Source organism: Akanthomyces muscarius, chromosome 2, assembly GCF_028009165.1.
Source record: "Akanthomyces muscarius strain Ve6 chromosome 2, whole genome shotgun sequence".
NCBI classification, from domain to species: domain Eukaryota; kingdom Fungi; phylum Ascomycota; class Sordariomycetes; order Hypocreales; family Cordycipitaceae; genus Akanthomyces; species Akanthomyces muscarius.
The window spans coordinates 3729867-3846043 of NC_079242.1; the positions used below are offsets into that span (position 1 = coordinate 3729867).

Sequence of the window (116177 nt, forward strand, 5' to 3'; positions counted from 1 at the left end):
AAGTGCATTACTCGAAAATGACTTCTTACAACTTGTCTTGAGTAGTGGGGCTGAAACTGCCACGGTATCGTTAGTGCTGCGATTGTAGATACAGCAGGGATTATTAGACATATCTTGAAGACTATGGGGATATCGCGGCGCGATCGAAATGCGGAGCGCAGTATGGAGTTTAGTGGCTCCGGCAATGGAGGCCGACATGCGAGTGGTATCATGGACGCCCGCTCAGCACTTTACAGCTTAACGCAAGTAGATGTAATCAATGTGGCTGCCGCTGCCAGGCTGCTTTTTAGGCAGCGGTAGAGAAGAATATGTGCCGCGCTGTCGGGCAGGCTGAGAAGAGAAAGGTCTTGGGAACCAGGAGCTGAGGGAGGCCAGGGTATTTCGAAGAAAGGGCACCACCCAAATCTGTGGTGGTGTCCCGAAATAGCCTCAGCCGTGTTCCTGCCGGTCCAGTTCAAGTCGGAGTTGTCAGTCTATTTGAAATACCAACCCAATGCTGCGTAACCAGTCAGATTACCACCAAGGCCAACCAAGGTCGTGATTTCTGCCAAGCCTGAGGAGACAAGTGCGTTTTGTATGCAGCCAAGCAGCCAGCTCAGCAACCTTGAAGGGGAGGCCTGATTTACTCCCACACGAAAATGGGCAGAAAGAGATTCCCTATATAACAAACGGGGGATGGCTGAGAATGTGCTCTTCTCATCACCAATCATCGATTTCGTGTATGTGCTAGTTTACACCCTTGATTCCCTCACTAGCCAATGGATTCCATCAACGCAATGAATTGGGTCAAAGCAATGAGCCATGGGCCTCCCCCATGTGCCTCTAAGATTTATTCTGGGTTCCTTGAACCAGTCTCCGGCAGTACAGTGGACGTCGGGAAGCCGCTGGATATTACGTGGTACGGGGACAACGTTCCCAGAGGGGCCAGCACCAGTCCAACCACGACCTGGGCCCTTGTGCTGGTTCATAGCAACAACACTGGCTGGAGCGGCACAATGATGTTTAGTAGCGGCATTGCGAGCGCAAATATTTGAGATCCTACTCTGACAAGTCGCTTAGTTGCCAGGAAGTTCTATTTTGATTCTGGTCGACGCGGCCGCGACCATGTTTGGTCCCATGTTGATGAGAGATGCGGGATTACTGCGATTTACGAGCAATGGACGATTCCAGACGACCTGGACTTTTCGAGGACCGAATTTGTACTGATTGTCAGAAATATCACGACGCCCACTGAGAATCGGAACTATACTAGCGATCCTTTCATCATTCGGGAGTCGCAGGCGTCGTCGACCTTCACAAACTCCTCTAGCACCACCGCCGGAGCCAGCGCAAGCGAAACCACCGTCTCATCCACATCAGAGTCAACAAATACAAGGTTTCCAAGCCAACCTCTAGAATCTCCCTCTACAGCCTCTGTTGGCACCACCGCCACAACCAGCGCAAGCGGAACCAGCACGGATAAGACTACTGTTCCTCCCACACCAGAGCCAGCGCCAAGCCAGTCTCCTCCAGCGCTATCGAGCGGTGCCAAGATAGGCATCGGCGCAGGTGCTGGCGTGTTTGCCATTGCCCTCCTTCTACTGGGACTCTGGGCCTATCGTCGGAGAAGGAACTCCAAAAAGCTAGATGGGAAGGCTTGGGGACGCCGAGGTGAAGGACCAGGTGGGCTGGCAATTTATGAAGCGGATGGTGTTGATGCTGCTAAACAGAGCACGCCGCGGAAGAATATTTTTGAGTTGCCCACAGAGAGGTACCGTGGATCTTAAGTCATGTTAGATTCTCTCGCATTCATGTTCCGGTAAAACGAGCGTGACTACTGCACCTGGTACTGTCAGCAATCTCGGACACTTTTATTTCTTTGAATGGACGCGGGCAGAGGGTCAAGCTAGCCAGCCCAGACTCAAGAAGCAGACGTCGGAAGGAAGAGAGAGATTGCGACTTGGATCGGAACGGATCAAATTTGGATTGGTATTTGCTTATCAGAGCAAGTCTGGAGTCATCTTTACTCACTAAGCATATTTAATGTATTTTATCAGATGTATCAAACGCCCGAGAGACAGGTCGATAGGCGACACAGCTTTGCGCATTTTCTTTGCCCACTCACCGCCATCAAATTCGGGATAGAAAATGGGATTTCGAAGGTGCACACGCGCGCCGCCGTTCAAGTCATCGAGTATGATGTTCCATGCCTCTTTGAATCATTCTCGATTCAATTTATCAACGGGGGCTTATTGCCGGGGAATCTCTATTAATAGAACCCCCCCATTATCGTCTGTTGGATGGGTTCTTGACTGGTGTCACGACAATCTCTTCACAAGCCCGCTCCACCCACCGAAATTAGAAAAGCTCACAGCTCCTAAAGAAAAAATACTCGTCAGGCGTATTTACTGGCGTCTGCTCATTTCGCACTGCAGGCCTTTGCTTCGACCGGGTGCTGACACTGGGGTAGAGCTGAAAAGCCTCCCGTGCCCTGATTGGCCACACGTAAATTTAGGCTTGTAAATGTGCTTCAGCGCAACCCGCTGGCTTGGCCTAAACGGGGAAAGCTGCCGCCTGTCGGGGCTCTGTCGACGAGACAAAGAGGACCTCGAGGTCATTTCGCGCACCATCAGCCTCACCCGCGTTTCTTCTTCTCCCTCTTCGAAAACGTTGTTTTGCTTGTGAGTTCCAAAGCAGAAGGGAGAGAAGCGCGATCGTTGCCAGGCGTCCAGAGTGGGCAGTTACTTCGAGCTTCACTGGCGGCTGCCGATTTGGCCACTTACACAATCGACAAAGATTTACACCACCAAGTCTCACCCAGCACGAGCACTCAGGATGCCGTCGTGCTGGGCTGTGTTGGGCTCAGTGCTCGTCGCAATCCAGCCCATCGCCGCATCGCACGTTCCCGAATCGCCAAATAACGTCGAGCAAACGAATGCTGCCGTTGCCTCGAATTATCTTCTCGGCGTTTCCCCGAGAATTACAGACGCGCCCTTCCCAGACCCGCGTAGTCTGGCTGGCCGCGCCGATGCCTTTGACAGGAACACAGACACTTGTGGATTTTACTCGGATGGTGCGTGAAGAATATGCTTTTGGTTCCTGCCTTTTCTCTTTTGCTTTCGCTGGTCACTTTATCTTTCTTGGTGACTTCGTTTTTTTTTTCTAAAAAAGAAAAGAAAAAAAAAAGAGAGAGAAGCAAACCGCCGCACACTGCCCCGATTCCGTACCCCAGAGATCATCTAACATGGATAGGCTTCCCTCTACGGTGCTTTGCAACGACGGCGACGTGCGGCTACGGGTCCAAGTTTGCAGCCTGCTGCGCGCAAGGCACCACCTGCAGCACCTTTTTCACAGGCTGCTACGGATTCACCGATGCCTTGAACGGAAGCTGCTCCTCGGCAAAGCTCAAGACGGAGCCTCAGATGGCCTGCTGGTAAGTTTTGCGCAACCCAGAATTGCCACGCCCAGACGACGGGGAATCCTCAGCACTGGCTAACATGCGCATTCAGCTATGATCGCTCTACGCCCAACTGTGTGCTCCATACTCTTGTAGTATCTTCAACCTCGCTTGGAGTCTGGGGTTGTGCGACGACGTTGACGGGTGAGACCATCTACACGACGAACCCCTTTCTCAAAACAACTTCCGACAGCACCTCGTCGTCTAGAACGAGGAGCTCTTCGACCCCCCAGTCCACGAGCACATCTACAACGACGACGACATCTGCATCGGGAAGCAGCACTAGCAGCAGCGCTGCAGACAAGAACAGCGGCATCGGCGGTGAGAAGAAGAGCAACACGGGCGCCATTGTCGGTGGTGTTGTCGGTGGCGTCGGCGCCCTTGCCATCATCGGAGCTGCCATCTTCTTCTTCATGCGCAGCCGCAAGAAGAAGTCTGTCGACAACAGCCCGAATGCAGCCGCCGCTGCCCAGCCCATGCTTCACCATCCTCAGCAGAGCCCGCCTCCGCCGGGCCAGGGCTCGCCGTTTGGCTACCACCATCCCCAGGGAGGATCCCCCGCGTACGACCCAAACATGGCCTATCAGCACTACCAGGGCGGCGGCTCTCCGCAACCCTACCCGCCGCCCTCGCAAAGTCCATATGACCCGCGCCAATCGGGCTATGCGGGCTGGGGACAGCAGCCTTCGCCCGGCGCCATGGGTTCTACCAGCCCAAGCCACACAGCCTCGGGGCCGCACCATGGTCCGGCAGTTGAGCTCTCGGATTCAAGAGCCACTGGTACAGGCGGGAACCGAGCAGAGTTGGGTTAATGGGAGGGGCCGGCTTTTTTGGCGTGAAGAAGGAACACCCGGGAGGCACGCTTGTATTTACATGAAACATTATTTGTTCGAATGACATATTCCCCATGTGTAGTTGCACGGTTCTGATGATATTACTACAAAGAGCAAACACACCTCCGCGCTGAAATTATCAGATGTCGTGCTCTGTCAATCTGTGTACTGGAGGTTGGAGCCTGGCATTTGACATTGATTCGAAGAGCTGGAGGAAAGTGTCTTGCGGGCGCCATCAAGCCCGCCAAAGAAAGCTGTCTTTTGTTCAAAAATTAGACAAGAGCCATGTGCGTCACCGTTGCTACCAAGCCGTCCACAAAAAAACACAGTCAAAACTTTGGCACATTCAAAGCGGTGTCATTTCGTCTCGGCAAACTCCGCCCTTCATGTCGGCTATATGCCCACGGAGCTATATTCTTACTCATGCGATGACCTGTTCAGCGCCGCCCGCCCACGCCGCCAGCTTGCAGGGGGAAAATTGGCATGTAAACCTGACACAATATCGACCCGGACCACATGCCATGCGCCACCGGGGTCAATTATGCCACCCCGGCGCCGTGAAAGGCGGGTCCGCGCATTACCCCGGAAAGCCGTTGGCGATGCACTCTTCGGCAAAACCCCTCTGCTATAACCGAACGAATCACGCGCCCCGCGAACAATGAAAAGCACAGCGTCTGCAGTTTATACCCGTCAGGTGGCTGCGGATCAAAACTAGTAAAAAACTATATGAGAATTTGGTTTCCACTTCCCCAGACTTTTATTTCCAGGCTCCTTTCCCCCACATTCTGAGCGTTGGGCTTTACACGACATACCTACGCTTGCCACGCACTAGTTGCTAGAGTCTTGGTGGCTGCACTTTTTTTTCCCTTTCAACCATGGCCATCAACAGCACTGTGCGAGCCCGCGCCGCCCCGACTGCGGCGGAAACAACAAAGTACAAGAGACCGCACATTTACGACACCATCGAGGAGCCGACGCTGCTGCGGGAGCTGCTCGTCGACGACATCTTTGTCCTCGGCGGGCAGTTTGCCATTCTCTGCCAGTGGGCGCACCCCGGTCTCGCCATCGGCAGCCACAAGCGCTCCAACTTTAAAACCCGCGTGGCCAACCGCCTGCAGACGACGCTGCGCTTCATCAACGCGGCCGTCTACGGCACGCCCGAGGACAAGGAGGCCATCTTCTCCGTCATCCACAGGTACCACGCCCCGGTGCACGGCCCCGGCTACGATGCCAACGACCCGGAGCTGCACAAGTGGACGGCCGCCACGCTCTTTGTCTCGCTGGTGGTGGTCCACGAGCTCATCCTCGGGAAGCTGTCGCTGGAGAAGCAAGAGGCGCTGTTTCGCCAGGCGGCGGTCTACGGCACGAGCCTGCGCATGCCGCCCGAGATGTGGCCCGAGAGCCTCGACGCATTCTGGGCGTACTGGGACCACAACGTGGCGACGCTGGAGATTACGGACGAGGCGCGCAGTCTCTGCCAGGACCTGCTCTACGCCGAGAACCTGCCCTTTGAGCTCGCGGCCATGATGCCCCTCGCGCGGCTCGTGACGGCCAACGTGCTGCCCCCGCGGCTGGCGAAAGAGTACAACCTGGAGCCGACGGCGGCGAACAGGGCCCTCTTTCATACGGTCATGTACGGAATGGCGACGGTGTATCCGCTGCTGCCGCAGAGTATACGCCAGAGCCACTATAAGAGGAACATGGCGGACCTGGAGCGCGCGGTCAAGCGGATCAAGGAAACGGGACACTGGGCCGGGACGCCGGCTGCATGATCCAACACGACTCACAATGTACAGAACAACATAGCAGACCATATGATTTCTATTTTAATGACTGTAAATGCGCGATTGAAAGTATTTTTATCCAAGTTCTATGCATCTATTTCTTTCTGTCATGTACTGGTGCCCTGCTTCTTGGCATCCCACGTCACAGCAACTTGCAGCGCCGCTTCGACGGCCTTGGATCCGTCCTTTTCAATGGCGGCTCGGTAGTATGAAGACCCGTCGGGGCCGGCGAGCAGATCGCGGGGCTTCCCGTCCTCGACGAGCTTCCCGCCGTCCATGACCAGCACGCGGTCCATCCATGCCAGGGAGCTGGCGCGGTGCGCAATCGTGATCATGGTGGTAGAGGCAGGCAGCGCCTGCCAGGCGCGCTGCAGGGCATCGTCGGATGTAAAGTCGACATTGGCGGAAGCTGGAAAATTCTGGTTAGCTTTGGAAAACAAAAAAGGTAAAGGAATGGGATCGGCGGACCTTCATCGACCAGGAGAACAGAGGGACGCTCGAGAAGGACTCGCGCAGCGCAGATAAGCTGCCGCTGACCGGCAGACAAGTCGGCACCGTCGGACGATATGTTCTGGGCAAGGGCCTCGGTGCCGTACTTGGCGCGCAATACGCTGCTCATTCGGGTCGCTTCGAGCGCATCCCATATCTCGCCGTCTGTGCGGCAACTGTACGGGTCCAGGTTCTCCCGCAGCGTACCCTTGAAGATGAGACTCTCCTGCGGGAGCGTGATGACATCCCTGCGGAGGCGGCGAGGCGGGATCTTGGCCGTGTTGATGTTGCCTATTGTTATACTGCCGTCGTTGATGTCGACGAGGCGAGCGATGGCTGAGAGCAAGGAAGACTTTCCGGAGCCTGAAAGAAAGTCAGAAAATGTGAAAAAAAGGAGAATACACTTCGTACCAGTTCGACCGACAAGGCCAACCTTTTGCCCTTGACCAACGTCGAGGGTGACGTTGTCAAGGGCCGGCGTCTTGCGCGTCTTGTACTTGAGATATGCATTTTTAATGTCAATGGTGTTATTCTCCGGCCAGTTCTCCAACTCATTTTCGCGCTCTTGCTCGTCCACCCAAGGGCCCTTTTGGTCTTCCCGCGGGATACCTTCGTGGTAAATCTGCAGGCGCTCCACCGAGTTCAGCTGGATCTCTAGATCCGTAGCCGCCCACGCGAGTAGGTAGACGTTGCGCGCAAGCGTCGTCGCGGTGCCGAGGGCTAGACTGGCGCTGACGTGGGGGATAACGCCGTGCACGGTGAGCTGCGCGAGGACGAGCAGAACCGTCGCGGCGGCTATTTCGGCGCGAAACGTCACCCAGGTATCAAGCGAGGAGCGGCAGATCTTGGACGAGGCGAGAAGGTCGAGAGCGTGACCGTGGCGGCGGACGAGGAAGGGGATGGCATCGTAGGCGCGGATAGATGAGGGCGCGCGGAGAGACTCGCTGACAATGGAGAGAGCGGGGGACTGGAGGACGGAGTCAAGTCTTTGCACCTCCCGGGCGGTGCTACAGAAACGTCAGTGGTCTGAGTTGATATGGTGGAAGGGCATTGAGACCTACACTCGGAAACGCTGGAGGCACCAGCCAACTATGAGCAAAAAAGGCACCACAGCGCCAAAGAGATAGACACCAGAGGAGGCAACGATGGCGACCGAAGCCAGCATCGTGGTACCCGCAGCCAGGAGTCCATCAATGGCATTCATCAGCCTGCTGTCCATCGAGTCCAAGTCTCTCGACATGCGGTTCAGAATTCGTCCCGTCGGGTTCTGCTGAAAGAACCACAGCGGCGCACCCACCAAGTTGCCCAAGATCCGTTCGTGCACGCGTCTAGCGGCTCTTAAACTGCTACCAACGAGCGTGATGCCCACCGCCGCCGTGACAACGCCCTGAAACAGCGTGAGCCCCAGAAAGATACCCATGTACTGGCTCTGCGCGAGGCTAAACCAGTCGGCGATCCACCAAACGAACCAGTATTGCGAAATGACTTTGGCAGTGGTAAGAAGGCAGGTCATGAGCGCGATGGCGACGGCGTGCGCGGTGCCGCCGGATTCACGAATGTAGAAGCTCAAGACGGAAAAGTGGACGGCGCCGCGGGCGCGTTCCTCTTCTTGCCAGAAGCAGTCGAGGGGGCTGTCGGTGTTGGCAGTAGATTCTTCATTGGTGCTGGGCTGGGAGGTAACTAATTTCCCGGCAGAAGCGCTGTCAGATTGTTCTTTGTCATTTTCGTGGCGAACATAGTCAGAAACCCAGTCCTGCAGAAGAAATTCGGATTTGAGGCCGGACCAGCGTGTCTTGTTGTTGTCGACGACGACGACATTGTCGACCTGAGAAACGAAGGATGTGTGAAGAGTGACTGCGATTGTCAGTGGGTTGAATTCACTTTGCAGCAGAGGGCCATTTCTTACCTAACACAACAGTCTTGCCAGATGTGTGAATAGCTCCAAAAAGATCACTGCGCACGTGCGCATCCAGAGCCGACAGAGGATCGTCGAGAAGCAAAATTCCAGCGTCAGAGTACAGAGCACGCGCGACAGAGACACGAGCGCGCTGTCCACCGCTGAGGTTTGTGCCCGCCTCGCCAACGGCGGCGTGCTCGATACCGCCAGGCAGCTTGGCAAAGTCTTTGTCCAGTCCACAGGCCCGAACTACACTCTGGTAACGCTGGCGGTCAAATCCTCTAGTGCTGTTAAAAACAATATTATCGCTGAGATCTCCGGAAACGATCCACGGATCCTGCGAGCAGTATGCCACAGAGCCGTTGACGATACATGAGCCTTTGCTCAAAATCATCTCGCCTAGTATCGATTGGAGCAAAGACGTCTTTCCAGACCCATTGGAGCCAATAACAGCAGTTATTTTACCACGGGGAATATTGAGGCTCCCGACAACAAGAGATGTCGGGGTGCTGTCTCCCTCACAGGGCCATTCAAAGATGGCCGAGTCGAAAGCGATGGCGGCGGATGAGCCGTCACGGATGTCACCAGTGTTGATGCGAGACTCGGAAGCTGTGAGCAAATCTCGCACACGACCGAGCGATGGCTTGACGGAAAATTGGCGCGACAGAGCAAGTGACGCGAGAGTGACGGGTTGGTACAGAAGCTGAAAGTATGCCAGACAGGGAAAGACGACATCGGCTGTCAGCGTCTCACCGGCCATCGCAAAGGTCAAGAACGCGGCGCACGCTGCGAGGTATGGAGTCGTCTGGTTAATGGCAGTGAACATGGCAAACGAGGTTGTCAGGTAGTAGCGCAGCACGCCCAGCTCATCATTACGCGCGGATGTGATTTTGTCCTGAAAGACGCCCTCCATGGCACTTGCCTTGACGCTTTTAATATTGTTAAGCATATCTCTCAAAAAGCCAATGCGTCTGTCATTATGCGCAATGTATGCGCCAATTGACTTGCCGAGGCGTTTGCCCAAGCTCGTCTGCGAAACAAAAATGGCAAACACGAGCGCAAAGCCGGCGCAGCTCGTCCAGCCCATGACCGACACTGTCAAAACGCCAATCCCGACAATCTGCAACGGCGCGCTCCAGACGTCGTGGATTTTTAAAACATAGTTGGTCAGGAAGCCAACGTCTACAGCGTTGACGTTGATAATCTTGGCGGACGGGTGGGCGACGCGCGCCGCGGGCGAGAGCTTCAGGCTCTTGGTAAAGATGACGCTGCGCAGCATGCACTCGATCCACGCGGCGTGCACGCGGCACACCTGGTCCTTGGCGCGGCCGCAGACGGTGGCGAGGAAAGTGGCCGCGACGAGCGCCCATGCGAGGGGGATGCTGTTTGGGGTCTGCAGGAAGCGGTGCAGGATCAGAGGCGCGCCGAGCGACGCCGTGAAGCTGGCAATCTGTGGGCGAGATCAGCATACGCAGATTCGGCGAAGAGGGAGGGATGGGTACGGACCTCGAGAAGGGCGCCGAGGAGGAGCATGCCGCCAATTTCGAATTGCAGTAGAAACGGCCATACGCCGTCTTGGAGCGGCTCGTACAGCGCGCGGAGTGTCGTGGTATTGCGCTTGAATTGCGGGAGCCAGGACTGCTCAATCTCGCCCGCCTTGTTGACGCGCGCGATGAGCGAGTCGACCCAGAGCTGTGCCGGTGACAGGAAAAAGAACGCGGAGACCTTGGTCGCTTCCTTGGAGTATGTACCGGCATCGTCGTTGTCAATTGGCGCGTAGGCTGACGTAGACGGCGACTTGCCAAAAAGACGTTTGAGTAGAGCGACCATGGTGGTGCTAGTGGATCAATTGGCGTCGCTCTTTGCTTGGGAGTGCTCAGACGGAGCAGGGTCCTATTTGCTGAGCCGCACCATTAACTCGGTGTGTAATCAGTGTCAGTCTAGCAAAAGATGATGTTTTATTGTAAGAAGAGGAATGATTCCGTTGAGGCGCTTTTATGGCGTCGCCGGATACTTTTAGCGGGAGCCTGATTGTGATGCCAGAGTGGAGAGTTGAGTCAACTCTACAATGATTCATCTTTCCTAGCACCAAAGAGGAAGTACGAAAGAAGTGCGATTAAAATTGGCGTTTAATGTAGAATTGAGTCAGTTTTTTCATCTGCAGCCTACGTGATGCAGAAACTCTGTCTACGATTTCAGAATTGTGATAGAAGGAGCACTGTCATAAAGCCACTTTGGTGTCGTCGACCTGAGTAAGATGGTACCAATTTTTCAATGAAAGAACGAGAACGGCGATTTCTTCAGCAAATATCTAGTTTTTCATCTTCGTGGACCAGAATCAAAAGCAAATAATACTATCCTCCGAGTCGTATCGGCACGACAGACTTCTCCGGGGCCCGTTTAATCTAATGCCGTTTCTTTGCCCTGGACCGCAATGCAGACCGCGCCGTACAGGCATGAGTAATTATGAGGCCTCTGCGCGACGTCAAGATACCAGTCTAGTTCTCCATATTAGAAGGAGCCTTTTCCCTAGACACCCAAACCAGGGCTTTCGACCAAATCACGGGAGGAAGTTCCTTCCCGGGCTGCGGAATGGCGCAAGACATGATGCACGGTCGCATCAGCACGCCAACAGGACGGCCCTCGAGTTGCGCACCCGAGTGCGGATGCCACCACGGCCTCGCATTCGACGTAAGGGCAGCTCGTTGAAAACCCCCAGTCATAGATATCCCTCATGCCCACAATGTTGATTTGTGTGGGTGTTTGCCATAATTTCAAAGCAATCTCTGAAAAGCTTGTGAACAGCGCCAGTAGGTCAGCAAGCGCCGAGCGATCCAGCTCTTGCAGCAGGAAACCGAACGTCTTAACAAATTGCTCAGCGCGCGCTTCAATGAACTTGGGCTCCAGCGAAAAAGATTTCTCCAAGCTTCGAACAGTACTGGCTCTCCAGTTTGTTGCGGTTTCGATGGAAGATTCTATAAAAGAAAGTGGTTAGAGAACTCGTCAGACTTCAAGCAAGGTGCGGAAATAGGACTGACCTTCGACGAGCTGGCTCTCAATCTTTTGCAAAGCAACACCATCTTCAACAAGAAAATATGGATTGGACAAGAACGCGTTGACAAGCGCATTGGCCAAAGCAGCCTGGAGAAGAACCAGCGTACTGGTACCATCTGTGGCAGAACAATCAAACTGCATATATCTGGGAGATGAGAGGTAGCGACTGCCTTGATTGAATAGATTGAAGCGGCATAGTACGTCTTTGTAACCTTTCTACCAATCAACCTCCGAGGTGCACATGTCGGCGCACCAAGCAAAGAAATCGCCCTCAAAAAAGAGGCAACATTGTTCCTGATGACATCGTCCGGCACATCGCGCGACACGTCCTGAGCCCAGGTAGACATGGCCCGAGAGTATGCCCTGCTCAGCTGCACTTCAAGCTCTGACACCTTCTTCTCGAGACTTTCATTACGCTTTGTGAACGTTTGCAAGTTGGTTTTATACTTTTTTTTACTAGTTAAAGACATACTAAACCTATTTTTTAAATATCTACTTATATATAATATATATAAACTAATATTAATTATAAATAAATCTCTATAAAAAAGAACTATTTTAAGGTAGTATTTTTTCTTTATTATTAAAACTAGAATATTAGTTTTAACTAAAAGAAAGGATTTACCTTCTTTTTTTACTCTCTCTTTTCCTTTTTTTTTTTTTTTTAAATAACTTAAATATTATAAGTTTAAATTTACTAAAAATAGAAATATAGGTAGATTATGTTATATTTATAATAATATATATTATTTTCTACTTTTAATAAAATCTACTAAAGTATAAAAATTAAGGAGAAAATATTCAGGATTACTTATAATTTCTTAGTAAGTCTTAACACTTTCTTTATCTATTTATACCTATTTACAGAAATTAAGTTATTAGGAAATAAGTATTATTATAGTCAAATAAGCTACTTTAGCATACACTTTATATTTTTATATATTATTCGCCCTTATAGTAGATTTAGTATCTAGTTTTAAAAATGGTGTGTTTTGGTGGTTTCTGGTGGTGTTGTGTGGCCCGAATGGGGGAATGGCCCGGATGTGGGTCGCCGACGTTAGTGCTTACAAGTTGCGGCTGGTGCGGGCTGGCTGTCATCAACTGGCTGCGCCCCGAATAGAATAAGCTCCCCAATAAGCTCGATTTGAAATCAAAGCTAACGTTATTGTAGCCGTCTTCTTCTGCATATAGACTGGATGATCATGTCGACTGCTGATCGGTTTTTTCTTCCAACGCCGTCCACCTTGACACTTGTGCATGAATCATGGCCAACGCAGCGCCGTGGCGGGACGAGCCTCTGAAGCTGCTGCCGACGCCAGCATATCAAACAAAAAAAGTACGCTCTGAAAGAAAAAAAAATCGACCAGAAAATGGCCCGTTAACCCGGCGGTAGACGGACATGTGGACGGAGGGGGCGAGCCACATGTGCAATGTTCACAATGCTTTGTTCCGGGGCTTCAACTCCATTTACCAGCAGGCGCCGAATGTCGTTGACCAAGACAAGGCCGCCTTTATCGGCTACTGCCAGACATGGGTAAAATTCCTACACTCACACACAGAGCACGAAGAGACGGGCATGTTTGTCATGGCAGAAGAGCTCCTCCAGGAAAAGGTGTTTGCCGATATGCACGAGGGACACGGTAAGCAGGCACCACTCCAGGCCATCATTCTCCAGCATGAAATTCTCATAAATTTGCTTTACAGAAGCCATCTTGGGTCCTCTGCGGGACATGGAAACGTACCTCACGAGCGTCACCGCGACGCCTCTTGCCCTTTCCGCGCAACGACTCCTCGCCATCCTCGACGCCTTGCACGGGCCGCTGGAGAGCCACTTCAACGATGAGGTCGCGCGCATCGCCAGCCTTGCAGCGCACCCGGGGAGTCCGGCGGCCGGCTCGGCCGAGGAGCGCGCTGCCGTGGCCTGGTTCGAGAAATGGGGCCAAAAGTCGCTCATGGAGCCTGGCGTGGCCGACGTGCTCGTCTTCTTCCTGCTCAACATGGACCGGGCGCACGAAGACGGGCGGTGGCGCGACTGGCCGCCGATGCCCGCGCCGGTGCGGTGGGCCATGGTCAACATCGCGGGCCAGTGGCACCGAAGCTGGTGGAAGTTTGCGAGCTGCGATGCCACCGGACAGAGGAGGGAGCTGTATGCGCAGGCGTAGGTGTGAGCTAAGGCGTCAATCCTTCCCATGCTTACGCATTTGGAATATCAGTACGCTGTCAGGGAAGGCGAAGAGCATTTAACAACACATCCACAACCACGTGCAATTGCAGGACCCAGGCGAGACGAGATCCCGTCAGAAGTTGGAGGAGCAGCCAAGAATAATATAACTAGTTTGCTGGTAAAAGGCTCACGACTTGGCTCTCCAGCAGCAGTCAAACAATGTTGTGGAAAGCAAAGAGCGCAGCCGGGCAGTGCGCACCGTAACGGAGCATAAGGTGTAGGGTGTCTTCGGGTCGTGACGATCCATTTCCCAATTGAAGAATAGAGAAGTGCGACGCGAAAAGTTCACACCCATAGTAGGGAATCCTTTTGCGCTAAGAAATTAAATCTTTGCCGAGCGCCGGAAAAGCTCTGGTGCTTTATGTCTCGATTTTGGTGGTATAGACAGCTGGTGGTGGCTGCTTCTTCCTGGTAGGTACATTCCTAGGTCTAAAACCTAACTTTTTTCTCCATATTACCTGGTAAACACTTTTCTTGGAGTCATGGAGTGGCTTGGGTACCCTACGCCCCTTGAGCACGATCCGAACTAAGGGCTTGTATACGCCCCCATCTGGTGCAATCAGGCCCGCTAGATCATAGCCTCACAGTTAGGACCGGTGCTAATATACTTTCTGTAAACTCCTACAAACTTCTCGATATACTCTAAGTAATTACGAGCTTTCTTAGGCAGATTATTGTAGGTTTTTATGTTAGTAGTCGGCGATTATTATCTTAGTATCTTATAGTACACTACCTCAGCCCGTTTTGAGATTCTAAGATCCGCAGGTAAGAGTCCACTTCCTATCTATCAACCTTATAAATAGCGATTATCTTAGTTATTTTAAAAGTGTCTAAAACATTAAGACTTATTAGGTTAAGGCTAGTATAATAGTTAATAGAGTTACTATACTTAATAACAATAAGGTCAACCTATCCATATTAGTGTTTATAGCTGGTCGACGTGCCCTATTCACGTCTAATTTCCTAAAGTGTGGTACTAATCTCTTATGTGTCTCCGGTCTTCAAGGCACTCCAACCAACACGGGTGGTGTGAGCTTTATAGTGAAGGGCGTTATTAGTGCCGCCCCCTAGGTGTCACAGCTGGACCAAGTCGAGCGTCTTACCCTGTACCAGTCATCACGTGCGCACGCGCGGACGCACGCGTTCCTTTATTTAGCCAGAACCCTGTGGGATTCTGTTTGTAGCTCTTCGAGCTACGTCTTGTACATAGAGCCTGCCCTACCTGAGGAGTGCCTATCCGTAGCAATAGATCTAATTCAACGCGCCTGTGTGCTTCCCGTCCTACCCGCTGCCCGCCGACCCTGACACTAGGTAAGCTAACTAATTAATTAGCGAGTATTAGGGGGGTTAGTCGCCTATAAGTTACTACACCTAAATTAGATCTTTTCCCTTTACTTTTATTATATCTAAAATAGTATTTTCTATTTTAGATTAGTTATAGTGTGATGCCGGATACCGCGCTCGATGCGTGCGCGCCACAGCACCCTTGTATTATAACTATAAAAGCCTGATACCCTGTACCAGGCAGTGAGAATTCAACCTTTTTCCCCCCGACATAATACATTTTTGAAATACTGCAATTAACTGATTGTAAAGCCCTGCTTCTACGGGCAGGAATTGCCCTCTCGGGCATTCTCCTTCGACCTATAATAACGACTCACTGTTAAGGCCCCCGCCACAACCTACGAGACCCGAAATCGACCTACGCAAAGCAACTCAACCTAAATCGACTTAATTCTTAAAGATCGCGATTAATCACTTAAAGGCGCACTCTCTTATACCAATACTCAACACACCACCCTCACGGGAGTAATACCTTAATATTGGAGCATGCGGAGTGTTCTACGAGCAGGCGCACGGCATTTCTTTAGTGTGTGTGTTCCCAGAATCACATTAGTTAGGGGTATATTTAAATAGTACTTACTATTATTATACTATATATAATAAGGGGTTTATTATAATATATTTAATTATAATTAAAGATAAATTATTATATTATACTTTATATATTAATATAGTTAATAACTAAGTCGCCTAGATAAGCGAGTCGCCTACTCTATCTAGTTTTTAGTACCCTTTATCTTAGCACTTCTATTACTTAATAATAATTTATAGAAATCCCTTTAAAAAAGGTAGGTATTATTCTTACCCTTTAAGCTCTTAAAAAAGACCTAAAACTAAGTTATAAAGAAGCTATATTAATCTATAATATACTTTAAATAACTATCTATAACTAAAATAATAGCTAAGTTATATAATATAACTCTACGCCTAATTTAAAGAAACTTACTAATTTAAAAGAGAGAGTTATAATAAAATATATTTTTTAGCTAGATTTATAAGGACTTCCCTTTTAGTATATAAATATAGAAGATATAGTAAATTAACTACTTATTAAGTATAGTAGTAGATATATTAGAGTATATTAAGTAAAAAACCTTATATAATAATAATTAAAACTTATTATATATTTTTAATAGAGATATAATTATTAGAGGGCTAAATATAAAGATCTAATTATTATTTATAGTTAGTTTATACTTTTAGAGAATATAATTATAAAATATAGTATTATAAAGTCTAATATTTATAACTTTAATAAGACTAGGTTTCTAATAGGCTTTATTATAATAGGAATAGTTATTATAAGCTTTAATTAGGTTAAAAAAGTAAAAATAGTATAACTTAATAATAAGAAATAAGTTATTATAATTTAAGTAGTAAATTTTTAGGGCTTAATAATACTATTATATATAGTAATAAAGTACTAAAAATACTTTATATCTTAGTATAAAGATAAATACTTACTTTTAGATTAGTATATTAATATAAGTTTAAATAATTAAATAATAAATAAAATTAGTATAAATTAGATTAAGTATTTTAATAAATATATAAAAGATTAAAAAGAGAGTAGTTATTACTTTTTAATTCTAAATAGTTATAAAAGTTATTACTTAACTACTTTTAAGCTTTTCTATTAAGAGAAGAATATTATTACCCTCTATATACCTATATATTCTTTTTATATACTCTAACTTTTAGATATTAGTTATTTTAGTTTACTAAAAAAGGCTTATAGGTAATAAATTAAGGATCTTATAAAGGCTAGTATTATATATATTACTAAAAAAGACTTCTTTTTTATATTTTTTAATACTTTTAATAAGTCTATTATAAAAGAAAATATTTAAAGTAGTTTTTAAAGTATTAAAATTACCCTTTTTAATCCTAAAAGGTTATTTTTATATTAGAACTTAAGTTTATAATACTAAGTCCTTTAAACTTATATTTAAAATTAGCTAGATTTTAGGTCTTTTAGATACTAAGTATAGTAAATAAAGTAATTTTATAGTCTTTAATTTTTAAAAAATAAATTACTAATTACCTAAATAGCTCTCTAACTAAAAGTCTTAATATACTTAATAGTTTTAAAAAAGGTATAATAGCTATTACATATAAGGTTATATTTTTATATATTTAAGTATAAAGCCTTAAAGCTATAAATAAGCTAATTAGTAAGTACTAATAGGCTAAAAAATAAGGCTATAAACTAAAAGATCTCTTTTTATATAAGATATAAGAGATTTAAAAAAGTAAATAGATATAAATAGTTAAGTAAAGAATAAAATATAGGCTTATAGTTATTATAAAGTAAGGGTTAAAATATATAGTTAGTAATATAGTGTGTATAGTTAGACTAGCTATAGTATATACACTTATATTATAAATATAGATATTAGTAAGGAAGAGGATTTTAATTAATTTTAGATATTCTTTTATATTATAGTTAAGTTATTAATAGTTAAAAGGTAAAGGGTTAGGGAATATAGGCGACTTACTTATCTAGGCGACTTACTTATTAACTATATTATTAATAGTTACTATATTATACTTTATATACTATTAATAGTAGAGTAGTAAAGTAAATTATTCTCTTTTTAAATATTATATATTATTAAGGCTGTAAACCTAGTAAAGTACTTTAAAGTTATTATATTATATAGATTTAGATTTTTATTTAAGTTATTTTAAATATATCTATAAGTATAGTAGTTAGAGATATTTTTCAATATAAGTGGAGAATTTATACCCTCTAAAATAAGAGTATATCTTTATATAGTCTAATACTTCTTTTAGAGGGAGGGTAATAATTAAAAAGTAAATTAATATCTATCTTATTAAGATAAAGACCTCTACTTTAGATAGCTTTTTAATAAAGACTATTATAGTCTTTATAGTAACCTATATAGTATATATTAAAAAGCTAAAAAGGGTAATAAGATTAGGAGAATTTAGGAAATAAGAGCTTAAAGAATAAGAGCTTAATAAGGAAAAGAAATATAATAAGGATATCTAATAAATATACACTTATAGTAAGTTATCTTATTAGCTTAATAGCCTTTATTTTAAGGTACTACTATAAATATACTATATATAGTTTAATTCTTCCTTATAATCTTAGTAAGTCTAAAGGCTACTTATAATATACTTAGGAACTACTTAGGAGCTACTTAGGAGCTACTTAGGGGCTACTTAGGAGCTGCTTAGGAGCTACGCGGGGGCTACTTAGGCGAAGGGGTAAGGCAGCTTAGTTGAGGCTTGGAGAACTTTAGCATCCCTAGTGAGCGCAGACTATTAGCGCCCAAGCAAGTATGATAAAAGCGCTAACTGAGAATTGGCAGTTTTGATGTGGTATAACAGCTGGAAAGTGCGGCGCGATATACGTCGACAGAAATTTCTTCAAGCTCATGGCTGAACGATTTGGCGACGCCTTTACAGACCTCGATCCTGAGCAAATTGGTCCAGGAAGCGCTTTCATGGATCGTTTTGAGCAGCGGAAGAAAGATTTCAGCTTCAGCAATGTCATACGAAGAGTTTACCGAATCCCCCTTTTTATGCCAGACCTGAAGCACTCTGCGAAGACTGAGAGTTATTACGAGAAGCGCTCCTCATCTGTTTTGCTCACCTTTGCCGACTTCAAGGAACTGTTTAACCCTGTTGTAAAAAAGATTATTGGCTTGATCAATGATCAAGTGTCTCCAGCTACGGACCAGAAAGAAACACCTATTTCCACTATCGTGCTCGTCGGTGGCTTTGCATCCTCGCCGTACCTAAGAGAGTCGATTCAAGAGTGGTGTGAAGGCAATGAGATCCGTCTCACTACGCCAATGTCCGGAGCGTAAGTAGAGGCGGTTTATCTGGCAGCGAGATCTTGCGAGCTAACATGATCTAGGTGGTCTGCTGTTGTTTGTGGAGCTGTCCTCAGAGGTTTGGAGGGCTCGGCCGTTCGCGAGAAAAAGTGCCGTAGACACTACGGCTACAGTCTCGGATATTTATATGATGCTGGGAAGCATAGCGGGTATGATTGCAGCAAGCGACACGTATGGACCTCTCCTTTTGACGGCAAGAGTTATCTTTCTGGATTTATCGAGTGGCAGATCGGCAAGGTAAGAGCCAATGCAAATCACAAAAAAAAAGAACAGACCTTCAACAGCTTCGATCTCAGTTTTCACGTCGAAAAGTTTCAATCAAATTGGTTTTCCTGCTAACAAGTTTCATTCTAGGGAGCGAAACTGGGCAAAGACACGGAAATCTACAGCGACTTTAGTCAGGCCCTGTCTGGCTCTATGCCATGGACTATATCTTCAACGATATTTTCATGCAATTTAGATATTGCCCCAGGCACGGTTGAAAACCCAAGTAAGTAAGTGATATCCATTGACATATTGCACACATATTAAACATGACAGGACTCGAAACTGTCGGCCACGTGCTTTACGAACTCCGTGAAGAACACCTCGCCAGTGCTAAGAAGCTAGTCCGGGACGGCAAGACCTATTACAGGGTTGCTCTCACCTTCAATGTCCGTCTTAACGACGATGCAGGACATTTGGTCTATTGGGTCATGCAAAACGGTGTTGAGATTGGAAGAGCTGATATTCAGATGGACGAATAGACCATACGAGTAGGTGCACGAGTGCCGCAGGCATTGCACCTGGGGTCATGAGTAGATCACAGTGGCGTTGATATTTTGCTTCCAGATTTGGAGTGTTGGAGGAATTCAGAGATTCAGAGACAGACTAGCCCTGCGCATCTGACAAGCTATCCTTTACATCAAGAAAATACCAAGTAAACTTATGTAGGTAAAGCAGCAGCATTTGATGCTATCGTATTGAAGGCGCTATTTGTGAAAAATAGCCCTCCGACGTCAGCGCAAGATCCGCCATTGAGCTGGCCAAAATCTGCTCATTGAGCAGCAGCGCGCCAGCCTGGGAGCGTACCTCTGACAAGGGGCTCCAAAGACTGGCGATCTTGAGACTCGGGAGCATCAAAAACGGTCGGAGTTTGGTGCTTGGCAAAGAGGTGCTCCGCACGCTAAAAGCATTTGCTTGCAAAATGATTTGGGAGTCCTCTTCTGCCGTGCTGCGTAAGCTACCATCTGTTGCGGACGCCAACTGAGTGACAATGAGCCGCGCTGCGTGGAAGAGAGACACGAGCGCTGCCTCGGGGAGACCAGGTATTGGTGTTGCAGTAATTATCGAGTCGGCGTCACCAGTCTTTTCTGACGATGTAAGTTCTCCTCCACAAGCTTGTTGAGCCCACGAAGCCGGCCTCAAGAACACCATGTGCTTCTTGTTCCACGTGGAAAGTTGATTTGCCGCAGCATCAGTCAAGGATCTGATCGCCGAGCACGCCTCTTCACCCTTGACTGCGCCCATATCTACGTTTTGCTGCACGAACAAGAGACATCGCTGCACCGAGAAAAGAGCGTCGACAAGCTCGTCAAACAGCGTCTTGCCCTGCTCTCGAAATGGAACCTCCAGCCACTGGGGTTCCGCAAACGCATGGAGTGTATCTTCCTGCATCGACACAATAAAGACCTGGAAACGGAGATGGCTAAACACCGACTGCAGAAACCCCCAGCGGCACGCCTCGGGACCCGCCGCTTGGAGCAGCGACGCCGCGCCCTTGACGTGATACACCCATGCGTTGCGCGACGTGCCCGCCCACGTTTCGAAATGGATGAGCATCACTGCCGCGCAGACCGCCATTTCCAGCGCCGGCGCCGGCTGCTGCCTGCCCTGCGCCGTGGCGCGGCGCAGCTGTGCGAGGGCGCTTGCATACCAGCGATACGAGTCGGCCTGGATGGCCTCGTCACGCGCCCATGTGCCGTAGCTCAGCATGGACGCGGAGCGGATGGAGACCATGGCCAAGGCATTGCTGCGGGCGCCGAGAAAGGACGGCAAGCTCTCAAGCCACGTCGGGCCGGTGCTGACAGTCTTGGGCAGGCCGAAAGAATCGATGAAATGCGACACAAAGAGCTGGTCAAAGGCATCGGCGCGACAGGCCTTGAGGGCAGAGGTCGGCGGTATGCGTGTGAGCGCCTGGGCGACCGCCGGCTGTGACGCATTTGCCTGAGCGTGCACGAAAAAAGCTCCAACGCGCGGTCCGGGACACGCAAGTCGCAAATCAATGCAGCGCTGGCATTGCGGGAAGCCCAAATCGCACTGTCCGGAGTGCTGCTTGGTTAGCCTGGCAGTCAATGCACGGTGCGGCGGACAGAGCGCTTTGTCTGACCTTTACTTTGCGTCGCCTACAGGCGGCACATCCTTTGCTCCTACCAGCGACATTGACCATGGCGGCACACGAGGGGTTTCATATGTTTGCGCAGTGATGGGTGAGATAAGGTGTCCATGGTGATGCGGCGTACTGATGCAGGACGCAGTTTGTCGCGATGGCATCGAGCTTACTTTCGGGCGTCTTCGCTCATCTCCACTATAACGACCAGCTGTCAAGTAGAAGGTGACAGTGCTGGATTTGTATAAGGTATTGTCCATAAGAAAATTTAATGAGTATTTCTATGAGATCTTTACAAGCGGTAGTTTTCGAGAGCATCTAACTATCACAAAGCTTAGTGCCAGGCTTTTCTCCAAGGTCGCTGGTGCGTACAATCTTCAGTACTTCATGACGGAGACTGGTGAAGTCTTGTCAGCAGGTCGGCCAACGATTGAATTAGTGATGGGCTAAAAATTTCCGTGATGATATTAGCAGTGTTCTGCTAAAAATAGATAAAATGGCTCCTGTATACAGCATACGATCAAGTTGGCGGGTGAACTTTACGCAGTGCGACGCGACGGGAACCATCTGCGGTAAAACGGCGCCTTCGAGCCATCAGCATTCCTACCCCTGGTCTCACTCTCAGGAACCTCGACGCGCTCGCCATCGAGACCGGTATTCGTAACAGCATTTTGCTGCTTGCCCAAATAAAAGTCTGGCATGAAGAATGTCGCAAATAAGGGAGGAGCCGAAAGGATGAGGGCCGTGATGGCAATGTGGCCGTTAACATGGGAATATGCGCGAATGGCGCCCTGGCGGATAGGGTCGTCATACGCGTAATCGGTGCGCAGCTTTTTGATACTGCCAAAGATTTTTTTCAGTGTCTTGTCATTTACATTAGGGAGCTCGACATGCATGCGGTCCAGCATCTCGTTGGTCCAAATGGCTGATGCGACAGCGCTTCCAATTGATGACCCCAGCGTAGACCACAGAGTGAGGAGAGAAATCATTGAAGCCATATCTTCATGCGGTACAGACGCCTGGCTGCCTACACGTGCGCCAACAACGTTGAAGGCGCTGAGGCAGTAGATGAGCTGGGCGGCAACGAGGCGGCCGGTTCCCTGTGTCATTGTCCCATTGGTTTCGAGCAGAAGGCTGTAGCCCAAAATCTTGGCAACGGCGCCAAATATCATGAGACTCTTGTAGCGGTGCGTATGGCGCTGGACAAGACCGACAATAGGGCCAAGCAGACTGAGGCCCATGGTGGTGATGCCGAGGAAGATGATCCACTCGTATTCTGTCCACTGCTTGATGATGTAGACGTATGACGACAAGTACGTGTTGCGCACAGATGAAGCCATCTGGTTAAAGGTAAAAATGGTGACGGCGGCGAGAAAGGCGCGGTTCTTGATGATGCGTTGGCTCATGATGGGCTTGGGCGACAGGTAATGCTCGTATAGGACAAACGCAACCAATAGTATGAAACCAACGACGAGCATAGCAATTATACGCGGGCTGTGCCAGCCACCTGCAGTATCCTTGGCGACGGAAAATGGCAAGAGGATGAGCGAAAAGGATACACCAAGAATAACAAGACCGATGATGTCAATATCAATGAGTCCACCGCCCAAGAGCTGAATCCAGCGTGAGAAACGGGTGGTTTGGGTGTACATTTCTTCCTCGGTGGCCGTACCATGACGCAGACGCCTGGAGGCAGCCATGGTGACCATACCGACTTTCTCGCCCCGGCGCTGCATCACATATAGTGTAGCAATAGCAGGGAGAAGCAGCACGGGCATAATGATGGCAAACATGCCCAATCCCCATCGCCAGCGGTCGACGAATGCAGCGCCCAGGAAGCCATTGATAGGGACTGTCACCACAAACGGGAGCGACAAGACAGCGCCAAAGAAGCCTCGCCACTGCAGCGGCGTCAAGTCACCGACGATAATGTCGCTGAGCAAGTCAAGTCCCGACTTTCCAATGGCGGTAAAGCAGACGCCAACAGTGTACGCCGCAAAAGTGCTCGACGTGGCGGCGACAATAAAACCCAGGACGTAAAAGCAGAGAATGACAACGTAGGTGGTCGGGCGGGACGTGATGTCGGAGAGCTTTCCGATGAACGGCTTGCTGATGGCGCGGATGATTTGGCTTGCCGTGGCGACGGCGCCGAGCTGCGAGTGCTTTCCGAATGTCGAGCTCGCCATGGTGTTGAAGACGGTGGTGGTGATGCCCAGGTCCAGCGCGTAGGCAAACATGGTGAGGGAGATGGAGATGGCGAGCAGCCAGAGGAGAATCTGTCCTGCGCGGCCAGACTGGTAGAGCACCTTGTTGAAGGCCTCTACTCGGCTGACGCCAATCTCTGCGTGAGCATTGTCCTTGGGTTCAGGCTTCTGGTCCTCGTCTGCTTCCGCGTCCGCGACGGCGATGGCTTTCTTGGGTGCGGAACTGGACGACAAATCCGGGACAGAGTTGTTTTCGTCGTTGGAGCGTCGGGGCCGCTCCGAGGCGGCGGACGGAGTTGGCATTGTCTGCGATGTTATACTGAGCAGCGTCGATGAAGAGCGGTCGAAGGCGAAAAATGTTTGTATTTTCCTTTTTTTTTTGGCAATTGTAGCGAGGATATTGCCAAGTACGCGACCTCAGGATAGGACAAAAGCTCTACCGAAGAAGAGGTAGTAAGAGTACTTGTATAGCTGATCGGAGCCCCGAAACCCTCTTGCGGGTTCCAGAAACTGACGCTGCAGATGAGAGCTTTTTTGCCAATTTAGAGAACAGAAGGGAACTATAAATTTTCAACAAGGAACAGGAATCAAAAACTGTTATAGAATCCGGCGCCCTGAGGAGCCCCCCACTAAAGATCCCCGTCTTGTGTGGGAGCTTCCCCTCCTTCAAGTAGTCTCCGAAGCTCTGCAATATCAGGGAAATGTAGAAGCGGAAATAAACGATTTATCCCTCGGAGTCCGGAGGGGCTTCGGTATGAATGTACTGTGTTTCTCGGCCAAGGCCGCCGGTAATGGCCACAAGGGTCAACAAGCTCAACGAAAGAGACGAACCAAGTTGGTTGAAGGCAGCGGATGCTGGGACCTTATAATCAGCACATGCTATAACCGAGAGACAAGGCTATGTGGAGGCTGTAGAATTTGTGACTGATCAACTGATTGATAAAACCCTAGTTGCCTAGCTGTGCGCTAGTCTGCCCATCTGATAAGTTTAAAGACTAGTTAGTGGATCAACTAAAGGTGTTTCTAAAATACTGGTATAGGCAGATGGCAGTGCTCCATTTGCCAATGGTGTCCAATAGGTCGGTGGAAAAGCCTCGACTGGGGCTTTTATTTACGTAAGCGACTAGCTATTTTGATAGTATTCCTATCACTATGGCTACTGCTATTTCCAATGGCTGGACGCCGCTTAGGTCGCCCTATCGAACGGCCAGCATACGAGTTGAGCTACCTCTCCCTCAAAAGTATGGATGGTCGGTCGATGTAGGGTGTCGTCGGCCAACATTAGATGCCCCTGCCACCGGCGCTCCTCATACAACTTCAGATAAACTGCCATCAAGCAGATTACTAGCTCCAAGGCACCCGCGCACATTTAAGTTCCTTCGCCGTCCGTCGTTATTAGCGGGCCATAGGACTGCAAAAATAGCCATTTTTGTAGTGATAAGTAGGAGAAACAGTCATCTGCGCTGCACATGCCTGAGGACAGTGGTTCGGTGGCTAATCATTTGCCATTCACAGCAAACTGACAAAAAAGGAAGAAGAAGAAAAAGAAAGAAAACAAGAGAAGAAGAAAGAAAGTGTTACGCTTGGGTACTTGTTTGCTTCGTGGAGCGGCACTGCTATGCAGCTACCACCGAGCACTAGCCAACTGGCCATGATGCTTAAAAGACGGCTATTTTTGTACTTGAAACTGGTTGCAGGGTGAGCCGGTGACCGGTCAGTCCTATATTAAAGTCAAAAATGGTTTTCCATTGCCACGACTAACTCCCGTTTCCTCGGAACCAACGACTGGCTGCCCTGCGCGGCACGGGCCACATGGCTCTTGGAAGCTTTCTAGGAACAATGCTCTTTGCTCCATCACTGTTTGAGCTGAATAGTCTCAGCGTAATACTTCAAGTCGTGCACTGGCTTGTACTGGCTTCGGCATGTTTGCACAGAGCGTGAACGAGTCCCCGCTGGTCCACTGAGTCGAGCGAGCACAGAGCTGCTGGGCTATGGTCGTAGGCTGCTCACCAAAGCCAATATTATGTCGTGAATCGATGTTTACACAAGTTTTCTCGTATTTTGAATCCAGTACTGGAGCACACTGTCGTCCAAAGATGGGATTTCGGAACACATGTGTCCCTTCCGGGCCGCTTTGTGCCACGTTCGTGGTGCGGCTTGTCACGGCAACTGCAGTGACGAGGACCAAAGCGCTTCTTTGACAAATCTGCAGACTTCTTTCCAGAGTACTTAAAGAGGGCTTTTCTCGCTCTTTTGAAACATCGAGAGAGGAAAAGTATCAAACAAGCAACATCATTCCAAGCAACATCATCCTCAGCATCTTTCATCATGTCCGTTCCACCGTCACCAGGCCATCCCCATGATGACAACCGCGTGGAGCAACGCAACGAAGACTTCTGTAGTAGTGTTGATGTCGACCTGGTGAAAAAACTGGCCGCTCGTCACAATGGTGACAAGCTCTGCCGCATATCGGCTGCCGCAGAAAGTGGCTATACATTCACCTGCTACAAGGTCACATTTCCCGATGATGGCAAGGAGTGGGTGGTTCGTATCGCCATTCCGTCACCGCTCGAAGACGAGTGGGATATGGTCCGGACTGAGGTTGCGACTACGAGGTATGTGGATCTCCTAGACTGTGTTGCGATTCTTCCCCTTTGGCTGACACAGTTGAACTAGACATCTTCAGCGCCTGACCAAGATCCCCGTTCCCGCGGTCCACGCTTACGGAACTAACGAGCGCCTGACCACGGATCAGTTGAAAACGCAGTCGTGGATCATCTCTGACAGGCTCCCTGGCAAGCCTATCAAGGGTGATCATTTAAAACTCATGACTCGAGAGAAGCGCTTGCGACTATTCTCGCAGCTCGGGGACGTGCTTGCGCAGCTGCAGGAGCTAACGTTTCCCAACACGGGCTCTCTGTATCCAGATGATTCGGACGATATGAAGGCCAAGATTGGCCCTTCCCTCTGCCGCCAGGATCGGGTCCTTGGAGGACTAGATGGGGTTGCTCGGACTCGCCCAACCTTCATCACCGCCTGGGACTCGATCGAGCATCATCTCAGGATGACGAGGGGCATGCCTGACATGAGACTTATCAGACGCGTTAACGATATCAAAGATGTGATTTCTCGTCAGGTTGTGGCATTGGACGCTGTGAACCGCCACGTACGAGACGAGAACCACTCCTTCTGGAGGGAGGACGCCGGCTTCACGCTGAGTCACCCCTGCATGATTGGCGAACGCATCTTTGTCGATGACGATGGCAATATACAAGGCATCGTTCAATGGGCCTGTTCGGAGATTTTGCCTCGCCAACTCTGCCACCCGCCGGATTTGGTCATGGGCACTTACTCCACTGCAAGCGATCGCAAGCACAACCCCGTCTGGGCAGAGTTCCTCGAGGCCATTACCCCGGACCACTCGTACCACAAGCACCTACGATACTACTTGGACAATAAGAAGCACATGGGCTTTGCTTCCATGCTGCGCTCCCCTAGCTATGTGGACTTTTTGTATTTCTGGGACAAGCTGTACTACACGCAGCACAAGCAGCCCCCGCCCGAGATGCTCGCCGAGTTCTTCAGCAAGCCGGAGAACCAAGCCGAGCTGGACAGGCGGCTGGCGGACCAAAAGCAGCATTCGGACGACGTTATTGTCAGACAGGGCGCCGCGATGGAGCCGAAGCTGGTGGAGATCCGAGACTGGTTCATAAAGGTCCATGAATTGGTCATCCTTGCTTCGAAATCGGGGAATTACATCTCTGAGCCCTTTTCGTCCACGCCTGTCTTGTATGCCAACTCTGGCAGCTCCCCCGCGCCGTCTCGACTCTCTGGTAAGTCTGGCGACTAACCATGCCCGACATTTAGTTACGCATGGTCCGAATGAAGACGAAAATTGTCTCTTCAGAAGTTTTCTCAAACAGCAAACTACTTTTACAAACGGTTCCTTATCTCCGCTAAAACTCTTGTGGTTTCTACCATGTGCGACTCTCCTTTGCCTGAACGACTCTGCCATGTCTGACGGCTCCTCTGTAGTTGAACTGTGTATAGTCATGCCAACTTTGTCCTCTTTTTTCCTCTCTGGTCCAGAGGCAAAACGACATGGTTATACACAATTAGAGCTAACGGGAGGTGTCAGGCACGACAGCGTCTATCATTTTTTTCTGCCTCTCCCTTTTCACTGGACTGACTCCTGCTAGTCACGCCTGATTTCTTGACCCGAGGGACAGGTTCATATGCTCCCGCTCCGCCGCCGTCTTTCTGCTCTGCAGGCCCGCGATTCTGCTCCGCATGTGATTGAGCGCGACCGAGTGGTTGTTGACCGCCGCCGACACGATAGGGTCTGGAAACTGGCCGCGCCTGGTGTACTGTTGCAGCCTGGTCAGAGCCCTGTCGAGCTGCGCGGCCGTGTCTCGCTCGTGGCGTCGCCATTGCTCCAGGTCTTGCTGTATCTTCGCGATCTCGGCGCTGAGCGCCGCCATACGAGTGTGCTCTGACATGATGTTGTCGCTTTGGGAGATGCTAACACAGGTTTTAGCAGGGGTGGTTTGCAGGTTATATGTTAGGCTGCATGAGAATAGAGACTTGGTTCTACTTTTGTGTCTTTGCTTCGTGAAGAGGTAGATTTGTACAAGTGATATCAGGTGCGATGGTACTTCTTTTCGTCAGCTTGCTCCGAGTTCTTCCATCGTCTCAAGATAGTCCATCCGTCGTGTACTTATACTCTGCCTTGGAACTAGGGCCTGATGCTGTGCAACTCGACCATGAAAATTCTTCGTGGTGGTATTCCTGTGAGTTGAGCCAACAGCACCAGAATTCTCTCCAATTAGGCGACTTCTTTGCTGTCGAAGTGTCTCCCTGCCACGCAAAAGAAAGAAAGGCGGCCACAAACTACAGCGCGTTGTCGGGCTGAGTGGCCGGGGCCGCAATCGCCTTACCGTGTACTGGCTAGCGACAGTTGGCGAAATTTTCAAGTTTCAATAAACAGGCATGAGGCTGAAACGCATCACATGTCGTGACACATTTCTCGCCTTTGTCAAGGTCGTTGGGCAGGCCTGCAGCCGTTTTTTAATGCATGCATCAAGGATACACGAAATCGGTCGGGTGCATAGGCCGAGCAATGACTCGACGGTATTGGGCAGTTAGGGTTTTTGACGAGTGCGTATAGTTGTCGTCAGACAACTTCAACACAAATGGGGCAAAGTGAGTCAGACAAGAAAAAGAAGATTTGGAAATGTAGAAGGTGATGAGAGTTGGAGAGTTGGTGGTTCGCGGTCAACTCACTGTTATATACCGACATTATGGCAGTGCCGTCTTGTCAGGATACTATGCTACTATTAAACTTTAACTTGATTTATGCTTTGGTGGCTTAGTTTCTTCCAACTCATTATCGTAATATTTAGAATTTTTATATAATTGTATTCACTTCATCTAGTTTCCTTGGGACAGCGCACAAAGGCGGCGCCCCACCCACTGTTAGGCGGCGCCCCTAAAGGTTGTCTCTGCACAGAGAAAATTCAAGGTGAAATCCCTTCTCCCGTCACCCATTTCAGTCCAAGCACCACCAACAATGACCTCTGCAGATGGCAGCCGAATGGAGGGCGTAGAAATGGCTGCCGCACGCACACTGTTCACCTCGGCCGCCGTCGAGGGCACCGCCGCCCGCCTTGGCCGTCTCGCCCTGCCTGGGCGCGCCGCCTTTGACACGCCCAACTACACGTCCGTCGCCAGCCGCGGCGCCGTGCCGCATCTGACCCCGGACAATATGACGAAATATGTCTCGCCGGGACCTGTATACATGGCTCTGGAAGACTGCAAGTTCCATCCGCTCTGCCCATCAGTCGGCCAAGCCCATAGCTAACGCGGCGCAACGCAGTCATTGAAAAGAAGCAGCCTCCGCTGTACAAGACACCCGTGACGCGGGAAAACAGGCTGCACAGCTTCACGGGTCTGCCCCTAGATAGCACCACCATTCTCGCCGCCCGGCGCAGCCAGACCGTCACCACGCCCACGGGCAACACGGCCAAGTCGGTCACGCTCTTCACCTCGACCGGCTTCCGCAGCCTCAGCATCCCAGAGTACGTCGAGGCCGCCGCGCTGCTCCGGCCGGACATTGTCGTGCCCCTCGCCGACCTCCTGCACATCAGCGCCACGCCGCCGTCCAAGAAGCTGGTCCGCATGGTCGACAGGACGGAGGAGTGGGTGGGCCAGTTCCTGACGGCCACGGAGCCGACGGACGGCGGCGCGAGGCCGAGCGCAGTGTTTGCGCCGGTCCTGGCCGTGGAATACCCGCTGCAGTGGGCGTACCTCCAGCACCTCGCGGAGGATGTGCGCGGGTCGCTCTCTGGTCTGGCCATATACGACACACAGCTCCTGGCAGACATTATACCAAACTACGAGCCGCTTCGCGAACTGCCGCGTTTGTCCCTGGATCCCCCGAAGACGCCGCAGCAAGTGCTGAAGCAAATCGCGCTCGGTATAGACGTCTGCGTCTTGCCATTCATCAACGCCGTCTCCGACTCTGGCGTCGCCTTTACCTTTACCTTTCCTCCTCCGTCCTCCGCCGACACCCCGCAGCCCCTGGGCGTCGACATGTGGTCCGAGGAGCACGCGGCCGCTCTGCAGCCGCTCAGCGCGGGCTGCCAGTGCTACACCTGCACGACGCACCACCGCGCCTACCTGCGGCATCTGCTCAACGCAAAGGAGATGCTGGGCTGGAGCCTTCTGCAGGTCCACAACCACCACGCGATGGACGCCTTCTTCGAGGGCGTCCGCGCGGCGCTGCGGGACGGCACGTTTGCCGCGGCGGCGGAGCGGTTCGTGGCGCTGTACGCGGTGGAGTTTCCGGAGGGGACGGGCGAGAGGCCAAGGGCGAGGGGGTATCACTTCAAGAGCGAGCACGGCCAGGAAAAGATTAACAAGACGACATGGGTCGATGTCGAGGCTACGCTGGCCAAAACGGAAGCATAAATGCAGCATGGATGGTGGAGTTTTGGTGAAAATTTGGTATTGCTAATTTTGTACATTATTCAATAAATTTGAGGATCAACTCTATCGGAAAGCCCTCTTAGTCACCAGTAATTACCAGTGGCTCATGATCTAAATTATAGTGTTCCAAATGTATATGAATTGGTCAGTAAATCATGCATGTATTTATCTTCTACAATGTGCTTTGTCTTATCTACAAGGCAGGCTCCAATAAAGTTCTGTTCATATAATCATAAATAGGCCGTCTTTCGTTTCCTCACAAGCAAGCTTGTCAAACTCGTTGATCCAGCACTCTCCCAGTAAATGGCCCCAAATAAAGCGCTCCGACCCATTCAAATGCGGCAATTTCCCTGCAGCGAGTTCTTTCCAGTAGTCTTTTGATTCGTAGAGCTGTTTTGCCTTTCCGTCGTCCACACACGAGCGAAGGAGGAAGGGAACCTTGGCACCGGGAAAGTACACCACAACGTCGCCGGGCTCCGCCGTCTCGGGGAGGAGAACACATCGCGCCTTGGTGTCCGCGGCATCTTCTTTCGCAAAAAGACCAATCAGCCGCGCGTCGATGATGGAGCTCCGGTCGCGGACAATGGACTCGACGGGCCACGACGTGTCCGACCACTCGACCGTCTTGCGCCCGCGCGCGACGAGGTGCTCCTCGATCGACCCTGGTTTCGGCGGGCATGTCTGCAGATCCACAAACGCCTTGAGCTTCCTTGATCTTCGGAGGCGCCTGCCGCGTCGATGAGCGCCGGGGGGGCGGTCTAGCAGCCCGCTCACGGACATGTCCAGGTGGCGGGCGCGCCGGCGCGAAGGAGAACCAGGGTCAACCTGAGAGGCGCTGGGAGGATGGCTGAAGTATCCTACGCGAGCATTGAGAAGTATCTCCCATCTTGCCAGGATGTACGCCTCTAAGGGATACTGACGGCTGTATTTGGACTTGAGCCACCGCTTCCGCAGCTCGTCGAAATGCATCTCGTCTTTGCCCTGCAGGTAGGCCGGCTTCACGGTGCGGCCCACCACCCCGAGCACCCGGCCGTGCACGGCGAGCACATCAGCCGGCAGCCAACTCCGGAAAGCTGTTATCCTCTCACCACGTAGATCTGCACTGCGCTGCACCCCTGTTAGCTCTAGGCTCTGCGTCGCCATCGTTGTCGCCGCCGCCACAACTTCAATGATGGCCCGAGGCTCATGGTCCCTCAAGTGCGTCTGCGTCCAGTTGGCGACCCACGACGGTACACTGTGCGGCCCGCTCGTCCTCTTGATGGATTCTCCGGAGTCGGGATGTTGGTGCGACCAGATGTTGGCTACTCGTGATGCTATCCACGGCTTTTCCCCACGTGATGGTTTGTGACCGAGGTAGCTGAGGGCCGTGTAATCGTTCCTCGTCATCATGATATCCCGCGCAAAGGCCGTGTAGACTACCGCCACGCTTTTGCCGTAGTCGATGGTGCCGAGGCCCACCCAATCGAAGCCGCTGCTGAGGCCTAGCAGGGCAAAGATTTTGTCGCGAGGATCTGTAGCCTCGAGTCCTCGCGCGCGCACCATCATGTCGAGAATATCCGTGCTTGTGCTCTTCTTCTCGCCCAGGGTAAGCTGCCCGTACCAATTTGGAAGGTTGTGCTCCTGGTGGTGCAACACCTGGAAGGCCACGCGGGCCTCCCATATCCGGCTCACCGACTCAAACAGGTACTGCTGTCGAAGGCTCTCGCCGTAGAGGTCGTGCTTGCGGGCCTGCAGCACCGTTGCCTTGACAAAGTCGTCCCATGGGATGCGGCGGTGACCACACTGGATCGAGACGGTCTTGGAGACGACGGCTTCCTGGAAGACCCAAACACGCGTGAACCAGTCCCGGCACAGCACATCGTGGCAGACGTCGTGAAGATCCCCGCGGAACTCGGTCGACCTCTCGAGCATCGCGGGGCGTGAACTGTCCCTCTCCCCGTCGTCGTTAAGCGCCCACGAGCTATGGCGCTCCAGAAAGTTCCAGGCTGAAAGCGAAACGTTGCCGCCCAAGTCGCCCAGGTGCACGATAGTCTCCTCGGCGGAGCGGAAAATGCTGCGCATGAGACTGACCTGGTGATTTCTCTCCGCGACATTGCTCTGATCGATGCACAGCGCGTCTACCCACAGAATGACGGATCGGTCGCGGCGCCGCAGGTGGCGGAGAGCTGAATCGAGGTTGAGCCCAATCACAACAAGCTTACCGTCGCAGTAGACTTCGTGACTGCTGATTTGGGCACCCCAGACATAGGAGACCGCCGTGTATGCTGGGCGGTCCGGCCCGGAGATGGGGTAGCACGTAATCTCGCATATTAATTGCTCGTTGAAGGAATCGGCTGCAAGGAGGGAAAGCAACCTAATCTGGCCGGCTTCGATGGGCTCATACTCATATGAGTCGGGTCCACTAGTGTATGACGAGTATGGTGGTGGCTGCTCTGGTATGGGCTGGGACTCCTGCATCGTGATTGCGGGAAGCTGCACGAGCGACGGAGATGGAAAAGGCTAAGATGGGCTGCGGATCATGAGGATGACTCTTTCTGCTTCCGAAATGTTGCTGGTGTGCCCTGCTGACGGTAGATGATCGTGGCAGGGTTTTGGGTGACCTGGCTTATAACAGTTAGCGCACACTTGCAAGGCAGACTTGCCAGCATCCGCTTTTTACATATCAACATGATATTATTCATTGCTCAAGAAAGCTAGATCTGTTTGCACACGATCGTTCATTTTTGCCAATGTTTCCTGGCAAAATTTGGCTCGCGGCTGAGCAGTGGCCGCCATTCGCAACAGAGGCATTTTGCAGCGTCTCGATGGATGTTCCGCTAGGCCCACGACACAGTCTCGGCTTGCCGATATAAAGATTGGCGATATTTTGCGGCCGCGGAGCGCACATGGGACGAAGATTGACATGTTTGACGGGGTCGTGGTTACGGGTCAGGTCATGATTGAGTTGTGGCGCAGAGCTAATTACCGGCGCAGAGCCTCCGCGCTCAACGCCGTCACTGTGAGCGGCCAAGTAGGAGACGCGAGGTTCAGGTTTCTGAGAACAGAGTATTGACAGGCAGTACAGATTAGTAGAAAGACAAATGCATATACCGAGACATGTTGCAGAGACAGCAGGAGCTCTTTTGTTTTATGCCGTCTGGTTGCTTGCACTGATCCACTCAATGAAAAGAGATTACGGCCAGAGACACGATGTACCGGAATCAGCAGAGAAAAGCAAAGATCGTGTATTGGGTGTGTCCGCGCGCTGCTGCCCTGGTCTAGGCCGCAAGCGGTGTCTCAGGGAGACGCCATAATTAGAAACGTGAATGGCGCCATGTCTAAGGATCCTAACAACTGTAAGACCTCGGGGTGGTGAAGATGAGTCAAGCGAACGGTTCGTGATGATGAAGAAAATATCGGGAGAGTCGGTCGAGCAGAGTATCTGAATCATCGGAGCAAGAGTTGTCGGAGATAATCATCAATACAGATTCCTGGTACGTGGTATCAAACGAGGCTGAGCTGACGCGGACGCCCAGGAGACGAGCCCCGCTGGCCGAGCCTACCAGTGTAGATGCAGCCAACCAGACGAAGCCCTCTCCCCACACGGCGCTCGGCCGAGCCCAAGCCAAGACGAGCTCGTTGCAGCCCTCGCCATCTGGGCCTGATTATTACGATGGACTGCTCGTATTTTCTTCTTTCCACCATTGTTGCATTCGACTCCCTTGCTATTCTCCCCCGTTATATCGTTGCTGACATCGCTTCGCTCACCACAACCGCCATGGCCGCATCATGAACGATGAGCAAGACGACGAAAACAGACCGCTAATGGCCACCCACGACCACGACCACGACGCCAGCGGGCGCGGGCGCCCCGACTACGACAACGACAACGACGACGCAACCAACAAGAACCTCGCGACATCCACCACCGCCACGCGCGAGGACGGCTCGTCCAGCGTCACATCCGCTCTCTACCACACCACCGACGACCCGGACACACCTCCCCCACGCTTCATCCAGGACCAGCAGCAGCAGAGCGGCAACGATGCCTCATCGCAGCGCAACCACGGCCGCAAGTGGCCGAAATGGGTGCCGTTTCCCATCGAGCGCACCGGCCGCGCCATTGCGCGCTGGACGCGCGGGCCGCCCAACGCCCAGCCGTACCGCATCCGTCCCCTCCTCCCCTCGGTGCAGGAATTCCCGCTGCGCCTCATGGACCGCCTGCTGCCCGGCCGCCGGCGCCGCGCCTGGCTGCTCTTCCTCTACCTGGCGATCTGGATCGTGGCCTTTGCGCTCATCAAGCGCCAGGAGACGCTGGCCGGCGAGATTGCGGGCTGGGGCCGCCCGAAGCCCATCGGCTGCGGCGCCGCCTACTTTTCCCGCAGCAACCTCTGCGGGCTCGACGGCAACGACTGCCGGCCCTTCAACGGCAGCGCGCTGCCCTTTCGCTGCCCGGGCAACTGCGCGAGCTACCGCGTGCTGAACCCGCGCGCCGTCGGCGACCAGGAGGTCATCTACCGCCCGCTGATTGTGGGCGGGCCGACGACGGATCTCGACCCGGAGTCGGCGACGTACCGCGGCGACTCGTACATATGCGGCGCGGCGGTGCACGCGGGCATCATCTCAAACACGGACGGCGGCTGCGGCGTCGTCAAGCTCGTGGGCCGGCAGCAGGACTTTGTGTCTACGGACCGCAACGGCATCACCAGCGTATCCTTTGACTCGTACTTTCCGCAGGCCTTTCAGTTCGTCAAGGTCGACTGTCACGCCACCGACGCGCGCTTCTCCATCCTCGCGCTGTCCGTCGTCTTCACGGCCGTGCTGGGCCTGTTTACCGCCTCGCCCGCCGCCTTCTTCTTCCCCACGTTTGTCGGCGCCTTTTGGACCGTGGGCATGGCCACCGACATGCCGTCCTACACGACCGTCGCCGCGCTCTTCTCCAACATTCTCGGCAAGTTTGTGCCCGCCATGTTCACCGGCTGGGTCATCTACGACAAGATGGGCGTGCGCCGCACCCTCAAGGGTCTCACCGCGCAGGTCGAAAAGATTGTGCTCTGGCTCGGCGCGTGCTGGGTCGGCGCCCTCGACAACTACACGCTCGACTTCATCCCCATCCAGCGCCTCAACGGGCACGACCTCGCGCAGCAGCCCGGCGCCCGCGCCGCCCTCGCCATCATCGTCATCGCCCTCTTCTTCATCATCGTCTTCCAGGCGTGGTGCTTCCGCCAAGAGGCGCGCTTCAACAAGTACATCAAGGTCTACGCCATCTTCGTCGCCGGCATCATCCTCTCCCTCATCCTGCCAGGCCTGAACCTGCGCATCCACCACTACGTGCTCGCGCTGCTGCTGCTGCCGGGCACGAGCATGCAGACGCGGCCCTCGCTGCTCTACCAGGGCCTGCTCGTCGGGCTCTTCATCAACGGCATCGCCCGCTGGGGCTTCGGGTCCTTCCTCGAGACCGACGGCGCGCTGCAGGGCGACGCCCAGCTCGGCACCGTGCTCCCCAGCATCCGCGCCCCGGCCATTGACTGGTCCAACGGCACGGCCGGCGCCCAGTCCACCATTACCTTCAAATGGGACCTCCCGCCCCTGGACGAGTACGACGGCATCAGCATCCTCGTGAATGACGTGGAGCGCTACCGCTCGTACTTTGACGACACGCACACGCCCGCGCAAGAGTACACCTGGACGCGCAACTCGAGTCTCGGCCTGCCAGAGTACTTTCGCTTCGGCTTCATGGTTGGGAGCAATGCGGGTGATTACACAAAGGCGGGCGTCTGGAGCAAGGACGGCGAGTGGAAGGACATGGCTGCCGGGCCATCTAAATAAAAGATCTATATATATATAAGAGCATTTGGGCGAATTAGAAACGCGTTCCTTTCACGCATTTAGAAGTATTTACAGCAATGAACGCATGATGAATTAGGACGATCAAGTATACGACACAGTCGCTGCCCACAATAGCAGCATCTGCTGAGACTGTGTAGTTTCGCCATTTTTTTCTTCATTTGGCTCTGTCTATGTTCGTAATCGTCAACTAGGTGAATGGCCTGTTGTTACATTTCCTCGCCATGACCCGGCTGCAACATGTCGGCGAGCACATCCCAGCGTGTCGCATCCTCGCCGCTGATGGCCCTTGCCACACTCCGCAGCGCACCACATATATATCGCAGCAACCGCGTGAATTCTGCCTTGATCTGCCGTAGCACAATAATGTACCCGACGCTGCCGCTGCCACTCATGCCCTCGTCACCATCGCGGTCCACTCCTGCTGCAGCGTTCTGTATCCGCGCATCCTCGAGCTGGATGCCCAGATCCAGCACCTCAAGAATCGCGTCATGCAAAGGCGCCAGCTTGACCCCTAGGCACATTTGGTCCGTCATGTGCTTGGCGCAGCGGGCGTGCGCGGCCATCATGCCGTCTACGTCCGGGGCCGCGCGGAGCTCACGCTGCATGCGCGCTGTCTGAGGGATCAGCACAACTGTCGAGAGGTAGGTCTGCAGCGTGTCGACAAACCACACGAGGCTGCTGCGCGCGGCGTAGAATAGCCCCCGCGCTTCCATCTCGGCGTCGTTGACCGCATCTTCGGAGCGCAGGTCGTCGCGGAGCTTCGCCGCGTGCAGGGCATGCGCGGCACGCTTCACCTGTAGAGAAAAGGTGAAGACGGTCTGGTAGCGTGCGGTGCTCTGTGTGTCGAGAATCATTTGAACGGGCCATGCCGGGCGGTACACGACCTGTATGAGCGGAAGTGAGGCCCTCACAGAGCTGCGCGCTTCCGTGGCCGACACGTGCCTGCCGTCGCCGGCGTCGACATGCATAGACAGCTGGCTGGCGTCGACGGCGCCTGCAAAGGCTTCCTGCGCGGATGTTGTGAGTGCGCGGCGGTTCTGCCAGGTGGCGTCTTTGGCGTCGAGCTTGGCAAAGAGACGCTCGCAAAACGACGATGCAGCCGCGCCGTCGGACATGAGGTAGACGCTGTGGAGCGCGCGCAGGGAGGCCTCGAAGCCGGCGTCGTCAAAGATGGTCGTCCGGAGGACCGCCGACACGGCCGTATACTTGCGGTCGATCCACTGCCCGAGGGCCATGTTGAAGAGGTCCGGAAACGGCGCCGACTCGAACCCAGGCGGGCATATGGACTCGTAGGTGAGAACCTGCGTCTGGTCGCCACCGCTGCGCAGGCTGTCTTCGACCTTGAGACTGCCGAGGCGGCGCAGGATGACGATGCTCTTGCCCGTGGTGTAGATCTTGTCAGCTGCAGGATGCACAAACCTAGGTGCGAGGAGCTGTCCATCTTCGGTCCGGCGTAGCTTGAACCGGTGCTGCCAGAGGCTGCCGAGCGGCACACCTCTGGCGCCGTGGTAGATGAAGAAGGCCTCGTCGCTAGGCAGCAGCCTGCCCTCCTCGACCCAGCTGCGTATCTCGCGCAGGTAGACGGTGAAGCACTCGAGAAAGATGCGCGCCAGAAACTCGTACAACTGCTGATTCCCCGTCAGCTGCGCCATGCTCGACTCGTCAAATAGCAGCTCCAGGTATCGAAAGTTGTCCGACGTCGGGTTCTGCTGCACCTTGAGAATAACGCCAGACAGCTTGAAGAGCGGTTCCAGCACGGGTGTGAGCTCCTCCCGGGCGGCTATCAGACTGACGACGACTTGGTCAGAAGGACTGGCAAGTCGCTCTTGGATATGCACGAGGTGCCTGTCCAGAACACGCACGCGCTCCGTCACGCAGTCTTGCAGAGCTTGTAGCTGCGGCTCTCTTTCGTGCTGAGCGGCAAAACCTCGTAGAATCTGTATATATCCGCCAGCTTCTGAAAATGTCGTGAGCAAAGATTTGTGTGTCTGCCATGCTATGTTGGATATCTGAAATGCAGGATCGGGCGCGCCATCGGCGTCGAACAATGTGGTCGATAGGCCTTGAAGCATGAACAGAACTTCACCGAGAGCCTGTGTTTCCGAAAGGCCAATCTTTCGAACTGTACCAGAAGGATCTCGTGTCGGTTCTTCCTGTTTCCATTGCTGCTGCTTCATTACCGCTTTTAGAGCATCGTTGTCTTGTGGGTTGATGATGAGATCTTGGGCTGTTCTGCCGGGAGGAGCATCGCCACCAAAGTGGGAGCTCTCATCGGACTCTTCCCCAGGGCCTCCTTCGAAGATCTCGTCTCCGGATCCGTCGCTGTAGTTGATCGAGTCCCAAATGTCCGAGTCTTGCGCCCAGCCGTCCTCACGGGCGATATCTTCCCATTGCAGTCTGGGTCCCTCATCGTCGTCTGCGCAAATGCGCGAAATATCTTGCAGCTTGGTGTTGTGTGTAGGCCGGTCTGACAGCTCTAGTAATAGCTGCAGAGTCTCCGGGTACCATTTGAAGGGAGCGTATGGCAGCTGGTCAAGGCGCGCCTTGAGTTCATCGGCGAGGGCATCCCTGTTGTTGACGCGGAACTTCTCTTGAAGCCCATTTAGAGAATTTTCTACCTCGAAACGATTAGTGCGGAGGAATTTGTTTCCCTTGAAGGCCCGAAGAGCAGCATCGCGAGTCCGAAGAAAGCTCTTGTCGGACTGGCAGCTGGTTAGTCAATCGTGTCTGGGAGGACGGCGCAAAGAATCGTACAGAGGCTTTCGTTTGGGTCAGTGCCTCGATGAGGTCGCCTGTGAGGCCCTCTATCTCTGCAGCGAACGCCATGACGCGACCAACCGCATTTTGGGCGTCGGTAGTTTACTGTTTGCAGAGCGTGGTGACGTTTGACGTGGAGGTAACGCGTAAAGCGGTTTGGCGGGGCGCGGTATTGCCTAACATTGCCTGGCACGCCGCGGATACAGCGTGTGTTTACTAGCCCGGTCCCCTAGAACCGTTGAGCTGATCTACGACTGTCTTCTAGCCCGCGCATATCATGCCAATATAGCGATTGATACAACATCTTAGGACTGTTCACTGCCCTGAGAGACTCCAAGTTTTGTGATACGACTTTTCTCGAATTTAGTTCACAATGTCGCGCAGACTGACCCCATCTCAGCATCGTCGACATTTACACGAGGTTCCGGCCAGATCGTGACGCGCCCCACCACGCTAACTGCTGCCCCTCCCCTCTCCTGTTACAGTGCATTTGACCACTGAATCGCCCCTATTATCTCTGTCCCTAGCCTCTGTCTCGCCCCCGTCTTTATTTTTGCTCGATGGACTTTCGAATTTCTGTCGGCGAATAGCCTCAACACTACCATCTACCCCCTGGCCGTCGCCGACGCATCTTGCCTGGCGCCTCTACCGTTACGCGACCCAATCCATGTCGAGCTGAAACGCCCTGCTTAACTGTCCGAGTCTTCGAACGCGCCATCCTGTAGCATCCGCCACCATGGCGATCGCGCGTCCCGTTAGGACGCTCGGCCTCCTGGCCGTTGTGCTCTGGTGTTTCTTCCTATACCAACTGTTCAAACCCACCGCATCGATTTTCGGGCCTGCCGGAAGATATGCCAACTTTGAGCGAGACCCCAACCTGGATCGTAAGGAGCCTCCATTTCCCGCGGCGCAAAAGGCATGGCCAGACAGCCTTGCTAACCCCTTATCAGCTACAGGCGAGCCAGAGGGCATCCTCGTGCGCGCTTCTTCCAAGTACGCACCCGATGCCAAAGATACCGACCGCATACCGGCGACCCTGCTAGCTCTTGTACGAAACTCGGAAGTGGACGACATGGTAGCTTCCATGAACGACCTCGAGCGAACGTGGAATCACAAGTTCAACTACCCTTGGACCTTTTTCAACGACGAGCCCTTTTCGGACGAATTTATCAAAAAGACAAGCGCAGCGACCAAAGCCAAGTGCAACTATGGTAGGCCAGAATAGGAGATTTCCACACCCAAGCAAGAGTGATGCTAACAGCTGGCGGTAGAGGTCATCCCCGACGAGCACTGGGCCGTCCCTTCATGGATCGACATGGACATGTTTGACGCCTCTGCTTCTGTCCTCGAGAAGAACGGCGTACAGTATGCTCGAATGATGTCGTACCACCAAATGTGTCGCTGGAACAGCGGCATGTTCTACAAGCATCCTGCTCTCAAGGATGTCCGCTACTACTGGCGCGTCGAGCCCAAAGTCCACTTCTTCTGCGATGTCGACTACGACGTTTTCCGCTACATGCACGACAACAACAAGACGTACGGCTTCACGATTACTCTCTACGACGACCCGAATACGCTCCCCACACTTTGGCCCGAAACCGCCAAGTTCCTCGCCGACCATCCCACATACCTCAAGGAAAACAATGCCGTCAAGTGGGTGACGGATAGCGAGCGCCGACCCGAGCACAATCTCAATGCCCAGGGCTTCTCGACTTGCCACTTCTGGACCAATTTCGAAGTGGCCGACATGGAGTTTTGGCGCAGCCAGGTGTACGACGACTACTTCAACCACCTAGACAAGGCTGGTGGCTTCTTCTACGAACGCTGGGGTGACGCTCCCGTTCACAGCATTGCGGTTGGCCTCTTTGAGGACAAGAGCAAGATTCACTGGTTCCGCGATATTGGATACCAGCATATTCCCTTTTTCAACTGCCCCAACTCACCCAAGTGCAAGGGATGCGTGACGGGTCGCTTGACGGACGGAGAGCCATTCCTTCACCGCGAAGATTGCCGACCAAACTGGTTCAAGTACGCCCACATGGACTAGATACCACACCAATGCCGTGGCAACGACGTCCTATGGGCCGCATCTCCCATGAAACAACGTTTATGTGAATGATGGATGGCTCATTTATTGGTAATTCCACTCGATTTAAGGCCAAGCACGTAAACTGCTGCGGGGCGCGCAGAGAAACTGGAGGACGGGGGAAACACAAACGCATATAATCTGGATCTTTGTTTTCGGCCGGTGTTGGAGGCGCATTGCTATTGGAGACTGGCGACTGTAACATATAGAAATGGCTTCGGAGAGCCACGGCCAGTGGGTGGCGTTTTGCAGCTAGAGCCTTGCCACTTTTATACACACACATTGTACATTTATTTTTCGACTCAGCATAGATTACGATCCAATTGTGATTGACAACAGATAAATACGGCTCTATAATTGCAAAGGGGATGTCATGATCATGCGGCAAACACAGTAACAATGCCTGAAGTGCCTCCCACGCAAAACTGGTCTCCCCAGCCGTCCTCCTTCCACGCCATGCAACTAATTACATTCTTCCTCGCCTTTTCCTTGCCGTCTCTGCCCACGACCCTTTTCCGCGCCTCGTAGCCCTCGGGGCCCCACGGCACCGCCACCTTGCCCGCGAGCCTGCCGCTCAGCAGGTCCCACGCCAAAACCCTGCCCTCGCCCGGCCGTGCCTCCTCTTCCACTGCTGTCATCTCGTCGCCGACGAGCACGTACTTTTCCCTCGCGCCCAGCATCGACTGCAGCCGCAGCTCTTCGTTGCGCCAGCCGCCGTCGGCGTACGCGCGGAGACAGGTCCCGTCGTCGCGGTCCATGAGCCGGAGCTTGCTGTCGAGACTGCCGACGAGCATGGCGCGGCCGTCACGCGTGAGGGTGACGCTCGTGACGCCGCTGCGGCCGCCGACCACGTCGGTCGTGCAGGTGCCCATGCGCACATCGTAGCTGCGCACGCGGCCGTCGACGCTGCCCGCGACGACCTCCGGCCCGCGCACCGCCAGGCAGGTGATGCTATCGCGCGCCTCGTCGAGCACCTGGATGGGCTTGGCGCTGCCGCTGCGCGCGTCCCACAGGCGCACCGTCGTGTCGAAGCCGCCGCTGACGACGACGTTGTCGGTCTCGCCCGCGTAGGCCACACAGTTGACGCGCGACGTGTGCCCGTGGCTGCTGCTGCCGCCGAAGCGCCGCGTCGTCGTCGCCGTGGGCACGTCCCAGAGGAAGACGGCGCGGTCGCCGCCGCCCGAGACAAAGGCCTGGTTGCTCGCGGCTACGGCGAGGCTCAGCACTTCATAGCCGTGCGCCTCGTAGGACTGGATGAGACGGCCCTGTGGCAGGCTGGCCGATGAGGCGAGGGACGCCTCGGCGGCGGTCCTGGGCGCGGAGGAGCTGGGCTGCGGGTTGTACAGGCGAATAGTGCGGTCTGCGGAGCCGGTGAGGATGTAGGTGCCGGGAGATGCAGAGTACGTCACCGCATGAATAGGGCCTGTGAGGCTTTTGTTTAGTAATTTGATATTGAGTGAAAATCGGTAGAGACTTCGATCGTACCGTTTGAGCCCGTCAGGTGAGCCAAAGGCTGGCTAGGAAAGGCCATGTTTGGCGGAGAGATAACGGGCTGGGAATTAATGGGCGCGTTCAAGTCATCGTAGTATCGAACTTGATTTATGCCCTTGAGCTCGCCCAAGTTTAAAACGCAATAAAAATCCTCATGCGATCACGTTGATGTTGGGGTCAAGTTTCTTCACATCGTAGATTGTGAAGCCATCACGTGCTGGTGGGTACACAAAACACGGCGAGCTACGATATTCACCAGTGGTTACAACTTACACAAATCACTGAAGTTGAATACACAAGTCCTAATATGACTAGCGGAAAGCTCCAGGGCTGATTCATTGACAATATTTGTTTCCTCCTTGTATAAGCTGATGTGCTGCTCATTCAACCCGGAAGTTTTTCCTGGCCTCTCCAGGAAACATCGTAGGTCATCCTCAGCACAGTGCTAGTTGCGCTGGACTGTTTATCGATCGCTTACCCGGAGAAAAAAGCTGCTACACACGCCCGCCTTGGAGATTAAGGTCTTCGAACTGTAGTATGTGTGACCGGTGTTGGGTTGAGGAGCAGAGTGGAAGCTCGGTACTTTATACACGCAAGACCGTTTCTTTTTATAGTAAATTCTCAATCATCAGTGTGTATTTTAATTTCAGTACCGAAAGGCACGCCATGTCTCGTCTGGCAAAAGTAAGTGATTAACGAGGAAAGAAAACAAGCCCAACCTTTGCCGTGTGTCATGCCAAGGTATTGGTGCTGTATGCAGAGAGCCCAACATTTTACCTCGACCGTTCACTTGTACTAGCCGGCGCGGTTTTCATCATGAAAAGAAATCGGGAACCATATGAAGCACCGGAAGAAGGCGGGTATGTGGCTGCAACTGCTCCTCCGCCCTGGTCGGTCGGAGTTGAACCAGAACCCCTTCATCTTTTCAGTTGGCATTTATCAAGGTTCATATACTCATTTAGGGTATGACGATTCAGTCATTTCAGAATCTGTGCCAAGTTCCATTTGCATCATGCTGCAAATGCAACCCAGCGACACATGCACAGGCGAGTATGTGCTTCTTGAGGCGATCCGGATACACCGTCGAACGTCCTCACTGGACCAGTTTGGGCTGCTGCTACTGTGAGGTAAACTGCAGACTGAATTTCTAAGCAAGTTTTTTTCATCGAGAGTCATGTACATCAGCAGCTCAAGTAAGTTCAGAGCACGTGCCCGTCCATCCACTGCCTAAATACTTTCTTTTAAAGACAACTATCGAAAAAACAATGCCAAGGATTATTGCCAAGATATATGCCCAGCTGTGTCCGGCAGCCGAAATTCGCGCAATGCACGGGCTTGTGAGAAGTGACGTGTGGACTGTACAACAGGGTGCGAGCCGAAGCAGCGTCAGGGCAAAGGCTCAGACCGACCGCAGGCCTTTCATCGGCATCTCCGTACCACAGAGTCGGGGAATCTGTGCCAGCCACCAGGTCAAAAGATGGGCATCCGAGTGGGAGCCTCCTAGCTGGTGCAATTGCCCGCGACAGTCGGCGTCTGAGTGGTAACATTGAGCACGGCCACTGGACTGCTCGAAACGCCTCGCCATGTGCTTTCTCGCGTTTTGATCCTCCGTCATATATGACTGCTCCATCGCGTAATACGGCCATATGCTGCAACCTCCTCCTGTTTTGTCGTCCTCGGGTTACAGTCAGTAGACTGCTTCAAGAACTGCAACCGTTGTCTTGAAGGGTACAAGGCGCAGAGACCAATGATTCGATTTTCCCTCTCTGTAGCGGCTGCTTGGCCTGATGCCGGTATCAATCTTCTGTACATGGACTTGCGCACTCTCGGCGCGACCACACTAGCAGTCGGTCCGGTGCCTCAGACAGCGGCGCATGGCTGGGTCTCTCATTCAGTCTCCAAAAAAATTCTGCAGTCCGATCTCTTCTCATGTAATCGGCCAACTCATCAAGGCCGAAAATGTCTTGCAGTTCTTTCTTGGTTGGCCCCCTCGCGTTGCTGGAGCAGTCCTCAGATACAGGCCAGCAGGCGTGACAAGTCCGAATGAGTTGGAAGCGGAACCTCTTACCAAGGTTTCACGCGACACGTATAGAGAAGAGGCGTCTCACAAATTATCTGGTCTGACCTCAGGTCCTTGCTCTATTTTCATGCTTTGGTGACTTGTTGATTCGACTTTTGAGTGGGTACTAAATGGCAGGTGGCGCACATAGCCTAGTCTTCAAATTTGTACGCACAACGCAGGGTAGGAAAGCAGTGTAGAGCTATAGAGAGATGTTTTTTGTCATATGTCATAATAAAGGTCTTTAGTCCCTTTTCCCATTCTTGAAATGCTGCACCTTATCTATAGATGTTACTCGTATATACATCAAGACAAAGCTCAGGTCGCCAGTGACACAGGGCTGCTTCAGCTACATGCAATGTTCCTCCTCAGCCACATCCAAAATGCTTAGATCATCGAGGTTCCGTTAACCCAGTTTCCCAACTCGGGAGATATATAAAAAAAACAAAAGCGCCGACCGATGCTCAAGTCAAGTAAGTTTGACAAAAGTGAAATGCTTGCGAGCGAAATTCAAATAAGGAAAGGGCGCAGGCTGAAAAGAACCAACTCTATAGAGGAGTCGTGTATATAATATCCATTTCTTTTGGCAGAAGAGCATCTATTGGCTCACAGATTTGCCAGCGACTACCACTGCTCGTCTTCAGAACGCGGTAGCCGCGAATGGGGCTTGTAGGTCTGGGTCCTTGCTCGCGGATGTAGAGCAGCTCATCCAATCGCTTTTGGATAGCCAGCCTAGAGCCTATCGTGTCTTCCCATATATTGGAAAGACGTTCGGCAGTCGCGAGAGCGTCTTTGGTCCTGCTGATCTGATTTGAGAGGCTGGACATAGTGCCGTTAGCCGTCAGGGCATCGACAGCCTCAACAGCAGCCATAGCTGTGACGCGGGGTAGCATAGCCAGGGACGACTGTGTGTGGTGCATGCCCTCAAACATTTGCATTAGGTCCAGACTTCCAGTGGCATGGCCGACGCAGTTGTGTCCATAGCTGCCCTGCAGCTCCGGGCCAAGCTGGCTGGCTGCGGAATGGTGACGGTTGACTTTGATCATCGCGTGATGATACAAAAGGTGCAAAGAAAGGAACGAGCCACCAGTACCAGCGTAGAGGGAGTCTTTGAGGTTGTCCATAGAAAAAGAGAGGTGATTTGGAAGAGAGGAAAACCAAGTTCTGATCTTCTTTGCAAGAGTTTGTATTCTGGTCGACTCGGACGAGGCAGCCGCTGGGCGACAGGCAATGCGATAAAGTGCATTTTGGCAATCAGCCCAGAGGTGTGCCATCTCCACAAGATTGGCCAGGACATTGCGTGAACCACCTCTGACAGATGCCATGAGACTGTATGGGTCAAAGAATGGCTCGTCTCGCTCGATCTGCTTTTCAAAGCTCTCATTGTCGGTCGGGAGGCGGATGTAGAGGTCTTCCGGATTGATCACGGCAGATCTGTTAGGAAACATGCCGTTGAATCTCTCGAGCATGAAGAGCGACCATAGCGTACGGCGCCGACTTTCTTTATATCCGGCTCTGGTCATGCCAAGGGGATAAGTAGTCCTGTTCGCCTCAGTAGACTTTTCGAGTTCCACATTTAGCTGCAAACTGGCGGCAACCGCCAAGGCAGACGACAGCAGCTCACTGGCATCATGAATGCGGTCAACAGAGATATAATACGCAGCCACGAGGATGCGGCTCTGAACGAGCTGCAGACAGTCGAATCCGAGATTCTTCTGGGCATAATGCGCGACTTGGGCGTATTCAGAAGCAATATGCTTAGCTCCTCCGGAAAGCGCGACCCCAATAGTAAGAACACTGTAGAGGAGCATTAAGTCTTCTGGCAGCTTTCGATCGTCCGACTTTGAAAGGTGTGCTTTCCAGATGTTCTCGGGCAAGAACCTCAGGAGCATAGTAGAGTCGACGTGGACGAAGAACTGTGTCACAACATCAATGATACCCTGCGGCTTCTTTGTGTATACATCGGTGCGCCACGCACGGCACAAAGCCTCGTCCGGGATGCGAGAAATGTCTGATGGGCGTCGATATGATGGGCGAGGGGACTTTGAATGATCCAACGCGTCAGAGGCAGCAAGCGAGCTGGTTTTCGAATAAGAGTCTGTCCCAACCTTGAGACGCTTATGGTAACCGTCGTCAAAGCTCTGCTGCGGAGGAGGTTGGGCCACCGGGGACCTCGACTCTCGAGAGCCATGCGGAGAAGACATAGTCTTCCCGCTGTAAAGCTCCGCAGACTGTGCAGATGGCGAGGAAGGATGTCCACCTCTAGGTGCGTTTTTGAATTTGCAGACTCTACCAAACTTGTCGCATTGGACACATCGAGGGTAGTCGGGGTCGCATTTGATTTTCTTCTCTCGGCAGGTCACACAGGCAATGGCAAGCCTCTTTCTAGGCTTGCCCGCTTTCGTGACACCCCAATGTGCATTAACGTGCTCGCCGTCGATTATCGTCTTGCAATGGGTTCCATCGTCGTAGAAGTAACACATTCCCTCGCCGGGAACTTCAGCAGCTCGCACGAAGCGTGGCAGAAAATGTGTGCCCGTCCAAATCTTTGGTCCGAGGCTGTCCTTGGCAGCAGGGCTTTCCGAAGCAGTTGCTGTATGGGAATCTGAGCTCGTGGGCTCTTTTTTGTATTCCATCGTCACATCTCTCGAGTCCGGGAGGTGCCTGCGAGTCGTGCTTTGCGTGCCCAGCATGTACTCCTGTCGACCGGCATCCTGTTGGGACCATAGCGAATCTCCTTCGGTCTGGCTCTTCGACTCTCCGAAAGCCGGGGATCTCGAGCCAGAAAAGGATCTGCCAATGCCATGCGAAGAGGCGTCATAAGCGACTCTGGGTTGTGCTGCCAGCGAAGGGAAGTAGGTGGACGAGTTTTGACTTCCGGCAACTAACGTGTGAGGGCGATCAAGAGGTGAGTGCATTGGATAATGAGCAGGACGACTGGGAAGCGATGCCAGAGGCCGCATAGATGACGGCGGTCCGAAGAGACTGCTAAGAGAAGGTAGTTGCTGGCGCTGCGAGTTGTTGGACGTGTTTGGTGGTGTGCTTTCCCGGCTATCGTCGCCATCGTCGCGGCTAGTCGTCTTGTCATAGTTTGACATTGGCAAGGCCGCTAGTGTTTGGGCAGCCCAGCCGTGATCTGCTGAGGGGGACGATCTTGAAGAGAATGAAGTAGCTGTAGGGCTCGCAAGCTCTGGTGGGGTGTCCGGCAGCGCCATTCGTGGACGCGACTCCAATGTTGTAAGGGAGCCCATTGAGAGAGATCCTGGCGCAGGTGTAGAGAGCTACTATATCAGGAATGCTCTTTGTAGAATACACTACCTTGCCGGTGGCGCTTGGCGGTCGGCAAAGCTCTGTGCGTATAAAAAAGAGCTTGGTACCGATTTGCTGGGTCAGAGTCAGCCTGCAGTATACCTGCTATAGGCGAACGTCAAAGGCAAGATGTCCCAGGTCTTATCGAACTGGTTTGTAACGAGACACTGGCAAGGCCGACCAGGAAGTCTATGATTCGGTCGTTGTGTTGGGAGGGCACAAGTTGGACGAGAAGAAAGAGCAAGAGGACGGGAACAGGCTTTTTTAGGACAAAACGACTAACAAGAGATTAATGGGGCAGCTGAGCAAAAGGATGAGGAAATACGACCGAGCAATGCAAAACCAGCCAAGGAAAACCGTTACCAGATTGCCGGGACGAACGTGAAGCTTCTATTTGCTGGATGCAGAGCCATGTTGCACTCTGGTAGGAGCATTGGATGGGGCCGGACTAACACAGCTCCTACCATCTATACAGCGTTCAGAGCGGCCTGCCGACCTTTGGCACGCCCTCGCCCACCCCTCATCAATGAGGGGGGGTGGCCGGCGGCGGAACTGGGAGGGTGTGGACGGGCGCGCCAGGACCAGGGGGAGGGGTGGCGAGTGCGGCTGGCTCGAGTCAAAAGAACTGGCACCAAGCACTAATGCCACAGCCCATTGCCTCTTCGGTATGAAGCGATGGTCGGCAAGCCACGATGGCGGCAGGCAGGCGTAAGCACAGGCCGGCTTGTGGCACTGAAACTCAGAATAGTTGAAACGGCTTCCGAGCCACACTGTATTGTGTTCGGGAGGGACACTGAGATGATACTGGCCAAATCTCCTCCTACATCAAAGTTCGCGCCAACAGTAACGGCTCTGGAAGGCCCAGTCAACACAGGCCGTGACTATGTGGTGGAATGGAGGTGGCTATTATTTCTTGTGCAATAGACATGAGAGCTTTTGCAAACCCTAGCGCTTGTTAGCTAGCACTTCGTTCATGTTGCCCCATGGACCGTCGCGTTACCGTCTACTACGCGGTGGGCCGCTCGAATAAATAAGAGAGAAGTTATTGGCTGCTCACCCGAGGGTGGCTGGAAATAGGGTCATGATAAACGGTACCACATTGGAGTAGTGAGTTAGCCTTTAAGAGCACCAACGGACGATGGATGGTGACAGTCTCGATGTGGGCCGAAGACATACTGTGTGCTTATTCTTATTGTGGCTCCCAGGCCGAAGCCTTTTTTGTGCGACTGGAGTTGTTCTCCGCGTTTTGCCGCTCCAGGTCTGAGGCATCGGCAGTCGATCTGGGCATTCGGCAGAGCCACAGGCAGTGTCTGTGCCTCCAGCCTTCTTGTGCGATCCCTGCAGGTACGAAGATACAGCACCTTGGCTGGGGGCCGTGAGGGCTTGGGTTTGAGACAACACTGCTCTGTACGGAAAGTCACGATGTCAAGCCGACAATGTCAAAAAGGTTGGTTATGATGGTGTCTTCTTCACATGACATTTAGACACGTGAATCATCTTACACGGGGCTCCAAATTACCGCCCGAGAGCCAGGCTTGTAGTGCCCGCGATTCATACTGGTGCGAAGCTTAGGCGGAGAAATGGTCGCTTTTCCAGCACCGGCGTCAGTCCTAGTGCCAATGGTAGTTACATCGTTACGTACTTTGATACTGCAGGGACTTGAAACCCAGGCAATAAGGCTCGTTGCAAATTTAGCAGTGCTTAGCTTCTCCATCAAGCGTCTTTAGCTAGTTGTTAGTTAGATACCAGACGTCTGACACTGGCTTACTGATGTACCAGCTGCCGCCCACTGGGCAGAATGTCGATCGCGGCAAATTATGCAGCATGTCCACTTCGCTCTAAGCTGCCAACGAGGATAACGCTGTTCCTGCTGGATGTCAGGCGGGCAGCTTCTCGGTTCAGTACCTGGTAGCGAGCAGGTCGGCACGTTGCGGTTGGGCTTTGCAGAGGTGCTACTACGTGATTCGATAGGGCTTCTGGCGTTCTCTTGCAACTCTGGTCACTCGCCATAGGTGGCGGCGAGTGGCTCGGCGGCGCAGACAGCCTCGCCAACGACGTCCTAAAAGCTAGCGCCGATGGTCTGCTAATAAGTCTCGCCTTGAATCCACAGCAGTTCAGGGCATCGCCCCTAGCTGCTACTCAGAATTTGGCCTGAGCATTTTCGGCAAGAAATTCAACTACTGGTAACTTAGCAGCTGCGTCTCTGCCATCCGCCTCGACATTCCACTAGCGGGATACACCGACGCAGAATTACTGCCGCAATATCGCATCGTAGCAGGAGCTGGGTAGCCCTAGAGAAGCAAAGCTCGTAGACTTGTCATTACTGTGTCGGTGCCGAGGCCACGCAGCTCTGGATATGAGCGATGGCTTGCCGTGACGGTGAATGATGTTGAAGGTTATCACATGGATCGAACGAGGAGTAGCGTCGCACCATCGGTGCCTGTGAGCTCGGTGGCACCGCTGGGCGGATGGCTGACTGGCGATTTAACAAAGGCTTTTGAATGTCACTCAACGGTCACCATTTGCGGTGCCGAGTCTCACCAAGGATCAGCGGAAGGCAGGGAAGAAAGCTCGATAAGCGTTACGTATGAACAACAGGATTGTGCCTGGACCACCCCGGGCTCCTGTTGTCTCCTGCTGTTGAGGAGCAGCGCTTCGTGAGACTAGTTAGCGGACAGGCTCCCCTGCTACGGAAGAACTGGCCGCCTGGGTGACGTGCCGCCTGCTAATTTCGTTGTTAGCCGGTACAGGGTCCGTCGACGAGCCGGCACTGATGACAAGGGCCGAGTGGGGGTGGGCCAACGCTCTCTCTGTCTCTCTCCACCATCCGGTAATATTTTTTTTTTGGGTAAGTCGCTGGAAGGGTCAGCAATAATGAGCCTTTGCGTTGCTGAAGAATCCAGAAGGCCGCAGATGGATGGGTGTTGCAGTGGCAGTAAATGTGGTCGGGAAAGGCTGCGGGAAGCAAGTACAACGAAGGCAAGCTCTGATCTAACTATCTTGCCAACTGTTAGATATACCGATGCCACTGTGGCTGCCGTCCACTGTTGCTCGCAGCCACCACTCACAAACCCGTAATGCCTCCACTGTCACCTCGCCAAACACTTTGCCCAGTAATACATACCCATAAGCCATCAGTGGCTGGATGCTCTCAACTCTTCGCAATCAACGGAAGCCTGGCTAGCTTCCGAGCGGGCTGATGAGTTTAGTCCCTGGCAAGCAACCCAGCAACGGACCTTTGGAGGTGCCACCGGACCTCTAGCCTGAAATCACAAATTGCTTGTATGAACCCATCGTCGGTGCATGTGCAGGTCATTCATCAGAAGCTGAGCCTACATTCGTCTGCATAATCAAGTCTCAACTCACCAGTTAAACGTGTTATGGTACATACTTTGTTCCGCTGTTAGCTTCCTCTTCTGTTCTTCTGTGGATGGCGCGCCATCGGAGCCTTCGTTAGCCCCAGCCTAGAAAGCCCTGGAAAGTCCACTCGGCGGCAGACAGGGAGCATGGCAGCCCCGTCACGAAGATACAGTTTGTTCCAGTTTGGGCATCATCTCCGTCCCGTGTCCATACTCTGCCGAAAGAAGTCTGATGGCGCGCTCTGGCCAATAAGATACCTCGCCTCAGATGACACAAACTACGGAGTACCGTCGCCCCGATTCAAGTGCACTCATGCCACTCTATTATACACGCACGCCCGTGTCGTGTTGCCTGCCAAAGAAAAAAAACTGGCGAGGCCCGAACTGGATCAGGCTCGTTTACTGTCGTCCGTCGCGAGCAGTATCGGGCCTCGCTAGTGGAGAATTACTCTCGCCGCAATAATTATACAAGCCATGCACCCATGGAAACAGTTGTTCGGTGGCATAATGGCAGAAAGAAGGGAGCTCTGGGCAGAGCATATGCATTTCCGCACCAACCAAATGTCTCACGCAATCAGCCTGTTCGTCGCATCTAGCAAAGGAGAAAAGGAGGAATAGCGCCGGCACTTGGGCATCTCAATCATCGACGCATATGCCGGACGATAAAGGCATGCGCATGATAATTTTCCTTCCTCTTTCCCCCCCAGTACCCTGTCTCATGCGACACACTGATCTGGGCTGCCACGCTTTCCTTTTTTTACCAGGGCGCGCCCAGCTCCTCCAGCTCCGACCAGGGCCACCGCTTCGCATCACAGTCCTGTTTCTGCATTTGCCGAGCCCCGTCTAATAACCCGCCCTGGCGAGCTGGAGCTGAAGCAGGACTAGCACTCATCACACTTTGCTACTCCGTCGTGGTGTGTGGCCCGGCAGATGTAGGCCCTAGTTTCCGGGCGATGCAGCACGCACCTGGGTGCGGTAGTTGACACGCCCGGAACTGGCCAGGATTCATGTGTCCCATATAATAAAACAGTGAGGAAAGCCATCGGCAAGCACCGAGCAAACTGCACATCGCGGCTTGACACCTTTTCTCTGGAACCTCCCCTGCCTGGCGGTCAAGTGAGCGACTGTATACCCAATGCCGCAGCCATTCCTGCAATCTTTTTCTTGTCGCAGCGTGCTGGATCCGAGCTTCAAGACCCGAGAGTGCGAGCGGCCATGTCTGTTTGCGGCCATCACGGACTGGAGCTCGAGCTACCAGTTGCGAACGCCATAATGTAACCATTCATCGCCGAGGCGCTGAGCCGGCAATACGAATGGGGGAAGGGCGCAGAGCCCAGATCTTGAAGAGGGTGTGTGTGGAGTTCATTATAGGTCCACAGCGAGAGCAAGGGTTTTTGTGCTCAGCCACCACCAACAAAGATCTCGGGGTTTGCTTCCAACAGGACAGCCCAGCCTTGGGGCAGCTGTTGCCATCGATCCAACTTGACCTTTTGTCCATGTGCAAAGTGGGCTGGGCCAAGATGTGGTTTTGGGTTGGGATAACCGATGCCGACGGCCGACCGAGAGCTCAAAGTGCCCTGAGTTGCCTTTCTTTTCCGAAACTAGCAAGCGTTGCGGCAGGGTACGGCACGACATTGCAGTACTGGGTAGGCTTCGAATCTACTCCATCACACGGTGAACCACATTGGGGTTTATGCATTAGTAATGGCGAGAAGACATTGATAGCAGCGGCAACCTCGAGGCCAAGGCTATCTGTATAGGTGGCGACCGACTCCAAGACATTCACGCCTCCTGACGTGCATGTGCTTTGCTTGACAGCCACGCCGGATAGATGCTCAACGTCGGCAGCGAGATGTGCCGCTCTCTGGCCTACGCCTCTCAGAGTTGGGTGCCCCGCCAGCTGCGTTCTTGCTCAGCGCCAAAGGGGCCACACCGAACGAGAGTTTGTGTGTGAGTGTGTGTGCTCCAGGAAATAGCCTATTATCCTTTATTGGCCACATTAGGGTTAGTCTCCGGAGTAATTTTAAACGACAACCATACGCCAAACTCACGGTTCGCCGTCCGCGCGCGCATCATAAGCCCTCGCCTAGCGAGATTTGGCGGCGTAAAAGGGCAAGGGAAGAAAAGCCGCAACATACGAGCGACCCGAATCCGGTACACAGACATGAGCAGCTGAACATGCAGTGTCGCCGTCTCGAAAACTTCAGCAGGTGTGAAGCTCGGCGTCACACTTCAGCAGCTAGTTGGACAAGAAAGACCCGAAAATAGAACAAGGCTCTGCCTTCACTCAGCCAGCCAGCCACCCTAACCGCGCGCCTTGCTCCTCTTTCCAGTGGATCGCATCTTTCACACCGCAGATTTTTACCAAAAGCTCTCGCCTCTCTGGCCCCTCCCTCTTCGCTTTGACGTTTGGGAAGACTTGGGTTGCATTGTCAGTCAGCAATTAGTACGAGGCAACGACTAGCAGACGAAGTCCTGTGGAGAAACAAGCGACAGTTTGTAGAAGCGTTTTATCGCGTCCCTCAGTGAGCCGCTACCAGGTCGCCAACCAACGGCAAAGGAAGAGGAACACAAGCCAGAACGTAACATGGCAAGCCCTACAGGCTAGCTGCCAAGCTCGTGGTGCATGGCGCCAGATCGTTTTCGGCAATATGCAGCGCTTCAAGGTTGTGATTGGCCTAGTCGTTTATCAAGAGCGGCACTCACTCGGCAGTCCACAGAGACAGCATCTCGTCCCAGAAGCCACCCCCCTCTCTCTTCCCTCCCATCCCGCCTCGCTTCCAGGGCTCGGGAGTCGCAGAAGAGAGCTACACACCGGTCTGTTACAGTCGTCACTTGTTTGGCGGTCATTAAAATTTCGCATCCCCACTGACTTGGGCCCCCCCCCCCCCCCCCGCCCGTTGCAAGTCCCGACGTGAGACATTCCCCGCAGCGCATGCCGCCGAGTATCGCGGACACGCTGTAACGGTTTCCACTCGCCTTATTATAGCGCACCCGTTGCTTGTCGTTGGTGGTGCGGAACGTTGCCGCCGTTCCAGGGGAGAGGGCGATTTGCTCCGAGAGAGAGCGTAACACTCGGCCGTAGGAAAGTAAAAAAGGGTCATGGGCAAAAAGGAAAACCTTGGAGAAACAAGGCTCATGAGCGATTGCGCTAGTCGCAAGATTCACAAGCTCGAGTAGAGCGGCAGCGAGCTAACGTGTTGCGTGATGACAGCAATCACCTGCAGGACTAGGGCCAACTGAGGAGATTGGCACGCGCTGATTGCGGTGGGCTTTTTTAAGGGCAAACTACTGGTAGATGATTCATCGGCCCGGTACACTCTTTATCTTGTGACTGGCGTCCCCTCTCCTGCGATTCGGGCGTCTACTATCCGGCGGTCAGGCAGAAGCAGCCGAGCGCAAAGGAGGCGACCCAAGCACCATCAAGGCGAGCAATCGGTCCTTTTTCCAACGGGCACCACAAGTCTACGTTGCCGTTATGCTGCCCCTCCCCTTCTTCAACTGCTGAATGGCAGTCGAAAAGTGGCTGTCTATTCAAGCCTCTGTGTGTCGCCGCTACGTCCGACACAATCGGAGCTTGACTGTCGGCCGTCTTTTTCAGCGTCGGGTAACGATTGGATAGCATGTAGGTGGGGTTTGACCTGGGGGTCCTGCGCATCTGCTGCTGGTGGGACACAGCCAGCATTTGAGAAGGCAACTACGGCTCATGTCGGCCAAAGAGCCACCTGGGTCTGATGTCCAGTGCCGGTGCAAGTTGGCCGGGCCGGGGACAGCTACAAGTCATTGTGTGCCCAGTAATGTCGGGTGCCTGATAAAGTCCGACACACGTCATGTTACACGCAGCGGGAGAGGCTGAGCCAGAATCTCTGCCACCCGAGAACGGGAAAGGGGCGGGAATCTTGTATACCCTCGGTTCGTGCACCGTGGCCGAAGGTGACACGAGAATCAAGAGGACATCAGGCAGCACGACTCTGGTCCCGACAGCGTGGGTTTCCGACGGCAACGTCTGCAATCCATCAAGAGGCGTCACCAAGTCCTGCAACAGGCGAGCGACCTGGTTTGGAATCGGCGGCGGTCGGAGCAAAGGGAGGGTGGGCAACGGGGAGTGTCTGAGAGAATGGAGTTTCCCTGGGGGTCGACATGGCAAGGGCTTGCGCAAAAGGCCCTTATGTATGCCCCCGCTCATCGCTGGTGCTGGCATGAGTCCATTGCTGATAGTTTCGTGTCATGAACCAAACTGTCGGGATGATGGAGGGTAGCCTCGTACTTGTAGTTTTTCGCTCAGTGGCCAGCCGGCGGGCAAAGGCGCTACGTTGCAGCCCATGACTGGGGGTTCGGAAGACGCAAGTGGTCCGTTTATGGGCCTGGCTGGACAGCCACAACGGAGCAGTGATCCAGCTTATATTAGTCCCGCTTGCTGATGATGCAGGCAGGTGTTTGTGTCTCGGGTTAGTGCCAATGTAACCCTGTGTTGGCCGCTCGAGACAGAAAGCCTGAGCAGAAACCGCCTCTCCCCCAACTAAAAAAAAAAGAAAAGAAAAAAAGGCGCGCGTCTTTGGCCTGTGATGGCGGCAGCCTAGGCGTTGACTAGAGCCCAGCTTATTAGCCCGTGATTAGCATCAAGTCGTTTGAAAGGCGTCATCCTGCCCCAGGAGGGAGGAAAATGGCCATTGTTGTCACACTCATTTATGCTGATCACAGTCGAGCAACGGGCCAGAAGAAAGGCCCAGCGACCGCCAATTGTCACCCGCGACCGCGAGAGAAGCGGGGAGCGACAAGAGCGAATATCGGTACATACAGGTAGGGTTGCAACAGGCGGTTTACTTTGAGGCAAGATTGGCCGCAGCCCGCTTTGTGGTTGGGTTGTTCGTCTGTCACTTGTCGTACGGGCCCGGCACTTGCCTCTGTGCTACTCGAGGCTGATTTGACTACAAGAGCCGAGTCCGCGATGAGCCAGCGGCAAAGCAACGCCAGAAGCATGTCCTTGGCGGCGCATGGTTGGTGACAGCAGGCGGTGGCGTGCTGAGGGCTTGCCTGGCTGCAGGGCTCGACAGGGCTCGACAGGGCTTGGGGGCTTAGGAAGGGTGTGCGGAGGAGTTCCGTGGTTTGTAGTCCGATGGTGTACCGAGTAGAGAAAGGCACGGGCGTGGAATAGGATAAAGGCAAGACATCGAGATGGGCAAAGTACCAGTACAGCAAGTCGATGCAAGCCCGCCGCCTTTGCCTCTTTTCTCCTATAACTATTATTTCTTACTTTTGATACTTTTGTCTCGTAGTCCGGCTCACCTGAAAGCCATGTTAGCTTATGAGAGGATTTCAGTAGGGGTCTTAAGTATGGGTATGGGGGGCGTGTGATGTTGGTTGAGTCTTGAATCTCAAAAAGACCTCGCTCCTCTTCATCTTGTCTGTAACATGTGGAGTGCGTCTGCGAGCGGATGCATGCCAGCATGGTGAATATCAGGCTGGACGGTCTGGGGCCATAATGAACGTGTTGCCGCTGTACGAAGAGTACGAAGCACTTTTCCTCGCTGCGCGCTGCGGTTTCTGATTTTCTCCTGCCTCTTATGGCATGACGTAGCGCCGGCTTGATATGCCCGGTACCCGCGGGTAAACTTGAACGAGAAATTCAAGCTCTTACGTATTCGGGAAGTGGTGCTAGTAAACAGCTAGCCCACTACGGCGTCGCTACTGCGGTTGAAGATGGATCTGGCAGGTCAGTTGCCCAGGCCCCATCCGTCCTGTTCCAGGAGGCTTGGCGGATGACATCCGGCAGGCCGACGATGAGCGCCGTCGCCTTACTAGTCCGTGGCAGAACATTAATAAAGAAAACAGCAAGGACGTGAGACGAGATGGTGAGGCCTCAAGACGCCCCCAGGATGGTACCATTGATTGCAATATCTCATTGCCAGTGTTAGTATCAGAGTACTTTTTCATTGTAAGCTTCAATCGTTCCATGCAGATGGCGAAAGAAGGACGCTCAGCTAGGCAACGGATCGTCGGGTGGTCTGCTAGATTGCCTATAGCGGGCGCCGTTAAAGAAGGTTGGAGGGGAGGGCTCTTGCTCCGGCGCTCGCCAGGCGGCGGCCGGGGTTGGTACGTGACAGGCCGGGACAAAGTCGCGATTGGAGTAATAGCTTGCCTCTTTTATTATTATCGATTTTTTTTATTGTATTTAATTTCCCTGCATTGGTGCATCAAGGGGGGCCATCCTTGCCGATATGGACTTAGATTGACACTGAGGCGTGCAGATGGGTTCCGCCCCTGCGCCAATATCGGGCAACGTGTGATGATAAAGCAGGCACATAATGGTTCGCTGCAGGGATGGAGGGTATGAGTAAGTACCAAGAGCATCAAGGGCGACGACAAAGCAAAGTGGAAAAATTTACTCAGTGCTTACCTTGTCTGCGCCCGGAAGGGCAGGTCGAAGAACAGGTCGGGAAGGAGCTGGGACGATGAGATGCATGACCAGATTTGACTTGCCGTTTGGGAGTATGCTTCTCCCAGTTGGTTCGAATTGCGCAGTAGGTTGGTTCGGTTGGACACTAGCATGGCGATTCTAGAGGCCAAATTACCCTGTTTGCGGGGGTGGTCTCCAGTGACTCCAGCTAGACACGTAACTCGGTATGCCAGAGTACCAGTAGCATTCTGGCCCCATTGCGAGTATGGAGTTGCTCGTTTACTAATGTGCTATACTAGGCCCAGCGACAGGCGCTATCGGACTTCTGGAGCGACGGGAGAATAGTGCGTAGAGATCCAGAAGTCTGTTCAGCGTTCTTGGGCCGACTAACAGGAGGACGTGGACAAAGGCCCTCTCGAAGACAGGGGTGGGAAGACGAAAAGGCACACAAGGCGATCCTTGGATGCAATATGCAGCCGCAGCTGCTCGTGTACAGCAACAAAAGTACGTTTTCATCGTCAGCCCAAAACCAGTTCTCGGTATGTGCCCGTGCCGGCCGGCCCAGCATGCACACTCCAAGTCAGAGACACATGTGAGGCGCAAGATGAACCCCTCCCTGGCAATCGAGGCTACAGAGGCTCAGAGGGCTGCCTTGTTTGTGCGTGCATAAGACGGCAAGCGGGCGAGATGCTTGCTACCAGAGCAGGGCCGGGCCTTTGTTATCTTGGAGATGCAGCTGCAAGTGTGCATACAGCAGGCAGCCAGCCATGCAGGCCACAAACTATCTGAGGCGTGCATCTGTCACCAGCGGCATGGAAGATGTCAGCCCCCAACAGCGATGCTTGTGTAGGCCTTTTTTTAGCACATCATCTGCATTAATATCTGAGTCGACGGTGGGCAGTCACATTATCAATCATGTGTGAGGCTATTTCGGCCACCTCCCGTCTCGCCCCCATCATTCTGCCTTGCATGCCTGGGCCAAGGCATATTTTCCATGCCGGAATCAGAGCATCTGAATCTTTCACCGGTTGTCTTTGCATTCACAAGGCATGTTAGGTTGGGGTGTCCCCAAGTATCTGTTGTCTGTGGCGTGCTTGTCCCGCTCTTCGCATCGCACAAGACCCACGACAGATGTCTGCATCCGGAAGTATCTCCTTTGGTTGGTTCAGAGCCGATAGAAATAACAGAATATAGATTCCAATAGATGTCTTTTGGCGGGCCATGTGGCGTATCCTCTGAAGGCTTCCTCGCGGTGTATCTCATTCTGCTTGTCTCTGTCTTGGAGGGGGGGGGGGGGGGGGTTGCTCGCGAAGGATGAGTCGCGGAAGTTTGCTACCTATCCCGTAGCTCGCTAGCCCCAACAAGGGAGGGGGTAAGGAGTGGGACGCGGACAAGTCGAATGTCCGCTCAAAAATTACATTATGCTCCTTTGGGGGTCTTGCGCAGGCATTTTGGCAGAAACGAGGTTACATCCACTAACCCCGTCGCCTGGAAGGAAGATGGCGCATAACAAGGTAGAAGCTCCGTCGTGCCTAGACTCGCCTGAATCGGGTAAATAGATACCAAAGTGGTTTTAAGAAATGGGCGTGTGTGCTACACACCCGGACAGAAGCCGTGCTAGCAAGGTAGTAATAAAGTTCTTGTGTTTGCTTTCTGGGGCGTGATTCCTGACAGCCATCTCTCAGCAACTGTCTTGGGCGCTTTAGTGTATCTGCAGCAGGATGGATCTGGAAGTGCCTCTGCATCACATGGGAAGGAGTATGACCGAATCCCAGACGATTGGTACAATATTGTCCAGCGGCCAGATTGCCTCGATTAAGGAGCCTTGCATTATGAGCATGGTCACGGCAGCCCGGACGTGGGTTGATGGCGCTCCTGCATCGGGTGGACTTCCATGTCGTCAGCCTCTCTGCACATGGTTTTGCCCCCCGCCCCCGGGAAAAGCTTGAAGATTGCGAGGGATCACAAAGATTGTTTGCCATGCTGAGCACTAGCTGCGGCACTGGGTCAACATACGCCAGGACAGTTCCAGCCAGTCCAGCAAGGTCATGCGTGAGAAGCCGGAGTTGATCTTGCCCGGCGCTCCAATTCATGGCGGACGAGTACTCCGCAGTAACTACTAACTAACTACTAACGTTAGACGGCGCAGGCACGCACGCACGAGGGTGACAAAAAAAGACGCCAGTCGCCAGGCTATTAGTTAATATAAAGAGAGAGAAATTCAAGGAAGCTGGAGAAGATGACTAGGGTAAATAAGATGAATAAAGGAGATAAAAAAGGATAAGGGGAGTAAAAATAAGAAGAAATAGAGAATAGCAGTAAAATGAATAAAATATTAAAGATGCAATAAGCCGCTGCTTCTACTCGAGCGGCGTGTTTTTATGTCACCCCCGTGGCAAGCACTCGAGCACACCATTTCAAGCCACTCACTGTGTCGAGTCTCGTGGCGTTGCGCTTCCCAACCAGAGGAGCGCCCTAGGGAACTAGGGAGTTCATCAACCAACAAGAATGCTCAATAGACGCTCATCTCCGCCCCTTGTTCCCACCGCCGCACTAACAAGTGGCGTGAGGACTTGGTCTGTCCAAGTATCGAGGTTCGGTCTACGACCAGCTTGGGCAACGGACCGAACGAGCACCTGGAGAACAATCACACAAGCACACAGGCAAAGGCTCCAAAAAAAGGCGCCGTCGCCGCCGCCACACCATGTGGAGGGAAGGGTTGTACCAGTAGGAGGGGGGGCCTGAGGGTCCTTGCTCTTCTCCCGCGCGCGGGCGGCGGATGGACCTTGCTGAAGCAAGATTTGGGGACTCCATTTCTGCTCCTCCTGCTCCCACCTCCCGCTCCTCTCTCGCTCTCTCTCTCTCTGTCGGACATTTATGGCGGAGCGCGAAGGTGTAAAGCAGCTCAGGTCAAGTGTGGCTTGACGCAAACCATTGATTGGGCGTCTACGCGGTGGAAATTGCGCTCGACCCCTTACCACATCCGCACACTATTGGCACCAGTAACTCAAAGGCGAAAAGAGAGAAAAATAACAAGAGGAAAAACCTGTTCGCAAATCAGGCTGCCGGGGTTGGCAACAGGAGGGGGGGTGGTGGTGGCAGGCAAGCCCGTTCTTGGCCACATTTACCGCGTCACACAACGCTATTCTGAGAGAGAGACGGGGGGGGGCTGCTTGTCTTTTTTTGGAGTCTTCAAGGCAAGACACACTAATCGGATGTATTGCTGCACGCCCCCGGCATTTGATGTTGGGGGACTTTTTTACATGTTTTTCTCACCGTGGATAGGTAGGCTCCCAGCGAGGAAAAGAGCACGCGCTATTGACTGTGATGGTGGGTTACACAAAAAGTTGCCAGGCGGAAAATAGTACTGAGTCAACTTTTCAGCCTTTATTGGTAGGCAATCAACCCAGGCTTAAAGTAAGAAAAAAGAAAGCAGACACGGCAGAGCAGGCAGCTGTGCTGCTCCTTCAGGCGACAGTACAGAGTTGAAAGGGCATGTCTTTGGTATGTTGATCAGGCGCCGGCAGCACAGGCTTGCATCGCTTTCTAATCGCTAGGCGTATTCCCGGCCTCCGGGGGGGCGCTTTTCCCCTGGTCCTCCGCGCCGCGTGAGATCGGCAGAGCGGCCAATCTTGCACTTTTTTCACGTTCTGGTCCGAAGAAGCAGAAAACCTCTGGCCCCGGTCAGATGAGGGCTGGTTTTTGCAGTACATGACCTCCTTTCTTTTTTTTTCTTTTTTTTTTAAAAAAAAAAAACTCGTCTCGTCCTTGTGTATGGTACTTGTGACTAGGAAAGAATCTTGTTGGGCGGACGCGGATGGACAGCGGCTAGCGGCGCTCTTCGCGTGCCTGGAACAGGCTGCGGATTGGTCATAAAACATGTGCGGCTCATTCTGCTGAGATAAACGAGCCTCGGCAGTTGGGCTACCAGGCAGCAGTCCGTTGTGCTATGCTCTTGGAATGTGATTGTGGTGGCGAATGTGACTGCACGCCGAAAGACAGCAAAAAGCTGAAGCAGACTTGATATGCTGTGAGAGTTTGCGTATCCGGACATCACTCTGAGCCAGTTGTTCAATACTTATGACACACGTGGAGGCTGGGCGATGCAACGTCTGCTCTTGTAGTTCTGTCATTTATCTTGCGAGTTCGAAGGGTGGCATATGGAGAGGTGCCTCGAGAGTGTTGGTAGGCATCAGTCTTTAACAAAGACTGGTTGTAGAGTCTCAGCCAATGAAGGGCTCGAGATAATCATTCGCTGAAGTTGGACTTGATTTCAAAGACGCCAATTCATTCCTTTATGGAGCTAATAGAGAGTGCCGTGAAATATGCAGCAGCAACCAACGATTAGCAGACGAGATTTTTAAGCCATGTTAGGTCAATGGTGGGAGGTAATTCATGATTTGCGAATTTTCTTTTCTGTAACTTAGCCTTTCAAATCGTTTTTGTTTCTTCCCAAAGCATCTTCCTGTCGCGCATGTGCATGTTGTCCTGCTGTCCTGCTGTCCTGCTGTCATGCTGCGCTGCAGTCGCGTAGGTATAGGTTAGCACTCTGCCGTTTACCAAGTTTGGGTATCTTGGCAGAATTTTGCCAGGCATGGACTTACTGTGACTGCATGTATCAAAGTAAGACTGTTAAAACTTGCAACTTCAGGGTTTCAGATATTTCTCCTTGTTTGTAAATGCTTCCGCTTCATGCAGTAACCACAAGCGCATTGAAGCCTTGCATCTGCCCTTTCGCAATATAGCAGTTGATTTATTCACTAAATCTCGACACGAGGGCTGTGGCATCGCAGACCCCTTTCCTAAAACTTCAAGAAAGCCTCTGCAAATCCAAAATTGACGCTGAGAGCTCCATTTATTGAAACGTTACTGATCTTTGCATATCGAAGAGTAGCGTTGCTGTCAACAAGGTGGTGCTCTGGTTCCGGTTTCCAGGTACTGATGATACGGCACGAGGTTGACTTGATTGTGCGCCAATCTTATGGAACCATTCGATTAATGGGGAAAAACTCTCCGAGGCGAGCGCCAGCGCGAAATGCTACTTGCAAGTTTCCCGGTGCCGATTCTGGGTTTCGTGCTTTCCTTCCTGCTCAAAGTTTTACTTTTACAAAGTCAAAGCCTGTTACATCACGACGGCGCCTGGCGTGCAGACTGCAGGCATTGAATTTTCTTGAAAGAGCTACGACCGGGACGAATTGGCCAAACTCAAAGTCGGAGGAAGTTTTTGGCCAGGTTGATTGACTTGTCCAGGGGTCTTGTTGAGCGAGAGTTCATGTGAGGTAATCTTGAGCAGAGAGAAAGGAGCCACGCGCACACCTTAAGCCCAATCGCAGCTTCAGATTCGGCTCTCATGAGATTGGAGTCCAAAACAGGTGCTGAGGAGCGGTAGCAAATGTGCTCTGCGTGCGTTGACTTGCTCTCATGATCAAACATTGCATCAAATCCGTCGCATAGCGTGTATCGCAAAAGAAACCAGCAATGTATTCTGTGGAATAGAATACTAAGCCGATCTCTGATATCAAAGGATCTGCCAGTCCCCGGAGCGGCCGGTAGAGCTACAATTCCCTACGCATGCGACGATGGCGAGCGGGAGCAAGACCCTTCGAGAGCCAAGTCACTCATGCAGTTGTCATTTGACAGGTCTATATATATCAGAGAGATGAGAATGCTCTATCCTTCTTGTTTATAAAGCTTCTTGCTTATAAAGCTAATTGTTGTCGAGGCGACCTTCAGACTATGGACGAGGCGAGTCCGAAGCCAAACCGTCGCCCTGTCCAGCTTCGAGGCGTGCTCATTGATCGAAATGGGTAAAACCCCGTTGGCTTTTTTGCTAGGAAACAAGCCACTTGTTGGCGGCACAGAACCAAAAAAACTGCACAGTGTCCGATCGTTGTTTTTATGGCATGCAGAACAGCAATTATGGCGATAAGCCACGTAGTGGGATCTTTTCTCGGACGAGACCTTCAGAACTCTTCAGCAGAGCGCAGGAATTATGTGGGTTGCAAAACAGAGCGACGGCTCAGTCAAATAAAGTCAAGACAATCGATGCTGCCAGCGATTACGGGGCTACCAGCGCTTCAGCCATGATGTCGTAGTTTGTTGTAATGAACGATTGCTATTACAGTGCGGCTGTCTTTTCTTGTCGGAATAAAGGAGACAGTGTCGACAGAGTTGGTGAAATGAGATATTGTCACGTTGGTGGTGTCGATTCATGGAATGCAAGCTGTTATCAAACACCAATAAATAACAGCCCAAGACAGTGTCTGCAGTCTTGACCAGTTAGCTCCAGATTCCATCGACATGGGAGCTCCAGGGTGTCGAGGTGGTCACGCGACAGTCGGGGATGCAGATGAGAGTCGATTTGCCGGCCAAAAGGTCCTCACGATTCTATTCTTACCCGGCAGCAGGTCACAGCTTATTGTCCAGCCCAAATCCGAATAATCTAACATCTTTTGCCATTTCTTCAATGCCATAATCGGCGCCAAACTGAGTCGCTGGACGAGGCAAAAAGGGGCAAGCTGTGGAATGGGTGTCGATGATGTGGAGTCGGCAAAGCGGTAGTTGGGCGGCCCCTGACGTCCAAATATAGCACGCTTTAGTGGGCAGACGCCCTGTACGATGCTTCATGACCCTCTGTACTGTGACGGAATACAGCGGTCATTGCCCTAAAGGCCCCCTAGAAGCGCCCTAAAAACGCCTCTGTACGCCAAAACACCACTGACATTAGCGCGTCGTCCCAAGTATCCGGCCTCGCTAGTCCCTTTTTTATTTTTTGCTTGCCCAATTTTATCTTCGTCGTCGATCAATCCCCCCTTGGCTTCGAAGAGACAACTTGCGCTGACAGTCTTTGTCTCTCCATCGTCGTCGTTTCTGTCTTTTTCTAGCCATTGGCCGCTCTCTCTTCCACCATTTTCGCATCGGCGCCTTTTCTTTTCCTTCGTTTCTTCGCTTATCGACCCTCGTTCCACGTCGTTACACAGGCGCAAAAGCCCATCATGAGCTTCTTCACAGCCATCATCGGCTTCTTGGCCCCCCTCATGATCGCGTTGTCACCGGTGCTGTCCTACGGCGACCAGGCCCTCGCGATGCACCGCAACAAGTCGAGCGCCGGCTTCTCGCTCGACATCCCGCTGATTATGCTCATCGCGTCCTTTCTTCGGTACGTCATCTCGCGACTGGCTGCGCGCGCACCCCTCTCTCCTTGCCTTCCCCCACCACGTCGCAACGGCATCGCGGAGAGCCGCCTTCTTTTTTCTTTCTTGCTGTGTTTCCAGCCGCTTACTTGTCTTCACCTGCAGCATCTTTTACTGGCCCGGCGCGCGATACGATACGAGTCTACTTGTCCAGTCCGTCATCATGGTCGGCATGCAGCTTGCCCTACTCAAAATCGCCCTCGACAACCGCCCGAGCCCCTCCTCCAAGGGAGGCGAGTCCAGCCAGCCCTTTAACGGCATGCAGGCCAACGAAAAGGGCTTCGTCGAGTCCATCATGAACTTTGAGCGCCCTTACAACTTTTGGCAGTGGAAGGCGGATAAGCCGTACGTTTCTCGCACCCAACGGGCGGCACCTCTCCATGCGCTCCGGCAAGCTAACGTGACACCACAGGTACTGGCACTTTCTCATGTACTTTGCACTCGCCCTCTGCGTCCTCCAGCTCCTTTTCGCCCCGATCCACTCCTTCTATGGCTTCTACTCCGAAATGATCGGCGTTATCGGCCTCTCAGTCGAGGCCACCCTGCCGCTGCCGCAAATCGTCGCCAACATTCAAACCCGCGCCTGCAAGGGCTTCCGCCTCTCCATTCTCGCCAGCTGGCTCATCGGTGACGCCATGAAGATGATTTGGTTCTTCACCTCGGCGTCTGAAATCCCGTGGGCCTTCAAGGTCTGCGGCATCTTCCAAGCCAGCTGCGACTCCCTCCTCGGCCTGCAATACTTCTTCTTCGAGACCCAGGCTGGCGCGCAGCTGCTCCAGTCGACCCCGTTCGGCGCCAGCATCACCGGCCACCACGGTGGCCAATATCACCAGATGCAGCCGATGCAGGAGAACAGCTGGGAACACAACGACCACCACAACGACCACCAGCCCGAGTACAAGCCCTCCATGCACGCCCCCACGAGAAGCCTCACCCCTACGAGACGGCCTGCGCCCTTTAGCGACGACGATGCGGAATAGAAGTCCCACGCGGCCTGTCGACTGGTCCAGGCAAGCTGGCATCTCGCTGCAGCTCCCCTGTTTTCATCTGCATCTTTATGCGCTGTTTGAGTTCCTATTGTAAAAGATAAAAGGTCATGGAAAAAACTACTTGTCATCAATTCAGCTGGCGTCTTTGGAGACTGGGCATTGTGGGTTAATTTCGGGGCCCTTTTTGCATTATTATCGGTCGTTTGAGAGTCGCTTTGGTTAGACTTGTGCACTGGCGTTCTCAGTCGGCGCAAGCTGAGCGTTAGCACTTGTTACGCAGAGACTCTGGAAGACTAGAGATAGACTACACGATACACCGGCGTTCTTTGGGAAATTTGTATTCAATAAAAGTCGAATAAACACGCATGACGAAACATTTCCAAGAATTTCTTTAATTCATGCTTTACCATTCCATTGTCGTGTAATTTCGCACATGCGGCTCACTTTGCTTGTAGTCGTCTATCTCAGCTGCACCAAACTGCACCTGGACCCAGAGGCCCCAGCCACCTCACTTTCACATCGACACTCCTGGACGACTTCCTCATTACACTGCTACGGCGATTGCTTCAGCCTTGCAAGCCCATTCTTTAATTGTGATTATTGGAGGACCGCCTTATTCGACACGACGCCATTTACATACTCCAGCGCTTATTACTGTGGGCACCAAAGAAGCCATCGCCGTTGATCCCGTCGCGGGACGAGCCGATGCTAGCCTCCTGCTCTTGGCCTACCTATTGGTGCTCGATCATAGGTCAGCGACTCGAGCCTCAATCTACGGAGTCACGGATACTTGGATGCTTGCGAGGGTCGTCGCATTGTTTTCCTTCGATGATCCTGGTTAGCAAATTCTAGGCTGAGCAAGGAGCAAACACCTGCTCTGGATACCCTCAGTGTCAACCTGTCTGATAATCCTGTACAACGCCCGTTTGCGAATACTGCCTTTATTGCACCTTGCCTGTTTGGAATCTCCGAATATTTCTACAACTTTATTTTGTCGAGCTTTGTTCCATATTTCCTGGTAGGTATCTCCTCTCGTTGCTGTTGGTAATCGCTTCGCTTCCAGCAGCCACCATCACATCGTCCTGCTGCAAAAGCATTCTAAATATCCGGCAAGTGCTGGTTTATATAATCTACTACCGCGGGTGGCACTTCCATGTTCGCTCTTCTGGCGGTCAGTTACTGCAGCGTACCGTTGGTAAACAGCTGCCAGCTGCCACGTGCAGACACATATCACACACCTCCCAGCACCTCCCTCTTCTCTCCCACCTCTCTCCTCTACACCGCATCAGCACAGCTGCTACGAACCAACTATTTTCTTATCCAATCAACCCAATCCGATCTTTTTCATCCTTCTCTTAAATCTTTCCCTTCATCGCCTAACGTTCTCTTACCTGCAGCTCCAATTCAACCCGCATCACCCAACTTTCGTCCATTGCCCTGCACCAACTTCAAGTACCGATTCCTTCATGGTTCAGTCTCTCTTGATTTATTAACAGCTATTTACAGAATCATGGCACCTTCAGCTGCCAAAGCCAACTACAAGTCCTACGAGGCACAAGCTCGTCTGGTTCGCGCCATCGTCGCAGCCCATCCTACCACCAAATGGAACTACAAAGGTAATACATCTACTTTTTGCACTCTACTCTCTTTACATCTTTGCATGAACTAGCTTCTTGTCTGTGTCGATTGCGTCTTGAACGAAAAACGAGGTGGATAGTGATTGACTGTTGCTCGGCAGAGATTGCTGCCTGCTACGGCTCAGACATGACCGAGCATGCCCTCAACCACCGCTTCAGGTACATCCGGGCGCACAGCGAGGTCATCATTGAAGGACGCAAAGCCAATCTCGACGTCAAGAACCTGACGACGGACGAGTCCTCTTTGCCCAAGACTGTCGGTGGTGTCGACAAGAACAGTACGCGGCAACACTTTCTTACTCTCAACTGCGACCGCTCCTCGAGCCGCCATCTCAACATACATTTCAACTCAACATTTCAAAGATCCAAAGGCTAATATGAAGTTTCACAGACATTGCAAAGTACTTTGGCCAGTCGACGGCCGATGGCATTCAGTTCCAGTTCCGAGCCATCAAGCAGGACGCCAACAAGATGCGCGCCACGGCCGACAGCGGCGGCGACCCGTCCACCTGTCTCGATCTAGGCGCCGGCAGCAACGCCCCTTCCTTTACGCCCAACACAACACCCAAGACGCCTCGCTCACGCAACTTTGCCACACCAACCACCGGCGGCGGCACCACCGGCGCTCCCAGCACCAAGCGAGGCCGCGCCCCGACCACCGTCGTCAAGATAGAATCGGACGACGACGACGACTCGGAGTCGACGCACAACTGGAGTGAGATGGAAGCCACCCCCTCCAAGCGTCCTCGCAAGCTCGCCGGCGCTGGTGCCGCAGCGACCCCGGGCCAGAAGAACAGGACGCCGTCGCGCCTCGCCGCCGCCAGAGCCAGCGCTACCATCGCTGACACCTCGGCCCAGCTCCAGACGAGCGAGTCTGAAGCCGAGGCACCCCAGAGCTCCTTTGGGATCAAGAGCGAGTTTCCCACTCATACTCGCAACGGCATGAGCAACGGTGCTCGACCATCGTCTGCCTTTGCCATCGCGTCCGTCCCGGCCCGCCCTCTGATGCAGCCGCAGCAGCCGCAGCAGCGTGCCGCCCCTTCGCTCTTTGGCAGCGTCCCTACCTTTGAGCAGCCCGCGCCTGAGTCGCAGCCCTCGCCTTCGCCTTCGCCATCCCTGTTTGCTGGAAGCGACGCTTTTAGAAAGACGGGCAGAGATGCGTTTGTTGGCAGCAACGGTGACGATGTCGGCTTTGACACCCCGGCGGCTGACAGCGCGTACTGGGACGACGACGACCCCGTCGAAGGTGAGATCTAGACTGTCACCGAGTTTTGCCTCCCCCAAGAAAAAGAAACCAGGAACTTGGTAGACTTTTGTTCTTTTACTATTCTGCATCCTTTGTGTTGCATTTTATACCCCATACTATTTGCGTTTCTTGAGATCTCGCTTCTCATTGTCTGTCCTTTTCTTTTCTGTTCTTGCTCATGTTGATTTCTCTTCTTCTTTGCTATATATACCGGGCTCAGATATTCGGGCATTATTTCTCTTGCTTTTTCTCTCCTGTCGATTCAGAATTTCTTTTTCTTTTGCAACAGACGATGAATTTGGTTCCTTTTTATTCGGAAATGAAGGCGGGAACAAACGCCAGGGATTGGATTATTCATAACGAAACACGGAAAATGGATACGGTTTAGATAGTTTCTTAAGAGAGCAATGAGGCCAGACAAGGTATGGCACAAGGAAAATAAAGCAAATTTGGTTGTTTTAAAGACAAGACACGTCTGCTTCAGACAGTATACTTCCGCGTGATGAATGTTGTATTGCATTCGTAAAAATACTTGTTAAATATATGCCTCCTCAAACGGGAGCGGCCTCTTGTGCCCCTTTACTCAGCCTTTGTACAGGTTCTTTTGGTATCTCTTATCATTGCTCAATCCATGCATCATCGTCAACATCATATTCTCTCAACACCCCCATTCCATGACTATCAAGGCAGGATGGAAATCTACGCAAGCAAGAGATCCCACAGAGCCTGCTGGTCCACAAAGTCGTGGTGAATGACATTGACCAGCCAGTAGTCGTCGCGGATGCCGCCGAGCAGCGTTGCGCTGGGCGAGCCCTTGCCGTAGACGCGCGACCACTCGTCCCAGATGCCAAAGGCCTCCTCGCACCACGCGCGGAACGAGACCTCTTCGATAATCGTCGGCGTCACAATCTCCTTGCCGGGAAAGACGCCCCACGTCACGGCGTTTGTGCTGCTGGTCGTCGTCGTGGCTGCTGCTGTTGCGCTACTTGCATTGTCGGAGCTGACAAAGTCGCCCTTGGCGTTGGCGGCGTAGAAGCACACTACCTCGCGGACGCCAGGCCGCTGCAGCTTCTCCTTGAGCGCCGCCCAGTCGGCCGAGGACAGGAAGAACTCGAGAAAGGCCTTTTGGAAGACGAAGCCGTTGGCGGGGCCCCAGCCAAAGGTGGCGTCGCTGGAGCGCGTGCTGTTGACGGCGGGCTGCGAGGCGACGGTCCACCAGCCCTTTGCGTTGAGGGCGGCGAGGTGCGGCGTGATGGTGCTCGACTCGGCGAGCAGCTCCTCCTCGCTCCACGGCAGAGCGGCGAGCTCGCCGCGGACGTGGCGCACAAACATGTCGTCAATGTCCTGCTTGGTGGCCGGGTGGCCCCAGAGGCGGACGGCCTGCGTGACCGACATGTGCAGGCTGACGCCGTAGCCGTCAATCTCGCCGTACGCGGGCGAGCGCGAGTCGCCGAAGCGGCCGTTGGGAAAGTCGTCCCACGTGGCCTCACGGCCGAGCGCGCCCTCGCCCTCAGAGATGGCAAGCGTGTTGGCGCGGGAGTTGAGCGGCTCGGCGAGCGCACCGGCCTCGGCGCCGGTGGCTTCCCACTCCGGGTTGGTGCGCCGCCCGCTGCTGGCGATGACGCGATTATGCGGGTCGGAGCCAACGGAGGAGTGGCGCCGCGAGGAGCGCGAGTGGCTGCGCGGACGCGGAATGGCGTGGCCGTTGACCTGCAAGAAGGGCGCCGAGGTCGGGCCGCCATCGACAATGGCCTCCTCGGCGGCGGGCTCGTCGGGGATGAGGTTGGTGCGCTCGAGGATAAAGGTGACAGCTTTCTCAAGGTTGAGGGTGTAGAAATGGAAACCCTTGGGGCCGGAGGTCTTGCTCTTGACGGTGCGAACCTGCTCGACGAGCTCGCTGAGGATGTCGACGCCGATGGCCTTGACACGCTCGTCGTCTCCCTTGACGGCAGTCAGGCGTTCGAGGATGGCGGGCGGCATGGCTGCGTGGCTTAGCTTGGCCGTGCGCTTGATCATGGCGAAGCTCTGGATGGGCATCAGGCCGGGCATGATGGGGATGGTCTTGAAGGCACCGCTCGGGTGCTGTCGCAGCGTCGCCTCAAACTTTTCGTACGCGTCGATATCGAAGAAGAGTTGAGTCATGATGAAGTCGGCGCCCGCCTGCACCTTGTCGACGAGGTACGGCAGATCGTGCTCCAAAGACTGTCCCAGCGGGTGACTCTCGTCGGCGTGGCCCTCGGGATACGCAGCGACGCCAACGCAAAAGTAGTCGCCGTGCTTTTTGCGAATGTACTTGACCAAGTCAATGGCCCAGACGAAGTCCTCCCCGGCCTCATTGTCCTCCTCCTCGTCCTCGGCGGTGCGGTACTCTTCCTTGCGCGGGGGATCGCCGCGCAGGGCCAGAATGTTGCGGATGCCGAGGGCTTTGGCGTCGTCGAGGGCCTTGTCGATGAGCTTGCGGCTCATGTTGGTGCAGGTGAGGTGCAGGCACGTCGTCATGCCGAGCTCGCGCTGACACAGCTCGGCTAGCTCGAGCGACTTGTCGGCCGTCGAGCCGCCGGCGCCCCAGGTGACGTTGACAAAGAGCGGGCGCAGTCCTTGCTCCATGCGATGCAACCGGTCGCGCAGGTTGGAGAAGCCCATGGCGGTCTTGGGCGGGAAGAACTCGAGCGAAAAGTACTCCCCGTCGGCCGGCAGAGCGGCAATCTTGTCGGTAATCTTTTCCATGTCGATTCGATCGAGTTACTCGATGAGTCGGGCTTATAGAAAGGAAAGTTGGTGACGATGTGCTGTCGTCGACGGGCGTGTCGTCGTTTGCCGTCGATGGTGGGGTTGATCGCAGCGACCGAAAGCGGAAGGCGACAGCAGCGCTAGAAGCTTCGGGTCGGGTCGTCGGCTTCACGCGCGTGCGTTGTTCGAAGAGATGGAAGTGCACTGTAGGAATGAGAGAGGAAATAGGAGACCAAGGGGTATAATCTGAACGAATTGAATGCGGAACCCCTCAATCGGCAGGCCAGAGGGAAAGCCGAAGGTAAGCCAAAAGGGCCGCCTGAACTTTTTTGAGCCCCACGCGGGGACAGTTTTTGGCGGGGTTGGAGGAAAATGTTGATAATAATTAGCGGCCTCGTTGGTTGGATTAGGGGAGCACGGGGAGCACGGGGAGCTTGGGAAGCAAAAGGCCATGGCTAGATTATTGCGCAATACCTTGCCTCTCGCCTGAGTTGTCACAGCGCTACAGTACCTACAGAGTACTTTGCCACACGGCGGGGACGTGGTAGCGGTCTTGAGCGCTGTCGCGAGTCACCTGAGCGGTGCCGGAGCGCGGAACAGCGGCGCTCTTTAGCGATCACGCGTTTCCTTTCAAGCTGTGCCACAGCGCCACCAGCCGCTGTAGCTCCAGCCACACCACACCAAGCCCTGTCAGGAACGCCAACATTTGCTTGAGCTCTGATTCCCATTACCCATCGGCATCGCATTCGTTTAGCTGCCATCTGTCTTCGTGTTCCACAGACAAGCGCTTCCCTATCGCCGATGCGCATCATGGTAACATCATGATAGAGACTTTCTACACAAGGCAGCTCCCTGCGCGGGCAGCTCTCCGGCTTCGGTCGCGCATTGCCTGCTCTCACCAGTCACTACTAGTCAGCACCCAATCGAGCATCACCAAGACGTCCGACATTCGCGCATTCCCCCAACTGCGGCGATGGTATAGCCTCGACCTCAAGTCAATCGATTCGAAGTGGCGCAAGAAGTGGCAAGATATTGCCGCCAAGGAGCCAACCCAGAAAGAGCGCGTCCAGCGCTCGAACAATGCCAAATACGTCCTTTCCATGTTCCCTTATCCCTCTGGGAACCTGCATCTCGGCCACTTGCGCGTATACGCAATTGCGGATGTCGTTGCAAGATACCACGGGTTAAAAGGCCACGATGTGCTGCTTCCCATGGGGTGGGATGCTTTTGGCCTCCCAGCCGAAAACGCAGCTCTCGAGCGTGGCGTCCCTCCAGCTGGCTGGACACAAAGCAACATTGCCAAAATGAAGGAACAACTTGGCGTTATGAATGGCAGCTGGGACTGGAGCAATGTGAGTACTGTTGTCAACGCTGTAGACCTCTCCTGACAGTACATAGGAACTTGCCTCGTGTGACCCCGAATTCTACAAACATACCCAAAAGCTCTTCCTCATGCTCTACGAAAAGGGCCTTGCCTATCAAGCCGAAGCTGAGGTCAACTACGACCCCGTCGATAAAACAGTCTTGGCCAACGAGCAAGTTGACGCCAACGGCTTCTCCTGGCGCTCGGGTGCCAAGGTGGAGAAGAAGCTCCTCAAGCAGTGGTTTCTGCGAATTTCAGACTATCGCGAAGATCTGCTGCGCGAGCTAGATACGCTTGCCAAAGACGATGCATGGCCGGAGCATGTCCTCGCGCAGCAGCGCAATTGGCTTGGTAAATCTACCGGAGCTCTCATCAAGTTCCCGATCATGGCCATGGGTCAAGATATAGGTTCTGCTATTGAAGTCTTCACCACACGCCCGGACACTCTCTTTGGCGTGCAATACATTGCGCTTGCAGCCTCTCACCCGGTAGTCAACCAACTTGCCGAGGCAGACCCCGAGCTGCGCGCATTCCTGGATACCCTTCCCGGCCTGCCAGCCGACTCCAAAGTGGGTTACGTCTTACCACAGCTTCGCGCTATTAATCCTCTTGCCTACAACGACGATACCCCTGATGCCACCAAAGCGTCTCTGCCAGTCTTTGTCGCACCATATGTTCTTGGCGATTACGGCGAGGGCGCAGTCATGGGCGTTCCAGGCCACGATGTCCGAGACCACGCCTTTTGGAAGACGCACAACACCGAACAGCCTGTTAGGTATGTAATCGCAGAATCGCCCGATGAGTCTACCGCCGTCATCCCGGCCGAGCCTTATGTGGAGCACGGCTTCATGACGGAGCACAGCGGACCTTTCAAGGGCAAATCCTCCAGAGATGCTGCTGAAGTCATGGTCAAGATGCTTAAAGCGGCCGACTTGGCCAGCACTGTGGAGAAATGGCGTCTTCGTGACTGGCTCATTAGCCGGCAGCGATACTGGGGAGCACCAATTCCCATCATTCACTGCGACAGCTGTGGAAGTGTGCCTGTCCCAGAGGCAGATCTCCCTGTGAAACTTCCAGATGTGGAAAAACACTGGCAGACTGGCAAAGCCGGCAATGCGCTGGAGTCCTCTCCGGGTTTTGTCAACACCGAATGCCCAAAGTGCAAGGGACCGGCACATCGTGACACCGACACCATGGATACGTTTGTGGACTCGAGTTGGTACTTTGCACGCTTTGTCGATCCTCACAACAGCAAAGACCTCTTCTCCCCCGAATCGACCAAGGCTCTGCCCGTTGACATTTACATTGGAGGTGTCGAGCATGCAATTCTGCATCTCCTATACTCACGTTTCATCTTTAAATTCTTGGCAGGTACATCACTGATGCCTCAATACACCGAGGAAACAGCCGGTACCGCGGAGCCATTCAAACGCTTGATTACTCAGGGCATGGTCCATGGCAAGACGTTCATCGACCCGGCCAATGGCAAATTTTTGAAGCCAAACGAGATTGATCTACGCGACGCAGATCAGCCCAAGGTCGCAGCTACGGGCGGCCCCGTTGAGGTGCGCTACGAAAAAATGTCCAAATCCAAGCACAACGGCGTGGACCCGACCGAGTTTACCGCCAAATATGGTGCTGATGCCACGCGAGCACATATGCTATTTCAGGCCCCCGTCGCCGATGAGCTAAAGTGGGATGAGTCGAAGATTTCGGGCGTGACGCGCTGGTTGCAACGGCTGCACGACACTGTCGTCAAGATTGGAGCTGCTACGACCGCGCCGACGGAGACTGCCTTGGACTATCTGCAGGCTATGCAGGCCAATATCGGCCAGGGGAAAGAAAGGGCCAAACAGCTCAACGCTGATATTCTTCTGTGGCGTGAGACGCAACGCATCATTCAAAACACTACACGGGCATTCGATCAGGTGTACGCATTGAATGTCATTGTTTCGGACCTGATGACGCTCACAAACGCCCTCGCGGCATCTAAGGACGCCAGCACCACAATCAGGTGGCACGTGGCCGAGACCATGACGAGACTCATGGCGCCCGTCGTTCCGGCCGTCGCGGAAGAATGCTGGAGCGTGCTTCGTCCATCGGCCGGGTCGCTGTTCCGGTCGGCGAGCTTTCCCAACGTCGACGGCACGCTGGAGCTTCTGAAGCCGCAGTCGCAGAAGAGCGTGATCCAGATCAACGGCAAGGTGCGCGGCAACCTGGAGCTGCCAGCGCCCGAGGGTGGTCTCGCTGGTGATGCGCTCAGGGACTGGATGGTGGAGCAGATCTTGGCGACGGAGGAAGGGCAGACGAAGTTTGGTCAGGGCCAGTACGATATCAGAAGGGCAAAGCGGGCGATTGCTGTGCAAAACGGCGCGCTGATTAACTTTGTCATGTAATAACATGTAGCATTTGTGTATTATTAGTCCGATGGGATGTGGTATTGGGCGCATGTCAGCATTATGTATTATAGAAACAAGAACTGGCACCGGAAGGGTCAGTCAAGACTACACGTCAACTCATTCATCATATATACAAGTTTGGTAGCTCGTGAAAGCACCTATTAATGGTGTTTGTATTTACAGTCCTGTATCACATATGTACCACTTCAAGCACCACTTAGTCCAGACGTCTCTCTTCGCCTGGTGGCAGCAAGCGTTCCGTCTCGTCCCCATGTCGCCCATTCCCGCTCTTCTTGCGGTAAATCACATAGTGCTGCAAGATGAACAGCACGTCGAAGAATATGCTAATCTGGCCGAGGCCAAACTTGACCGGGTTACTCGTGATGCCGCTCCAGTCGTGCTGGAGCCAGCTGTCGATCCCTTGCTGCGCGATGCTCAGCACGCCGCCCGTCAGGTCCAGCAGGATCTGCCAGATGCTCCAGCCCTCGGTGCTCTGGTTGCGGATGTTGGCGCGCAGCTGCGGCGCGTACTTGACGAGCGTCACGACGAGCTTGACGTAGCCGAGGGCGTAGACGACGTCGAGGTCGCACCAGTCGGCGGCGGGGTCGACGGCGTGACGGCCGCGCGCGACACCCACGATGAGGTAGGTGATGGAGACGCCGACGAGGGAGCCCGCGGTCAGGCCGACGGCGAAGCGGCTCGGGCGGGAGGCGGGGTTGCGGACGGGGAAGCGCCAGAGGGAGGTACCGACGAGGTACTGCGACACGGTGATGAGGGAGAGGACGAGACCGTGCAGCGCAAAGACGACGTCGTTGAACTGCACCGTCGGCGTGAGGCCGTTGTTGCGCGCGGCGTACTGGCGGCGCACGCCGGCGGAGTAGTACAGCGCGAGGTTGGAGGCAAAATAGGAGGAGAAGCCTGGGGGGGGGGGGGGGGTTAGCATCGAGAGAGACAAGAAGTAGAAGGGGGGTGTTGTTACCTAGGACGTTGAGAAAGGAAAAGTCGACGGTGGTGCCGGTCGTGGACCGCCGGCGGAAGTTGAGCAGCGCTTGCGGGTAAAACGACAAGCTCCAGAGGAGGAAATAGATCCAGCCAAAGACGGCGGACACGATATATAGGAAACCGTTGGCCATGATGAGGGTTTTCTCGCTCAAAAAAATTGAAATCGTTGCCAAGGATCGGGTCGTACTGCAGGGCTGCAGGGCTGTGGGGAGGATGGAGGTTGTGTTTCTGATAGTACAATATTCCAGGAAAATTCAGCAATCTACCAAAAGAGTGCGAATGCGACGGGGGAGAGATTATGCCGCGAGGAACAAAACAAAGAGAGCGCAGTGGCTTGAGGGGAGGAAAGCCTGATGTTTGAAGGCGAAGGAGTGTTTTGGAGGAGAGACATGCGGGCGCCGAAAAGGTGTCGCGATCCGGTGACGAAATGACGGGAGCGATTCCGTCTCGTGTAGCGTACCCCGGTGACCGGCGCTCGGGTTGGGCTAATTAATAAGCCCACTACGCCGAGCGCCGGGCCGTATTCTGGGGTGGCTGCTTGTTAATATTAGTCTTCAACACATTTTATCTAGATACTTGGGTTCTTGCATTTAAATCGAGTCGGCATGGTGCTGAGTCGTCGAGATGTCGAGTTAAACACGTGTTGAGACAGCTATTGTGCCAGGGAACGAATGATGACGTGCGCCTACTTACAACTTCACAGGAGAAGAAGAAATGAAAAACGGTTACACAGGATAGCAGGATACAATTATTCGCTGTTGCTCTACTTTTTGGTCCTGTGTTCGTTACTCTGTGGTGCGTAAGCAGATGCATGTGCCACACCCAGCCACCACAGTTCATCAGTTCCGTCTCGATTTATTTCTCTTATACAGATCGCAAATGACAAAAGGATGAAACTAAAGGAAATAAAAATGCAACAAAAACGAAAAAAAATGAAGACAGCAGAGTGGGAACCGTTCGAGTCTCACCCGTTTTCGGCCTGATTGCTGGTCTGTACGAAAAGGGTCTTTTACCTGGAGAGCGCTGTAGCAATGCACTGAAGAGCGCTGCAACAAGGCACTAAAGAGCACTATAACTAGTGCCTAAGAGAGTTCGCACTCGCACTGTAAGTAGGGCACCTACTCTAGTAGGGTTGCGATGCGGGCTGCCAACAAAACCAACTTGTAGGATAAAGGTATTACGAGCTTCAAAGGCGATAGATACACAAAGGGGAAGATGATTAAATTAATGGCATCTATGGGTAATATATAAGCCTAACTACATCTACATTTGATGCGTCTCTGCGTTGGCTTCTAAATAGAATTACCAGGCAACACCACGAGGAGGTGCAGAGTCCGACTTCGTCACCCAAAAAAAAAAAAAAATCTTGACGCATCGCAAATGGAACAGCCGTCGCTTCAGCGGCCTCCACGAGGGAGCTGCTGGTCTCAGTGTACCTCCACGAAGGAGCTGCTGTTTCAGCGTGCCTCCACGAGGGAGCTACTGAGCTGGCCTTACCTCTGTGAAGAGCTGCCATGTTGATCTGCCTCCCGAAGGAGCTGCCAACGTGTATCACTAAGAAGCTTCATCTTCAATCTCTTCGACCTTCCTGGCCAAAGGTTTATTATGGGTGTTTCCCAAGGCCTTGTTTAGAACGTAGACCAAGGGGCTCTCCTCGTTGGGCCAACGAGTGTCTTCCACGGCAAACTCTAAACCGTCAGGGTACGCCTTGCTCTTCCAATTCGCAACTTGGGTGAGGGCAGTGCTGAACGCTCTCGTGGGAGCCTCAATATACTGATCTCGAATCTTTGTCAATCTGTCCAGCCGACGTATTCCAAGCGCAATGCGGTGCTTCTTATCTGGACTATGCCTCTGGGCCAGAGCTGTCTTTGCCTCGTAGGTGTTCATTATGGCGTTGTATTTGGATATAAGTTGTTTATAACTTCCGTTCGCCGACCGGTCGGCGAACACTCGCTTCTTGTAGCGAGATCCACTGGGCGCTCCAACCTCACCATCTTCGGCGGCTTCGGTAGCGGCCTCTTTCGCCTTTCTCTGATTAGCATTAGCCGCCTTAGTTTGGTTTTTTTTGACAAAGTAGTCGCTGAGGGCCGCGATCGGTGGATGCCCACGCTCCTCGCAGGCTAGGATTTCTCTCTCCAATTCTGGGAGACTCTTCACAATGTGCGCAAACGCCGTAATAACTACTTGCGCTGGTATAATATTCCCAGATTCGTAACTTATTGCCATGATCCGGTCGACACGCCATGATTGCCAGGGATTGTCGCGATCCTGAAGTATCGACTTGAGTGGATCGCGTTTCGACATCCGCGTAAACAGTCCAGGATTGACAACGGGTATATCTGCGAGCTCGCAGCCGGCGTTGTAGATCAAGTCCCACTGGGCACCAACCTTCTCTCGGAAGTTATTGAAGGCGAATTGGCCATGGTATACCGGTATGATCAACTGCACGATGTTGCTATCCGAGTCCTTGACAAGGCACAGTTTTGGCTTAGTGTGGAACATTTCGGCTGGCAGTGAAAGTGCGACGTCCTCGATTGTTTTGCCAGTACTTGTCCAGAGTTTCTTTAACGCAACATGCGCCCACTTTCCGACAGTGAAAATGAAGCGGTCGTTTTGCGACAAGCCATGCAGTAAGCTATGGCACAATTTCTCGAGCTCAGGCCAATTTTTGACGTGTTGTGACCAATCTAGACCATTGCTTTTCTCTTTCTCATTTGTGAAATTGGGCTTTAGGCGAAAAGGAATCAAGTTTTGGGTCCTGACATTGTTCGGCAATCCGATCTTACTCTACTCAGGGTCAGTTGCAGCTCGATTGTGGAAAGTTGGAGTTCATATACCCGTTGTGTCATGATTGTATTGCTACCTGGATCCAACACGTGGGACCAGGAGCCAGAAACTGACGTTGTCGTCGGATAATGCCACAAGAATGTTGCCTTAGACCTCAAAGGGCCAGACGGCGCGGACATGGCATCAATCCTCACGCTGCCGTCCGCTGTATCTTCGACGCCTTTGACAAAGTCTCTCCAGGCAGAATCGATTTCGGGACAATGCACATCCCAGTCCGCTCGATTTTCCTTGCCGTGCCACTCGGTGACAGGTACCTGGCTCTCGGCGACGTTGAGAGCTGGCAAACTGGCAAACTTAATGACTTCATCCCTCTTATCATCGCTTTTAATGACCGAAAAAAGCAGTTCCTTGAAGGAACGCGCCGAAGGAAGCTCGAGGAGATTGGACGTGTTGCTCAGAGCTTGAGCATAAGACCAAGTAGGCTCTTCATCTAGGGCGAGATTGAAGTTAGCAATAAAACTAACAAAGACGTGAAACATTTACGTACCTTCTGAATGGCTACTTTCATCAGGAACCAATGTTCCTAATTCAACAGCTTCATCCTCATCTTGCAGCAGCCTTCGTCGCTTGGCTGGAGGCTCACTCTCCACCTGGGTGGGAGACACAGCACGGATGGACGAATTTGTCGACATTGTGACACAAGTAAAGTAAAGTAATTGAAAATTCAATTAAACGAGAGACAGTCACAACGAGAATCGTAAAAATTCGATATCAATCCGTATTGGAGGAGAGAAAGAAGGAAAAAGCTACGTTCTCTGCGCGCGCCCCAAAGCTACACACCAGCGGCCGTCGGACATGGCGCCTGCCCGTCCACGAGCACGCCCCAACAGTCTATACCTATGACCCTTCGTTTTGAGCAAGTATTCTACAGTTCTAGATGATTCTTTACCAGTTAGAAAGCCTCATTAGCGACAGTTGTGCCACTTCGAGAGGGGCTCGCAGCTGCCGGGCCGTCAACCACAAAACGTCGGTTGCGATGCCACACATTTGCGCACTCAACGCTTGGAAGATCGGTTCTGCTCTAGCGAATGGAAAAAATATTCAATCGTGTGAAACGGTGTTTGCGCTTCATTTTGATACCCATAGAGACCTAGTTTTACCACAAGAGGCCTGAGCTCTGGTGCTCGTTGCTCCAAGTCCCAGATGCAAACGGGCTCGACCTCGACGACGATTGTACATGGATGGATGCCGAAGATGACGCCGAAGTGGCGAAATTGCTGTCCTAACATTTGGGTAATGTAAATGTGCAGAATATATTTAAAAGCCCCGTCCCTCCCGTATTTCTCTCCTTTTCCCTTTCTTCTTTAGCCTCACTTTCGTGTAAGTCGTCCCATTTCATGGCCGATCTTTTCGTTATTTTCGTTTCCCTTCGATATTCAACTCTTGATAACGGCTTCATTCTGCATTCCCTCTGCCTCATCCTCTCAATTGCCCCCTGTCCTCTACCCCGAGTCGAAGACAAGTGTCTCCAGCTACATCGTTTGAGATTTTACTTGCACTTTTTTGAGATCATTTACTAACATATTTCTTAGCTAATGCTACCATCCTCTGTGAGTACTCACTAATACTGGAATTCGTCTTTCTGTTACAAGCTAACCGAGATTTAGACTATCATACCGATCCGCACCGTACGTTCGCATTTTCCACATTCTCATACAACACCAAGCTCCTTTCTTTTTCTCTTCGTCTCGGCCGATTGTGAATACTTTTTGCTTCCACGTTCCCTTTACCACTTCTATAATGCCGCGAAGTCACTGGCCGACCTAATCCAATCCCTGGTTAGGGGTTCATCTTCCTCTAATCGCACTCTTCGTCCCGCTGAACCACCTCGAAGTCCCCTCTAGTCCAATTCACTCCCATATTGCCTCTTATCTTCTCTTAAGCCGCCGCGAAGTCGCTAGTGGGCTGCATGCAGTCCCCTACATCTCTCATACGCTCTCGCCGTCTTATCAAACTGGCAGCAGGCCACTCGCTGCTTAATTGACTCCTCTGCCGCTCCCGTCTCCTTTCCTTTCCCACCGAACTACACATATTACCCATTCCCCCTGTCATCCTCTGCTCTCCACCAGCTAAATGCGGATGCTCACTCGTTCTACATTCCACGCTGCCAGCCTTTTACGGCGCTTAACGGGAACTACTATCCCCTTCCCAATTTCCCTCCGACCTCTTTGCCAAAGGTGCCACCTTGCTCTGCCCGCTCCAGCACAGCAACTCCGCGACAATACCCAGCCTCGTCCCATACGTCTCGTGGTACTCGGCTTCACTTGTCCCCTAATGCGTCGTCGCTCAAGTGCGCGTCCCCTAGCTATCCCCCTTGCCTTTGTACATCTCTTCCGCATTTTTACTGCCTGCCACACCATATCTCTATATTTTGCGCTTTCAAAGCTAACTGTCTGCTCCTAGAAGTCACCATCCACAATGGTCAGTCGAGAACTAGATCCACGACCAGGTACTTAGCTTCCAAGTCTCAATGCTGACACACCCTCTAGATGTCCTACGCCGGCGTCGCCGCCTCCCCACGCGCCTCCCCCCGCGCCTCCCCCCGCGCCGGTGCCCCTGCCGGTGCCCCTGCCGCCGGTGCCCCTGCCGCCACCCCCCGCGCCACCCCCCGCGCCGCCCCTCTCGCCGGTGCCCCTGCCGGTGGCCCTGCCGCCGGTGCCCCTGCCGCCGCCGCCGCCGCCGAGCAGCAGCAGCAGCAGCAACAGGCTGGCCCGGCCCCCTTTCGGGGCCGGTGCCACAACTGTGGCATTCGTGGCCACAAATCGGCCGACTGTCGCCGCCCTCGCCGCCCTCGCCACCCTCGCCGCGCCGCGGCCGCCGCCACCGGCCCAGGTGAGTAATCCAATACGTCTCGTCGTTTATATCAAGCCTAGCTAATAATACTCGCAGTTATGAACATGAAAAATGTTCAGGTATATTATATAACTCTGCGATAATCTCATCCCTTGCTGACGAAGTAAAATAGATGTTTTGCCAGACCCCTGGCCTGCAAGTCCCGGGGTTTTGGCAGCCGCAAGGTCGCCCCCGTCGCCCGGCCCGCGCCCTGCCCCCTGCCGCCGCCGCCAAGCCTGCCGCTGCCGCTGCCCCGGCCGCGGCCCCTGACGCCATGGACGTCAGTAAATAGACGTTTTGAAAATAAATTTCGCTTTGTCTTGCCCCTTTTCCCCCTTGAAAGTGATTGCTGTAGCTAAATACCTAAGAGGACATTCGCGATGAACGGCTTCCGTGTTTCAAGCACCCTGACAGCCACTAGAAAGAGAACGGCAGCCGTAAACATCTCGCCACTGTCCCAGGGTACGACACTGATCCTATCCTCATTGGTGTTGATGGCACAGGCGTCGAACTCCTCAACAACGGCACAGATGCAGCTCAGTGAGATTATGACCAGGGCATGCGATAACGTCGAAGGCGCCCCAGCCGGGTAGGATTGGGAAACGACGAGCCTAAAGGCATATGTAGAAAAGTGTCACGTTATATGTGGCCCTTACGATCAGCGATAGCAATGCACAGTGTGCGCAGATTGGGCAGCCGAAGAGATGGGGGAAAGGCAACCTAGATTACTGCATGTTATGGGCAATTTGGCTGCTCCTTTGTGCTGGAAATGACGCCAAAGCGAGCGCCTCGCAGTGGTCAATAGGCGCCATTGCGAGCCACAATGGGTGAAAGTGAATGGCTCTGAGAAGTGGCCACTACGCGCTCAAAGAGAGCTCTGTTGAGCGCGCCTTTCGCGATTCCTGTGATTCTTTCTTTCTTTCCTCATACAACACCAATTTGAAGCTGGCTCGCTGCGCCGCCTACAACGATCGTCTGTACAACCGCGCCCTCGCGGCCGTCAACGATGCGCGCCTGGCCCTCACGCAGGGCCAGGCAACTCCTGCTACCCCAGCCGCTGTGCGTATCTTCCGTCATTGTTCTGCTCATTGAGGCATCACTAACCTTTTGGAATAGGTTTTGCAGCGCATGACCGCCCTTGTCGCCTCTGCGGAGGCTCATCTTGCGTCTCTGCCGCCTCCTCGCGCTTCGCGCCGCCGCCGCGTCGCCGCCTCTGCTCCGGTGTCGCGTGCCCGCACCCGGGCTGCTGCAGCTGCTGCTGCTGTCGCTGCCTCCGGCTCCGTCCCGCCCGTCCCTGCCTCCCCCGCCGCCACCGCCGCCAGCTCCGCCGACGACGACGACGAAGACGATGAGAACGATGAGGACGATGAGGACGATGAGGACGATGACGATGACGACACCGTCGTCATGCTCATCCGTGCCGCCGCGCCCGTTGCCGCTGCCGCACCTGCTGCCGCCGCCCCTGCTGCTGCTACCCAGGGAGCGCGCCGGGCCGAGCCTTGCGAGGCTTGCGCCAGGCAAGCCATGGCTGGAAAGGGCCCCGGCGCGTGTTTTGACACCGCCAACGGTGACTCGGCGCGGTGCTGGCACTGCTTCAACACGCACAAGTGTGCTGCTTTGTATGCTCACTTGTTCACTTGCCCTACCAATTGTAAGCTTACTAACATCCTTCTAGGGACCCTTGGGTCTTGCCGGCCGCTCGCGGCTTCATTGCCTCCATCGAGGCAGATTCCTCTGCCCGGGTAAGTTGCTTGGTGCTTGGTATAGCTATTCGTGTGCTCGGCTGATCATATATACGACATTGATAACGCCCGCCACACTCTTCGTGGCATGTTCGGTCTGGTGGCTGCCCGCGAGCTGGCCCGGTTGCTAAATAACAACTCTGTTGCTGTGCTCTCCCCCGTTTTATGTGTTCATAGTTGTTCACCTTCCAAATTAATACTTTATATATATAGCTATACTTTAAACTATTTAAATAGTTATTTAGATAGGTTCTTTATAAGCCTATCTACTAGTATATTTATTATTATTATTATTATTATTATTATTATTATTATTATTATTATTGTATTAACTACTCTAAGGTAGGTATTAAACTATCTAGTACTATAGAGTTTATATAAAGAAGGAAAAACTAGAGTGCCTAGGGGAAAACCTCTTCTACTATAGTAGAGTTAGTATAGTATTATACTAGTATATAGGTAGTTAGGAGCTATATGTTACGAACCAAGGGTGAACAGGAGCGGGCGTAAGAGCGGCCCAAGGCAGTGGCCTGCGGGCGCCTGCAGGTCGCTCGATTAGGATGTTAGGTCACGTGACTGGATCACCGTGGATCACGGTGAGCCAGCAGTGATCCAAGGTAGCATCTGCAACGATAGATCACTCGGGATCACTGGCGATCCAAGTGATCCAAGGAAAGCAATAGAGGACCGCAGCTAGTCTAGATAGTTTAGATCTCTATTGATCAATCTAAGCAATAGTTTCACTATTGAGAGTTTTACTCTTAATGACGGACTTACGATACTGCTCAAACGTGCTACTCTGTAGCTTCAAGCCTGACTTACTTCCTAAGAAGCAGACCTACTGTGACTTAGATTTAAGCCATCGTTACACTATAGAGCTCCTTCTCTTAATATAGTATAAAGAGTAAAGTTTAAGGGGAAGATTAGTAGGTAGGCCTAGTAGTAGAGAATAAAGGTTAGGTCTTTATACTTATACCTATAGGGACTACTTTAGGCCTAATATATAGGGGCTAGGCTAGAAGGGGGCTAGGTGTAAGTAAATATAATCTAAGTACTATAATATCTTTGTTTTTAGTAAGGCTCTAAAAGGGATAGTATAAGTAAGTTATAAGTAAGGGAAGGCTAGGGGCGCCCTAAATCTATAGTAATAGCGCTTATAAGCTTAATAGTACTAGCCTATAAATAGTATAGTAGTATACTAAGTCTAGTATTATAATACTAGATAATGCGCTTAAAAGTATATATATTATAGCACCCTTATATTATAGCTATAAACGCCTTGTACCTTATAGTAGGTAGTAGAAATGTAACCTTTTTTTTTTCTCAATATAATATATTTTTTAAAATATTATAATTAATTAATTATAAAGCCCTATGTCTATAAGTAGGAATTAGCCTTTTAGGTATTCTTCTTTAATCTATAATAATAACTTAATATTAAGGCCCCTTATTATAACTTATAAGATATAAAATTAACCTATATAAAGTAATTTAACTTAAAATAACTTATTTTTAAAGATTATTATTAATTATTTAAAGGCATACTCTATTATACTAATACTTAGTATACTACCCTTATAGGAGTGATACCTTAATATTAAAGTATATAGAGTATTTTATAAGTAGGCGTGTTGCTTTTCTTTAGTGTTTATATTCCTAAAATTACACTATTAATATTTAAGAACCTTTAAGATTATTTAGTAATTAAAGTTCTTTACTAATAGTACTTTATAAATATATAGTCTTTTATAATTATAATTACGAGTATATACTAGAAAGAAATTATAAAGGTATTTATATAATATATTAATAAAATATAATTCCCTAATATAGTAATCCTTTTACGTTATTATTTTTTTTTTAGATATACTTAGATTATACTACTCCCTTTATATACCTAGATATATACGCCACACTATACTATATCACACTACACATCTAGCCTGCCAGTTTTCCTACTCTTACACAGACACAGATAGTAAAACAATACAAATAACCCAAACAGCGGCAAAAAAAGAAAAGAGCAGAGCGGGAAAGATTCGAGTGCAACTCCTTAGGCCACTCGGACACTCCGCCTACACGACGGAGACAGGATTCGAACCTGCGCGGTCGAAACCATTGCATATCGGGCTGTATCCCATGCCACTGGGGCACTCTACCTGATTGGGAAGCGGCCTATTTAAGTTTATAGTCAGAGTTGACGTCTAGTTAGTTGGCTAATGTGGGTCGAGCTAGAAAGCTGCTTTGAAAGTTGAGAAGAAGCCTCGACGCTCAGCAACTCTCAGTCATGGCATGCGCAAGATACGATGGACAGCTGAGAGATGCCAAACGTGAGACTCGTATGAAGCAAGATAGACCTACGAGAGAAGGAAAATAATATGAAGTTAAAGGAGTGGGCGAAACAAGCTAAACAGAAGAAACAGGCAAGACTGGAAAATCGGAAGAAATGTAGGAACAAGTCCGAGCGACAAGTCTAATTCAGTTACAATCCGATCCGGACCGGGCCCTCCAAAGTAGACCAATGTATCACCGAAGCATCCTGCCCATGTCCCGCTCTCCTGCCCGCACTGCGAAACTCCTGCACCAGGTCGTCCGCTGGCCAGCACCGTCCCGTCACGAACCAGATCCTCGGCCTCTCAATGTCCAACTCGCTGCCGCAGACCCAGTCATTGCTCGTGCGGCCCGGCGCGAAATAGCACACCGCCCACGGCAGCCTCGTGCCCGGCAGCGGCTCGCGCCGGGCCAGCAGCTGCGCGCCTTGCAGCGCGGGCAGCCGCTCCAGCAACTCGGCAAAGGCGCGCAGCAGCGGCGTCATCGTGGCCGCGTTGGGCTCTGCGCGAAACCAAAGCGCGTGCTGTGACGGCAGCGGCACAGATTCGGCGTGGCGCCAGTCGAGCGGCGTGTCCAGCTCGCCGCCGGCATTGATGCCAACGTCGCGGTCAAAGTAGAATTGTCCCGTGGGCGTGAGCATGGCCATGCCAATGGTCAGGTTGCGCAGCGCCCGCCACTGCATGCCGCCGCCGCCGTCTGAGTCTTGAAAAAAGGATGGGCCGACGACACCAGCGTAGCGCAGGTCCGTGACGTGCGCCGTGGCTACACGCAGCTTGGCGTACAGGTTCTCGTAGCTGTCGGCGCCTACGCTGCTCGGCGCGCAGATTCGAGCGCCGAGCGGCCCGACACTCAGCGTCAGGCTGACCTGTGTGATCTGGCGTCTCAGAGGTAGATGTGCGGCGATGTGGTTGGCGAACCCCTCGCGCGCGGCGTCGCGCTCCGCTTGGGACTCGGACTCTGCGCAGTGCCACGCCACGCTCTGCAGGCTGGGGAAATGCGCAATGAGGCGCGCCTGATCCGTGAGATGCAGCTGTAGGACATTGCGTCGGTCCCTTTCGGCTTTCGGCACCGGCAGCGTGAAATCCAACCTCCGGACGCAGACGGCAACCCCGAGTGGATTGCTGCGGTTGCGAACCAGCACAATGCCATGGCGCGCGCGGTGACGCAGATCGGGATGACCAGCTTCAAAACGCAGTGTCAAGTCCACCGCTGCTCTTTGGGTATCGCTGCCGAGAACGGAAAAGAGGGGAGCCAGAAAGTCGTCCTTGACGCCGAGTTCTGTCCAGTGGTGATGGTCGGTGGTGAGGGCGAGGACCACCGTCAGCGACCGCAGATAGGCGCGTCGCTCAGGGCGGCTTTCGAGCGCCGACTTTAACTTTTCGAGGCCGAGATATCCTAGATGCAAGCGTGAGTAGACGACGGGCTCGACCGCACGCTGCCATCTATGCGATACGGCAGCAGCCGACGCCCTGGTCCAGTACGTTGGCTTGGGCTCGGATGGCGCATTCCCTTGCTTATGCCGTTTCGGATCGGCGCTTTCACGACGGACCTTGGATACGAGCTTTTCCATCATGCTCGGATTTTTGCGTGGTATATATGGGCCGGGCGTGGGAGGCTGCGCCGTCATCACCAGCTTCACGTCGGGAAGCAGCGCCGCGATGCGGTCAATGACTTCCTGAGGTAGTCGGTCCATACTGGGCAACAATTCAATCCCATTCCTATATTCCACCGTGAGAAGTGTTGCCCGAGGGGCATCTCCATTTCATGTCGAAATGCTTACTTTTTCTCCCGGCAGCTCGCTTTTGCAGAGTTGAGGTCGGGCCGCGGAAATGAGGCGTCGCTGTTCGCTTGGCGCAGCGGAGCCAGGCCATCAGCCTCACTTTAGATGATGCACAAACGGTCCAGCATCATATTACTAATATTTGATGCAAGAAGCACTTGACTATTTTCCGCTTGTAGTTGCTTTCTGGGGTAAATTAGCCTCTATAATTCAATACGTCTACACTAAATAATAGTGACACACCCGATTGATTTAGCCTAAATAGTAGACGAAGCACTTGCACAGTAGGAAATGGCTGGACAGAGAGAAAAGTCTGAAAAGCAATCTCCATCCCGCTGTCTCCTATAAATTTTCGAAGCCACAGACTCCAACTATCCCTACCGTGTCTCGATGATCGTAGCCGGCGTCTGCCACAGCGCCCAGTATTCCGTGTAAGTCGAAACGGTGGCAGATGGCTCAAGGCATGTGCGCTCAGAAATTCGGTCCTGACTGAAAACAGCCTGCTTGGAGAGAGTAACGAGACAGTTTTCTTATACGACTTGCCGTAAGTGGCGGAATAAAACGAGCTGACAGCCACGGTGCGACATCACCGTAGCGTTCCACTCAGTCTTCAACAGCTCTGCGCCAGCCTCTATTACCTGCAATGTACTAAAGAGCAGACGTGAGAAGCATCCAAAAGAAAAAGGAAACTTAAAGTCCTAAAAAGTGATCAGAAATGGGTATTGACAAGCTAACGCCGCACGATCCCCGCGTCAGATACTTGACGGCTCCAGCACGTGGCAAGACCTATGGATACTTGCTGGCTGAGCCCGCCGACGCTCCCATCGACACTATCCTGCTTTTGCATGGCTTTCCGGACTTGAGCTTTGGATGGAGATACCAGATTCCTCATCTCGTCTCCCTCGGCTACCGAGTCGTGGCACCCGATGCGGTTGGATACGCCTCGACCGATGCACCGCAGGAGCTTGAAGCCTACACCACCGCCAGCCCGGCAGACGACTGCCGTGATAGTCGGCGGCCACGACATGGGCGGCGAGACGTGCTGGCAAGTCGCGGCCCGCCACCCGCAGCTCGTCAAGGCCGTCTTCAGCGTCTGCACGCCGGTCCTCGAGGTGGGCGACACGCACACGCCGCTCGAGGACCTGATTGCGGCCGGCAAGTGGACGCACTTTGGCTACTAAAGTTAGCTGCAGCTCATGGGCCCCGCGGTCGATCAGCGCATCCAGGGCCCCGACAAGATTCGACAGCTTCTCAACGCCATGTGCGGCGGCACCACCGCCCACGGCGAGCACGGCATCAGTCTCTCCACGGGGTCAAGTTTGACATTCTTCCGCATCTGGGACCGACGCCGCTGATCTCCGCGTCGGAGCTCGACTACTACACGGAGCAGTACATGCGCCGCGCCGCGCCCCAGATGCGCGGGCCGCTCAACTACTACCGCCTGCAGGCGCTCAACTGGGCGGACGGCGCGGCGCAAAAGGACAAGGCCGTCAGGATCAGGATGCCGGCACTGTTCATCGCGGCGGCGGAGGAGGATGGTGCCGTGCCGCCGTCGCTCGCGGAAGGCATGGGCAAGATTGTGCTTGACTTGACGTCGGAGCTGGTTCAGGCCGGACACTGGGCGCTGTGGCAGGCGCCGGCCGCGATCAATGAGACTCTGAAGGGTTGGTTGAATTCTGTGGCTCAGAAGACTTGATATTGTTTCTAAAGAATCTTGAACTTCCGTGTTGATTCTTTTGTCAGGCTCCAGTGTTCCAGAAAGACAACTGGTTTTGACCGAGTTGAATTGCAACGATGGACAGCCGTAGTGCTTCATGCAAACATGGCCAAGCACGAAGGTCCAAGAAGTTCTAAAAGCCTTCGCGTAGGCGCAATCACACTTTGCTGCTGCAAGTAGCGGCCTTGTATCTGGTTCGCTAGGCTGTGCTCGTCGTCGCAGTCGTTTAGGGCAATGCCCGGTCCACCATAACTGCATATAGTTACTATCAAGCAGACAAGAGATCATGCACAAGCGCTTGTGAGCACGTTCTTCTTTTCAGCGTAACAGTTATCTCCGGCTAGTAGCTGCAAGGACTGCCGAAAGCTAGGGGCTGCATGACGGCTACAAGGACTGCCGGAACTCGGAAGACATCACCCCTACAGGTTCCGCTCTTCTCCTTCCTGACAGTCACAAACATACCCGCAAACGTGTATAGACCCGTAACCATGTATTTGACTCATTTGGTAAACTTTCTCCCACGGATTTCAAATCCCGTCCTGCGTAACGAGGCACTCTTTATAAGCACCGGCTGTTTCCCTTTTCGCGCTGGTGAAGTACCTCGCCCCAGCGATGATGCGTTCTGTTTCGAACAATGCCCCAGTAGTGGAGGGGCGTGGCACGGGTACTACCCGAAGCTAACTGTAACCTTCTTAGCCTTCATAAGTCAGGCTCCGGTCCGAACAGCCGGGTGCGCTCTGCACGCAAATCTCGGCAGTTGATCATGCTGTATGGGAGATTAGCATGATGGGAGGTAGCATGAGAAAGCTGTGAACTCGCCGTGATCATGATATATTTATAGTCGAGTAGCCCTCTGTTCCAAAAAATGTACAGCAATACTCACAACCCATATCTTATGACTGCGCGCATCTTCTTTCACCATGCACAACTTTCTTGCTCTGACAAGCGTCCTGGCTCTAAGTATCGCCGCACAGGTTTCATCTTCACCACTCGCTTGTCGCCCATCCGACGATGTTGCCAATGACTGGGACAAGTCCAGCTGCGCAGAGCTTGCTGTCATCTTTGCACGTGGCACCTTTGACTCTGGGTGAGTAGAGAGGTCCTGCGTCTCTACAACGCCTTACCGCTAACCCTGATAGAAACATTGGACCTTGGGTAGGACCGGCATTCCGCAAAGCCCTATACTCCGAGGTTGGCGATAAGCTGGCCTTTCAAGGCGTCAGCCCACAAGACTACCCTGCCAATCTAGAAGGCATCATGGAAGAGGGTGGGTCTGAAAGCTGCGCTGTTAGTCTTGGTAAAGCGGTCGAGCGTTACTCGGCTCGCTGCCCTGACGCCAAGATTATTATATCTGGATGGAGGTGAGACGGAGCAAAAGCCAGCAGTGCATCAACAAAGACCATTACTAACACAATATATGTAGCCAAGGAGCTCTGTGCGCCCACAAGAGTTTCAATGCTTCCAAAGCTCTTGTCAACGAACAGGCACGAAAGCAAGTGATTGCTCTCACCACTTTTGGCGACCCTGTCCCGGTGTGGTCCGACTCCATCAAGTTGCCCACCTTGCCTCGGAATGTGCAGCTTCTCACGTACTGCGCGACCAGCAACCCAGATCCATTCTGCACTGACAAGCCGCTCCAAGACTGGCCGCACGACCCCACGGCCTTTGGCGAGAAGCTCGAGGCCGTCTGGCACGACTACGACTTTGGCGCCGCCGGGCTTAGCGACATGCAGAAAAAGGCCGCCAACGACTTGATCATGGCCCTGCCGAGCCTGATTGAGAGCAAGATTGGACAGCTGGGCAAGGACATCGCGGCAGGCCATATCCGTCGCTGGATGCTCACGCCTCAGCACTTCATGTACGGTTCTGGCCCGCATCCCATGACGGAGCAGGCTGCGAGGGATGTTGCTCGCCTTTTCCAGCAATCAAAGTAAGCAAACTCTAAAAAGGTTTGCCCTTCCATGATGCGAAGTTGTGACCACGAGGGACCCACTCCCACCATAGGTAGCGGCCGCCCAATTAGATCTAGATAGCCTCTTCTTCCCTCTTTCATAAGCAGTCGATACCACAAGAAATTAGGCCGTCAATCCCGGCGATACGTATCGTGTGATCCCTTTCCAACAGTAATGCAAAATACTACTTTCTTTATTTCCATCACTTCTTGTTCGTAGACGCGAGTCTACTCGTAGCTAGTCCTGTTCTAGTCCGCATCAACCTGTATTTACTGCCTCCGCCCGCCCGGCCGCCCGCCATGACCGACATCGCAACACCCATCATCCCCTTGGCCGCATCACCGCCTCCTCGCCCGCTCAGCTTCATGGTCCTCCCCGTCGAGGTGCGCCTCCAGATCTACGGCTACCTGCTACAACTACCCCCCATCGGCACCGCGCACCCGCACGACGAGTCGCGCGTGTCCGGCGCCATCCTGCGCGCGAGCCGGCAGATCCACGCCGAGGCCGCGGCCGTGCTCTACAGCGCCAACACGTTTGTCGCGCACCCCTCGCTGCTCGCCGACTTTCCGCGCCTGCGCCGCTGGTACGCGCCCGTCTGCGCCGCCGCGCTGCTGCCGCGCATCCGACGCTTCCACCTGACGCTGCGCCTCGACTGCGAGGTGCCGTTTGACCGCCGGCGCGCCGCCGCCGCGTTCTCCGGCGCCGAGGCGCTGCACGTCCAGGTCACCCAGTCCGTCTTCCTCGGCGCCGGGCGCGACAACCTGCGCAAGCTCGAGGACGTGCGCGGCGTGCAGCGGCTGACGATTCGCGGCAGCACGACGGGTTTCGAGGGCTACGTGGCGTGGCTGGAGCGCCTGATGCAGAGCCCTCTGGGAGCCGAGGCGATGGAGCTGACGCCGTGGGAGGAGGAATCTGTCGCGGTACTCGGTGCGAGTATAGTGACATGAGAGGCTAGCCAATGCCAGCTATGACCGATGGATCTGACATGTCGGCGCCTCAGGTTAACTTTGGCCATTGAAACCACGCGCTGGATGGATATTCCATTACGGTATAGTTTATGCGCTTTATGATGCAAGCCAGCGTCCCCATCATTCTCCAGCCATGATCCCGCAGATGTCGCGCTCTCCTACCACGGCAAAATCATTCTCAGGTACGGACACTCCTCAAACGGCTTACACGCCGGCTCGCACTCGGTCCCCTCCTCCGGCATCTCCCCCGTCGCCATGTACCGTCCGACGATATCCCTGACACACGCGCTCGGCCCGCTCAGTGTCGCGCAGTGCCCGTGCTCATTCAGCACCACCACCCTGGCTCCTTTGTGCTTCCGTGCCGCCGTTTCCGAGTTCCGCAGCGGCGTCGCCGGGTCATACCGACTTCCTAGGAACAGCACCGGCGCCGACGGCCGGTCCTCGCTCCGCCCGCTCGGGTCCGCCGCCGGAGAGCCAAACGGCCCGGCGAAGCGCCAGTGCGGCCGCGCCGGCCACTCGCGGCACTGCAGCTGCGCGCCCATCCAGAAGTCCACCCACCAGTCGGGCGCCGACCCCTGCACTGCGTCGAGCGTCGCGCGCCACTCGTCGTTTGTCGTGTTGCGCACGTCGCCGCCGTCGCCGCAGCGCACCACCGTGCCGGCCTCGGGCTGCCAGGTGTACTTGGCCGGATGCGAGGCCGCGTCTGCACACAAGCCTGCGGCAGGGATCTGCAGCGCAATGGCCAGCGGCGTGTAGTTGCCGGCTATGGCGGCGGCAAGCGTCGAAGCAAGCATGGGGAATGTTGGGCCTAGGGGCGCGTAGAGGGGTCCGAGGAAGAGAGACCGCACGCTGGAGCCCTTGAGGATGGAGGGCACAGCGCCAGTGCTGCTGATGATGGCGGGCTTCGCGGTGAGGTTGGCGGCGAGGGCGTCGACTTTGGCGCGGATGCTGCCCGGGGAGGTGTCGACTTCCGCGTCGTACAGCGCGCAAGCGGATTGGGCGGCGAAGCAGACGTTGTAAAAGTTGTCAACGACTTTGCCGATGTCGACCATGTTGCCAGACCAGTCCTGAAATGACGTCTCGTTAGATCGGGGAGGGGGAAATGGACATGCTATGTGGCATGACTTACCGCAGCGGTATAGTCCTCCGGGACGACGTTGCCATCCAGGACCATGCGCTTCACCCTCCCAGGGAACATGGACACGAACGTATTCCCCAGCATCGTGCCGTACGACGTGCCAAAGTACTGCAGCCTCGGCCGCTCTTCCACCTCGGCCTCTGTCTCCTCCCTCGCGCGCAGCCTCTCCAGCTCGTCCACCACGCGCAGCACATCCCTCGCCACCGACGTCGTGCCCACGTACCGCGCCACCGCATACCCATCCTCCCCCGCGGCATCGCACTTGCTCCCATACGCATTCAGCAGCGCCCTTTTCGGCGTCAGCACCTCGTCTCTGTTGTCGCCGCTCACGCTCGCCGCATCCACGCCCGCCGTCTCGGCGGCAAACAGCGCGCGCCCGGCGGCGTCGCTCCCCGCGAAGCAGTCCATCGCGGGCGTGCTAAACGCCATCCCGCGGGGGTCAAACGAGAGCACGTCGAAGCGCGTCGCGTCGGTGGCGACCAGGTCCCGCAGGTAGTGCCCGTTGACGAGCATGTCGACGACGCCCGAGTCGCCGGGCCCGCCGGGGTTGACAATGACGGTGCCGCCGTGCGCGGCCTCCTCGGACCCCGTCGTGTCGGCGCGCAGGCGGGTCAGCGCAATCGCCATGGTGCGCGTGCTGTTGTTGTGCTCGGCGTCGGCGCCCGTCCAGTCGACCGGGACGAGGAGCCGCGCGCACTCGTACTCGTCGTAGCACGGGGAAAAGTGCAACGACCACGAGGGCGTCAGCGTCGCCCAGTCAAAGTCGGCGGGCGAGCGGCGGACGGGCTCGTAGGTCGAGAGAGAGGCGGTAGCCGTGGCGGCTAGCGCCGCCGCGGATGCTGCTCGGAACAACATTCTTTGTTCTTGTCCTCTTCAATGAAGGTGATGTTGTCCCCTTGTTATCACATCTTCTGTATATCGGCGGCTGAAGGCAATTTATAAAGACCAAAAAATCAGACTTTTATGAATTGCAGAGCACCCATAATTCAGACCGCAGCATCCCAATAGTCTCCGAGAGCCTGATCTAAATATGTTTTTTCCTGCGCACCCGCCCATGTCTTGGCCGTTGCTGAATGGGCAAGAGCGCTGTTTTTGCGCGTTCTAGTTTTAGCCACGCGTTTATGCCTTTTCAAATTACAAGGATGTAATATGATCGTGCTCACTGTGCCAGATATTTGAGTCAAGGCGGCAACCGAGCTTGCATAACTTGTAATACCAACTTCATCGCCTTATTCTGTAATTTTGTGTCTATCCATCTCTAATTGTTCTTTCCTCTCGCCTTTCTACCAATCTATCAATTCCAAAAGCTCTTGTCGCTTTATTTCTTCTCTTGTTATACAGGACTCGGGTGGGGGGGCATAGCAAAGAAGACGCGCAAAAACAGGTCAAAAAGGCAATAATAACCAGTAGAAATCTAGCAGGAAAGGAAAAAAACAACAAAGGGGACTGGGAGTAAAACTATAAACATCGGTTGCGCCGCAATGCCTTCTTTGTGTCCGAGTAAAACGCCGTTGTAAAATCATATATGATGCAAGAATAAACATGGGGGAAAAAAGCCATACTTCGCATCATTAATGCCCAAACAAAGGAAAACAGGAATTTCCGCTCCAGCTTCTTTTTTCACCCAATCGTCTATCCCAGATTGCTTTTTATGCGGTTGCAGAAAAGTGCCAGCTCGTTGCTCGTAGGTAGAGCGAAAGGCTCTCACTTGGGAAAGAAACGGGTTTATTGAGCCGCACCACCGCCACCAATAGAGCGAGGCAGAGTCTTCCAGCCCTGCTCGTTGGGGAGCTTGGCGCGGCCAAAGTCCTCGTCCAGATCAAGGATGATCTTGAGAGCGTTGCGGCTGCGGCCGAAAGGAGTCGTGTCCTGAGTAGCGGTCGCTTCCGAGGGCCCGCTGGTGATCTTGGGAAGCTCGGCCTTCTTGCCGCCGGGCATGGGCAGAACGTTCTGGAGGACTTCGTAGGCGGCAAGGGTGAAGCCAAACTGAGGAGACGAGCGGAAGATACGAGCGGGGCCGCCCTTGAAGAAGGCCCTGAAGCCCTCCTCCTTCCAGATGGTGCTGGCGGCGTGGCGCAGACCAGTGTACGTAGCCTCACCCTTGCGGGCCTCGACCTGGAGACGGGTCTTGATAACATCGCACGGGGTCGTCAGGTAGGCGGCGGGCATACCCGCAATGGCACCAGCGGTGAGGAGCTGCAGGATGCTCAGCTTGTGGGTCTGGGTCTCGCCGAAAAAGTCTCTCTTCAGGTGGCTGTAGGTCGGGAAATAGATGGCGGAGAAGGGCACGTCACGGAGCAGACAGGCAGAGGCGCCCTTGTAGAGGCCGACGAGACCGAGATTGCGAACAATCCACATGGCAGAGCGCTTGGGGGCGCCACCAACAGTCTTGGCAACCTCACCCTGGACCTGGAGACGAATCTTGACGATTTCGAGGGGGTTCGTGAAGACCTAAACGCGTTAGCTAGAATTTGACGAGGGCCAACGGCCGTCACTTACGACTTGGCAACCACCGGCACTGGCACCGGACAAGATCTCAGCCCAAAGTTTGATGTCGCCCTGCTTGTCAGTAAAATGGCGACGGACGAGGTCATTGACAGTCAGCTTGATGGCCTTTTCGGGGGCGACACCGACAAGCTGAGGGAGAACACCAGAGTAGAGACCACGGAAACCCTCATTCTTGATGACTTTTTGGAAGCAGTCGATCGAGTTCTTGTACAAGCGCTGGCCGGGCTGCGCACCGCGCTGGTTCTGCAGACGGGTCTTGACCAGATCAATGGGGTAGACCATAAAGGCACCGAAGGCACCAGCCAAACTGCCGAGGCCAAAGTTGTAGGCGGACTCGAGGACGCTGTGCAGGATGCTGCCGCCGGCGGGCTTGGCGGCCAAGGCCGCGGCGAGGAGGGCCGACTCGTCGAGCGACTCGGCCGGGTTTCTCCACGAGGGGTCGAGGACCTTGGCAAAGTCGCGCAGGCCAAGACGGCCCGAGGGCTCGTCGAGGCTGGCAAAGTGGAAGAGAATGTCGGCCTCCATAGGGGTGAAGAGGGAGAAGCGGGTGACCTTGGCGGCCTCGTGGAGGAACTCGGTGCGGGTAATCTTGCCGTCGGTGCTCCGGTGGACGGCGCGGCGGACAATCTGCTCGACCAGATCCATCTCCTTAATCATGTTCTGGAAGGCGCGGACGTTGGCGTAGGAGATCTTGGAGCCCTTGGAGATGTTGCAGAGGGTGTGGAGGTTGTCGAGGAGGTGGTCGGAGAGCTTGTGCTTGGAGGTCTCGAGGATGATGCGCTCAAACTCGTCGGGCTCAATGTAGCCGTCGCCGTCCTTGTCAAAGAGCTGAAAGGCCTGGCGGATGCGCTCGCCCTGGAGGCCGCGCAGCATCTGGGAGAACTGGGGGTAGTCGAGGTTGTGGCGCCTGGAGCGGCTGCCAATGTAGAGCTTGGCCCATTCGCAGTCCCAGTCAAAGGGAATGTTCTCGGGGCCCTTGTTGAGCTCGTAGAGGCGGCGGAAGTCGTCATACTTGACGTTGCCGGTGCGCTCCACGTCAAAGAGGCGGAAGGCGATTTCGTACTCGGCGTCGGGCTTGGCGAGGATGTTTTCAAAGACGTGCCAGTCGCTGAGGGAGACCCTGCCCTGGCCGCGGCGGTCGGCGACGCGGAACAGGATCATGTACTGCTCGCGGCGGATCTTGTGCTACAACGGTTGGATGGCGAGTTAGCGACGACGTGTTTACTGTTATTCTCGTCCGTCTTGTTTCCTCCTCGTCCGCGCAGACTCTTCTTCGGTAGTACCACGCAGGCACGCGACCCCATTGCGCAGCAGCAAACGGGCGCAATCTGGTCCGCCATCACGAGGGCAAGCAAGGGGATAAGCAAAAGAGAGGCTTACAAAATCTTCGTTCTCGGGAGCCACCGCGTTGATGAACTCGTCCGGACCCATGATGAGCTCGCCCGTCTCATCCTTGACGGCTCGTTTCGTGAAGCGCGCCTTGCTCTGGGAAGACGGCCCTGCGGCGTCGTCGGAGCCGAGGACCGTCTCCTTGACAGCCTCCTTGACTGCGGATGCGCTGGTCGCCATGACTGTGCGCCGACTCAATTCCAGATAACTTAGGGATGCAGAGAGAGAAAAAAGTACTTCGCGATCCAAGGAGGGAATCCGGGGTACGGACGCGAGGGAGGGTAGCGGGAGGAGGAAGGGAGATCGGAAGGGGGGGTGCAAGATCTGGCTGCGAAAAAAAAAAAGCTTGGGGAAGAGTCAATTGGGGGAGAGGAAGCAACCATCAAACGGCGTTTGGGGACAGAAATTCAGAGGGCCAAAGTCGGGGACAAGTCGGAGCGCGCGGCGGACCGGTAATGGCTCGGGAAGGCCTCCTGGGGGGGGGGCAGAGGCTGGGCTGGCTGAGAGGTACCACGGAGGTAACGTTCGACGTTCCGTCTGAATACAAGCGTGGAGAAGCAATCCAGGTACCTGGCCCTACCCTTAATTAATTTTTAGTTGAGCGCCCTAGGCCGCTCCGTGTAGCCGTGGGTTTTGCTAGTGGCTCTGCGGCCCCTGAAAAGGCTCGGCAAGCATGTGCTTACACCTGTCCAGGTCCGCCAAGAGGTACCTCACATGTACCTGCGGCATCACAAGACAAAGAGCGAGCCCGCTATTACTACAGGCGCTGGAGCACCACGACACGACGAGGCCCAGCGACGAGGCCGTGGCTTACGAGAGAATGTCAGATGGGGCGAGATAAGCCTGCGTAAGTCGCGCGTTTAACCTTGTCTGCAGGGTCTCTGGGGAGGAAAGGGACAGACTCCGTGACACATTTTGTATCTAAAGATGAAGAAAAAAACCTCACTGTGAGACGAAGGGAGAACATGAGAGGACCGACAGGCACCTCGGTGTGACCACCAGTGGCTTTGCGCAACTACTCCGCCCCGTGTCCGTGGAGCGGAACCACAGGAACCTATTTATTAGGTAGCCACAAACAAGTCCACGCGACAAGCAGAGAAAATTAAAACAAATACCCTTCTTGCCCGCTCATTTGTCCACCAAGGTTCCCCCCGAGAATCACCAAAACGGACAGTTCCGGTGCGAGGGGGGGGCCGCCGTGTCGGCGTACAGACAGTAATTTCGACGAAATACAAGAAGCTAGCCTTGTTTATTCTCCAACATGCGCACGCAACGCACACGACCACAACGAACGTCGCAGCGGTCCTGGGGATACACATACACTAGGAAAATACCGGGCAGGGGGTGAGGGGACCCGGCTATAAGAGGCACGCTTATTCCCCCGCGCGCGCGCCGCTCGGCAGACTACCTAAGCAGCGACGATGGCACAGCAAAAAAGTGCAAACAGACATCAAACTCGACGAGAAGAAAAATTCAGTAGAGACGAAATGTAAAGATTGGATGGCCGGCGCATGAACAATTTGGCGCGTTTCGTGCAACGGCGCCGGTGTCGTGCAGCCGCATCTGCATGCGAGTTCGGAGCAGCATGCAGCCAGCACAACGTCACACTGGCAAGCGGCTAGTGCAGTAGGGCTGCATCCCCAGTTACCTGGCACGTACTTTGTAATGGCAGGGCAAACAGCGATTGCCTCGTTTCCCGCGCTTCGGTCATGCAAATCGTGAAAACTCCATGCAGCACCAGCCAGGATGTGCGCTTGGTGTGCTACCATCTGGTCTGTCATGCGAGGCCATGTGATGAACGCTGTCGCTTGTCACCGGTGAAACAGTGTGCCACCGCCACTTGTATACCGACTCTAGGCATACCAATCATGAATCACGGTAGATTTAAAGCAACATAATGCAATAGCAATTTGCCGTTTGTATCTATTTTCATAAGACATTCTCGTCGAATTAAGTATTTTGAGCCATTATAGAAATTTCCATCCCGCAAGCCAGCTCATGCAAGTCATGATACACAAACTACACGATAAAATGTCAAAGACGAAACAAGAAAAAAACAGTTCCTAAACACCGTGACCGTAACAACCTTTATCCCTCAACTGGCGGTAAAAGCCCGCTTGTATACTGTAAATGTTCCAAAGTGTCGTGCGGTTGCACTGGGTGAGATTTCGACGCCCGAATCGGCGCCGTGTGATGTGGTAGTGTGAATCCGCTGTCCAGAGCGTGCTGCACCATCGTTGCAGCCTCCTTGAACCTCTTCTCGCGGTATTTCTCATAGACCGCTGCATGGTGCAACCGAGGATGCTCGCAGCATTCGATCAGCATCGTTACGAGCGGCTTGAGCTGGCTCCAGGTATAGCCAGAAAAGTAGACGTGGGCCTTGGTCTACCAAGACGTGTTAGTCAATCATGCCAAAAAAAAATCACATTTCGCGCCTGCACATACCCAGTCACCCTTGTTAAGTATTAGCCTTGACAGGCAGTGCGCACCAGCTGCGAGGAAGCTGGGCGGTGAGGCCACGAATCTCTCGTCCATAATAGTGAGCTCGAGAAAGTACTTGGCCAGCGTACGCGTATCCAGATCATAGTCATCAGCCTTGCTGACTCTGCGCAGGAAACTCATTGGGCCCGGCCAGCCGAGCTCAAAGTTGAGCATGCTAAGCATGAAGCGCTCAGCCTTGAGAATCTCTTCCGGAGAGTAGCCATTGTCGACCATGAAGACGATTTCATCCATCGACGGGCAGTTGATTTCCTCGTACTTGGACGCAACGAGCAAGGCCGTGGCGCCGACGAGCTGCAGTTTGGTTACCGAGATGATCTTGTAGGACAGGAAGCGGTCGATGTAATTGACAGTGAGATATAGCGTCTCTGGCAGCAGAGCAAACCGGCTGTGGACTTGCACCAGCCAGTCCATCAGGACCGAGCGCATGGACCATTGAATCTCTGTTTGCATCTCCATGTAGTGGGGGTTGGGAAGCAATTTGATCTGCTAAGCGGTTAGCCACAGTTGTCTGCATACAGCTCAAAGTGGTAGCGTCTACTTGCCTCAAGCTCGCGCAGATAGTCAAAGATTTCGTCACCATACTCGGCCACCATGCTGACATCCCAGGCCTCTTCCTCAAAATCGTCTGCAAATCTTGAGTTCTCCACTTCGAATCTAGCCTCCTCCAGCTCACGCTGGATGCGGGCCGTCACGCGAGGAGCAAGTAAGGTTGTGGCACCAACAGTGTTGTAGTCTCTTGATCGGAAACTATGCGCAGTCGTGTAGGCTTGATCCTGGTCGTCGTATTCCTCGTCTTCTTCTTCGTCCCACTCTTCAGGTTCTGAAAGAGCAGGGTATGATGATTCTTTATATGAATGGCCGGTGGTGGGCCGAGTCTCTGCAACAGCAGAGCCGTTAGCCAGAAGTGGCATCGCGTCAGCCGCAAGCGCTGGTAGCTGTGATTCAGAGTCGATATGGTATGGGCCCGTGTCGAAATAAACGGTGTGGCCGCTCGCCTGCTCGAGAGCAGGAACGTGCAGCTCGTCAAGCTCAGGCTCTTCCGGAATGTCGAGATGTGATGACTCGTAGTCAATCTTTTCGAAAAACTTGCTCTGCGTTCTACGCAGGGAGGGTTGCTGCAGTTTAAGTTGAGGCTGGCTCCTGTAGTGTCGAGGTTGCTTTGCAGCGTGTGATGTGTTGGTCTCAAGAAGGGCAGAGACCTGGTCGTGCTTCTCCTTGGAGAATCGTGTAAGAGGCAGGTTTACAGAGACCTCGATGTCATGGTGAGCAAGAGGTTGCTGCTGGTGAGCAGGAGGCTTGGGCGCTTGGATTGATTGGCTCTCAGAAAGAGGCTTGATGATTTTGTTGCCAAGAGCACCGGAGCGAAGAGCTGCGCGAGACAGAGAATCCTTGCTGTAGGCAGCATTCTCCTTGTTCAGATTCGAACCGATGGGGCCATGCGTCGAGATAGCGGCAGACTGGGCTTTGAGGCCAGCTTTGGCACCTTCATGAGCAGCAGAGTGCCTGGACGTATTGGTCACATCGCCAAAGGCAGCACGCTTGGCTGGGCCGCGGAAGCCCGCGGTGGCGGCGGACACCATGCCGGCGAGGCTTCCGGTAGACTTGTGACGGTGGTGCAGGCTGGGTGCAATGTTGTTCTCGGAGGCAAGGGGTCGGAAACGCTGCTGCAACCCGGGGAGGGAATGTTATTAGTACTTGCAAGCAAGATATTCGCAAAGGGGGGAATAAACGAAGAAACAGGGCAGACAGAAGTCGACGGGGAAGAACGAGTCGAAATAAAGTGAAATAAGTAGAGACGGTAACAATTGCCGTCAATGGCCAGGCGAGAGGAAAAATTCGCAAGGTGCGAGAGGGATGCACGTTTGGAGCAAACTCACCCGAGTGTCCATGTTGTTTGGCAGCTGCCAGGCAGTGTGATTTCGGCTGTAGAACAACGAAGTCGGGGGCGGAGCGTAGTAGTTGGACGCTCCAGGAGGATGCGGAGAGTCCCGACGATCTCGTGGAAATGACGGACCGTGAACGCGATTCTAATTCATTTGCGTCCTTTTCTTTCTTTCTCTTGGTTTCTCGTGGTTCTCTTTTTTGTTGTGTTGCGGCGTTGACGCGAAAACGGGCTGGCGCAAGGTTTCAGAGACAACAGCGTAGGTGCCGGCGACAAAACAAAAGAGGGCCGGGCCTGATAACAAACAGCCAAAAAATGTCGTTTCCGCCAAGCAGATGATGGCTGCGATTGCAAGCAGAAAAAAAAAAGTATGCAAGGCCAAAAAAAGAAGCGAATCGAATAAGAAAAGTTGGATGCTGATGCAAAAAGTATCAAATGGTAAAGACGCGCAAATGTCGAATTCGTTAGCTTGGGGGCAAGGAGATTACGCTGGCAACACCAGAGATGAGTATGTACCAGGGAATGCTCCAGGACGACAAGGCAGAAAGAGAGAAAAAATGGCAACAACACTGCAGACGTTTGCGGCCGGAAAAAAATAGACCGGACAGCAAGCTAAATGTTCCAAAGCAAGGGGAAGGAAAAAAGGGAGAGCGAGCAGTGGCCTGTGTTGCTATAATACGAAAGAAGTACCAAATTACGAGATGACAGGTTCATGGCCCTTGTAAAGTACATGCGCAGCTCCGGCTGCAATGTTGTTTATTTGTTTACGGCCAGTCACTAGTCGCAACAGCAGGTACCCATGGCAGCAAACTACAGTGTGGAGGGTACGAGCGGGCCGGACACTACGATTGAGCCTGGGGCGGCCAGTACTTTGCAGAGAGCCCCGTCATCTCATCCAATCGAGGCTCGCCTGCAAACACTCTCTCCTTCTTGCTGCAAGGAATTCTGGCCTGCGCTGGTCGTTTGGCATGCGGTGCACGGATCACGCCGCGGCCCCAACGCGCCCGAGCCAGAACAAGGGCGGTCGTCACGGCGATGACGATTTTCCGGGGCTGGCTGACTAAGGGGTTACCGGCCGGCCGTTCGATTGTGTGGTGGCGCCAGACAGGAAAGACAAAAAAACGTTGCAGCGGAAAGGCGGTGGCGGCCAGCATAATGCCAGGCTAGTACAGATCGGGAGTCGTGCTGCGGCCTGTCGCGTCTCACCAGCGTCCAGCAATTCGAAACTTTCTGCTCCCAACGAGCGCCGCAGCACAATCCCCGCCGGATTAAACTGCAACGCATGCTCATTTAGTTGCATTCTTGTCCCGTGATACCAGCGCAAAAATTTCCGGGGCCTTCACCCGCGCGCAAGGGTCGTTTTGTGGCGTTGCCGGCCGGCGTGGCGCACCCGCGTCGTGGCGTGCCTGGTGGTAACGCCAGATGTCCGCGGTTGCACGTGATCGCGATCGAAGATCTGGGCGCGCACTTCGCACTGTGAAACGCCCCAACGTCGGTCGGGTCGGCCAGTCGGCCGCGGCAGCTGATTGATGGCCAAGGAAGAAAAAAGCATATGCGAAAAGCATGTGCCGGCGTACGCGCGCATTGCCTCGTAGACGGATGGGCCGGTTTGGTCTTTTCTCATATTAATTCGTATGGGACGAATATGCGCCAATCGATGCAGTCGGAAGCTGACGCAAGAAACACTCGCATCCCGTTAGCCGCCGAGGGGCAGAAAAAGGGCTCGTTTCGACGACTCGGCAAGTGGAGTTGGTTTATTTTTTGTCCTCTTGCGCATCCCGTCATGGAATGCTCATTTGCGGTTGCTTGCATGGGGAAAGGCGATCTTTATCGGGCTTTCATCTGTCTTGGGTCTTTTCTCTTTTCCTTATTTAGTTTCCGAGCGAAAACGTGTCTTGTACCCGTGTAGCTGCTTGACAGGGCCGCCGGTGTCGCATGGACACAGCTTGCGCATCGTCTCATCTTGCGCCTACCCTACGCTCACATTTTGCGCCAACATGGGATAAGCTGTTGAAACGTAATACACACAAGCCCACAAGTATGCAAGCGGCGATTTTTTTTTTCACCTCTTCGCATTTCTTCATTGGTTTACCTCGCTGCCCTAGCTACCAAGTCTGGCAGCCGTCGTCGAGGAGGGGTTGCAGCCACCAACATGTTCTTATTTTGGTACTCCGCCACGCCGTCCTTCCCACGGCATCCGATAGGGCGTTTCCGCGACGGAGGAATCAAGACCAATGGTTTCGCTCTCGAGCGACAGCGCGGCGCAAAAGATAGATACTGCCAAATTACCCGTAACCCCCCCCCCCCCCCCCCCATTTCACGCCATCTGTGACTCGGCATGGTCCACACACACCGTACACACACAGCCAGCCTCGCGCAATCTCACAACCGAGAACCTCTGTGAACCAATTGCGACAACATAGCCCGTGATAGGTTCGTCCAAGATTAGAAACTACACCATCCCCGGTCTTGCACGACGAATGCGCGCCACGTTGACGAGCCATTCCGTAACACAGCAGTGCTCAAAACCCCGTCGTCCAGTGACCTCTGGCCGTTTGCGCATGTCCCTTGATGGGGTGACTGGTTCCCCTCCTTGCCCTCTCGGGCGGCTACGATTTTTGCGCAACGTTGCGCTGCGTCGCATTTGACCTCTTCACTGGTCCAAGACCATCGCAGTAGAGTCGTGAGAATTTTTGCTGTCCCTAGACTAGTTTGCGCTCTTTGTGAAAAGTGTGCGCGCGATGCGCAGCGCGACACGAATGGTCAGCCCTCGAGGCCGCGCCAAACGCCCAATGCCGCGTCGCAATGACCGAGACAGATCCGCGCTGGCTCGAGGCAAGCTGCCCGGCTGATCGCATCGCGTCGCAAGCGATCGCAATCCGGCCAATTGTAAATTCACAGGTCCAATTGTCGTGTCTGCACCCATTTGCGCCGTGCGCACCGACAGCTTTGGGCGGCGCAGGTTTCGTCGCACCTCGGTGCAATAGCGCAAGCTGCCCGTTGGCCCAGCCATGATGGCCCTCCACTCCCCCGGTGGCGTGGCATGACACGGTCGTGCGGCGAGCCTCGAAAACCTTAAAGAGGGACCATGGCCCAAAGTTTACATAGATAGGGTGTGTGTGTGCCTTGCTGGTCTCGTCGCGGGCTTGCTTCAGACAGGCGCAATCGGGCTGGTCATCGGCGACTGTGGGCTGGGGTAGCTAGCAAACGACGTCGGCCATCACCCACGTCAGTTTGCGCAGATACCCGCGGGAGCTTGGGCGCGCGCGCGCGATGATAGAAATGATTGCATATCGCGACATGGGAAGAAGGGATGCAAAACGAGCGACGGCGGCGATTGGCGACGGCGGCGCAAAGACTTCAGCTCATCGCAGGACTGTCAAGCTCCATTGTCCGAGCCCAGCAAGATTCACTTATGCGCGCGCCGGTCGGTCATGGCTTCATGACACGGGGGCTCTTTTCGTCTTGTTTACTCTTGTTTATATTTGAGGTGGCAATTGTGTTTAATTTGCATCCACTGGGTGGCGAAAAAAACTATTTTTCCTTTTCCGTGTCCTGGATTCTCATTTCCGGCGGATATTAACTTACCTGGTAGCTTATTTTTCTGCCTGGTTATCCGCCCCTCGACCGAAAAGGCACCAACGCCCAGAGCACAGGCACAATGATGAAAATAAAAGTAAAATGGAAAACAGCGCTCCTCCACTTTGAAGCACAAGCATGAGCCGTGGAATGATGGGCCTATTCATGCAATTACCGGTAAGTAGTGCGGGCATGCGCTGCAGCAGTGTTTCGATGTGAGCAGCGCGGGGTTCGACGAGAGCGGTGACGGGCCAAGATGCAGTCAAGCCCCCCCCGGGCGCTCGAGTGTGAACCCCAGCACGTTTGTTGGGCGGAAGAAGCATCCCCGGAGCCCTTGTGTGACTTTGGGGGCGCGCGGGCGGCAGACAAACTACAGAGGACGGCGACGGGTAACTATCATTATGCAGATGGGACGGGCTACTGCAGCTCTTGTTCTCACGTTGTCAGCTTCTGCGTAATCTGGGCAGCAATAACAACAACATCGGGTAGCGAGAAGAACAGGGTCACGAGCTGAGCATGTGTGCGTGTGTGTGCAGCAGGTACGGTACTGGGCGCCGCCGAGGCGACTCGTCGCAAAGAGAGGTGCAGCCAGCCCTGTCGCAAAAGTGGTCTTTATACAGATCACGGTCAAGGGTGAGGGGAAAGCAGCGCACCATGCAAGGGTCCGCAGCGGTTCGTTGGCCAAACCATACTGGGGTGTGTCAGTACCTCCAAAACTGTCAATTCGACGGTAGTATTTGCTGGTGAGCGAGGGCGGGTTATCCTTCGAGGAGGCTATGCAAGCTTTAAATGGATGGACCGGGCGGAAGAGGCAAGAATCGACCAGGAAAAGTCTGAGGTGAAATGTCGGGTCCAGAACCGCCAAAAACACGCCCCAAAGGGGAACTAGACCAGAGACATTGGTATCCGATGACAATCCATGACGGAACGCCTTGCCGTGGTACAAGAAAGGAGAGGAGGAAGAAAAAAAGGAGCAGAATCTAGCAAAGCGACTGCTTGCGTACATGTTACAGAATGAGAGCGGGCAAGCGCATAGTGAAGCTGCCGAATTGACTGGCAGAGAGGATGAGCAGCTTGAAACGCAATTATGCCCAAAGAGGAAAGCAAAATAACACTTGAGCAAATGCACAAAGCCATTGGTGCCGTACTCGAGGCCTGACCTTGGCCTGCCAGCAAAGGATTGCTCTGCGCTGGCACGTTTATTTATTTACCGCCACAACTGGGCAGAGTCACGCCAATGTGGTCCCCATGTCGCAAAAGAAGGGTCATCTGGGCAAAGGCGACTTTATCTTGCGTTCTACTTGCCGGCATCATGGTCCTCGCTGTAGACCTGGGACAGCAAGGTCACTAACTTTACTATCTAAAATACATCACTTTGACCATCACGGTGGCTGGTTGACTGAGCAAAAGACCGTTCTTGTCAGCCCAAAAAGACCTTGTAATTGGTCCAAACTAATACGCAGATTGTGTGTCATTATTTACTAGCGGATTGGCGGGCTGGGCGCAAGACCACCAGTTTTTTTTTTTTCAACATGTGTGCGTGATATCGAGCCTAATACATGATGAATGCCGAGCGAGGGCCGTCCATGGGCGGCAGGCCAAAGACTGCGGACTGCAGAAGCTGTTCTGTCCAAGTCACACAAATGCACACAAACAGACAGAGCCGCTTCGTGCATTTCTTTTGTGTTGTTGATGATGACTCTTGTGCTACACACCACTCCACATTCTCGAGCGACATATGGTTCCGGGCCTTGTCTCGTGCACACGGTCTGTTGCGCCGTGTCTTGGGTGTTTTTAGCCCGGAACGCGCTAACGAAGCGGTATTATTTATGAAGATGGATTGTGAATTACAAGAGACCATTGCTGGTATACAGTATGTCGTACAGTGTGCATGTCTTGTGCCGGCGGAAAAAAAAAACAAGTGTCAAGGTGAGCACAGGCTGTCGAACACCTGTTTGAGGCATACACCACGAACCCGAATCCGGCCATCTGTGAGGGGGAAGCTTTCCGCGCAGCCAGTTAGATTACTGCAAAGTGAGCGAAACCACGGATTCGTACAGATGATGATAATGACGAGGTGTCAGCTGAAAAAGCGAAGTAGCTAGTTGGAGCGTATCACTCGCAGTTTGTCTTGCCGCCCGCCATCAGAGCAAGGCTATACCTAATTAACTACCTAACCAACTAGTTCAACCGCCAAAGATAGCAGCTCCTCCCCACCAACCGAGGGTGTGGGACGGGCTGGGTGGCAGACTCGCTGGCTTTGCTTGGGTGCGCTCTCAAATACCTGCATAGGCATTGCGCTCAGCAGGCTATTGATGTGGGAGCGCAGCTCAACATCATACAAAGAGGCGAAAGTGAGAATACCGCAGATCGATCGCCCGGGTTGTGGTGGTACTGGTACAACATGCATGCATGGGCGAATCCGAGGTGGGAGTTGGCAGTGCTGGCAAACAGAACAACGGGGTGAGAGCACGCGCTGTTCTGGCGGCGCAACGGACGACTCTGCGCTCATAAAATCCATAGCCAAGAAAGTCATGAATCAAAGTTTCCAAGGAGGGACATACGATTTGTTTGATCCCCTTGCTGAAGAGCGCGAGCGGTAACGTATAGACTGCAACGGATACATATCACGGCCCTGTAACCTCTGCGGGCGTACGGTCAATGCTGTGTGCCCGCCAAAACAAGAGCAGACCAGACCCTGTGGCAGCTGAGCGCTGCGCACGCCACCATCTAGGGAAATACAGCGCCGCTTGCCAATGAGATGCCTGCTTCTCTGCCTTAAGAATCCGGTTTAGCCGCCGAGGGAGCTCTTTGAGGAACAGGGCAAACGAAGCTCCTTGTTTCGGCTTCTACCGATTGCGCATTCCTCTCTCTCTATTTTGACGGGATTTGTGCTACAGATTGGCCTGTCTGGCATCGAGTCGTCGGCAGCGAATGAATCGTACCTTGCCTTAACTTATGCGCTGGCGGAAATGGGTGCGAAAGCGGGCCAAGGTTGGAGCCAGAACGGACATATGACACCCTCTGTGCACGAGTACGGCTAACGTTAGTTTGCCCTTCTACCGCCCATGTTGCTTGGTCTATTTACAGTCTATTTTAATTCATCATCTCATCATTCTAGGCCGTTTGTTTTGCAGCTCCCACCCGCTGCCAGGCCCCCCAAGGCACCGCCAAACGGGCATTGCAGGCTGCAGATGGCCATCACCGCTACTATCCGCTAAGCACTTCGCAGTGGCTACAGCGCCGATGCGGCCGATGGACTGGAACCCGCTGATGATGCAGCCATCACCGCTACCTTCAAGCCGCCTCGAAGCCACCGATACCATGGTGGCCAAGTCGACCAGGCATAACGACAAGGCACTATAGCACCGCAACACTGAAATTGCAGCTTCCGGAGCGGCTTCCTCTCTCGCCGCGTCCAGCACGACCCAATCTGCTCTGTCGGCCACGGCCAAAATGAACACGTTCGTCACACCATCTCGTCTCGTAACCCTCACGCCATCGAAGCCCGCCCGAGCCGTTTGTTCGCCGTCCGGTGCAATGACTGACTGCCGTCATGGGTCCCAACCTTGAGCAGCGCTAGTAGCTTGTCCATCCCACTCACACCACGACAATCCATGTAGTCTTGCATGCAGGCAATACGTGATGTACATTGGCATGCTTCTGGTCGATTGGGCGGGAACCCTGTGCGAAGAGGTACCCTTGAGAGCTCAATTGTGCCTGTCTTGTCGTCGTCTTGTGCAAAACTAATAAATGTCTATCGGCCTGTCCACCTACCTACCTGCCTACCTATGCGGCTTGACCAGTTAGCGCCGGTGGGGACTCGCTCGAGGCGAAATGGCGGAGGAGGTGTGTGGATGGAGACGAGACCCAAGGCGAAAGCGGAAGAGGAAGAAAAAAAAGAGGCACACGCGGGGCAATGGTTATGGAAGGAAAATTCCAAAGATGGAGAGAGAGGAAGAAACCTCACCATGTAGATATAGGTTCGCCAGAGAGGTACGAGAAGGTGTCGCTGAACATGGCGCCGCCCGCGAATGCCTCCATCCCAACGGATACCCGTCTCGATCCATCGGCTTGCGAAACCTTGGGCACGTTTTAGGCAGTTCCATACCTGAGCCCAGGCTGGCCCGGCACAGTGCCACACACACACCATCTGCTCGCTCTGGCGGCTTTCAGGTGACTCTGGGCCGGCCTCTCAGTGGATGGTGAGTGGTCGACCTGGAAGAACGGTGAGAGAGAGAGCGAGAGAGGCGCTGCGCGGTATCATGTATGAGGTAGCGCCTCCGATGCCTGCCCGCACTGTACTGGCGCAGCACGGCACGGGCAGTGCCTGGCGCAAACAGAAAGCTGCGGCATTGGAGCTGTCGCGAGCGGCCTCTGCAGCATCTACGCGGAGCATCACCCAATGGTCAACACAGATTCACCCTCGTAATAAATAAAAATCGAATAGTTGCGCCATGCTGCTGCATGCTCTGATGCGCTTCCTCCTGCCAAGGGAGAACGGGGAGGCGTGCCATGGCCTCGGACGATCCGCCCATCGTAGCACAGCAGGGTCAGAGGGCACGAGGTGCCTCCTTAGGGTGGTAGCGCTGGCTCCAGGGTTACAGCGCATCCCAGGCACCTGCTGGCTGCTGGACGCCCGCTGCCAGCGGGCCGGCTGCAGCGGCCTTGGGCGACCGTCTCTGGCGACCTACAGCGCTCTTAGGGCATCTTCGATCGCTGCGATCCTCCTGTGGCTGGTCCTCCAGGGCACTGTTTAGCGAGTTCCTCCCACTGTACCAGCAGATGAAGCTGCTGTGCTCCCGTCCCAGCCAGCCAGGTCCCAGGCGTTGGATAAAATCGTTTTGGCCTCGTACTGCCTGCTCCTCTTTTCCCCATGCACACCAAGTTCCGTCGACCACTTCTGCCTCAAAACCACCTCTATCCAGCAACCTGTATAAATCTCTGGTAAGTCCTGATGCATCGATTTGCTATCGCGATCCTCCATTCGCACTTCCTTGCCCGTATACATAGCCTTCCCGGCGTCGCATTCCCCGGCGCCTCCATACATCCGCCTTGCCCATACACTCTGCGACGTTCGACCGCCAGACTCTGCGTCGAGTCCCCTTCCTCCTCTTGCCATCATCGCACCACTCTCTGCTTCGCATCAAAAGCCATTCCCATCGCTAATTGCGACAGACTCTGTCCCAGATTTTCCCGCTGGCTGCTTCCGCACGGCCAAAAGCGTACTCTCGTTTTCTCGCCTTCTGCGCCAGCCCGGTGCTGACGACTCGGCGCTAGCCCGCCCTCTCCCAAGCACTCCACGGCGGTGATGCAGGCTTGAACTGCATCTCACCAATCTCACGCCGCTCCTTCGAACCCATCGATCGCTACAATCAAAGCATACTCTGCTGCCCTGATCGCCTGCTGGATTCTGTCCGCTCGCTGGTCTTTGCGGTCGCTCGTTTACTCCTGTGTGCCTTGTGCCCTTGACCCGAGCCTCTTGGCACCTGCGTCCGCAAAAACCGCATCACCGCAGACGGTACGCTGGCCTTTTTCCGGCACCCACAGCCTCATCTCTGCATCGCTTGGTGTCGATCGATCTTTATACCACATATACGGGCACCATGACTTCCATGTCGCCCATCAATACTGCTGCCGCCATGTCCGGCACCCCCTCCCACAACGGCAGCGTCTCGCCCAGACAGCCAGCGCCGCCCAAGAATGTCGCATTTGAGTTGTTGTTCCTCGACTCTCCTCAACATCGTGCGCGGCTTCCCATGCGGGTGCAGATTTACCCTCATGACACAACTGACTCGATTGTCACGACGGTCAAGAATTTTTATGGCCTCTACTCCGGTCGGGCTGGCTCCAAGGGCGTCAGCTTCGAGGATGACCACGGCAATACTCTGATCGCGCGGTACGAAAACTTTAGCAACAACATGATTGTCTACGTCCGTGTCATCGAGGAGTCACCCGCTGCCTCTACTGGCCTCCCCCAACAAAATCCACAAAATTTCCAGTCTCCCACAACTGTCGATGCTTACTATGAGGGCGACCGGTATGCCAGAAATCCCCAACAGGGTGAGGAAGCGCCCATTGGCAGATTACCGCGCCAGAGAAGCCAGTCTCCTCGGGTCGATGGCGCCAGTCGCAGCGGCTCTGTAAGCAGCAAAAAGAGCCGCTCTCGCTCTGTCAAGAGCTACGCCTCCAATGCCCTCCTCGGCGACTCGTACAGCGCGAGCGTTGATGGCTATAGCAGTGGCGACGGAGAGCACGGTAGCGTTTCTAGCCGGAGCAAGGAGCAGCTCGGCACTACTGATATCAGTGTCGAAAACATTGTTGAGGGTGGTCGGCGCAAACGAGCCAAGTTTGAGAGCTCGGTAAGGAGAGACTTTCCGCATCACCGAGATGCCACCAACCACTGTTTGATTCTAATCCATTCTTTTCTTTGATTTATAGGAACTTCCTCTTTTTGCGCCGCCGCAGATGCCGGCAGCCACGTCCAACCCGTCCGTGTCGCCGGCTCGCCGAATTGATGCCCGCGCACCCCTGTCCTACGTGCCACACGGGACCAACCCATTCACGAACCCCCGACCATTACATGCTTCCTCAAACTATGGGAGCAGCTTCCACGCGGGTGGTTATGCAACTCCCAGCGCTGAAGACCGCCGCCACCACCGTGGCAGCATCAGCTATGGCAGCAGTGGCGCTATGGGTATTCTTCCCACTCCAGACCCCACTGTCGGCAGCTGCATGTCTGAAGAGGACAAGGATGTTGCCATTCAGCTGATGCGCCTTGGTGAAATGTCAAATATCTCGCACGGTCGCACCTCTGCCTCCACGCTGGACGACACCTTCAGTGGCAGAGCGGACAATGCTTCGTCCACTGGAGCCACTAGTGACGGGGACAGTGAGAGCGAGGACGAGCTTCCCGCCGCCCGTCGCCAGAAGCTTGACATGTCGGGCGCCTCCAAGCTCATCTACCCAACAACAGAGAGCAGCTTGACGCACGCGCAAGCCGAGTACAGCAGCGACGAGGGTAACCAGGAAGATGGCAAGCCTGGACAGGCCAAACCCAAGCCTATCATGAAGCACAAGACCACCTCTTCCATGTCCAAGCCGCCGACCAAGCCGAAGACGCACAAGCCATCCAACAGCTTGAAGATGAAGAAGCCCCCCGTGCTCACCAATGTGCCCATGTCGCCCGCGTCTGCTCCGCACTCGCGCAAGCCCTCGGTCGCTTCTATCAGCAGCCTGCCCACTGGTGATCCGGACGGTCATCCCGATCTGTCCACCAAGCCCCGCTGCCAGAGGTGCCGCAAGAGCAAAAAGGGGTGTGATCGCCAGCGTCCCTGCGGCCGTTGCCGTGACGCAGGCCTGTCCGCCGACCAGTGCATCAGCGAAGATGAAGGCAATGGCCGCAAGGGCCGCTACGGGCGCCACATGGGCGTGCCCCTCCAGAAAGATGATGCACCTGTCGCGGTTCAGCCGACTCTGCTTCCGGCAGCCCCGATCGCTCCGACTATGGCGCCCCCGTTAGCCATCGACAAGAACAAGAAGCGGAAGAGGTAAACACCAGAGGCGCTGGTGTTGATGCCATGGCAGCTAATGGCACGCGCATATGCCTGCCTTGATACAGCGACACGCTCGGCGTGCTCGGCATCACTGTCTTGACACCGCAGTCGCTCACGCGATTTGTGGTACGAAGCTACGTCTATTCTTTGCAGTTTTGATTTCTTCGGTCGCCCTTTTGAGGTTTCGCGGCGCGTTTTATATATGGCGCTGGAAGGATGTAATTACGACGGCCTTTGGACAAGGCCATACTACGCTCCCTAGATTGGCGTTAGGCTCATTGTAGGAGTTGTCTCTATTCTGACCACTTTTTTTATTCTACTGCTTTTGGTTTTGTGTTTTATTGTCTGTTTTTGCAAATGTGTTTTTCTTCTTTCCGAGTCTTTATGCTACAAGGGCATGTTAGCCCTGTCGAGACGGAAGATAAAGGAAGAAGAATGGCAGGGATAAAGATGGAAGGAGGGGAAAACTTACCAGGCACCGAGCGTGCCATGATGTGGAGAGAAATGGCAACTGGAAAGAGATGGCGCGAAAGAATGAGGGATAGTGTTCTGGTACTTGGACAGTTGTGCGCTCTGGAAAGCGCACGATATCTTGTCGGAAAGCACGCGCGCTGGCAATGCGCGCGGGACGAAAAAGAGAGAAGAAAAGTAGGACGCTGGGATCGCAAATGTTTTTGTGTTTTTTTTTTCTATCATCTTTCAGGTCTTTTTTATATCTGTGCGAAATTGTCTCGAAGGAAGAGGTTCTTCCATCTGCGGCTTCGGGTTGGCGGTTCCTGCAATATCTTGGTTTCTGACTTTTTGTCGTTTATCTTCTTTTTTGCTTCTTTTTGTTTCCATCTTTCTGTGGTTTTTTCCAATCGATGTTGATTGCGTACGCTTATTTTAGTTGCTCTTTTTGTCGCTATCTGCTTTTAACTCACTCTTCTATTATCAAAACGTGCGGTTTCCTTGTGCGACTTTTTTTTTTTTTATCTCGGAGTGCTGGAACTGAGGTGTGAGGGCGGAGATTGCGCGCCTTCTCTTTCCTACATTAGCAGCGCTATTTAATGACTGATTCTCTTTATTCAGCGCCTCGCAGTCTTTAATTTGAAGAAATGTGGCTTTTTGCGCAAGGTGAAGTCGTCAACGGTGCACAACAACGGGCACTGCGATCGTGGCTGAGGTGCAGCAGCTACTTTCACTCATGCGCGCTCGAGATAGAAATTTCAAAATTGTACTGCGCGATCCCACCAATCAACGCGACACCAAATTTTCTTCCAAAATGCATGCGCCGACGCGGCGTGGCGATGTTGTTCCTCGCGGCGCAAGTCAATTCCCGACCACGGACGTGTCGCAAATCGGCGAGAGGTTTAACCCGGCACTTGCGTGGTGCACAAAGCGGGGTGAAAGTCTCACTGCGGGGCTGCGCACCTCTACTGGACAAAAAGACGATAAACCTACCCTGGAACCTTTTTTCCCTTTCTCGGCGGATTGATCCGGGCGTTATCGTTATCGACAACAGTGGGGACAAAGATTACCAAATCGGGTAATCACGTGGAATGTCACGCTGTTTTATCGTGTGGCGGTGTGTTTGGTGTTTGTGTTTACGTCATTTGTACGCGGTGTGCCCCGCTAACCGCCCACCTGCCCCGTTTGGGAAAAAAAAGTTGGAGAAATGTCTAGGGTAGGGGGATTTTTTTGGGGTAATCTGGATCTTGGAGAAGAAAATGAAAGCTGTAGCAGATTTGGGCAGAGTGCTTGGCTTGTCTTTTAAGGTAGGTGAGGTGGTGCTTTTAAGAAAAGTAAGTTTGTACGTTTCATTAGTTGCTGATGTGCTCTGTGGTGCGTAATAATAGATAGGGGTATCTTGCAGCACAGTTGAGCTGATATCAACCATCTCCGGCCACGGTTGAAGAGTCTAGACTGAACCAAAATTTTCCTTTGACAAAATGAATACCCCCAGACTGCGCGTCATTTCACGCGAAATGACTCCAGTAATTGCTAGTTGTCGACCATTCAAAGCGTAACTGGTCTGTTCAGGCTGCTGGCTCACCTGGACACCCCCGGCTCGGTCGCAGACGCCCCTTCAACTGAGCGGCCAGATACATCCCCAAGTCCGATTTCATCGAAAACTAGAGCAGGAGTCAAAGTCTCGAATCCAGCACAAGATAAAGATAGAGGAAGCAACGCGCAATTATGCCACATGGGGTCTTTTTGGGGCAAGTCGACCTGCCCGCTGGCAGGCACAGGATTTGACCGAGCGAGCAGGACACGCGGATAGGTCCGGACCAACTACGACACCGCCGCCGCCGACGTAAAACTTGCCAAAATGGTGAAAGACGATGTCACTGACGGGCGGGAGCCTCCATGACGCGCGAATTTCTCAACGACGGCGCGCTTGTTTGCAAAGAAAAGGACATTTTACGGCGGCGCGTTCCCGCAGCTCCCGCAACATGGCCCATGCTGGGAAAACATCAAGGGCTCGACGTGGCTGAGCAGCGGTGGCCGGAGGGTGCCAAAAGGGGTGTCACTCCAAGGGATATTTCGTTTGAATGTGCATGGGAGCTTTGTGTCGAGAGAATGGAGGTCAGCAGGGTAGGTGGTCTGTAGTGGCCCGGTAGAGGCGCGCTGCGGGATGGGCAGTGACTGGCAGAGCTGGCCGAGAAGACGTCGCGACCCGGTGACGTTTCTCAAGAAGTAGTAGAAGACGGAGACTGGGAGCGAAATGTGGCCAGCGAACATGGAACGATGATCTGCTCTGCGATATTGGTGACTCCAGGTGAGCGAGCCTCCAGCTACTATGGATGATGATGAGGCAGCACAGGGTGATTGCATGCATAGGTGTAAGTCATGTGGCTGGGACGTCCTCCCTCGATGTGGTATTCTTATCAACGTCCCACGGTAGAGTCATCGCCATGAATACAAGTCTTGGTATTTGGCGAGACAACGTAGTCTTGTTACTAAAATGTCCGCAGACTGTCGAGATCTCTGTGGGGGGTTGCCCATATCTGTGGATTGGATGTTATAAATAGCCAATACTAGAACTTTGGGCTATAGCCATGACAATAAATGGAGGCGACAAGTATGACGACGTCTCTTTTTAGTTTATTTTCATCTATAGAATAAAGCTGCCGTGT

General features: G+C 53.5%; 38 protein-coding genes across 38 annotated transcripts; 18 read left to right on the forward strand and 20 right to left on the reverse strand.

Annotated features, from left to right (window-relative positions):
• Nucleotides 1-1622: 1622 nt before the first annotated feature.
• Nucleotides 1623-2087, reverse strand: LMH87_004356 (uncharacterized protein; the record flags this gene model as incomplete). Its single annotated transcript, XM_056195562.1, has 4 exons — nt 1623-1761; nt 1823-1856; nt 1901-1938; nt 2011-2087. The coding sequence occupies 4 exons, from the start codon at nt 2085-2087 to the stop codon at nt 1623-1625; spliced, it is 288 nt and encodes a 95-aa protein (XP_056049178.1).
• A 727-nt stretch (nt 2088-2814) lies between these two features.
• On the forward strand, nt 2815-4248 carry LMH87_004357 (uncharacterized protein; the record flags this gene model as incomplete). Its single annotated transcript, XM_056195563.1, has 3 exons — nt 2815-3052; nt 3232-3412; nt 3489-4248. 3 exons carry the CDS (start codon nt 2815-2817, stop codon nt 4246-4248), a joined length of 1179 nt encoding a protein of 392 aa, XP_056049179.1.
• An 896-nt stretch (nt 4249-5144) lies between these two features.
• On the forward strand, nt 5145-6041 carry LMH87_004358 (uncharacterized protein; the record flags this gene model as incomplete). The annotated part of the gene is made up of 1 exon (XM_056195565.1): nt 5145-6041. One exon carries the CDS (start codon nt 5145-5147, stop codon nt 6039-6041), a length of 897 nt encoding a protein of 298 aa, XP_056049180.1.
• A 119-nt stretch (nt 6042-6160) lies between these two features.
• On the reverse strand, nt 6161-7448 carry LMH87_004359 (uncharacterized protein; the record flags this gene model as incomplete). Its single annotated transcript, XM_056195566.1, has 4 exons — nt 6161-6462; nt 6522-6905; nt 6954-7337; nt 7394-7448. The coding sequence occupies 4 exons, from the start codon at nt 7446-7448 to the stop codon at nt 6161-6163; spliced, it is 1125 nt and encodes a 374-aa protein (XP_056049181.1).
• Nucleotides 7449-7522: 74 nt separating this feature from the next.
• LMH87_004360 (uncharacterized protein) lies at nt 7523-10269 on the reverse strand (the record flags this gene model as incomplete). The annotated part of the gene is made up of 5 exons (XM_056195567.1): nt 7523-7549; nt 7604-7614; nt 7716-8396; nt 8449-9889; nt 9946-10269. The coding sequence occupies 5 exons, from the start codon at nt 10267-10269 to the stop codon at nt 7523-7525; spliced, it is 2484 nt and encodes an 827-aa protein (XP_056049182.1).
• A 699-nt stretch (nt 10270-10968) lies between these two features.
• On the reverse strand, nt 10969-11634 carry LMH87_004361 (uncharacterized protein; the record flags this gene model as incomplete). The annotated part of the gene is made up of 2 exons (XM_056195568.1): nt 10969-11414; nt 11478-11634. The coding sequence occupies 2 exons, from the start codon at nt 11632-11634 to the stop codon at nt 10969-10971; spliced, it is 603 nt and encodes a 200-aa protein (XP_056049183.1).
• A 1123-nt stretch (nt 11635-12757) lies between these two features.
• Nucleotides 12758-13737, forward strand: LMH87_004362 (uncharacterized protein; the record flags this gene model as incomplete). Its single annotated transcript, XM_056195569.1, has 4 exons — nt 12758-12829; nt 12887-13133; nt 13198-13651; nt 13707-13737. 4 exons carry the CDS (start codon nt 12758-12760, stop codon nt 13735-13737), a joined length of 804 nt encoding a protein of 267 aa, XP_056049184.1.
• A 4731-nt stretch (nt 13738-18468) lies between these two features.
• Nucleotides 18469-19676, forward strand: LMH87_004363 (uncharacterized protein; the record flags this gene model as incomplete). Its single annotated transcript, XM_056195570.1, has 4 exons — nt 18469-18899; nt 18954-19167; nt 19285-19420; nt 19471-19676. The coding sequence occupies 4 exons, from the start codon at nt 18469-18471 to the stop codon at nt 19674-19676; spliced, it is 987 nt and encodes a 328-aa protein (XP_056049185.1).
• Nucleotides 19677-19884: 208 nt separating this feature from the next.
• Nucleotides 19885-21358, reverse strand: LMH87_004364 (uncharacterized protein; the record flags this gene model as incomplete). Its single annotated transcript, XM_056195571.1, has 2 exons — nt 19885-21228; nt 21299-21358. 2 exons carry the CDS (start codon nt 21356-21358, stop codon nt 19885-19887), a joined length of 1404 nt encoding a protein of 467 aa, XP_056049186.1.
• A 479-nt stretch (nt 21359-21837) lies between these two features.
• On the reverse strand, nt 21838-23805 carry LMH87_004365 (uncharacterized protein; the record flags this gene model as incomplete). Its single annotated transcript, XM_056195572.1, has 1 exon — nt 21838-23805. The coding sequence occupies one exon, from the start codon at nt 23803-23805 to the stop codon at nt 21838-21840; it is 1968 nt and encodes a 655-aa protein (XP_056049187.1).
• A 2025-nt stretch (nt 23806-25830) lies between these two features.
• LMH87_004366 (uncharacterized protein) lies at nt 25831-27388 on the forward strand (the record flags this gene model as incomplete). Its single annotated transcript, XM_056195573.1, has 3 exons — nt 25831-26117; nt 26179-27291; nt 27370-27388. 3 exons carry the CDS (start codon nt 25831-25833, stop codon nt 27386-27388), a joined length of 1419 nt encoding a protein of 472 aa, XP_056049188.1.
• A 313-nt stretch (nt 27389-27701) lies between these two features.
• LMH87_004367 (uncharacterized protein) lies at nt 27702-28801 on the reverse strand (the record flags this gene model as incomplete). Its single annotated transcript, XM_056195574.1, has 4 exons — nt 27702-28023; nt 28097-28156; nt 28220-28244; nt 28786-28801. 4 exons carry the CDS (start codon nt 28799-28801, stop codon nt 27702-27704), a joined length of 423 nt encoding a protein of 140 aa, XP_056049189.1.
• Nucleotides 28802-29071: 270 nt separating this feature from the next.
• On the forward strand, nt 29072-30471 carry LMH87_004368 (uncharacterized protein; the record flags this gene model as incomplete). The annotated part of the gene is made up of 2 exons (XM_056195576.1): nt 29072-29315; nt 29378-30471. The coding sequence occupies 2 exons, from the start codon at nt 29072-29074 to the stop codon at nt 30469-30471; spliced, it is 1338 nt and encodes a 445-aa protein (XP_056049190.1).
• Nucleotides 30472-30711: 240 nt separating this feature from the next.
• Nucleotides 30712-32946, reverse strand: LMH87_004369 (uncharacterized protein; the record flags this gene model as incomplete). Its single annotated transcript, XM_056195577.1, has 1 exon — nt 30712-32946. One exon carries the CDS (start codon nt 32944-32946, stop codon nt 30712-30714), a length of 2235 nt encoding a protein of 744 aa, XP_056049191.1.
• A 1311-nt stretch (nt 32947-34257) lies between these two features.
• Nucleotides 34258-36297, forward strand: LMH87_004370 (uncharacterized protein; the record flags this gene model as incomplete). Its single annotated transcript, XM_056195578.1, has 1 exon — nt 34258-36297. The coding sequence occupies one exon, from the start codon at nt 34258-34260 to the stop codon at nt 36295-36297; it is 2040 nt and encodes a 679-aa protein (XP_056049192.1).
• A 227-nt stretch (nt 36298-36524) lies between these two features.
• On the reverse strand, nt 36525-39144 carry LMH87_004371 (uncharacterized protein; the record flags this gene model as incomplete). The annotated part of the gene is made up of 2 exons (XM_056195579.1): nt 36525-39020; nt 39073-39144. 2 exons carry the CDS (start codon nt 39142-39144, stop codon nt 36525-36527), a joined length of 2568 nt encoding a protein of 855 aa, XP_056049193.1.
• Nucleotides 39145-39811: 667 nt separating this feature from the next.
• LMH87_004372 (uncharacterized protein) lies at nt 39812-41122 on the forward strand (the record flags this gene model as incomplete). Its single annotated transcript, XM_056195580.1, has 3 exons — nt 39812-39959; nt 40026-40286; nt 40347-41122. 3 exons carry the CDS (start codon nt 39812-39814, stop codon nt 41120-41122), a joined length of 1185 nt encoding a protein of 394 aa, XP_056049194.1.
• A 416-nt stretch (nt 41123-41538) lies between these two features.
• Nucleotides 41539-42692, reverse strand: LMH87_004373 (uncharacterized protein; the record flags this gene model as incomplete). Its single annotated transcript, XM_056195581.1, has 2 exons — nt 41539-42584; nt 42647-42692. The coding sequence occupies 2 exons, from the start codon at nt 42690-42692 to the stop codon at nt 41539-41541; spliced, it is 1092 nt and encodes a 363-aa protein (XP_056049195.1).
• A 2567-nt stretch (nt 42693-45259) lies between these two features.
• On the reverse strand, nt 45260-47962 carry LMH87_004374 (uncharacterized protein; the record flags this gene model as incomplete). The annotated part of the gene is made up of 1 exon (XM_056195582.1): nt 45260-47962. One exon carries the CDS (start codon nt 47960-47962, stop codon nt 45260-45262), a length of 2703 nt encoding a protein of 900 aa, XP_056049196.1.
• Nucleotides 47963-48885: 923 nt separating this feature from the next.
• On the reverse strand, nt 48886-50030 carry LMH87_004375 (uncharacterized protein; the record flags this gene model as incomplete). Its single annotated transcript, XM_056195583.1, has 6 exons — nt 48886-48965; nt 49021-49087; nt 49578-49607; nt 49663-49741; nt 49789-49799; nt 49926-50030. The coding sequence occupies 6 exons, from the start codon at nt 50028-50030 to the stop codon at nt 48886-48888; spliced, it is 372 nt and encodes a 123-aa protein (XP_056049197.1).
• A 7521-nt stretch (nt 50031-57551) lies between these two features.
• Nucleotides 57552-57842, reverse strand: LMH87_004376 (uncharacterized protein; the record flags this gene model as incomplete). Its single annotated transcript, XM_056195584.1, has 2 exons — nt 57552-57692; nt 57777-57842. 2 exons carry the CDS (start codon nt 57840-57842, stop codon nt 57552-57554), a joined length of 207 nt encoding a protein of 68 aa, XP_056049198.1.
• A 6929-nt stretch (nt 57843-64771) lies between these two features.
• Nucleotides 64772-65949, forward strand: LMH87_004377 (uncharacterized protein; the record flags this gene model as incomplete). Its single annotated transcript, XM_056195585.1, has 3 exons — nt 64772-64935; nt 65075-65314; nt 65382-65949. 3 exons carry the CDS (start codon nt 64772-64774, stop codon nt 65947-65949), a joined length of 972 nt encoding a protein of 323 aa, XP_056049199.1.
• Nucleotides 65950-66752: 803 nt separating this feature from the next.
• On the forward strand, nt 66753-68852 carry LMH87_004378 (uncharacterized protein; the record flags this gene model as incomplete). Its single annotated transcript, XM_056195587.1, has 5 exons — nt 66753-66795; nt 67356-67410; nt 67465-67574; nt 67697-67873; nt 67987-68852. The coding sequence occupies 5 exons, from the start codon at nt 66753-66755 to the stop codon at nt 68850-68852; spliced, it is 1251 nt and encodes a 416-aa protein (XP_056049200.1).
• A 688-nt stretch (nt 68853-69540) lies between these two features.
• On the reverse strand, nt 69541-71568 carry LMH87_004379 (uncharacterized protein; the record flags this gene model as incomplete). Its single annotated transcript, XM_056195588.1, has 1 exon — nt 69541-71568. One exon carries the CDS (start codon nt 71566-71568, stop codon nt 69541-69543), a length of 2028 nt encoding a protein of 675 aa, XP_056049201.1.
• An 824-nt stretch (nt 71569-72392) lies between these two features.
• LMH87_004380 (uncharacterized protein) lies at nt 72393-75330 on the forward strand (the record flags this gene model as incomplete). Its single annotated transcript, XM_056195589.1, has 2 exons — nt 72393-72923; nt 72970-75330. The coding sequence occupies 2 exons, from the start codon at nt 72393-72395 to the stop codon at nt 75328-75330; spliced, it is 2892 nt and encodes a 963-aa protein (XP_056049202.1).
• A 220-nt stretch (nt 75331-75550) lies between these two features.
• Nucleotides 75551-76466, reverse strand: LMH87_004381 (uncharacterized protein; the record flags this gene model as incomplete). Its single annotated transcript, XM_056195590.1, has 2 exons — nt 75551-76251; nt 76313-76466. 2 exons carry the CDS (start codon nt 76464-76466, stop codon nt 75551-75553), a joined length of 855 nt encoding a protein of 284 aa, XP_056049203.1.
• Nucleotides 76467-77889: 1423 nt separating this feature from the next.
• On the reverse strand, nt 77890-79814 carry LMH87_004382 (uncharacterized protein; the record flags this gene model as incomplete). The annotated part of the gene is made up of 3 exons (XM_056195591.1): nt 77890-78970; nt 79237-79612; nt 79670-79814. 3 exons carry the CDS (start codon nt 79812-79814, stop codon nt 77890-77892), a joined length of 1602 nt encoding a protein of 533 aa, XP_056049204.1.
• Nucleotides 79815-80717: 903 nt separating this feature from the next.
• LMH87_004383 (uncharacterized protein) lies at nt 80718-83801 on the forward strand (the record flags this gene model as incomplete). Its single annotated transcript, XM_056195592.1, has 10 exons — nt 80718-80732; nt 80790-80810; nt 81586-81603; nt 81672-82014; nt 82072-82094; nt 82148-82294; nt 82436-82554; nt 82866-83073; nt 83131-83633; nt 83690-83801. 10 exons carry the CDS (start codon nt 80718-80720, stop codon nt 83799-83801), a joined length of 1509 nt encoding a protein of 502 aa, XP_056049205.1.
• Nucleotides 83802-86238: 2437 nt separating this feature from the next.
• On the reverse strand, nt 86239-87780 carry LMH87_004384 (uncharacterized protein; the record flags this gene model as incomplete). The annotated part of the gene is made up of 3 exons (XM_056195593.1): nt 86239-87482; nt 87637-87661; nt 87718-87780. 3 exons carry the CDS (start codon nt 87778-87780, stop codon nt 86239-86241), a joined length of 1332 nt encoding a protein of 443 aa, XP_056049206.1.
• Nucleotides 87781-88582: 802 nt separating this feature from the next.
• On the forward strand, nt 88583-89563 carry LMH87_004385 (uncharacterized protein; the record flags this gene model as incomplete). The annotated part of the gene is made up of 1 exon (XM_056195594.1): nt 88583-89563. The coding sequence occupies one exon, from the start codon at nt 88583-88585 to the stop codon at nt 89561-89563; it is 981 nt and encodes a 326-aa protein (XP_056049207.1).
• A 941-nt stretch (nt 89564-90504) lies between these two features.
• Nucleotides 90505-91518, forward strand: LMH87_004386 (uncharacterized protein; the record flags this gene model as incomplete). Its single annotated transcript, XM_056195595.1, has 3 exons — nt 90505-90671; nt 90724-90945; nt 91008-91518. The coding sequence occupies 3 exons, from the start codon at nt 90505-90507 to the stop codon at nt 91516-91518; spliced, it is 900 nt and encodes a 299-aa protein (XP_056049208.1).
• Nucleotides 91519-91835: 317 nt separating this feature from the next.
• On the forward strand, nt 91836-92483 carry LMH87_004387 (uncharacterized protein; the record flags this gene model as incomplete). Its single annotated transcript, XM_056195596.1, has 1 exon — nt 91836-92483. One exon carries the CDS (start codon nt 91836-91838, stop codon nt 92481-92483), a length of 648 nt encoding a protein of 215 aa, XP_056049209.1.
• A 179-nt stretch (nt 92484-92662) lies between these two features.
• LMH87_004388 (uncharacterized protein) lies at nt 92663-94497 on the reverse strand (the record flags this gene model as incomplete). Its single annotated transcript, XM_056195598.1, has 2 exons — nt 92663-93571; nt 93634-94497. 2 exons carry the CDS (start codon nt 94495-94497, stop codon nt 92663-92665), a joined length of 1773 nt encoding a protein of 590 aa, XP_056049210.1.
• Nucleotides 94498-95367: 870 nt separating this feature from the next.
• LMH87_004389 (uncharacterized protein) lies at nt 95368-97719 on the reverse strand (the record flags this gene model as incomplete). Its single annotated transcript, XM_056195599.1, has 3 exons — nt 95368-96093; nt 96142-97335; nt 97531-97719. 3 exons carry the CDS (start codon nt 97717-97719, stop codon nt 95368-95370), a joined length of 2109 nt encoding a protein of 702 aa, XP_056049211.1.
• A 275-nt stretch (nt 97720-97994) lies between these two features.
• Nucleotides 97995-98403, forward strand: LMH87_004390 (uncharacterized protein; the record flags this gene model as incomplete). Its single annotated transcript, XM_056195600.1, has 2 exons — nt 97995-98105; nt 98233-98403. The coding sequence occupies 2 exons, from the start codon at nt 97995-97997 to the stop codon at nt 98401-98403; spliced, it is 282 nt and encodes a 93-aa protein (XP_056049212.1).
• Nucleotides 98404-99627: 1224 nt separating this feature from the next.
• LMH87_004391 (uncharacterized protein) lies at nt 99628-101930 on the reverse strand (the record flags this gene model as incomplete). The annotated part of the gene is made up of 4 exons (XM_056195601.1): nt 99628-99924; nt 99985-100524; nt 100584-101705; nt 101919-101930. 4 exons carry the CDS (start codon nt 101928-101930, stop codon nt 99628-99630), a joined length of 1971 nt encoding a protein of 656 aa, XP_056049213.1.
• Nucleotides 101931-110287: 8357 nt separating this feature from the next.
• Nucleotides 110288-110782, forward strand: LMH87_004392 (uncharacterized protein; the record flags this gene model as incomplete). Its single annotated transcript, XM_056195602.1, has 2 exons — nt 110288-110449; nt 110681-110782. 2 exons carry the CDS (start codon nt 110288-110290, stop codon nt 110780-110782), a joined length of 264 nt encoding a protein of 87 aa, XP_056049214.1.
• Nucleotides 110783-111108: 326 nt separating this feature from the next.
• Nucleotides 111109-113056, forward strand: LMH87_004393 (uncharacterized protein; the record flags this gene model as incomplete). Its single annotated transcript, XM_056195603.1, has 2 exons — nt 111109-111864; nt 111944-113056. The coding sequence occupies 2 exons, from the start codon at nt 111109-111111 to the stop codon at nt 113054-113056; spliced, it is 1869 nt and encodes a 622-aa protein (XP_056049215.1).
• Nucleotides 113057-116177: the final 3121 nt, after the last annotated feature.